The sequence below is a fragment of the Castanea sativa genome, chromosome 3 (assembly GCF_040712315.1).
Source record: "Castanea sativa cultivar Marrone di Chiusa Pesio chromosome 3, ASM4071231v1".
Lineage (NCBI taxonomy): Eukaryota > Viridiplantae > Streptophyta > Magnoliopsida > Fagales > Fagaceae > Castanea > Castanea sativa.
This window is the reverse complement of record NC_134015.1, coordinates 55,587,296-55,731,474: the sequence shown is the minus strand read 5'-3', so window position 1 is coordinate 55,731,474 and position 144,179 is coordinate 55,587,296. Positions and strand designations below refer to the sequence as shown.

The 144,179-nt window shown below is 34.0% G+C and overlaps 8 protein-coding genes and 1 long non-coding RNA gene across 35 annotated transcripts; 6 read left to right on the top strand and 3 right to left on the bottom strand.

The window, feature by feature from the left end:
- The first annotated feature begins 5,757 nt into the window (after positions 1–5,757).
- On the top strand, positions 5,758–11,383 carry LOC142627601 (26S proteasome non-ATPase regulatory subunit 11 homolog). The gene is made up of 3 exons (XM_075801476.1): positions 5,758–5,937; positions 6,044–6,101; positions 9,835–11,383. Exon 3 carries the CDS (start codon positions 9,862–9,864, stop codon positions 11,128–11,130), a length of 1,269 nt encoding a protein of 422 aa, XP_075657591.1. The 5' UTR covers positions 5,758–5,937; positions 6,044–6,101; positions 9,835–9,861; the 3' UTR covers positions 11,131–11,383.
- Positions 11,384–12,765: 1,382 nt separating this feature from the next.
- On the top strand, positions 12,766–17,444 carry LOC142626989 (vesicle transport v-SNARE 12-like). 2 transcript variants are annotated; one of them, XM_075800757.1, is made up of 6 exons: positions 12,766–13,043; positions 13,193–13,294; positions 15,347–15,405; positions 15,515–15,703; positions 16,554–16,724; positions 16,984–17,444. In XM_075800757.1, the coding sequence occupies exons 2-6, from the start codon at positions 13,198–13,200 to the stop codon at positions 17,137–17,139; spliced, it is 672 nt and encodes a 223-aa protein (XP_075656872.1). In that variant the 5' UTR covers positions 12,766–13,043; positions 13,193–13,197; the 3' UTR covers positions 17,140–17,444. The 2 variants fall into 2 exon arrangements, with proteins under 2 accessions (XP_075656872.1, XP_075656873.1); XM_075800758.1 differs by having other exon boundaries at positions 12,913–13,043; positions 13,198–13,294.
- A 1,362-nt stretch (positions 17,445–18,806) lies between these two features.
- On the top strand, positions 18,807–24,053 carry LOC142627228 (uncharacterized). Of its 2 annotated transcripts, XR_012842790.1 has the most exons (6): positions 18,807–19,408; positions 21,765–21,864; positions 21,944–22,079; positions 22,413–22,508; positions 22,583–22,817; positions 23,927–24,053. XR_012842790.1 is itself a non-coding variant. In XM_075801047.1 (5 exons), exons 1-5 carry the CDS (start codon positions 19,000–19,002, stop codon positions 22,718–22,720), a joined length of 879 nt encoding a protein of 292 aa, XP_075657162.1. In that variant the 5' UTR covers positions 18,807–18,999; the 3' UTR covers positions 22,721–22,978. The 2 variants fall into 2 exon arrangements, 1 of the variants encoding a protein (XP_075657162.1); XM_075801047.1 differs by lacking the exon at positions 23,927–24,053 and having other exon boundaries at positions 22,583–22,978.
- Positions 24,054–33,126: 9,073 nt separating this feature from the next.
- On the top strand, positions 33,127–42,482 carry LOC142626733 (serine/threonine-protein kinase VIK-like). Its single transcript, XM_075800442.1, has 11 exons — positions 33,127–33,633; positions 34,324–34,398; positions 37,330–37,446; positions 38,174–38,268; positions 38,949–39,069; positions 39,236–39,315; positions 39,983–40,042; positions 40,308–40,429; positions 40,530–40,615; positions 40,705–40,820; positions 41,861–42,482. Exons 1-11 carry the CDS (start codon positions 33,301–33,303, stop codon positions 41,985–41,987), a joined length of 1,332 nt encoding a protein of 443 aa, XP_075656557.1. The 5' UTR covers positions 33,127–33,300; the 3' UTR covers positions 41,988–42,482.
- An 18,941-nt stretch (positions 42,483–61,423) lies between these two features.
- Positions 61,424–129,844, bottom strand: LOC142626729 (TMV resistance protein N-like). Of its 25 annotated transcripts, none has more exons than XM_075800436.1 (10): positions 129,119–129,844; positions 127,449–128,562; positions 127,016–127,276; positions 90,764–91,423; positions 89,415–90,672; positions 88,843–89,237; positions 88,159–88,345; positions 87,980–88,094; positions 86,669–86,761; positions 63,473–63,573 (listed from the first exon to the last, which is right to left on the bottom strand). In XM_075800436.1, exons 1-5 carry the CDS (start codon positions 129,610–129,612, stop codon positions 89,452–89,454), a joined length of 3,750 nt encoding a protein of 1,249 aa, XP_075656551.1. In that variant the 5' UTR covers positions 129,613–129,844; the 3' UTR covers positions 63,473–63,573; positions 86,669–86,761; positions 87,980–88,094; positions 88,159–88,345; positions 88,843–89,237; positions 89,415–89,451. The 25 variants fall into 25 exon arrangements, 4 of the variants coding, with proteins under 4 accessions (XP_075656551.1, XP_075656552.1, XP_075656550.1 ...); XM_075800437.1 differs by having other exon boundaries at positions 88,217–88,345; XM_075800439.1 differs by lacking the exons at positions 63,473–63,573; positions 86,669–86,761 and adding exons at positions 86,999–87,145; positions 87,671–87,837.
- LOC142629200 (TMV resistance protein N-like) lies at positions 67,470–72,544 on the bottom strand. Its single transcript, XM_075803167.1, has 6 exons — positions 71,710–72,544; positions 70,034–71,144; positions 69,603–69,863; positions 67,839–68,498; positions 67,558–67,738; positions 67,470–67,474 (listed from the first exon to the last, which is right to left on the bottom strand). The coding sequence occupies exons 1-6, from the start codon at positions 72,201–72,203 to the stop codon at positions 67,470–67,472; spliced, it is 2,712 nt and encodes a 903-aa protein (XP_075659282.1). The 5' UTR covers positions 72,204–72,544.
- Positions 73,144–75,776, top strand: LOC142626731 (serine/threonine-protein kinase VIK-like). Its single transcript, XM_075800440.1, has 5 exons — positions 73,144–73,555; positions 73,792–73,872; positions 73,973–74,058; positions 74,145–74,224; positions 75,265–75,776. Exons 2-5 carry the CDS (start codon positions 73,851–73,853, stop codon positions 75,389–75,391), a joined length of 315 nt encoding a protein of 104 aa, XP_075656555.1. The 5' UTR covers positions 73,144–73,555; positions 73,792–73,850; the 3' UTR covers positions 75,392–75,776.
- Positions 97,756–110,852, top strand: LOC142627808 (serine/threonine-protein kinase VIK-like). The gene is made up of 13 exons (XM_075801707.1): positions 97,756–97,836; positions 98,907–98,958; positions 99,239–99,297; positions 103,661–103,777; positions 104,556–104,650; positions 105,431–105,551; positions 105,706–105,794; positions 106,410–106,765; positions 106,862–107,175; positions 108,973–109,072; positions 109,173–109,258; positions 109,345–109,460; positions 110,343–110,852. Exons 1-13 carry the CDS (start codon positions 97,756–97,758, stop codon positions 110,467–110,469), a joined length of 1,713 nt encoding a protein of 570 aa, XP_075657822.1. The 3' UTR covers positions 110,470–110,852.
- Positions 101,074–102,226, bottom strand: LOC142626732 (uncharacterized). Its single transcript, XR_012842626.1, has 2 exons — positions 101,645–102,226; positions 101,074–101,553 (listed from the first exon to the last, which is right to left on the bottom strand). It is a non-coding gene; the product is annotated as an uncharacterized LOC142626732 (long non-coding RNA).
- Positions 129,845–144,179: the final 14,335 nt, after the last annotated feature.

The following is a 144,179-nucleotide window of genomic DNA, read 5'->3' as shown; positions in this document are numbered from 1 at the left end:
GGCAAGTTTAAGGGTCTGCTTTATGCCCAAATTGAACATGTAATCTAGTCTTAAACTGCATTTCTCTCGTTTTAAGTTCAGATATATTTTCACATATTTAACTGTTTGTTATTGCACTTTGATGGCTAATTCAATAAAGTGAAATTATTTTCACATTGAATTATTGGTGCTAGCTAAGACATAATAGAGATTTCACTACGCATTTTAATACTAAAATCATTTGGGCTATATATGTAAATTGCATTAAGGTAAAGAGATAAATATGTAAGTAAAGAAGACTTGTAATGAATTAGAGATCAAAATCTTCAATTTAGCATTGATTCTGTATATGGTTACACTGGAAATAACACTGTAAAGTAAAAGGATCAAAGTAACGTTAAAATGAGAAGAAGCTGCATAGAATAAAAGTCCTAGGTGGCCTATGCTTTGATTTTTAGTGGAGGGTCTTTTTTGGGCTTCGCTGCAGACTCTTTTGTCTTGTCCTCTTCTCCTGTCTTCTTGAGCTTGGTCTCGGATGAGGTTTGGACTTGTTTCCCTTTGTCCTTCGTTTCTGTTGGAGGGGCATCAGGATCAGCTTGTTCACTCAGGCGCTTCTCAGCCTTGTTACCTCGTTCTCCCTCCTTATTAGAACCAGTAGGCACTTTAGGAGATGGAATAGGTTCCTGAACTTGGGAAGGTTGTATTGTGGGCACTGTCTCGGAAGCAGTTGAAGTGAGCGGAAGGTCTTCAATCACTCGTACATCAGGGGGAATCTAGATGTTCTCTGCTTTTCTCCAGTCAGAAGTAGCAAGGACTCCTGCCACATTTAGGGCTTCTGCCCAAACTTGTTGGCAGTATTCCCTACATACTTCTACTAGCTCCTCAGCCAGTCGGGTCTCCGTTGCTTTAACCCCTTCGTTGGAATTAGCCTTTGTTGCAGCCTCCACGGTTTCCTTGATGGTACGAACCTCTTCCTTGGCCTGAGCAAGCTCCTTTTTTAAGTCAAGGACTTCCTGCTGAGCTTTGGATAAATCTTCTTCTTTTTGGCGTAGCAACTTGCTTTGTCCCTCCACTTGAGCCTCAACAGTTTTGAGTCCGGCCACGACACTTTTCTTCTCATTAGTCTCATCTGCCAATTTGGTGGCCAGTTCATTTTTCTCCTCCACGGCATAGCCCAAGGCCTTCTCAGTCTCGACTCTAACTTGGAATTCAACCTTAGCCTAGTTCTGAGAGTCCTCCACCCACTTCTTAGCAATGAAAACCTCTTGAATTGCCTGCATGGAGAGGTTAAACAAGTGCATTATGGAAAGAACAATATGAAAGTGCACATGAAAAGGGTTTGTAAAAAGATGATAAAAATAGTGAGGAAGAAGTAATTGAATGAAACGTACCAGAGCCAAGTCCCGTTTTAGGGCGAGGAAAAGGTGTGGCTGGCTCATTTTTTCCAAAGCCTCCATGTCCTTCGGTAAAAGGATAGGTTGTTCCAAAGCGTTAGCCAGGTGATGGGCATGACCTTGTTGGAATTCCCTTATGCTGGAGTGGTGGGGGATTGGAGCCCCATCCAATTCCAGTGCCAGAGACCAATTGGATTGTGTGTGATGCACCTCGACCAAACCTTGGCTTTCACCAGTCACTACGGAAGAAGCGCGTGTTCCACCTTTGACAACTTTTGTTGTTGTTGTTGTTGCTTCTGTTTCTTCTGTTGTGCCATTTCCGCTTCCTCGTCTTCTTTTTTCCTCTTCTTTTTGAGGTCGGCTATAGGAATGATAGGGTCGGAAGGAGGAGGAGGTGGAGGTGGAGGTAGCTTCGGAGGAGGTTGAGTACCAATAACCCCCTTTTTGGTAACTTGTGTACCCCTTTTTGCAAGGATCTGTTTTAGGCTTGACATATCTTCTTCCTCTTCCTCGGAACTATTATCTACTTGAGCAACTATCAAATTTCTAATACCGGAGTTCCTGTCAGAGTCGCTTTCTTCGTTCGAAAGGTTGACAACTTGGCCCTCTAGAGGTCTCTCTGCCTCCTCAAGACAGAACTGGTCTATTTCCTCTTCAAGGGATAGGCGTGAAGACGTTGACTCTTCTCGGATGGCTGTTGTCTGAGGTTGGGCCGAAAGAGGGACTGCTTTTATTGGGCGTGTGTACAAGATGATGGAAGGGTCGTCCGGTAATTCGTGTGTAGCAAGAAAGCCCGGTCTTTGGTCACCTGCGGTGATCGCGTTGCCGATATCTTGGAAGTCATCTGATAGTGGGTCATATCCCAATATGAGATGGGCTACCCTTACCTGCAGGTCTTCGCTCACAAATACCTTGGATTGTAAAATGCGATTGAGGTCCGCAACGCTGCAAAGGCTTAGACTGGACCGTACGTGTTGTTTGTCTGTAAAAGTATCCAAGGAGACAAGCATGGTTAGATCAACAATATAAGCCAAACAAAGAGGGAATAAAATACAATGTAATTAGAAATGTAAAGTTAAAAGAACCAAGTCCCATGTCAGGGAATCTAACTCCTATGGATCCACACCTGGGTTTCCCTCTTTGACTGGGTAATGAGGACCGTCGTACCACATTCCAAAAGCAATTAGATAGTCATCCTTCATGCCTTTGTTGGATTTAGGAAGACAGGATATAAGCCTAACAATGCTAGATCTAGATTTGAGATAATATCCTACATTTTTAAGTTTATGGCACTCGTACATGTAAACGACGTCGTGCCATGTGAGGTTCAAACCCATTTGCTCATTTAGAGCATCGACACAACCTAAGACTCTAAACACGTTGGGTGTGCATTGATCTGGGCATAGCCTATGGTTACAGAGATATTCACTGGTTACGTTTTTCATAGGAAGTGTCATCTCACCCTCCAAAAATGCGATGATGGGAATGACAACTTCTCCTTCTTCTCTATCGTCAGCTATGGCTTCTGGGGGGAAATATCTTAAGCCTACGTCTTGAGGAATACGATATTTGGCCTGGAAACTCTCCATACCGGCATCAGTATCTACTAGACACTTGAATCTACTCATTTGGTAGGGGTAAGAATGGAGATTTGGGGAGAGGAAGGATATAATTAATGGCCGATGAGAATGGCCTAGGAGAATTGCGTTTAAAAGATTAAGAACTTACGGGAAAGTAGGTAGACGATTCTTCGTGAGCTTCTTGAGAGGAGAGAGGATGGGAAATTTTGAGATTTGATTGAATTCTGAAGTGATGGGGTGAATTTCGGTTCCCTAGGTATTTTGATGTGTGGGAGGTGGCATTGAATGGGAGTTATCTTGCCCAAATTTGAGAAAGAGCCTGAGCCGTTGGATGTACATCTCACCGTTGGATGTGGAGGACAGGGCGTTACTTACAGCAATTAATGTGCGCGTGACGGATTTCGAAGCATCAGAAGTAGTTTAAAAGAAGCGAAATGATACTCTCACGTGGGAAGATTTGAAAGGCATGTGACGGTTGTGGTATTGGGTCAAAACTTCCCTTTCCTTCCCAGATGGGAAGAAAAATAAAGTTTTGAGGGACTATTGTTGGGGCAAATGGTCAAGATACACTTTTGAGCCTTGGGCCTGATTCAGAAATATTAATCTATCTAAGTAGAGCCTTGAAATTCACGAACAAGCTCTTGTTAAAAAGGTTGATGGGATTGTCCAAGGAGGGGCATCTCCTCGGCTAAGTTAAGTGAAGATCGTATGACGCGTCACGGTGTTTGGAAAGAGAATTCTGGAAGGTCTGTTGGGTAAAAATATGTTCCACACAGTTATAGAGAAGAAGAACGCATGAGAAATATCATGAAAAAAGCTGCTACCACCGCATTAAAGACTCTGCATCTACACTTCCAGCCGCATTAATGTGGAAATGACATCTGAACAATATAGATCAGCCTTACAGCTGTTGTTTGAAGACTTCCAGAGAGCGGTGGATGGGACAAGTATCTGGGTCATTTGTTTGATCCATACGTGGAAGATGGGGGGAAGAATGAGGATGATATAAAGGGAAAGGAGAGGCATTCTAGAGAGGGGGGGACAGAAAAAGAAAGGAAGAAGGAAAAAGAAAGAAAGAAAGCACTGTACACATCATCTTCAATTTTAGTCTATTGTTTGGAGAAGTAAAGGCAATACAAGTCATCCTCGGCTTACGTCCAAGAAGAATTATTGTTATTTTTATTCATTGATTGTGTAGATAGTGGCAATCTAGCCCACATATTTGTTGTCCAATATCCATATAACCTAAGTTTCAAGCCCACGCTCTACAAATTTTATTGTATAAGACTTTTTGGGCCTGAACTCACCACGCGGTTGGATCCAGGTACAAATTGTGCACTTACAATTATTATTAAAGTGGTTCAACAAACTAAAATTATTGAGAATTCAAGAATAATAATTTAACTGATTTTTTTTCATTTGTTTTTAAATAAAATTATATTTATTTTATAGGTAGCTATTTCATATTTTCAAATATACAGACATTATATATCATATATATAAAAACTTGGTAAAATTTAATTGTGCATATTTTTAAATGTATCCCATGTATATGCATGAATTATAAGCTAATTATTTTTTCAAGGTAAAACCATATTTTAATTCTTATAAATTAAAAGTATAAAAAATTAAACCTTATAGTTTCAAAAGTAACAAAGTAAATTCCAAACACAATGTCATTCTACTTAAATAGGTTGAGCTTTAAATTACTTTACTTTCTAAAAATCTCATAAGTTAATTTATTACTTTTAAAATTATATGGTTGAATTCAATATTTTTAAAATCTATGGTTTAATTTGTTACCAAGGTCTAAAATATAATTTGTCCTATTGTTTAATAAATAATAATCTTAAATTTTAGGATTTAGGGTGCATTTGGCTCCAAATTAAAAAGCCAGCTCATTTTACAATTCAGTTTTTATATTTGCTACTATTCATGTGCCTATTATACTTTTTAGTATTATTCATAGGTCCCACTGTACTATTTTAACTACTTTCAGTAAAAACTTTTCAATTTTAGGCTACGTTTGGTTGGGTGTAAAATATTTTTTGGATGTAAAATAATTTCAGGTGAAAATATTTTCAAGAAAGGAAAATATTTTTAGGTGTTTGGTGGCATTTTAAAAAATACTTTGGAAAATATTTTTAGGTGTTTGGTTGTGATCTTAAAAATATTATAGAAAATACATTTTCTACTTGTTGCTCACATTCTCTCAGCTTCCAAACAAATATATAATATCATTTTTCAGCAGAGAAACACAAAAGAAACAAAACCCAAAAAAAAAAAAATCATAAAATCTGGGAGAGAAGAAGGAAGAGAGAGAGGTGAGATCGAGATCTAAATCGCGAAGGCGACGCGATCGAGATCGTGCGATCGCGAAGGCGACGCTGGTGCTGGGGTGTGATCTAGCCGGCGCGTTTGGGGTTGGGGCGTGATCTAGCTCTCTCTCTCTCTCTCTCTCTCTCTCTCTCTCTCTCTCTCTCTCTCTCTCTCTCTCTCTCTCTTTGCGCATCTGTGAGCCTAGAAATAGTTTGAAGTGAAAATAAAAACGGAAATAGTTTTACGCCTTGGGTCCCTTATTTTACAGTCAACCCTGAAAACATTTTCAGTTTGACCTAATTTTAGGTAACGACCAAACACACTTTTACAGGAAAACATTTCTGAGAGTGGTTTGAAGCCAAAGCAAACGGACCCTTAGCAAAATAAGTATATTCTAAATAGACTCTCTAATTTGAAAATTATTAAAATTTTAAAGTTGGAAAACAAATATAATATATATAAATAAATTTTTTTGGGGGATAATGGAAACGGTGAGTTTTACATGAGCTTTCCCATCAGCGCTCGGTCTGTTAACTTCGTTTCCACGAAAACCTTTTTCTTTTAGAACTACTTTTCCCCAGTTTTCCAGTTTTGCCCTAATAAAATACTATTTGGCTTATCTTCAAGCTTTCTCAGTTTCTCTCATTCTCGTTCATCTCTCACTGGTAAGAGCTCTCTCTCTCTCGCTCTCTTCCCTCTGTAACCCTAATCTCTCTCCTCCAAGCTCTCTCTTATCTAATGGGTTTTCGTTTTTTTGGTGGTTTCTTGCAGATCATCCTCAGGTACAGCAGCTCCGCCGCGAGACCCAATAGATCTGCCGCAAAGTGAGGTAATTTCATCGTCCCTCTCTCGAAATCTCCAATTTTTGTTGGTTTTCTCTGATGGGTTTTGTGATTTTTGATGTGATTTTACTGTGAATAGTATAATATGTTTGATTTTGTTGACTGTGATTTGTTATATTCAACTGGGCACTTCAATAGAGAGTGTAATTTTGAGTTAGAGTTGAATGACAGAAAAGAATACATGTGGTCGACCCTGATTAAGGCATGGTTGAATGGGGGTGGAGGGATTTGAATGCTAGACACCAGGAGGTGCTAGTTGAGCTACAAGCTCTTTGCTGTTATTGGGTTAGACACTTTATATGTGATGAAAATTGAATTACTGAAAATTACTGATCTCTGAGTGTTGAACACATCAAATTAAGGGTTTTAAGAATGTACTATGTAGTATTCGGAAGCACAAAATTTGAATATTAAGTGGGCTAGTGCGAATTTCAAGAGGAATGGAAACAATCTAGTATTATTGGTGACTTGGAATCACTTAGGTTTGTGGAATGGGGTTTCTCTAAGGTTAATTTTGAATCAAATCTGGATGGGGGTGGTCTATGTTTTACATCTGCGTACTTACTCTGAAACTACTTGGTCTGCTCGTTGCTGATTAGTTACTAATTATGTACTAGCTTCTCCTTTGAGCCTCATGGGAACCAAATGCGCTTTTGTGATCAAACTTGTTTTGGTTTAAACCCTAATAGCCTAGGCCTTACGACTCACAACCAAGGTTTTAAATACCATTCTGTACTGGCTATTAATTCTTTTGGTATAAGGAAACTCCATGTAACCATGTTTTGTGCCGGTTAAAATATTGGGTGACACTAGCCAGTACGAAGTGTACCTATCAATTTTGAGCAATATCAGTATAAAATGTTTAAATTCAAGACCACTTGCTTTGTTACCATGATTAAAAACTTAAGCTATTCAGTAAGTGTATATTTAATCATTTGACGATTCTTCTTATTGTGTGCGTGTGCGTGTGTGTGTGCTTGTGCGTGTGTGTGTGCGTGTGTTTTGGATTAATGATGTTAAAATTCTCTAATATTGGGTTTTCAAGGGAAATTGTATTAATATTATGTGTATATAGATACATATACCCCAGTGTTGGAAACATGAATGTTGTGGTTTTGAAATTTTGAATTTTGAAATCATTGTTCTTTGCTCATGCATTGTTAATTTGGTACTTAGTTGTAATTCACTTTTGAGAAATTTTGGTTCCATATATCTTTAGTTAGTTGAGATGTATGGAAGTTGTATTACATCAAATTAATCCTTTTTGCTTCAATAATTTTAAAGATTTTTTAGCATACATCATCATTATTGGTGATTTTTATTTTTTAATTATTATTATTTTTTACAGAAAGTAGAATCTTATAATCCTCAATTTGATCCATGAGGCTCTCCTAATGATCCTATGTAGGATATGATTTTAACAACCATGTATAGGAATGCTAGTTTAGTATTGCTGTTAAATCCTTATTTGATCACTTGTTTTGAGGCAGTTAGGCTTTGATCAAAATCCCCTCATGGGGATTTTTGACAAGAATCACTAAACCCAATTTGAGGTCCTGCCTCCTGGTTACCAGCTTCACACTGGGAAGGGTTGGGGGGGGGGGGGGGGGAAGAGTGGAAAATTGAATTTAAGGAAGAACAATTAGAGAGTGAGAAAGTTTTGCTGAATTTAACGATTGCGCTCTCTAAACATATGTAGTGAATGACATGATGTGCAGATGCATGTCATGTTTTGCTGAACCACCACTAGTCATAGAGGAAAGTTGAGCAATGAAGAACAAAAAGATAGAAATCAACTCTCTGACTTATTAGAGAAAAAAAAGATAGAAATTGACTCTCTTAGTAGCGCCTAAGGCCGAGCGCTTCCCTCTTGAGGTAGGGGTGGCGTGGTATTTACACGGGAGAGGTTTATCGTGGCGCACTATCATGATGACCATGATAGTGCGTAGGCGCACATTACCAAAACTATTTGGAGGGACGCCATGGCCGCTCTGCTGCTCTAGGTTTTGCAGTCTGAGCGAAGGATTGTCCCTACATTTCTCTTTCCATTTTTATTTACTTATCAAAAAAAGAAATTGACTCTCTAATTTTACACTGCTATTGGAATACCTATAGTGACTTTTTGGTTTGCAGATGCATTGCATGAAATTGACTCTCTTTGTAGCGCCTAAGGCCGAGCGCTTCCCTCTTGAGGTAGGGGTGGCGTGGTATTTCCACGGGAGAGGTTTATCGTGGCGCACTATCATCATGATGATGATGATAGTGCGTAGGCGCACATTACCAAAACTATTTGGGGGAACGCCATGGCCGCTTTGCTGCTCTAGTTTTTGCAGTCTGAGTGAAGGATTGTCCCTACATTTCTCTTAGCATTTTTATTTACTTATCAAAAAAAGAAAAGAAAAAAAGAAAAAGAAATTGACTCTAATTTTACACTGCTATTGGAATACCTATAGTGACTTTTTGGTTTGCAGATACATTGCATGAAATTGACTCTCTTTGCAGCGCCTAAGGCCGAGCGCTTCCCTCTTGAGGTAGGGGTGGCGTGGTATTTCCACGGGAGAGGTTTATTGTGGCGCACTATCATCATGATGATGATGATGATAGTACGTAGGCGCACATTACCAAAACTATTTGGGGGAACGCCATGGCCGCTCTGCTGCTCTAGTTTTTGCAGTCTGAGCGAAGGATTGTCCCTACATTTCTCTTACCATTTTTCTTTACCTATCAAAAAAAGAAAAGAAAAAAAGAAAGAAATTGACTCTCTAATTTTACACTGGTATTGGAATACCTATAGTGACTTTTTGGTTTGCAGATGCATTGCATGTATTGCCTGAATCAATGCTTGTTACTATAGTATAATTTTCATACTTATTGGCACTGGATGACACAAGGATGAATGCTGTCTAACCCTTTAATGCCTCTAGAATAAGGTTTTAAACACTTATTTTGTCACAAAAGTGGTTCTTGTTTGGCCATATGCATTTTGCTAGGTAATACTTTCAGCTTGTATGGCTGCTATTACAACTTCTATTCATTTTTCCATTTTTGGTTTATGGTCCACTGAGGAAAAATATTATGAATAAAACAGCCTGTGCTTCTTAGTGTCCCATTAGATTTAGAACTCTTGGATATTGTGCTCATTGGTGGGAGACATAAGAAGCTTTTGCCTTTTCTTTTTGATAATTCAATATATTTATATAAAAAAAAAAAAAACTAAAAGGAGCTAGCTCAGTATATTGGTAGCATGTAAGAGAAAAATACCTGAACAATAAAGGGAACAAAAGACTAATCCCTAAATGTTGACAAGTCTAAAAAGTCCTAGAAAGAAAAGTAACTACAGGCCACAATCCACTCATATTGCATTCTTGGAAACAGAGTCTTCAACTTAGGAACTGAAAGTTGATGCTGTTAAAAGTCCAATTCTTTCTTATTATGTGACAATAGTGAATTGGCTAATAATGTTTATTATCTTTCTTGAGGGATGAAATAGGTTATTTGCTGACTGCTGCTAAGTTCCCATGTTGAGGCTTACTGTCTATGTAGAGAAAAGGGGCTCAATGATTTAGAAGTTGTTTCTGTTTGCCGTAATTACTTGAAAGTAACTAGGGCGCCTAACTTTTGCATGTTTTAGTTCTTTGGCTGCAAATATGTCCTTTCATAAAGGGCTTGATGTGATTTATGTGTATCTAATTAAATTGTTGGATTATTTTCATTTTGCAGGACTTTGTTCCTTTATAATTATCAGATATGTCGTCATCATATCTCCCAGCTACAACCGATTCAATTGCTCAGGCTTTAGAAGCCAAAGCCCCAGCTGAAGCCATCTCTATTCTCTACCGCGTACTTGAAAACCCGTCATCTTCTTCTGAAGCCCTACGGATAAAGGAACAGGCCATCACAAATCTCTCAGATCTTCTTAGACAAGAGAATCGGGCAGAGGATCTCCGAAACCTTCTTACTCAATTGAGGCCCTTTTTCAGCTTGATCCCCAAGGCAAAGACTGCAAAAATTGTTCGTGGGATAATTGATACAGTTGCTAAAATCCCAGGCACATCTGATCTCCAGATTTCCCTCTGCAAAGAAATGGTGCAGTGGACCCGTGCCGAAAAGCGTACATTCCTACGGCAAAGAGTGGAGGCAAGGCTTGCGTCTCTCTTGATGGAAAACAAAGAGTACTCAGAAGCTTTAAATCTCCTTTCAGGTTTAATCAAGGAAGTGAGAAGGCTAGATGACAAGCTTCTACTTGTGGACATAGACTTGTTGGAGAGTAAGCTTCATTTTTCTTTGAGGAATCTCCCTAAAGCCAAGGCTTCACTGACGGCTGCAAGAACTGCTGCCAATGCTATATATGTTCCCCCAGCTCAACAGGGTACTATAGATTTGCAGAGTGGGATCCTTCATGCAGAAGAAAAAGACTACAAAACTGCTTATAGCTATTTCTTTGAAGCTTTTGAAGCCTTCAATGCTCTTGAGGATCCACGGGCAGTCTTTAGTCTCAAGTATATGCTGTTGTGCAAAATTATGGTGAACCAGGCTGATGATGTGGCGGGAATAATATCATCTAAAGCTGGACTGCAGTATGTGGGGCCTGAGCTGGATGCCATGAAAGCTGTGGCTGATGCCTATTCAAAGCGCTCTTTGAAGCTTTTTGAGAGTGCCCTCAGGGATTTTAAGGCTCAGCTAGAGGAAGACCCTATTGTCCACAGGCATCTCTCTTCACTTTATGACACTTTGTTGGAGCAGAATCTCTGCAGGTTGATCGAACCATTCTCAAGGGTTGAGATTGCTCATATCGCAGAGCTGATTGAACTGCCTGTTGATCACGTGGAGAAGAAATTGTCTCAGATGATTCTAGATAAGAAGTTTGCAGGAACTCTTGATCAGGGTGCTGGATGCCTCGTCATCTTTGATGATCCGAAGACTGATGCAATATACCCGGCAACGCTGGAAACCATTTCAAATATTGGCAAGGTCGTGGATAGCCTCTATGTGAGGTCTGCCAAGATAATGGCATGAAGAGCTAGGAGGCAGTTTTCTAATTGCCACCATGTTTTCCTTGGTTTTATTCTGAAGCAATTACTGTGGCTTTTCATTTGATATGCATGCTAGATAGATTTCTTTTGTTGTTTTTAGCTAATTTATTTTTATGGCTAATTGTTGGATCCATTATATGCTGGAGAACATTTAGTGAGCAAAATTTGCATTGACTGATCAGTTTGTTGGATTTCATGAATAGGGATCAATTTTTAATTTTACAGAAGTTTTTCCTTGTCTGGAGTCAGTGAATTTCTTCTCTTTTTATAACCTTGAATCAGAATTCATCATTCCAGCAAGAGCTGTAATGTAGAACCTGGTTGGTTCTTTTATAACCTTGGTTCTCATTCAGCCTTGGATCTCTTAAGGGACCTATCCTAGTCCTGGAGTGAACATTTTTTTTTTTCGTCAGCTTTCATGATAAAACCAGATGCCGTAGACTTAGTTTAGTGTTTGGTGACTTGGGTGGACATCTCTTTCCAACAAAACTTGGAAGAATAATGATAGTAGGATACAAAAAATTCTTCACAATCTTAAAAAAAAAAAAAAGTGTGATAAATTGTGGTAGGAATCACATAATTTTTATATGGTCTCATTACTGACACTATTTTAATTAGTATGAATGTTAATATATTATTACTTCAAAAGTTGTGATAATTTTAGGAAAAATTTGTCCTAAAATATATTGAAATTAAAATTCGTGTGTGTGGCTGGAGCCAAAGTGCCATAGAATTATTCTTATGTAGTTTGGTTTGAAGTCTGGACAGCGATGAGTTTTGTTTGCGTTCAATTATTATTGCTTCTTCAAGTTTAAGTTCTTAAGGCCATACAATAGCTATGAAATTTTGGGTTCGAAATCTCGTGTCAGCATCTTAAAGCCACCTTCAAGAGATTCGTTCTCGTAATAATATGGTGTGTATGAGATAGAAAGATTGCATATACTTGAGAGAATAATCAGATACTAAAAAAAGTCTAGATACCCTTATTTGTAAAGAAAAAAAAGCATTAGTTCCTAAATAATACACAACCATATTTTATAAGATTGTTCCTCCTCTTTCCAAGATACAAGACAATCTCTCGCAAGTAAGAATAAGTTTTTATTTCTTTTTTTGCTTTTTTATTTTTTAATGCTACAATTTTGATCATTTGATAATGGGTGAAGTTAATCTCAATTTCATTCATATACATTTTATTGTGTCAATTTCTCTCCTTGATGAAGTCCACAACCTTTCAAAATCAAATCTCTTTAGTTAATACAACATCTAAAATGAAAAAAAAAAAAAAATTTTGATACAACTAGTAGTTAACAAATTTTATTTTGACTTTAGGAATAAAATTAAAATCATCATAATATATACATATAAAAAACCAAAATTATTATAGTACTTTTTTATTTATTTATTTTATAAACAAGAGTATTTGGATCTCTTCTAGTATTTGCCTACTTAAGATAATATTTTTTTTTATAAATTTTTTATAAATAAAAATATTCAAATCTCTTTAAGTATCTAACTACCCTCTTAAACATATGCAATGCTCCATCTCTCATGCACCACATTATTTTCTTATTTTCTAACAATAGAAAAACCTTCTCTTTTTCAACAAAAAAAAAGAATAAAAGAAAAGCCTTCTACAGTGAACAGAGAATCTAGAGGGAGCTGTCCGAATTGGACGTGAACTTAAAAAATTCTCGTCCTTTTCGTGAATTTACCATTACTTTTTACTTACCCCCAAAAGTCAAAAAATCCCTTAAAAAACCAAATCACAGAGACTCAGACACAACTCAACAAAAAAAAAAAACAAAACACAACCCAACCCAACCAAACAGGACCTATCGTCAAATCAAAGCGACCGATCACCAATCTCCGATCTCCGATCGCTCTTCAAATCCAAAGGTTAATTCATTTCTGAATCCGATATTATTAACTTCAATTTTTTACTCTCTTTTGGCTAAATCGAATCGATTTGAGTTACTACTATTACAAACTAGGGTTTCAATCTCAATAAATTTTTTTTTTTGTGTGAATTTTTTTGATTTTTGAAGTCCAGATGAGTGTGGTATTCGAAGGGTACGAGCGCCAGTACTGTGAGCTCTCTGCAAATCTCTCAAGAAAATGTAGCACCACTGCTCTTCTTCCTCATGGAGGTACCAATCTATAATTCCCTCTTTCTTGCTACTATGTGATTTACTAAGTGTTATTGTTATAGCCCTGATTATCTTGATTGGGTATTGAATTGAATATGAATGTGTTGAAAAATGTTTTGCTTTTTTTAGCTTTTAAACTTTTTTTTTTTTTGGTAACAAATTTAGCATAAAAGTTACCAAAAACAATATATATATATATATATATATATATATATATATATATATATATATATATATTTAAAAAAAAATTATATACGCTATGCTATTAAGCTACCAGAAATAAGAAATTCTCAAACTGACACTGTCAATCTGAACTACATGATATAAAGCGCGATTATGAGAGCAATAATTGTAACTTGAGTACTACTTTTGGGAATAACGTAAATGTGGCTAGCGCTTGCTCTCCTCGGGACAACTATATTACCTTTTACGTATGGTTTTTTTTTGGGGGGGGGGGGGGGTTTAGAGGGAATTAGTGTGTTTGCTAAAAATGATTGTAGGAATAGACAACAACCTCGTTTAGTAAATGACTTAATGGATGATCATATGAACTGCTGCGTAATTGGTTGGAGGATTTGGAGCTTTGTCCTTAACCTTTAACTTGATTATATATATATATATGTGTGTGTGTGTGTGTGTGTGTATTTGAATTGTTATTTTCCTACGATCTTAGCAATTGAGGGAGTGTTCAAAAACCTTTTTTTTTTTTTTTAGTGTGTGCTAAGTCCTACATCGGATCGTGTACTAGGTTGATCTGAACTACATAATATAAGCGATTTATGAGAGCGCTAACTGTAACTTGGCTACTACTCTTGGGAATAGTGTAAACGTGACTACTGCTTTCCTCTAGTTGTGACAATTATATTACTAATTAGTGGGTTTGCTAAAAAGATTGGAGGAATAGAAAACAACCTCGTATAGTTTTGCACAAAATTTTACTCCAAACTAGTTTCGAGGGAAGTTCCTTCAACCTACTATATGGCAACCCAATAAGCATCCACATGTACTTTTAATGGTCGTAAATGAATTAATTAGTCATGTGATTAAGATACACATGAATGATCATATGAACCGCCATGGAATTTGTTGGAGGATTTTGGAGCTTTGTCATTTAGATTTAGCTTTACCGTTTATATGATTTTTTTGAAGTTTTATTTTCAAATGATCTTAACAAGTGAGGGAGTGTAAAGAATCATTTTATCTATGTAGTAATTGATAATGCAGTATATGTTTATTTTTGCATAAGTGGAATGATATTGACAAGGCTGTATGGTATAGCAAGAAGTGGAAATTCTTGTCACATCTGAACAACCCCATGCTTTGTCTTGGAAAATGAACTCATGTTGCATCTCCAATATGAGATGTTTGAGCCATTTTTTATTTGATTTCTGGAATAAAGTGCTTTTGAAGCATATCAAGGAAACGGGATTTGATAAGCCCATATGTGAATAAGTATAAATCTCACTGGGATATAGCAATTCAATGGGGGCTAAACTAAGCAAATGATTTTTCATTGACTAAGGTAACATTTGGATTGGGCTGAAATGCAGTGCGTTTGCGTTTCAGCCCTTTTTTTTTTTTTCCTGGACGCTCGTCTGTCACCGTTCATTGGCCATGAACTGTGATTTTAGGCGTGAACAGTAACTTTTCATCCATTTAAAAATTATTTTGCTATAGTTTTTTTTCAGTTTTCAGTTTTCAGCTTTCAATTGTATCCAAACGGACCCTAAGAAAGAGTTATAGAGATAGCAAAATCTTTATTGAAGCTTGGTTAGTTGCAATGACTCCAGAAAATCTTTAGCAATTGCTATCATCATTTTGATTTGGTACCACAGTGTCAGATAGTCTATCTAGTGGAAAGATTAATGATGAAAAAATTTGCTTCTCAGGCCTTGCTAGTTGCTAGTGTGCTTACTGCTCCTTAAAACTGTTTAGGCTGAGGTGGTGCTGTGGGGATTGAATGCAGTTTTATAATCAGAAAATGTAAAATACCCTTTTTTGTTAAGTATGATTTTATGAACTGGGAACCATTTTTGTGTTACTTTTGTGCAGAGCAGAAGCAACAGAAGGTTTCTGAGATTAAAGCTGCATTGGATGATGCTGATGTTTTGGTACTGTGTGGAAGATTTCCATTTGATTTCCTTTGCTGAAAATTTGGTTTTTTTTCCTCTTCTTTTTTTCTAAAATTTATGCATGAAACTTATTTTTTCCTGGGGCCAGATTCGGAAAATGGACCTTGAGGCAAGAAGTCTGCAACCAAGTGCAAAGGCTATGATGCTTGCTAAGTTAAGGGAATATAAATCTGATCTAAACAAGTTGAAAAGGGAATTTAAAAAAATCTCATCACCTAATGCTGATCAGGCTTCCCGTGAAGAGTTGTTGGAGTCTGGAATGGCAGATGTGCATTCGGTATGTCTGGATCATGCTGCTCCCTCACTTTTCCATTGTTTTAAATTTTCACAAACTATCCCTTATTTTAAGCAAATTGTGATTTTCTTGGTTGAAGAGTTTTGAATTGTATTGGAGTTCTTCAATATGAAGATGATGATCTTTGTAACTTGTAACTTGTGACACTGTATATACTGTTGTATCTTTGCTAATTATCTTCTGTATAATTGTTAATTAATTTCAAAGCCAAAATTATTAATTTCTTTGCTAATATTTTAGATTAAATTGAATATAGGTTTATAAGCGTCTCTGGGGCTGCATCTTTTCCTTTTCTTTCTTTTCTGCAATGGATTAGAAATATTTTTTGATAAAACAGAATAATGAGTCCAGTTGCCTGCTATTAGCTAAAATTCTTCATTTCACTGTATGGTTTCATTGGATTTATGATTATCAGCTTGTATATGCGTTTCATGTCATTGGGCTTAGAAGCTCTGCCATTTTGAATCCTTGTCTACAATGCTTATTCACAATAGGCTGTAAAATTCACACCCTTACCTTTTCAAGCCACAGAAGGTAGTATGGCTTTACTAGTGTGAAAGTGTCAATTTGAATGCATATATTTTTAGATTTCTCATATTACATTTTGAATGCATTTATGTTCAGATTATCATCTTACAATTTGAATGCATATATGTTTATGCTGTCTCTCTCTCTCTCTCTCTAGAATGGATTGGATTTTAAAATTTAATGTTCTTTTTGTCCTCCCAATTATTAAATAATTTACCTGTCAGATGTGATGCGGATGGTTCATCTACTGTATCTTTGTTTACTAAACTTTGAAGTCATTTATGGATTATAATTTCATATACAGGCTTCTACTGATCAGAGAGAGAGAATGGTAATGTCAGTAGAAAGATTGAATCAGTCGAGTGATAGAATTAAGGAGAGTAGAAGAACCATACTGGAGACAGAAGAGCTTGGTGTCTCAATCCTCCAGGATCTGCATCAACAGCGTGAGACTCTCCTACACTCTCATCAAAAGGTATGTTTTTACTTAACATTTTGTTTCTACTTGTGGTTCATTGTCACTCAAGCTTGAATTCTCCCTGGTTCCCCTTTATGTCAATGGGGACCCAATTAGCAAGCCTCTGTATATACAATTCACATTTTTTAAAGGACCAAAGCATAAGTTTATACCTAATCATTGTTGTTAGGGAACCCAGTATGCAAAAATATGTACCTGATGCAGCAGCAGCAGCGAGTGAATTTGTTGAATAATAATTATTATTTTCATCTTGCAGCTTCATGGGGTAGATGATGCCATCGACAAGAGTAAAAAAGTTTTAACTGCCATGTCACGTAGGATGACGAAGAACAAATGGATGATTGGATCAGTAATTGGAGCTCTTGTTATTGCTGTCATCTTCATTCTATTTTATAAGTTTTCTCATCGTTAACTTATACTTGACTTTGTTTGGGGTACAAATGTTCTCCATTTCTATATTTGCTTGTTGTATATAGCGTCATTAAATGTGTTATATACATATGCTTGGTATAATTAGCAATTATATCATACTTAGTGTGCTTACCTGCTCTTAGCATCCTGTTTATGGTACATAAACATTGAATAAGTGCTCCATGCTCAACAACTGGACATTTCTTGTATGTAAAAGTGTACTATAAAGCACTGATGGTAGGGGCCTCAGTCTTGTGTAGGCATCCCATAACTGAACAAGTGAACAAAACATCTGTATTTTTACCATTCTGCTGTTTCATGTGTTTTTGAATTCTTGATCCTATAAGCTAATTGGTGGTCTTTTCTATCAAATTTTCATTATGTTTTTTTTTTTTTGGGTTCTCTAGTTCTTGGAAATATATGATTCAATTTTCTATCAAAATGGAAAAAAAGAAGAAAAGATCCTAGGATGAATATCTTGTAGAGCTCAATGTTAAAGTATCTACTTTATGTAACTATGTTTTATCTTCGTGTTCCTCATCAACTCATTTGAAAGACCTATCTTGCAAGGCTGTTGTACCTCCATGTAGAATTTTTTTTTTTTTTTTTCTCATCCTATGAAGAATGCTTCAGCCCACGAATTTCATACCTATGGTGGGTCGGCCCTAGACTTCCATCTTTACAAGAACAAGTATTACACGGTGAATAGAGGAATTTGTGGGTGTTTATGTAGTTAATATAACACTGGAGGTGATCAAGACATGATGGACCTTCAGCGTAACAGTGGTAAAGAGGTCTGAGGAATCTTGCAATTTGCAGCTCAAAGAGCTCCTCTCTTTTTCCTTTGGTGGCCCATTTGCCTAACTTGTGTTGGCGCCCGTGCTAAAATTAAGACCCTCATTTAACACGTGATGCGCACACGTTCTGACCTTCATTTAGCAATAATTTTGCTACCATTTCAACTTCTTTTTAGAGTCCAATTAATATATGGGTATACATTTATATTAATCATTAATTTTAAGAAATTTTTTATGAAAAATTGAAAAAAAAAAAACTGTTAAAATGGTATTTTTAATTTCTTAAAAAAAATTTTCTAAAATAGTTAATATACGATAATAAAACCCTTTTTTTTTTTTTCACAACTTATTAAAATGATACATCACATTTATTTTCACTTTCAATTTACTTCAAACTTTTACTTGTTACTCATTTGTAACAACAGCTGTCTTAACCGGCCTTAATTGACCACCAACAAGGCACCAACTAGTAGACTTTTAACGGATGAGTGCTCATTTTGTTTGGTTGGTTGGTATTTGGCAACTAAAGGCCTATTTGGTACATTTGTTTAAATACATGTTTTCAATTTTTAAACAACGTGTTTTCACTTATACGTATTTTTAAAAAATACAAACAACGTTATTAAAACAACATTACCAAACAAGCCTTAGGTTTTTATTTTTATTTTTCCATCCAATATTATCAAATAGAGATGTATATTCAGGAACAAGAATTGAGGGACGGTTTGACCCTCAACCCAAAACTAATGGACCCGTGATAACCGCTAAAGGGTCCGAATTTGACCCGTCCGTTTCAGAGACCAAACCGGCCCGGACCCACCTACAGAGGTGTTCCAAAATATCAGCAGACCAGACCATACGAGAGAGAAACGCCAAAACATTTCGTTTCGTCTCCCTCCTTCCTTTCCTAACCTAACACCCTTTCACGCTGAGAATTCCTCCCAATTCTTCCAACTTATATATTTTTTTTATTATAAAAAAAAAAAACACAAACCCCAAAATTTTTAAATTTAAAAGAAAAAAAAAGAAAAAAAGAGTGAAATTTATCTGCGGTATCAATTAGCATGGATTCTGTGTCGTCAGTGTCGCCCACGATAGTCCTCCCTCCTCCAAATGACCCACGCCGCCCTCGACGACTCGTCGTCGTTTCTTCTCTAACCACCGCCAGTACTCACAAACACCACCGCATCCCTCGTCTGTTTTTGTCTTCGAGGAGGAGGAGAAGAGTTCTGGAAGTTTCTTGTAATTGGAGAAGTAGCGGACGATTCTCACATCAGCAAGAAGAAAATAGTGGTGGCGATGGCGATGGCGACGACGACGAGGAGGAGAAGGAAAGGGAGGAAGTGGAGAGAGCGCTCCACATGGACGGGACCATTCCTGGAACTTCGAACGAGTTCGTGAAACAGGTGTCGTCCCGTGCCTACGACATGCGTCGACACCTCCACCAGACCTTCGATTCCAGCAGCTATGATGGTATTTTTTTATTATTATACTCTAATTCTTCTCTCATTTCTCTATCAGTTTCGTTTGTTTGGTATTTTTGCATAGCTTTATTTAGTTACGAAGCCAGAAACATACATACTTTGTGTGTGATCTGAATGATCTTCACTTTTAATGAAAATGAGTGTATGAATTGAATTTATGTGGAACTGGTTGTCGGGTCCGTTTGGAAGTAGTGGCACCTATAATTAATAAGAAAAAATAAGCTAAATAGTAAAAAAATAAACTATATAGTAAAATAAGTTGACTTTAAACTTTAATTCTAAATGCAACCTAAGTGTTCCGTAGGTTGTAACAATCTAGTTTTATAAATTCTAAGCATTTATTAATGTAAGTTTAACTGTAGAAAAAATATATATATATATATATATGACCCACATGGCAATTTTCGTAGGTGAAATGTTTAACTAGTTTTAGGCATGATTTGTTACCATTCTAATCTAAGAAGCGTGTTCAATACTGACGTTATACACACACAACAATTCTTGAAAAAGTTAATGCTATAACTTTGATAGCCATATCATATGTTATGTTCATTTTAAGTTTTCAAAATAAACAAGCAACTATCAAGGATTTTAAAAAAAACATATCCAAAACCAAACATATTTGTTTTGGAAACCCCAAGGAGTTGGGTTTAGTGGTTTCCCAAGGCCTAATGAAATCCATGAGATCATGGGTTCAAAACTTTTAGCTACCAAGCATCTTGGGGCTATTCCAAGGGATTCCTCCGTTTAATTACCCTGTATGTCTAGGACGGGGGACTGCACACACTTGAAACAGTCAAGGGCTATTCCAAGAGATTCCTCCCTGTAACTTGTGTGTGTGTGTGTGTGTGTGTGTGTGGGTGGGACGGGGGACAACATACACAAGGAACAGTAGGAGTGTCCTAGCTGGTTTGATATAGACGCACAAAAGGTTTTTTAGCGTCCATGCTTTTTTGAGATTCTAATTAAATTATTTTAGAATCCCATGAATTGGGGGAATTGGGATATTTAAGGTGTTTTTTTGGAACAAAAGGAAATTATATTAATCAAATGAGGATGTATTTACAAAGTATGGGAGTCCCATATGGAGGACAATGAACCATTCCTATCAAATAGAGGATATTCCTTCAGTCCAAACAGACCCCTCCTCCTGAGTGATAGCATGATGTACAAGGGCCCTAGCCAGTTTGTTTGCTCAGGCTTTTAAGCTCCGATCCATAAAGCTGCATGTTAGGACTATGATGTCCCCAACCATATGACTTAATGCTAGTGAAGAAGATCCCAAACAATCAAGCTCTTGCTTAATCCACAGTATTCCACATTTGAAGACAGCCCTACTGATACCTAAATCACTTGCATGAACCACCACATCTCGTGAAGCTGCTATCTGCAGCTCCATCTAGTTCTCAGACAATACAAGAGGTTTGCACCTCATGGCAATGACAAACCCTGTGTGGTTCCTAACCTAGACTCCCAACTCCATCGTCCAGCCACTTTGGAAGAACCCACCTCACATACTACAAAGTTGAACTTATACCACCATTACAGGGAGGCAACCATCTAGAACAACTTGTAGGCACCCAAGATTTTTAAAACTCATACAATATTAGTTAACCAAATACCTATAATTTGGTAACTCCTAGGAATTTTAAATTCTCACCTTATATCCCTACCAACTGAGCATGACTTGGTACTTTGATGTTGGATAGGACTCGGAAGCTATTACTATGATGTGTTATATATAATGTATTTGACTATTTGCAAGTATTGAAGCCAAATGTGATTGTTTGGTGGAGAAAACTAAATGTGCAATCTGCTTATATGCTTGATATGTCTTATAAGTTACAAGTGCATGGTTGTACGTTGGGATTTAGATATTTACATATACTTGCAATTGGATGGACTAATTGTTGTTTTCCAAGCCATACCAAAATTCTTTGGCTTCAGTTGAATATACCTGCTTTTTCCTAGAGTGCTAGTTCATTTGGCATTAGCAGCTGTCTGATATTTGTGGCTTAATGGTAAATTATTTGTAGGAGTACTTTTATACATCCACATCTTTTGTTGTCTAATTAACATTCAATCATTGTAGTTGAGAACTACTATTATCAGTCGTATTGTGCTCTTATCCATCTCTATTTCATATTTGAGTATTTCAAGTGTTACTCATCATTCATAGTTCAAAAGTATTACATTTATTTTTTCTAGCTGAGTAGATCAAAAGTATTACGTTGGTATGTTCTGTGATATGCTTTATTTTGTGAAGCTTGCCATTCTGTTCATATATAATATCATATTTGTTTTACAATGTAAATTGATTTTCGGTCTTTTATATTCTTGTACAGTACTGGATGCCAATCCATGGAGGGAAACTTCGAAGCCTGTCTATGTACTCACCCAACGGGAAAACCAATTATGCACAATGAAAACCCGAAGAAATCGCAGGTATCTTTTGGATTGATGTTCAGCTTTCTTTTGGATGATTGCTACTGTTGACTGAATAAATTTCTGTTTTCTGTAACAGTGAAGTTGAAAGGGAGCTTGGCTTATTGTTTTCCAAGGGAGGAAAGTGGAGGTCTGGAATTGGAAATCAAGCTAAACAGTCAAGATCCGGTACAAAGTTTCAGATGCTTGTGGAGGATATTAGGGAGGGAGTGCTTGTAAGCTTTCGTTTTTGAATATTTGTTGTGTTGGAAAAATATTTGTGAACATGAATACGCTAGTAAGTATACAATTAGTTGTGTGTAATTGCAAATGCATAGTTTGAGTTACCCTAAGTAGTAACTTGTGTAAAGTTTAATTATACGTCGCCCACCATTTTTGGTACTAATTATCCACTTACTCAGCCATCAGTCCCCTATTTATAAATGTAGCACTCCAGTCACCGTATACCATGCCACTTTCTAGTGTGAATAGTTCAATGCAGGCTAGTATCTTTAGATTCTCTTTGATCTACTCTGTTTGCTTGCTCAATAACTTGATTGTTGTTGCAGGTATTTGAAGACGAGAATGAAGCTGCAAGGTATTGTGACTTACTGCAAGGCGGAGGTAAAGGCTGTGAAGGCGTTGCAGAGATAGAAGCCTCATCTGTAAGAAACGGACAAATCTTTAAATTTTGCAAAACAATTGATCCTTTGTAACACGCTTTCTAAATTATCTGCAGGTATTTGATCTTTGCCAGAAAATGAGGGCTCTTGCAGTTCTATTCCGTCGAGGAAGGACCCCTCCTCTACCTCAAAGCCTTGAGCTTAACCTGAAGGCCAAGAAGCGGTCTCTTGAAGACACCGAGGATGTGGTATGAAGTTCCTCTACTTGGAAGAATGTGGACAAGAAATTGTGATTGAACACCGTAACATAAGTTCTTTAGCCGGATCTATAGTATATAATACTCATTTTACCTATCTCAAAGAAAGAAAAAAAAAATGTAGTATATAGTATTTACTAATTCGTAATTAACTCAAACAAAATTGTATATGTTAGTTTCTTTTCAAAGCTCATGATAAGTCCACATTTAAAACCAAGTTGAAGCAATGTCCATGGGGTTTCTACTTTGATCAAATCTGATTTGTATCTTTCGGGCTGTAACTTGATCTTGACTCTTAAACTTGAGCAATTGCATATACATGAGGAGTATTATATACATGTGTTACCTACTTTCTTTTTAATGTGAACTACATAAAGTAACTGAAGTACGGCATTAATGATGAAATATTCATATAAAAACATATTTTGTTCCAATTGTTTTCAAGATATTTTAAAAATAATAAAATAAAAACCCATGACCAAAGTTTCCCTTCTATTTTTTGGTAATAAGGAATTTTTTTCACCTGAGGGGGTTTCTTTTAACAAAATTTTTTTAACAAGTGGAGAATAAGGAATTTAAATCCAAATTCAAGATATAGGACTTTGTCATGGAAAGTTGAATTCCTGTGTTACCTTTTTTATTGGTGTGTGTGAATCAAGTAAATAGTTAAGGAGATTTGATCTTCTAATTGAACAAAAGAGGGAGAATATTTTCAATATGTTGACAAACCCATTGGGTGTAAATAAATACAAGTATATTTGAAGAAAAAGGGATCCATGTTTCATGGGATTACGCACACAAATTAAGGATCACATGAATCATATGGGAATTATACAGATCATGTAGTGGCATAATGGGATGGTGGCTGCGTTGTAGTTTCCTTATAGGAGTTGTCAACTTGTGGGCCGGAGCTTGTACAAGGAAAGTAATCTGCTGCAATTGTCTGCCCTGTCCATGTTATACAATCAGCTTATGTTATGGATTCTTTGTCTCTAACACTAATCTCACCTCATAAATAGGGGCAAAAGGGGTATTAGTATTGGACTTGGTATATATGTTAGTCGAGGCCACTTATATTTCTTGTACTTCACACATGCTATGCTTAATTGCTTATATAAGGCTCTCTGTTGTACAATGTTACACATCTTATAGTTGTTATTAGGCTTGGCCTAGTGTTCTGTACTTGTAGTATACTCATTTTACTTGTACTTCACATATATTATGCTTTGTACAATAGAGAGTTATATAGGCACAGTACGTGTGAAATACTACAAATACAGTACACTAGGCTTGTTCTAGACTGATGTATATACAAAACTAAATTTTTGCCAACAAATCTTGAAAACATTCAGCAGTTGGGTGGTTTGTAGCTAGCCAAACTAACTGTGAACTGCAATGCCTAGCCAATAAAATGAGTATTATTGATGATGCAAAGAAGATCAGTAGGCTGGATGCTTCGGACTTGAAATGACTACTGGTTCTTTCTGCGGCCTGAAAAAAGAAAGAAAAACGAATCAAAGGCGACCGGGGCTGCCGGCCGAAAATCCTTCGATGGCAAAGTTAGTTTTTCTCTCCATGTTATGAGTTCCAACTTTTTTGGTATAAAAAAATGAATGTACCTTGGATTTGTCTGAAACAGCCCTTTTATAGTGTTCTTACAGGCGGTTATCAAGATTGGAACCTCTCCTAGATTCGAGGAGAGGTAGGAATCAAGTGTAACTTGCATAACCGTTTGGGAGTTATGCTTCTGTTCCACAACGGATACCTGGTGGTTATGCGTGGGATAAGGGATTGCCACATCATGTTCAGAGATTTTCCTAAGTATGGTACCCTCGTCCTGGGACTCCTTGAATGTGTTCTGGTATGCGCAGGGACTGCTTCGTCTATCGGCCAAATTCCTTCGAGACGAGGGTATCGGCATTCTGGACGAGTGTATCACTGGTGGTGTTTACCTCGTCCAGAGTTCTTCCTACTTGGACGAGGTAGATGAAGGTAGTTTAAGAAGGGTGTTCACAATTCCAAACTGGCCATGGACGACCTTTATGGACGACTTGGAGATAGGCAAAATCAGCACCCCATCAATTATTATTATTAATTTTTCCAACATCTAAGTCTCACGCACTCTCTCATCAATTTCTCTTTTTCCATCATTGACGTGAACGGGTTATAAGGGTCATATTGAGGTGCAGAAGGCGACATGGTGAGGTAAGGGCATGGCCATGGGGTTTAGGATGTTTCACAGCGACAATCTCCACGAGTTTGGTAGGGGTGGAGGTTGTTGGTTTCTCTCATGATCAAAGATGCCAATGGTGGAGGTATTAAACTATTAATATCAACGATTAAGAATGAGATTTATGACTTTGCACTTTGCAGTGGTTTTGGCTTGAGATTTATATTCTAGTTCCATACTTCCAATTCTTTTCCATTCATTAATTTCCAATATTGATTGTGAAACACCATGAGCAGGAAGATGTTGATATCCAAAATTTGAAGTGAAATTTTTATTTACTTATTCCTAGTGGTCTTGGGAAAAAAGACAAAAATAAAAAGACTTTTGTTAATGGATGTTCTTGTACACTTGTTAAATGGGTTTTAGAATGGTCCAACTTGAATTGAAAAATAACAAAAGTTGATAAAAATATGGACTTTAAATAGAAAGCAACTTGAGGGTTTATAAAAAGTAAACAAGTGATATTATATGGATTCCAATCAGGGACGAAGCTAGGGGGGTGAGGAGGGTAGTTGCCCCCGCACCCCCCCCCCCGCGGCTCGACAAAAAAAATAGTAGGGTGGCTTTTAAATTATAGTAAGAAGAAGGTTTGTATTTGGTTTGACAATATATCCATCTCAAAGTTGCATCTCTCTCTTTTTTGGTAGAAAAAGGTGCACCTCTTAAGACTTATAGAGCAAATAATTGCCTCATAGCTTTGGCTTGGGGCTGGCCTGGCATGCATATAATAGCCAACTAGCTTTGGCTGGGACTTGGTGTCAATTCTCCACTTCACCATGTGGATCCTTACTAAAAAAAATATCTTTATGTAATAATTATCCTACTTCATAAAATTTTGTATAATAAACCAAAACTTTGAGATAATTATATAATAGCACAAAATTACGTTAGTTGTATTTGGTGTTCATACTTAATTACTAAAAATATTTTCATTTATAAATAGAATGTTTACTATATTAAAAAATAAAAATAAAAAAACAGAAGATGGCTTATTTATGCAAAAAAAAAAAATCATTTACAACTACCCAACATATATGTAATATGTGTGTGTTTCAATATACATGCATAGTGTATATAAATTTTGCCCCCCGAGTCAAATCCTGACTCTGGCACTGACCCCAATAAAAAAGAGCGATTTAGGTTTGATCTCTTTCATTCCCTTTTACAATTGTAGGTTTTTGGTTATGAAGGAGGCAGAAATGAAAATAAAAGAATAATTAATATATTTAGCGTGTGTTTGGATAACCTGCGTTTGCGTTTTGCTGAGAAATTTCAGCGTTTTTTTTTTTTTTTCCTTCTGCTGCACGCTTTTCACAGGGGACAAGGCTACTGTTCATGCTACTGTGCATGAACAGTAGCCGATTTTGTTGACTTTCAGCACATTTGTGGGTCCCGTGTACTGTTCACGGGACCCACAAACTTCACTTTTCAGATTTTTTTAAATTAAAAATGGGACCCACGACACTATTCACACATTTAAAAATTATTTTGGTACAGTGTTTTCAGTTTTCAATTTTCAGCAATAAGCTGTATCCAAACGGACCCATAGAGATTCACACTAAAACTTTGCCCAAACCCCAAAACCAAGTTAAGAATATTTTCCAAAAAAAGAAAAAGAAAAAGAAAAAGAAGCCAAGTTAAGAATATTTCATACTTCCAATACTTTTCAATTCATTTCCAATATTGATCGTGAAACACCATGAGTTGGAGGATGTTGATGTCCAAAATTTGAAGTGAAATTTTTATTTACTTATTCCTAGTGGTCTTGGGAAAAAAAGACAAAAATAAAAAAGACTTTTTTTAATGAATGTTCTTATACACTTGTTAAATGGGTTTTAGAAGGGTCAGACTTGAATTGAAAAATAACAAAAGTTGATAAAAATATGGATTATAAATAGAAAGCAACTCGAGGATCAATAAAAAGTGAACAAGTGACATTATATGAACCCAATAAAAAAAGAGTGATTTAGGTTTGATCTCTTTCATTCCCTTTTGCAGTTGTAGGTTTTTGATTATGAAGGAGGCATAAATGGAAATAAAAGAATGATTAATATATATATATATATATATAGAGAGAGAGAGAGAGAGAGAGAGAGAGAGAGAGAGAGAGAGAGAGAGATTCACACTAAAACTTTGCCCAACCCCCAAAACCAAGTTAAGAATATTCTCCATAAAAAAGAAAGAAAAAGAAGCCAAGTTAAGAATATTTCATACTTCCAATACTTTTCCATTCATTTCCAATATTGATCACGAAACACCATGAGTTGGAGGATGTTGATGTCCAAAATTTGAAGTGAAATTTTTAATTACTTATTCCTAGTGGTCTTGGGAAAAAAAGACAAAAATAAAAAGACTTTTGTTAATGATTGTTCTTATACACTTGTTAAATGGGTTTTAGAAGGGTCCGCCTTGAATTGAATTAACAAAAGTTAATAAAAATATGGACTTGAAATAGAAAGCAACTTGAGAATCAATAAAAAGTGAACAAGTGACATTATATGGATCCCGATAAAAAAAAAACGATTTAGGTTTGATCTCTTCCTTTCCCTTTTACATTTGTAGGTTTTTGATTATGAAGGAGGCAGAAATGAAAATAAAAGAATGATTAATATATATAGAGATTAGCACTAAAACTTTGCCCAAACCCCAAAACCAAGTTAAGAATATTTTCCAAAAAAAGAAAAAGAAAAAGAAGCCAAGTTAAGAATATTTCATACTTCCAATTCTTTTCCATTCATTTCCAATATTGATCGTGAAACACCATGAGTTGGAGGATGTTGATGTCCAAAATTTGAAGTGAAATTTTTATTTACTTATTCCTAGTGGTCTTAGGAAAAAAAGACAAAAATAAAAAGACTTTTGTTAATAAATATCCTTATAAACTTGTTAAATGGGTTTTAGAAGGGTCCAACTTGAATTAAAAAATAACACAAGTTAATAAATATATGGATTTTAAATAGAAAGCAACTCAAGGATCAATAAAAAGTAAACAAATGACATTATATGAACCCCAATAAAAAAGTGTGATTTACGTTTGATCTCTTTCATTTCTTTTTACAGTTGTAGATTTTTTATTATGAAAAAGGCATAAATGAAAATAAAAGAATGATTAATATATATAGAGATACGCACTAAAACTTTGCCCAAACCCCAAAACCAAGTTAAAAATATTTTCCAAGAAAAAAAAAAAAGCCAAGTTAAGAATATTTGTTCATAACTTTCGGTGTTGACAAGTTGATTCTGAATCTTGATTCCTATGTTGGTGATGAATTTTTTACATTTTTGTTTTTGGGCGTAATACAGAATTCAATTCCAAAGTCTTGAATGTTAAGTCGGTGATAAAGAGATCTTTTAGAGGTCAACTCCAAGATCTTGGGAATCCAATCGTGTTTAGAATACATAGGCGGATGATAGGCAAAGGATAATAAATAGTTGACAATTATTCTTAGATGACAATTATTGTTAGATCCAAACAAACCGACGCGGTTAGTAGCCACAACACAAGCCCCACCACATGGAGGGAAAAAATGTGGAATTTTCTCTACCAATACAAAAGTAATACTGCTAATGAAATACTAGTAAATAAGGAAAATATATGTGTAAATTGCTTCTTCTTTTTTCCCTAACTATAGATGAAATTGTAAATATGTTTTCTTTTTTCTATCTTTTTTTAATTATTCATAACAAATATTTTGTTCCCCTGGTTAGGATTTCCATAAATTTAAAGGGAGTCTAAAATAATCATTAGGGGAGATTACATGATAAAGCTCAAAGTTTATACCATGTTTTATTTTATATTAAGTTGCATGATTTTTTTAGTTCTATCAAATAATACCCAAACTTGATGAAATAGTTTCAAAATTTGAAGTTTCTATCTATCCCTGTTATTTATTTATTTAATTTATTCTATCTTTATAATTCGTAATTGATCATGTAGCTTTTATAATTCCAAGAATAACAAAAATGGACAAAGACTTCAAATTGAAAAAATTTCATGAGTTTAGAACTTTAATTGATTAACTTATAAATTTGGAGCTATAAAGTTGGGACCTTTTGTGTAATTTTTTTAAAATTTTTATTAATATTTAAGGAATAATATTACTCAAATTTTCATATAGCTGTATATAAGTCAAGTTAAGTTGAGTATTAAAAGTTCAAAATTGTTTATTTTAAAATTTTTAAACACAAGCTAAACTCAAACTCATTACCAAACTAAAATACATATTCAAGCTTGGTTTGATTTCTTATCAAACAAGGTTGAACTTGTTCACGAATCACTTGATTAAGTTATTATTTTCTCAAAATTATTACTAAATTTTTTTCCCATTCACAAATATATCCTAATAATTAATAATAACTAAATTATAATTAAAATTATATTTTTTTGACTTAATTAGATTCATCAATCTTATATTTTAAAAAATTGTATATAAGTTTACTACAAAAACTATTTATATCATCAATAAATTATAAATAGTAATTTAATATCTTATAAAATAAGTTAGAGGTGCGGATGAAAGGTGTTTCTTCAAATCTTAATGCTATAATTGTTACAAATTTTTGTTTCTCAACAAAAAAAAAAAAAAGTCCATATAACTATATTCGAAACATTTAAACGTATAAATTAATAATAATACTATGTATATAACTTAATCAAATCTCATACTCATTAGTTCGTTTACAAACATATTATTACAATTGAGTTCGAGTTGTTCAATAATCAATCATAAATTTTTGCTTTAACTTGACCCGTTTGTCAAATAAACAAATAAAATCTAGTTTTTTTATTTTCAAGTCGAGTCGAGTCTGAATTGTTGAGTATCCTAATTAGAAAATTTTAAGATGGTGAAAATGCAATTAAGCAAATAGAGTATATCTATACTACTATTTAAGGGGTTTCCCCTGTTTGGATTCCACATTTTGGATGCCTAAAGTACCCTCATCATGTCTGCTTACAAGTTTTCAACTAAGGAGGATAAATATGTAAATTCCACATTTTGGATACCTAAAGTACCCTCATCATATTCACTTACAAGTTTTCAACTAATGACTATACTATTATTTAAGGGGCTTTCCCTGTTTGGATTCCACATTTTTTATGCCTAAAATACCCTCATCATATATGCTTACAAGTTTTCAACTAAAGAGGATAAATATGTAAATTCCACATTTTGAATACCTAAAGTACTCTCATCATATCCACTTATAAGTTTTCAACTAACGAGGATAAATATGTAAATTAAAACTCTTACACTTTAAAACCCACACAAACTCACGTACGCTTTGTAGTTTCTATCTAACTTTTTATCTCTCATTCTTCTTCAGATTGAAGACATTTAGTTTAGCTCTACATCCTCCTTTCTTTTTCTTCAGATTAAAGAAATTTATTGTCAGAGGCTCCAACAAATTTACAGGTTCTATTTTTTGCAAGTTTTTTTTTTTTTGGTTTATGATTTACTTTCTTTGAGCTCTACTCTTTTTTTTTTCTTTTTTATTTTATCTTCCCTCTCCCGTTCTCTCAAATCCCAGGGACGAATTCTCAAAATAATCCGTCAAATCTCATCTTATTGAACATTGTCAATTTTTCCACCTGGAAAAGCTTGAATTGTAATTTGTCTAGATGTCCGTTTCTTTAAAAAAAAAATTGCTACCTTCGTTAGTGGCTTCTATTTGACCAACTTGCAGTTAACTTATAAGTATGATACAACTATATACCTCCTCCTTCTTCTTTCAATTACTTAGAATAAAATATTTGAGAACAAAAAATAGAGGCCTAATTGATTTTATTATGGATATGAACCACAAAAGAGCAAAGAATTAAAGATCATATGATTTGTGCTAGATTTTCATGTGATTTTGTGATGATGTGGTGATTAGATTTTAAAGAGTCCATGATAGAGTTAAATTCTAAAAAATCTTTATCTTCTATTTCCTCACTTCTTCTTCTTTTCTTTTCTTTTTTTCCTTCTACATATTTTTTTTTTCTTTTTAAGAATTTTTTTTACCTTCATTGTATATGTTTTTGGCGTTAAAGTTTTTTAGTTTTTTTTTTTTTACCATCATTGTATATGTTTTTGGCATTAAATTTTATTATTTTTTATTTAGTTATTTATTTAAATAGTTGATGATGTGATGATTAGATTTTAAAGAGTCCATGATAGAGTTAAATTCTAACTTTGGTTTGTTGGTTAAATTTTTTTTAAAAATACTTGGTTTAACCTTAATTCTTTTATCTCTCTCAGGTTCATGTACGTACAAATTTTTTGGATTGCATTGAGGAGTCATTGGAATGGAATATTAGATAAGTTCGGGTGAGAGACTTTACAAGAATTATTATATGTATTAAACCTCACATAAAGTGGTTGTTATCTAAGAAATTGTTATAAAAAAATTTCTTTTGTAATAGAAACTATATTTATCATTTGTATAATTCTATGTCAAATTCGATTTAAATTTTTTTCCATAAGTATTAATTTACTACTTCATAAAAAATGTTACGTACCTTTTTCTCAATTTCAAAAGTTGTTGATGTTGTTGATATATTTGAAATTTAAACTATTTTTAACTTTTGTTATGGATGTGTAGTGTTTCTTTTGGTATTGTTGTTCTTTTTTAAAAAATTTAATAACATTTATAAATTTTTGTTTAATTCAAAATTTTAGTTTTTTAGTCCTAAAAGTTAGCCACTTACTACACATCTATAACAAAAGTTAAAAATCTAACCCACAATCCCACGTTTTATTTTTAATTTTTTAATTTTTAAACAACCTTAGGTTTCCTTTCGGTTTGTTCAAAATCCAAATAATGCTAATGTTCTATTTGAACTCAACTAACTTCATTTTCCTTAATCACGTTTTCTTTTGTAAAAAAAAACATCTCACATTTTCCTCTTTTCTTTTTCCTTTTAAATCTCTTCGATATTTTGGTGGGGAAAAAAAAGACTCCTACTATAAAACCACTAGTATAACTTCTCCATCCATATCCTTATATTTAGGCACTAACATATCTAATTTTGAAAGAAAATAAAATGCTAAATTTTAGGGAAATTTAAAAGATTAAGGTGGGGAATTGGTGTGACCCTATCCTTATTTAAAAGTTTATCAAAAAAAAAAAAAAATACACATTTAAAAAAACTCCCATGTTCTATCCATGTATTATTTAAAAGAAATCTAACTTTCTATCCCACATTTAAAAACTACCCGACCAACTTTTTTTTTAAACCCAAATTCACGTTTTACTTAAAAAAAAAAAAAAAAATCTCTTCCATATTTTGGAAAAAAAACTACACATTTAAAAAAACTCCCATGTTCTATCCATGTATTATTTAAAAAAAATCTAACTTTCTATCCCACATTTAAAAACTACCCGACCAACTTTTTTTTTAAACCCAAATTCACGTTTTACTTAAAAAAAAAAAAATATCTTCCATATTTTGGAAAAAAAACTACACATTTTAAAAAAAATCTCATGTTCTATCCATGTACTATTTAAAAAAAATCCCACTTTCTATCCCATGTTTAAAAACTACCCATCCACCTGGTACATGGCTTGCATTTTTGGATTGGAATTTGGATGCTTCTACTAATTTTTACAATAGCTGAGTATCCAATAAATTTAAAATTGACAAACTATGATTATCAATACTTATATTGCATTTTTATAAGGCTCATAAGTAAATTAATAAGTTTTTTCTAGATACTTCTAAACATTAATTCCCAATTGTATTAGCCTTTTGTTAAGGTTAAAGCACCATTTAATACTTTATTAAAAAAAATCTCAAAATATAATTGTGGTTTTATACAATTAACATGTATCTCTTGCCATAAAATTTTCAATTTATGCTTTTATTTACTTATGTTATGGATGTGTCGTAAATGACTAAATTTTAGGATTAAAAAAACTATATAAAGGTCATCACATGTATTTTGTAAGTAGTTTTATTGTTACAATTTTATTATGCATTTTCAATATATGCACTATCTATAAGATTTATTCAAAAGATTTTTTTTTTCTCCCCTAAAGCTTAATACTAAATTATTGCATCATCTTATAATCAATAACATACTGATTATTGTATAAATAATATTAGCAAAAATACATAATAGTTACGGAATAACGCTTGCTAGGCTGGTATATACATACACATGAGCAGTGTTGAAAAAGTAAAACTAGAATAACGGATAGAATACCGAACTTTCCTTTCTCTCTCTCTCTCTCTCTCTCTCTCTCAAAAAAAAAAAAAAAAAATCAAAATCCATTTCCCACTTTCAAAATTCAATATCTAATATCCTACCCGACTTGGATCCGAATTCTTTAGATAGTTTCCAACCCGATCCGAGCCGATCTAATGAGCTCCGACACATCCTCCGGCGGAGACAGCACCGGCAGCAAAGGCGGCGGCGGAGGCGGAGGCTCCACGTCAGCGCCGTTGCCGTTGAAGCAGAAGGAGAAGGAGAAGGCGAGAGTGAGCCGGACCTCTTCGATTCTCTGGCACGCGCACCAAAACGACGCCGGAGCCGTCCGGAAACTTCTGGAGGAAGATCCGACGCTGGTGCACGCTAGGGACTACGACAACCGCACGCCGCTCCACGTGGCGTCGCTCCACGGCTGGATCGAAGTCGCGAAGTGCTTGATCGAGTATGGCGCCGATGTCAACGCTCAGGATCGATGGAAGAACACCGTAAAAAACAAAAAACAAAACAAACACTCTCTCTTTTACTGTTTCTTCGTCAATTTTTTTTTTTTTTGCAGTGTTAATTTCTTTTTCTTTTTTCACTTTATTTGTTTAATTTGAAAATATAATTGTGAAATTCAACAGTAATAATAATAAAAAAAAAAAAATTGTGCAAATTGTTGTGTACAAGTAAGTTTTGATTTGAACAATGGAATTGATAGTATAACTGTGTTTAAATTTAAATGAATAGATTCCATCTCGGTGTTCGGTATTGGTAATTTGTTTACTGATAAATTGGCAATTGCAAATGGTGGATTTAATCGTTTAACTATTATTTTAACGGTTAGAATAATGGCTTAAGCTTTTGGTAGAATCGACAATTTAGTGAGAATTTCAAATTTCTGTTAGACATGTATTTTATTAAATTTTTTGAATTTTTTTTGTTAAATTTAATGAAAACCCTAACAGCAAGGGACGGATAAATTAACAATGGTTAAGGGGTACATTTCTTGGTTTTGAAGCTTAGGAGGGATATTGCGAGTGCACTATCATTAAAGAAAAAGGGTAGTAAATCTTGCGGTTCAAATGTAATGTTTCGATATGCATTAGAAGTAAAAGTGATTTTTATTTTTGGGGCTTAAATTTAATGTGGAACGGTAATTGGGTACTAATTGTATGGAGGTTCTCTTGTGACAGCCTTTGGCCGATGCTGAAGGAGCTAAAAAGCATACCATGATCGAGTTGTTAAAATCATACGGTGGCTCGTCTTATGTAAGTCTCTGGCTTTAATTTTCCTCTTCTTGTCTTTCCTTTTGCTATTTAATGTCATTTGCTTGCAAATGGTTAGTTAGCTTCTTCTTCTTGTCTTGTTTCATTGAGTTGTTGAGTCTACGATTACATGTTTTTTTCTCCTTATTGTTGATTAGTTACTAGGTCTGGTTAATGAGTGCCCTTAGGGCATCTATTAATCAACCATTCTAGAAAACTTTTTATGAGAAATTGAAAAAGTTGTAAAAAAAATATCAGCTGCTTTTTCATTTTCCCATAACAAGTTTCCTAAAATGGTTTATTAATGGATGCCCTAATCTGTTAGTAAAATCCTAGTTACTATACTGGGTTGCTTCTTCCAAACTGCTTTTAGTAGAGTTAATGAATCAATGGGTACTTCTCCAATTAGAATAGGTGGATGGTAAGGTAGAGGGTTTGAAATCCACCTAGTGCTTGTATAACTTACCAATAAATAAATGAATAAAACAGCACTTACTAGAATGTATCTTCCAAATGTTAATAATCTGTTGGCCATTATGTATTGGTACTAGGGTTTAGTTCAGAATTTATTAATACTAGAGATGAATCTGTTTTTATCAATATTGGAATAGAAGATGCTTTTCATTCTGTTATATAACTGACCATTATATTAGATAATAAATACATGGCCTTCTTCACTTACCATTAGAACTAGAAAATGATAACGTGATAATAAAGTCTTCTTAAAGAAAATAGTTGGTATTTGCTTTCGGTAATAGAAATGGGGACTTGTTATTTTATGGAATAATCTGAAAAGAAAAAACATGGGAATTCACTCTCTATCTTTCTTTTACCTGGACCTTGAATCAGAGTTGTAATGTCTATCACTGTTATTAAAATGGTGTAACTGTTTAGGTAAGGTTCTAAGAGATGCTTACTAAGGGTCTTTTTTATATTGTCTGGTTGTTGAGTGATAAAATCTAGGCTCTTAAGGAACTAGTTGACAGTCTACGTTTTCAGATACTACTGCTCTTCAGTTAGAGTCTTTAGAGAAACTCAGACTACATTTTATTGGGTAATTTTAGCAGTGGTTTCTTTTGAGGTGCATCACTGGAAACTATTTTGGTCTGTTGTTGCATTTTGATTGCCATCAAGGATAAACCGAAGTCATGAGTTTTAGGGATTTTATCTTCCATTGACCCCATGAAATGTGATATAACATCATTGTACACACACACACACATATATATTTATTTCCTTTTTTATTTATTTATTTATAATTCAATAGTTATAATGGGGGAGGGGGGATATGAACCCAGGACAACTCCCCTGGAAACACCAAGAGGTGCTAGTTGAACTACAAGGCTCTTGGCCATCATCGTACATATATCAGCACATTGAAGTATGATTACTAGGATATTAGACATTTTCTGGGGGTTGATAGGTGGGAATCAAATTTATCCATGAATATCGAAAGAAAAGATCTTTGGATTACCTAGCAATTGCCTTTACTTTGCAGCCATGGCAGCTGCTACGGCAAATCTCCCTCTTCTACTCTCTGCTATCTAAGCAGAGGGAAGTTAACATGTGATTTCCCTTTAACAAAAAAAAAAAAAAAAAAAAAAGAGGAAAAAGAACTTAGTTTGGTGTATCACTTATTATACCTGCTAATCAAGCTGACTTTGGGGTAAATTGGCATTTAGCCTTTGCGATCTTGAAAGGGACTCTATCTTGGTACTGGGTTCTCGATAGTTAACTTTGGACGGAATGAGTCTTTGTCTATTTTCAGAATGAGCACGTAATAATATCTAATGGTGGCTTTGAACCTCTAAACATCATGGTTGATTTGAAGTCTTGCTCGCACTTTGAGTTCCCAGCTGTTTTTGAAACTTGTATCATTGAAAACACCTAAGGGGTGCTACCTATGAAATATATGGTGTTCTAAGCTCTCAAGAGGCTACTTTTTTTATATGTTTAACTAATTCTTGATCACAAGTTGGATAACTTGTCTAAGGTATTCTATTGTATTCTAAAATGTCTTAAGGCATAGCAATCACTCTCAAAGTTTAAAATAAGCTGCTGAAATTTTATTGAATTTAGGATCTGTTTGGATATTGCTTATTTTACTGAAAACTGAAAACAATAAAAAAATAATAGTAAAGTTACTATTCACAAAGAAGTTACTGTTCATAAGCCTAAATGCATTGTTCATGGACCATGAACAGTGCAAGAGGCGCTGTCTAGGGAAAAAAAAAAACGCAAAGCGCAGGATGCTTTTCAGCTATCCAAGCACTCATTTAATCTCTTTATTTGAAAGTTATTGACTACATAGTGGCCTACATATAGGTTATTGCAGAACCTGTTCCCGGAAAGACTAGGAAATCCTGAATAAAATTTTCCTATAAACAGAACTCCCAATAACAAGGTGAAGTAATTAAGAATTTCTACAACTATTAGAAAAAGGACTCAAAACGTACATTAGGACTCATGGGCCTTGGATACAGCCTATTACAACCCATTCCACAAAATATTGAAATTACCAGATTACACTTATTATAATTAAACTGAAGCAACAACTTTCTAACCTAAATAAACTTAATATTAAGACTCAATAATAACTTAATTAGGCTATGAAAGGTGCCACATTGAAAATAGACCACAATTCTTGAATGTTTTAGAATTTAATTTTCTTTTTCCTCGAACTCTTGTTGGCTGCAACAATATGTGTTTTCTTATAGATATGGAAACAGTTTACAAGTCATATATAACCAGTTTGCTTCAAAGTGGAAATGCTATCTGCCTATCTCTTGTTTGTGCTAAGTGCTTTAGCATCAAATTCCTTCCATTGGCATAATAATGCTAGGAATACCTGAATACTGCATGAAGACTCTCTTATATCTTGTGGATTTTGTGTTTCATTTTCTTGTGCGGGCTCTAAGTTCAAGTGTTCTGCAGGGCCAAAATGGAAGTCATTTTGAACCAAAGCCTGTTCCGCCCCCTCTGCCAAACAAGTGTGACTGGGAAATTGACCCTTCTGAGCTGGACTTCTCAACCTCAGCTATGATCGGGAAGGTGTGATTTTATTTTTCTTGATATTGGTGATAAACAGATTGTATGTGATTGTTTGAATGTTCTAAACTGGGCACCAGTGATTGGTGTATTCAAACATCATTACTAGGGTTTTCTGTCTACTATTCTGCAGCCAGAATGCATTTTAATTTTAGCGGTTCTAGAATCTGCATCTGGTTTTGGTAATATTTGGACTGTTTAAACTCCTATATTTTGTAATTGCTATTTTTCTTAGCTGGAAAATGTGATTTAGTATGCTAGATTGTGTATGACCATTACAAAAAGAACCATTCTAGGTTATCTTCAGGAGTTAGTATGAAAGATTAATGGAGAATTTATTACCTTTTGTTTTTAGGGATCATGTTATGTCTTATTACATGCTTTCATTCTCCATTACAAGATGCCACCTATACAATATTCTTGTACTTTATTTCCCCTGGCTAGGTAAAGTGCTGAGATGATTATCTTCACCTAAACAAAATATAAGGTAGCTTTGATTGTAAGAATGGGTAGTTTCTTTATGCTAATATATTTCCATCTTTATTCTGTAATTTCTCTTATTTGTTTCATGCTGCGGGTCTGTGGTGCCTTGTTAGTTCTTTAATTTAGTTTGCAACTTAAATAATTCATATGCTGCTGGAAATCTGGATATCAGGACACAGCTCTTGGTTTGTATTACTATTAATATATCTGTCAGATGTACTTCACTGATGATGGCTGATGCTGGCAGGGGTCTTTTGGGGAGATTTTAAAAGCCTGTTGGCGTGGAACACCTGTAGCTGTCAAACGCATTCTTCCATCACTTTCAGATGACAGATTGGTGATGTAAGATACATTTTCTTATAAAATTCCATATAGGGGTGCCGCTTTTTGTTTGCTTTTTTTATTTGCAACAGCATAAGTTGATTGTTTTCAATGAATAGTGTATTATTTCCCTTTTTTTTTTTTATGGTTTATATATTATGTCCTAACTCCACCAACGTCATACTTTATTATCATATCCTTTCGCATAGCCAATCTCAAGCCTGGGTAAAAAAGGAGGGTTTGGTAGGTTGATAGGCATTGTTATGAACATGAATCTTATTTATATATGAGCTGGGTAGTTCCCAACTAGTGACAAAGTTTTAAGGAAAGACATGATTCTTCAAGAGGTAGCTAGGGATATGGCCCTAGAAAGGACCAAGTGGCGTAAAAGGATCCATTTATCAGTCGATTAGGGCTTGGTTGAGTTGAGTTGTACTTATGGCTTATTTTATGAAATTGAGTGGGAAATACTTATAAAAAAAAAAAAAAATTTTGAAATTGAGTGGGAAATGTGATCAAAACCAAAGTAAAGGATGAAGTTTATATTTAAAAAAAAAAAAAAAGATTTCTGGAGGGCCACTGTCATTAAAAAAACAATTAATCCTTGTCTCCTATAAATATAATCAAATTTTCTTTCTGATCCAGTTTCTTGTTTATCAAAAATGTAAATTGCTTACCTATTCTTTGCTTTCCTGATTCAGTCAGGACTTCAGGCATGAGGTTAATTTGCTAGTGAAGCTTCGTCACCCTAATATAGTCCAATTTCTTGGAGCTGTCACGGAGAAGAAGCCCCTGATGTTAATTACTGAGTACTTACGAGGGGTATATAAATGCTTTTTTCTTTTTCTTTTTTAAAAAATAAAAAAATAAAAAAAAAGGGTTAGGATAATAGAATCATAATTGTGTGGTTTGAAGTTCTTGCTAGTGATTTAAAGAATGTACTTATAGAGACACCTTCCTTAATTGTTGCATTCATCTGCTGTTTTAGGGTGATCTCCATCAGTACCTCAAGGAAAAAGGTTCACTTGGTCCTTCAACAGCTATCAACTTTGCATTGGACATTGCCAGGTACTTCAAGTTCTAACTACTTCTAGAAGAATGCCATACCTGAACCCCATTGTTATAGATTGTTGGTTATTGTTGGGGAGATAAATTTCTTGGAGAGACTCATTGAGTAGTTAATATAACATATAGAGACATGCTTAATTCAAAAGGCTTGAGCCCAATGGATATGAGCTCTACTATGTTATATTAGTCACTCATTGTTCTCATCATTATTCAATGTGGGACTTCACACACACGTGTATACCCAACAATTATTGCATCTGTGTTTGTAAATAATTGTTGTACTTAAGTAGAAAAGTTCATTTTAGTTTCACTCTTTTTTTGAGGTTGTATGAACTAATTTTGTATAGAGTGATACGTATCCAGAACTACATTCGTTAATCACAATTAATTGGGCTGCTATGGATCCTCATCAATTGAAGGGAAGTGGAGAAATGTGGAAAACAATTATACATGCATGCACACGTGCGAACACGTGTGTGTGTGTGTTTGTCAGTTGCATTGATTGGAGTTCTGCTACTGCTTAGATCATCCTCTTTTTTGGACATCTGTTTTTGTATTAAACTCAATCTATTGTTTGTTATCAAAAAAAAAAGAAAGAAAAGAATTTAAAAACTCAAGTGAGTTCAATTGTTATGCTAATCTGATTTCTATTATCTTATGTGGGCAGAGGCATGGCTTATCTTCACAATGAGCCAAACGTCATAATTCACCGGGACCTAAAACCAAGGTGAAGTTATTCTGTTTCAGATTTTGGTGGGCATATTAACTTCTTTATATTTTACTGGTGACTACTGATGTCATGCTCTAATCAGTATTTTAACATGTCCTTGTAATTAGGAGATTATTAGTCTTCACAGGATGAAATGCTGTTTTCCCCAATTGAAATGGTTACATTTTATTTCTTTTGTTCTGGTTTTCATCATCAAGAACATGTAGCTGGCCTCTGTACCTTCATTTTATTTTACCTGATGAAATATGTTTATAAATTTCAGGAATGTTCTTCTGATCAATTCCAGTGCAGACCATTTAAAAGCTGGAGATTTTGGACTAAGCAAGCTCATCAAGGTTCAGAATACTCATGACGTTTACAAAATGACTGGAGAGACTGGAATTTGTGAGTGTCTCTGATAACTTCTGTATATTGAAATACGATTTATAATACTGAAAACTTAATTATTTTTTCCCTTCTTATGGGTGTGGAAATGAAACAAAAGACCGGTATATGGCTCCTGAAGTTTTCAAGCACCGGAGATATGATAAGAAGATTGATGTCTTCTCTTTCGCAATGATACTTTATGAGGTAATGCTTGCTTCTGTAAGGATTTGAGATAAGATCATCTCAAAGTACTTGAAATTGGTTCTAATTCATAATGTTCCCAACTAATCCAGATGCTTGAAGGGGACCCACCACTTGCAAACCTTGAGCCTTATGAAGCGGCAAAATATGTGAGTGAGGGAAACAGGCCTACATTTCGCTCAAAAGGATATACTCCTGAATTGAGAGAGTAAGTTTGTTGTGAAAATTTTATCAACCACAAAGTTGCTTCTTTTGTCATGCATGCATGGCCCAACTATGAATCATATTTTTTTTCCTAATAAAATGAATCTAAGATTTTTCTGCTGTATAATTATTAATAATTTGACTCAACAAAGCTTTACCCAAACTAATTTTTAGCTGCACAAATTGTTGTTGTCATCATTCTATTCTGTCTAGGTATACATATTTCCTCTTTTCCTTTCTCTTCTTTTCTTGTGGTCTAAGTACATGAACAGTTGAAATTATCAGCCACCATTTTGCCAAAAAAAAAATTGTCAGCTGTCTTGTCTTCCTTACAGCCTTGTCTCGTGTTCTTTTTCATCTCCCTGTTGTTCCTGCAACACCTTCAACAGAACTAATCTCTTCTAACTGGTCCATTGACTAATTTTGTTCCTTGAGAAAACCATTGTTGCTGATCTTGTATTGTATTGGTACTATCACTAATTCCTGATTGCTTTCATATCTTATTGTCCTTGTTTTCCCAATCCCGACTTGGCATATGCTTTTTAGCTCTCTGCAATTTCTCATTCTTTTCTTTTGACATCTACTTGTATGAACTGTGCCTATTTGATCTCTCATTTGGCATAGATAATGATTTAGAGCAAATAACTTTTTGGTAGATTGAAGAAATTCATAAAACCCATTATTGCAAATAATTGTGGATTCTTATCAGCCAAAATGGTTATCTCATGGTCATTAATTATACTATCTTCATAATATTTTCATTAATTTGCACTTGCAATTTCTGATCTTCTTCTTAGACTCTGACACCATTCTCAGTAGATTTATTTGCCTGTATTCAGCATTTATGTAATCTATTCAACCAAAATCATGTCATGTTGTTCAACATGCATTAGGATGCTGATTTACAATTGGATACTCTGTTATTTTTTAGAAGAAAAGCACTGTTGCTATATGAATAAAAAACTTTTGTAAATATTATCCGAGATATACGCTAGAACTTGAACAATCAGATTGCTAATCTCTTTTCATATTCAATGGTTTTAGATTAACAGAGCAATGTTGGGCCCATGACATGAACCAAAGACCTCCTTTCTTAGACATCCTCAAGAGGCTTGAGAAGATAAAGGAAAATCTACCGAATGACCATCACTGGAACATATTTAATACATAAAAATTCAAGTCCAATGGCATGGTCTGTATGTGGATGATATATTTTTACCATTTCTGCTCCTGTACTCTTCCATTTGAGCTGATGGGGATTGTGAAGGGCCTCAAGTGGGCAATTTGTGAGAGTAATAGCTCTGACTGGTTTTCCAATATTCTGGTCGGATTCTTTTCATGAATGGAGCAGGTAATGTTGATTACTTTTCTCAGACTCTAAGACTCGTCATGTTTTGTATTGATCTGAACCAACCTATCCAAGAGTCTTATCCAAATTAGCATATATGTAGAATGTTTCATCCTATGACTGGATTTTCTTCATTTTGTCTTTCATTTGTAATCTGCTTCTGGTCCCGAAGTGTATTTGAGAAAAGAGCAACATATAATTTTTTTCTGGTCTTTAATTGTTCTCTCTCAACAGTTATAGATTAAACCTTTTCAAAGTTACTAGGATCTTTGTGTAAAGGATGGATTTGCAGATTGTGAAGATGTTTATTTTTCTGGACATATGGGCCATTATAAAGATGGTACTGCTGCATGTATTGGTGTACTCGTTTTTGTTTCTTTCATGGGACGTAGAGGATGGGGATGCGCTAGTCAGGCTTGTAGTACTTGAGCTAGCTATTATTGTGATGGCCTGATGGCCAGAGACTTAAATGCGGAATGGGGCCTGGTTATCGTGGGCTAGGACACAGTGTGGACCTATCTGTTGTCTGTGGATTACATGATGATGTGATGCACAACTTTGTGTTCGGGGCTAGCTTATAAGCTAGCTTTTTGTTTTTTAACATTTATATACAACTTTTTAAAATCTTTTTTTTTCTTCACATTTTCAAAATATAAGTATACTTTAGCTTACTTTAAATAAAAAACTAAATAAGTTGTTCTCAAACAAATATTAAAATTTCTAACCAAGTTCTATTAATTGGCTTTAATAATGCTAAAAGCCTTGTGGCTAAACTAGGTCTCACCCAGAGGGAAAATATGTTTTTGAATGGAATCCCTCCACCCTATTTGTTATGAAAAAGAAAAAAAAAACACTATTAGTAAATAATTTTAAATTTAATATTTTTTATTAAAAAAAAAAGAAATTATACTCAACATACATGTGATTAGACCCGTTTTGACTTTGACATATGTGATTTGAAAATTGTTACTTTGCCCTCTTGACATGGTACCTGTTAGACAACTGTTCCCAACTTTTTCTTTTGCCGTTAGAAAAATACATTTTGACACAAAAACATAAAAGAAAACAGATCAAATACCCCTCCAAAAATGCTTTTTCACGCCATTTTCATGCACTCGCAAAAGTATGCTCTCATACAATTGCCTGCATTGTGTGCTCACTTTCTTTTGTGAGTCTCTTCCGTATCCCTTTTTGTCTTTGATGAATAGTCTGTATGTGTCTTTGTGGATTAATTTATACACAAACAAAACAAAGAATAAGTAGTAGTAGTAGTAATCTAATCCATCTTCATAACAAACACAGTTAATTAATACGCATCACTCTCTCCTATCCGTCAGATCTAGCCTAAGAACAACCCCAGGCCTAATGCCTTTTGTCTGAGTTTCTAACCACAAAAAAAAAAAAGGGTCTCCTTTATAATTTTTTTCAAACTCCATTAGTTTTTCCAATCTCAAAAGAAGAAATCGCTTCAGCAAGAGAGTTGATGTGAGATGTGGGCCTATGTTTTTGTCTTCAGATTTTTTTCTTTCAGTGGTTTTATGCTTCACTGTGAGATGTGGACTGTGGAGAGATCTGAAGCAGTGAAACCATTTTTTTTTTTTTTCTACAAGCCAAGGAAAAAATAAAGAAACAAAAGTTGGTGTTTTTATAGTTAGGTATTTAACTAGACACATGGCTGAAATTTAAGAAATGTACATAAGAAATAGTACAAATTTGCAAAAGTCGATCCAATAACATAGATTTCTCCTATTGATTTGCTCTATATCTTGTGTTAATGAATCCTAGGAAAGTGGCATGAGAAAGTTTTCTTGAGAGGGGTTTGATTTGTTTTCTTTTTATGTTTGTGTTAAAATGTGTTTTTTTAACAGCTACTGGAGAGGTGGGTAACGACTCCCTAAGAGCACTAGCATTGGGGATTGTAAACACCATCCAGTTGCTATTTTACATTCAAAACCTCAAAAATGCTGCTCCATCCAGGTATGGGTTCTTAAAAGATTTTAGAACCTGTTAACAGTTGGTTCTTATATATAGAACCAACTGTTCACTTGGATGAAAAAAAAAATACTATTATTTTAATCGAGAAATGTGAAGAGAAGAAAAAGAAATGAAAGAGAAGAGAGAGAAACATGATTTTTTATATTATTTGATGTTGTAGTTTATATTAATTTATTGAGTTGTATATAAAAATAGAAACTGGAATGTTGGGTGAGTTGTAAATGAAATGGTAAAATAGATAAAGTAGGTTTTGAGGTTATAAAATAGAACTTTTTTGGAATCCCGAATGAGAATGCTTTAACAAAAACTACCTTAAGTGGGTAAAGTGATAATTTTCAAACTTTAGTTGACAAAGTTAAAATGGGCCTAACCACAAGTGGTTTAAGTTTAATTTCCCCTATAGATTATAGATTATGAGTAATGCTAAATGCACAATATTTTCGCAACAAATTATTTGTGATAAGTTGTTATTAGTGGGTAAAAAAGTGATGTTCGTTGTTGGCCCAAATTAGAACCAATAATAGCTTATTACCTAAAATTTGTTGTAAACTTATTATGTACAAACATTTCTACATAGATGATAGAGATAGTAACCCTTTATTACAAAAACAAAGCATTTTTATCCCTAAAACAAAACGTCACATAGTGCATAAAAAAAAAAATTTAGGAAAAAAAACACTCATATCCATAGATTCCATAACACTATTTTGTCTTTCTGCAAACAAAACAAAGTAGCATGATCCACTTAAAACACTTTTTTTTTTTTTTTTTGCTGGCCACATGTTCTCAAGCCAAAGTCTTTTGTAGTTTTGTTTTGGCATTTGTTTTGGCATGGCAATAAACCGTTAATCCTGTAACTTGAACAATTTTTTTCTAGACCTTCGAGCATTTTGTACGTATGCCAATTGAACTATAAAGCTCTTAACTTTTATTATAGAATCTTAATTAATATAATTTAGATTAATTTTATTTTCAATCTTGTCTTTTTATCTATCCCGAAACACACACCAAGAATCTATAAGTACCAAAGGTCCTAAGCACATAAGCTGTCTCACTAAGTCCGCTCACCTCCGAAAATGTTTCCTCAAGTTTCCGTAGCCCCTGCTCAAATCTATATTTATATATTACTAAAAGCTAAAGTGTAGCATTTATAGTTGCTGAACTCCTGTTGCACCACCTCATTGCTACATCATTTGCCACATAATTATTATTCTTTTTCTTTACAAAAAAATATATAAATAAATTATTAACTTTACATATTCATCTTTGTCGGTTTTAACATTTATATATATATATATATATATATATATATATATATATTTCCTTTTTATTTCCAATTTTCCTATAATTTTTTTTGCATTCACTTTTTTTTTATAATATTTACACTTTCTTCAATCTTTCTTCACACTTTCTTCTTATATATATATATATATATATATATATATATATATATATATATATATATATATATATATATTTCCTTTTTATTTCCAATTTTCCTATAATTTTTTTTGCATTCACTTTTTTTTTTTTAATATTTACACTTTCTTCAATCTTTCTTCTTCCCTTACCTTTTCATCTTCCCACTACCCTCTACTTTAATATCACTATTCATCTTTCCCTTCATCTTCCTTTATTTGTCTCTACTTATTCACTCCCCCTTACTATAAATTTGTCATTCTCTCTTCCATTCTTTACATAGTTATCTCTCACAAAAAAGGTTATCTCTCTCTCTCTCTCTCTCAATGTTTTGGTGGATTTTTATTTTTGTTGCATCTCCACTTTAGGTTGATAAATTTTTGTGTTTTTTAGAACTCTAATTTAGGTTGATACGATTTAGTTTTGTGTTTTAAGTTATTATTATTATTTTTTTTTCTCTTTGATCGTTAAATTTTATCCAATTATGTTATAAAAAATTAAAGATAGTAGATAAAAATATAATAGTATTCCATTACATAGAATAATTTGGATAATTTAGTTTTTATTGTTATATCTTTTAATTTTTTTTTCTCCTCATCTTATTTTATTCAATATTCAAATTCAATCACATCCTCCTTATCATTAAATTATTCATTTTTCTCTCTCTCTCTCTCTCTCTCTCTCTCTCTCTCTCTCTCTCTCTCTCTTTTTGTTTTAAAAAATAAAAAATGTAATATTTTACTTAAATTCAAATAAAAGAAAATTGTGCTCATCAAATTGTACTCATTTTTTTAACATTTACACTTTCTCCAACCTTTCTCATTCCTTTTACCTTTTCATCTCCCTAAACATTCTACCTTGATATTGTAAGGACCAAAAGCGCATAAAATCAGCTTAGAGACTTGGCTGTTTCTTTATTCACTAAAAGTCCGCATACAATACATTTGGTAGAGAAGGTTCAACAACAAAAGTCCCTTCTCCGTAGTGTCCTGACTCTTATTTATATCATTTGTTCCTTTCATCGTGGCCTCACACCTCGCAATCTACTATGTTTTTCCCCTTGACACCTGTCTGTCGGTAATGGAACAGAGTTCTAACTTTGTGTTCAGCACTGTTCAGGTCATATCTACATTAATGCAACGGATTGAGTTGGTATCTTCTAATTAATGCGGCCAGAATGGTTGTTGCCGGGCATTTAATGCAACCCTCTAAATTAGCCTGCCACCTTCGGATATTTGTAACCCTTATGCCAGCAGCGCCCATGCCACATCATCTTCGGGTATCTCCAGGTAACTTCCCTTACTCCTTTACTTCATCTTGCTTAATGCATGTCGGCCTTCCTTTCCTCGGGTCTTCGGGTTCTTGGGTCCTTGGAACCCCACAACAGCCCCTTTAACACTTGAGTTATTAACAATCAATTAATAACCAAGTTTTAACTTCTCACACATGCTTCTTACCTTCCGTTTGTTTTCACACGTACAGCCGTCTTTTCACTGCCCCATGACCCGCGTCTGACGCCTCGTATCCCACGATGGAGCATTTATGGAACCTGGCGTTTCTTTTCCCGCGCACGTTCTACGACTGGATGGGTAATGTACGGTTCAGATCCCGCTCTCAATTATGAGCGGGAAAGTTACCGCTTTTATTTCTTTTACCCCACCCCTATAAAAGCAAGCCTTTTGGCTGGACGAAGCTCATTTTGGCATTCTGAAGGATTGAAAGAAGAGTGAGCTCCCGAGGACCATCTTTAAGCGATCTTCAGAGGTGTGTTCATTTTCCTTTCGTTTCTCTCTATTTGCTTGCTTTTCTCCTCTTTCCGCGGGGATTAATGGGTAGGTACGCTAAGCTAGTAAACACAGATGAGGCGAAAGCCGCCTTTAAAAACCGATATAGGATTCCCGATGACGTAGATATTACATACTGTGAGGAAGAAGAGATTCCACTCGTGTCTCGGCTTCCTGAATCCGTTTTGATTCCGATGATTGCCTTTATCGAGGGGGGTATGGAAATTCCTATGGGTAGAGTAACTAGGGACTTTCTAATAAACTATAGGCTTACCCCCTCGCAATGTTCCCCAAATATCCTTAGAATTTTAGGATGTACAGACGCCCTTAACCGAAAAATGGGGACCAATTTAACCTGGCAGGATGTAAATTGGGTATATAACTGCCAAAAAGGGGACAGAACTAAATACTATATGAAGTGTAGGATCCCCTCCGTTAGGTTGATTTCTTGTCTACCTGATTCGAGCAAAGGGATGGATGAAGATTACCTTGTCATCTCGGGCAATTGGCATGACGGTTTACACTGCCCTACCCGAGAAGGGGTGCCAGGTAGGGTTCCCGAGGACTAACTTAGTACTTAGGATTTGACCAAATTCTTTTTATGTGCTTTGTACTACTTTAATGTATTTATTCTTAACGATTTCGTTCCTCATTACAGACGATTACCATACCGCTTTGAACTTGTCTGCTGTGAACCGTGCTGACCTGAACAGGATTCTTCGATCAGAGATATTTATACACCGGGACGGACAACTCCGAGCAGCCCACATCATCCTAGGATACACCCCATCCACCAAACGTTTCCAAAGCCCGAAGAACGTAATCAGAGCAAGGGATCTTCGCCTCGCTCAAATTGACGTTGCGGCCCCGGGATTCCTACTGCCCGCACCTCCACCTGCAGGAACTCAGGACGCACAACTTCCTGCTCCTCTTGCCGCCCAACTACTTTATCCTCTGTTGGACCAAGCCGCTAATCTTGTCGCCGAGGAGAGAGTTGCCACGCCCGAGCCGAATCCTCCCGAGGTGACCGAGAAGGATTTCGAAGTGTTCTACCGTCCAGACGCTCCTTCCAGCTCCAACCCATCAACCAGCAAAATGGGTTTTCAAGAGAAAGAGCCCGACCTGTTGGCTTTACTGCAGGCGCATGCAGGCGGCTCTTCACCGGCGATTCCGGTCCCACCTCGTCCAGTTACTCCGGCCGTTACCCGTGCACCTTCCTCGGAGGCGGCGGACAAAAAACGAAAAAGAGGCCAAAGTAGCAAAAACGTGATAGAAATCGAAGAAGGGGAGAGTCTTGACCCTTCCACTAAAGATACCAGGGCTGGAAAAGCCCTTTCCAAAAAAGCTGCTCCTACTGGTTCGTCGAAGGACCCCAGTAGTGAGTCTACAAAGAAGGCGTCAGCCTGGCGACCCAACTTCACCCTCAGCTCGGGTAGCCCGGTCTTGGATGATGCTAACTTGAGGGACCCGAAGAAGGGAAGCTCGAGCTTGGTGGCTGAGTGTTTAGAGAAGGCTCTATGCCTTCCCGAAGATATGGCCGAGTTGCGGTCCTTCCGCAAGAGAGAAGTTTTCCTGTCTTTAAAACAGGATTTAGCCAAGGTACTTCCTAAATCTTTGCACATTTTGTTTTTGAGCTTAACTGTTTTTTTTGTTTTTATGACTAACTCTGTTAATTCTAATGTATCATAGGCGGTCCAGGCTTCTTTTATGGCTGAAGAGTGGGTAGATCATTCGTTGGATCTAGCCCGAAAAGCCGAGCAGAATGCCGAGGCGGCAGTGAGGGCACAAAAAGAAGCTGAGTTAAATTTAAAGGAAACCCTCACTCGCTTGTCTGAGGTAGAAAAAGCTCATAAGAACGCTGAGGCTGCCCTGCAAAGCTACGAATCACAAGCAAACCTTGCTCTTGAGGCTCAAAAGCAGGCTTAAAGTAGGCTTGCTCTTACTGTTGTTGAGCTTAAGCAAGTGCAAGGGAAACTGGCCGCTAAGGAACAGGAGCAGGCCGCAGCGGAACAAGCAGCATACGATGCTGGAATGAAAAAGGCTTCGGATAGCTCGACCGCCCAACTCAAAGGGGTTGCTAGGGCGTTTTGCTTGGAGGTATGGGGTCATGCCTTGGACGCTGCTGGGGTAGCTGCCGATGCTGAACTTCGGGCTCCAGATAGTGTTTACTATCCCACAGCATTACGACTTGCTCCTGCTCCCCCCATGCCACCAAGTGAACCAGCTGAGCCTATTCCTGCTCCTGATCCTTCTGATGCAGCAGCCTCAAAAGGCCCCTCTCCCACAGCTCAGCCCGTGGAAGAAGTAATTGAGGGTGATGTGGCTGAAGAGCCAAAAAAGAAGAAAAAAGATAAAGAACCAGAGAAAAGAAAGGACAAGCAGCCTGTTGCTTAGTCATTCTATCGTGATTGTCTCCTTCTTCTTTTTGTTTTTCTTTTTTTCTTTTTTTTACGGATGTAAGGGGCTATATGATTGCCCCAGTTTTGTAACGAATACTTTTTAAGAAATTAATATTTAGCCTTTCTCTTTTGTTTCATATACAATTCTTATTACAATGTGCTGCCATCCAACTGTCGCTTTATACGCATTCAGATAGAAGCTTACTCGAATTAAAAAATCATCATATCACTTCAAAATTGTTCATTATACTAATGATTTTAAGAAACACGAAAAGCTTAACCTGGGCACCATAATTTCACTACTTAACCTTTTTTGACGTTTGAAAGAGAAGGCATGAGATTCAATATGCTAATGAGGGACGAGGCTTAATGATTTGTTTATGCTAATGCTTTAGATGCTTGAGATTCCTTAGCCGTGATCTTGTTGGATTTATAATTCTTGAGTTATGGTCCGAGGAACCAAAAAAGAACAAAAGTCAGTTTAGCACTTATGTTTTTGCAAGTGATTAATTTCTCTTAGACTTGTGGCCTGAGGAGCCGAACAAGAACTAAGGTCAGTTTAACACTTGTGTTTTTGCAAGTGATTAATTTCTCTTAGACTTGTGGCCCGAGGAGCCGAACAAGAACTAAGGTCAGTTTAACACTTATGTTTTTGCAAGTGATTAATTTCTCTTAGACTTGTGGCCCGAGGAGCCGAACAAGAACTAAGGTTAGTTTAACACTTGTGTTTTTGCAAGTGACTAATTTCTCTTAGACTTGTGGCCCGAGGAGCCGAACAAGAACTAAGGTCAGTTTAACACTTGTGTTTTTGCAAGTGATGCAGAATTGATACGAATGGAAACCATGCACAAAAGGAGATTCTTTTCTTAATAATAATAACGTCGTAAGTTATTTACATTCCAAGGGCGAGGAATCACCCTTCCATCCAGATCTTCTAGACGATAAACCCCTATACCTGCTAATGAGGTAATTTTATATGGTCCCTCCCAATTAGGACCCAACTTTCCCCAAGCAGGATTTCTTGCTACCCCCACTACTTTTCTTAGTACCAAATCACCTGATACCAAGGGCCTAGATCTAACTCCCTTGTCGTATGCCTGCTTGAGCTTCTGCTGATAGCTGCCCATCTTCACACTGGCTAGTTCTCTCCTTTCCTCAATAGTATTCAAACAATCATACATCCTATCATGATTGCTCGCTTCGTCATACTGGTCGGACTTCAGGGTGGGGAAGCCTGATTCTAATGGTATTATAGCTTCCATTCCATACGTCATTGAAAAGGGAGTCTCGCCTGTCGATCTTCGGGGTGTAGTGCGATAAGCCCATAATACATGAGGCAATTCTTCTACCGAGCCTCCTTTAGCATCATCCAATCGTTTCTTCAAACCAGCCAAGATGACTTTATTTGTTGCTTCGGCCTGACCATTTCCTTGAGGATAGGACGGTGTTGAATAACCATTTCTTATTCCCATTTCTGCGCAGTACCGTCGGAAAGCCTTGCTATCAAATTGAAGTCCATTATCAGAAATCAAGGTATGAGGGACTCCGAAGCGAGTTATGATATTTTTCCAGATGAATTTCTTCGCATCCACATCCCTAATGTTGGCTAATGGCTCGGCCTCCACCCATTTCGTGAAATAATCCGTGCTGACAATAAGCCATCTCCTATTACCTGTTGCCTGAGGAAAAGGTCCGACGATATCTAAACCCCACTTAGCGAAGGGCCATGGGCTGGACAACGGATTTAAGTTACCCCCTGGTTGATGTATGTTTGGCGCAAATCTTTGACATTGATCACATTTCTTGGCATAATCTTGAGAGGTTTTCTGCATGCTCGGCCACCAATACCCTTGGGTCATGGCCCTATGAGCTAATGATCTTCCTCCAGTATGGCTCCCGCACACACCTTCATGCAATTCTTCCAGCAAAGGTTCCACGGCTTCAGGATGTACGCAAAGCAGGTACGGCCCTGTATAGGAACGCCTATAGAGTTTTTGCTCCTCTGATAGCCAGTAACGGGGAGCGCTTCTTCGTACTTTCTCGGCCATTGTTCCATCTTCAGGTAGTATTCCGTGCTGCAAGAAAGCTATAATTGGATCCATCCAGCTTGGGCCTACATGAACGCTGTGAACCCGTACTGCCGAGATGCTGGTCAAGCTAGGGATCAGTAAATCCTCCACCATGACCATACGTGGTAATCTCGAACCCAGTGAAGTGGCTAACATTGCTAATGAATCAACATGAGCGTTATGTCCCCTTGGGACTTGTTGTACCTTGAAACTTTCAAACAAACCCAACACCCCTTGGACTCGTTTGAGATAGCTTTTCATTCGTTCATTTTTTGCCTCAAATTCTCCGTTAACTTGCCCTACCACCAATCGGGAATCACAATACAACCTCACTACCTTTCCTCCCAAGTGTTTAACCATTTGGGCGCCCACCAAGAGAGCCTCGTACTCGGCCTCATTGTTAGTGGCTGAGAATCCCAATCTCAATGACTTTTCAATGACTAGCTTTTCGGGAGATATTAACACGATTCCAACCCCGGCTCCTTTTCGATTTGATGCCCCATCCGTGTAGACTTCCCAAGGAATGACGTTTTCCATCCCAATGGACATTACTGTCATCATGGTATCTTCGTGGTTAATCTGACCTTCCGTGAACTCGGCCACGAAGTCGGCAAGGATTTGCCCTTTGATAGCTGTTCGAGGCATATACTTGATATCATAAGCTCCCAATTTGGTTCCTCATTTTGCTACACGACCCGTGTAATCCGACTTCCTCATGATAGCTTGCAGAGGCAATTGAGTGAGTATCACTACGGTGTGAGCTTGGAAGTAATGGGGCAATTTCCTTGTTGCATGCACCACGGCTAGAAGCGCTTTTTCCAAAGGTAGATATCGCTGTTCTACTTCCTGTAAAGACTTGCTGATATAATATATTGGTTTTTGGACCCCATCATCATTCCGTATTAAGACAAGACTTACGGAGTGATTTGTGACGGCTAGGTAAGCATATAACACTTCTTCCTTCTCGGGTCTTGATAATATCGGCGGTCTAGATAGGTATTGCTTTAAGTCCTCAAAAGCCAAGTTGCATTCATTAGTCCACCGAAAATCTTTCCATTTGTGCAAAAGGCGATAAAATGGGCGGCACCTGTCTGCGGACCGAGATATGAACCTGTTCAAGGCTGCAATCATACCGGCTAGCTTCTGCACCTCTTTCGGATTCCGAGGGGAATGCAAGCCTAAGACAGCTTTAATTTGATCGGGATTAACTTCAATTCCCCGATGAGTAATCATGTACCCTAAAAACTTTCCCGAGCCCACTCCGAAGGAACACTTTGATGCATTCAAGCGTAACTTATACTTTCTTAACACCGAGAAGGTCTCCTGCAAATCTGTCAAATGGTCTTCTGTCCTCTTACTTTTAATTACCATGTCATCGATATAAGCTTCCATATTACGCCCCAACTGCGCATCAAACATTCTGGTCACCATTCGTTGATAAGTGGATCCTGCATTCTTTAGACCAAAGGGCATCACTCGGTAATGGTAGTTACCATTAGAGGCTCGAAAAGCCGTCTTCTCCTGATCATTCAATGACAAAGGGATCTGATGATACCTTTGGAATGCATCCAAGAAGCTCATTCGGGGATGCCCCACAGTTGCATCCACCAATTGATCAATTCTGGGTATAGGGAAGGGATCCTTAGGACATGCCTTATTCAGATCTATAAAGTCAATACAGACTCTCCATTTCCCATTCTTTTGTTTTACCACGACAGTATTGGCCAGCCACTCAGGATAGAAGATCTCCTTGATCGCACCAGCTTGCTTTAGCTTACCAACCTCCTCTTTAACTGCCTCTGCGTGCTCTTGAGATGCTCGCCGAGGAGGCTGCTGTCTAGGCGTCGCATGGGGGTTAATATTCAAATGGTGGCAGATAACTTCTGGATTAATTCCTGGTACGTCATAAGTCGTCCATGCAAAAACATCAATATTATCCCGCAAGAATTGGACTAACTCTTCTCTTTCCTGTACCGGCAGTTTGGATCCGACTTGAAAATATTTTTCTTTATCCACCCCAATAATTACCTTGGTTAGCTGCTCGGCAGAGCCTTCATCCTCATCTATGCCGACTTCCCGAGCAGCCTCCTTTAATTGCTATGATGTCTCAAGAACTTCTCCTTCCAACGATCCTCGGCCTGTTCGAATAGTGGCAGACGTTAGACATTGCCTGTCTACCATTTGACTGCCATGTAATACTCCCACGCTTCCTCGTATAGGGTACTTCACCATTACATGTAAAGTAGATGAGATTGCCTCCATTGCATGCAGCCATGGTCTAGCCAAAATGGTCGTGTATGGAGAGTATGCCATAACAACTATGAAGTTTACCTGCACTTCGGAACCCTCCACCTGCACAGGCAACCTAATCATTCCCCGTGGGATCACCTGGTTTCCATCAAAACCGACCAACGGATGGTCGTATTTTTCCAAGTCTTCTTCCTTCAACTTTAATCCATTGAATAGGTCTGGATACATAATCTCGGCACCACTTCCATCATCCACCAAGACTCGTTTCACATCATATCCCCCGATACGAACTGTGACGACCAAGGCATCATCGTGGGGTTGAAACGTTCCTTCTTTATCCCTATCAGAAAAGCCCAATATGGGCGTCGCCGAGGACCTCATTCTTTTGTTTGCTTGATGATTCTCTTCTACGCCCTCATTCCCACACTTGTTTTGAACGGTCATGACCCGAGAAGGTTTCCCAAATTCTCCCCTCGGCTGGGTCAAGATGACATTAATAGTGCCTAGGGATGGTTGAGGGGCCTGACCCCAATATTTCCGAGTGTCTAGTTGTTCCTTTTTCCCATCCGGCTTTACCAATAAGTGATTGATCTTCCCGGCCCTAATCAATTGATTCAAATGATCGCGTAGTGTCCGACACTCCTCCGTGGTGTGTCCCTTATCCTGGTGGTAATGGCAGTGGAGGTTTTGATTTCTCGTGGATGCATCTCCACTCATTTTGTTGGGTGGCCTAAAATATGGCTCCTGCCGAATTTTCTCCAGTATGTGATGCACGGGTTCCTTAAATAATGAATTAATTAGAGGAGACTCGGTGATCCTCGGATGGCTTGGAAAGTCTCGTTTGGGCCGAATACCTTGAAACCCCCCTACCCGAAGATCCTTCCTCTCCAGATACCCTTTCATTTTTCCTTTGCTTTGCATCTGATCTTCTTCTACCCGTTTATACTTATCTATCCGGTCCATGAGCTGACGCATATCTATCGCGGCCTTCATTGTCAAAGACTTCCTTAAACCATGCTCCGTAGGAAGACCCACCTTGAAAGTTCTCACGGCTACACTCTCCACATCCCCATCAATTTCATTATACGTTTCCCAGTATCGGTCGGAATAGGTTTTGAGTGTTTCGCCTTCCCTCATAGACATAGACAATAGAGCATCCAAAGGTTTTGGAATCCTAGTACAAGTTATGAACCTTGCCCCAAATGCCCTAGTCAATTCCTCAAAAGACCTCAGAGAACCTTCTGCCAAGGCATCAAACCACCTCATAGCCACGGGCCCCAAACTGGAGGGAAAAACTCTGCACATCAATGCCTCATTATTCGAATAAACGGCCATCTTCTGACTAAAATGACTAACGTGCTCTACAGGGTCAGTCCTCCCATTATACATAGTAAAGATGGGCTGAGAAAACCTACGAGGTAGCTTTGCCCTATTTATCCTGGCCACAAAAGGGGATTTGGCAATTTGCCTCAGGGCTTTACCCATTGCATCACTCCCGTCATCGCGATATATCCCATCAGTATCAGGCATCCTTGTATCCTTCTGCTGCTTTGCCTTAACGCCCGAGGACACACTGACACGGGTCACACTTCGAGTAGGCTCAAATACTGGGGGATGAATTCCTCCAAGGTTTGCTTCCGAACTGTCACTGGAAGAGCTAGCATTACCCTTACGCCTCCGCTTCCTACTATCCACGCACTTGCGTAAGTAAGCTATCTCAGATTGCATCTGTTGCAATACATTGTCGCGAGACACATGCCCCTCAGTTAGTGATCGTTGCTCAGCCCCCTGACCGCTATCATGTGCTTTCACCACCCCTGAGGTATGTCCCTTCCCGTTGTCACGCTGGAGACTTACAGCTACGTCCCTGCTTCGTGAACTTACTGATTCTTCCCCTTCTAGATACACCTCCGCCATATGCTTCTAGACGGAATGTGTTACGTTGTTGTTGTTCCCACAGACGGCGCCAATTGTAAGGACCAAAAGCGCATAAAATCAGCTTAGAGACTTGGCTGTTTCTTTATTCACTAAAAGTCCGCATACAATACATTTGGTAGAGAAGGTTCAACAACAAAAGTCCCTTCTCCGTAGTGTCCTGACTCTTATTTATATCATTTGTTCCTTTCATCGTGGCCTTACACCTCGCAATCTACTATGTTTTTCCCCTTGACACCTGTCTGTCGGTAATGGAACAGAGTTCTAACTTTGCGTTCAGCACTGTTCAGGTCATATCTACATTAATGCAACGGATTGAGTTGGTATCTTCTAATTAATGCGGCCAGAATGGTTGTTGCCGGGCATTTAATGCAACCCTCTAAATTAGCCTGCCACCTTCGGATATTTGTAACCCTTATGCCAGCAGCGCCCATGCCACATCATCTTCGGGTATCTCCAGGTAACTTCCCTTACTCCTTTACTTCATCTTGCTTAATGCATGTCGGCCTTCCTTTCCTCGGGTCTTCGGGTTCTTGGGTCCTTGGAACCTCACAGATATCATTCTTCCTCTTTCCTTTTATTTTTCTTTATATTGTTTCTTTTTATAATCATTCTCTTAGTATAAATTTGTCATTCACTCTTCTATTCTTTACATAATTTTCTCTCACAAAAAATTGGTTATTTCCCATTCTTTCTCCCTCAATTTTTTGGTGGATTTTATTTTTATTTTTCTTGCATCTCTATTTTAGCTTGATAAAGTGTTGTATTCTTTAGAATTCTATTTTGGTTGATGAAATTTAGTTTTGTGCTTTAAATTTTTTTTATCACTTTGATTGTTAAATGTTATCATATTGCATTATAAAGAATTAAAGATAGTATATAAGAATACATTATTATTACATTACATCGAATGATTTGGATAAGTTAGTGTTTACTGTTATATATTTTATTTTTACTTTTTTCTCATATAATTTTATTCAGCATTTAAATTCAGTTACATCCCCCATATATATCGTTAAATTATTTATATTTCCTCTCCTTTTAAATTTTTAAAAATTTAAAAAATAATATTTTGCCTAAATTAAATAAATAAAATTGTCCTTATTAAGTGAAGTAATGCTAGGGAAACACTAATAATGCATATTAATGTCATAGGAGCAATGCATCAAAGGAAAAATAAAATACAAAACAAATCAAGTTAGAAACACTAAATAAAAAAAAATAAAAAACTAATAATGCATATTTAATGTCATAGAATCATCATCAATTTTTGGATAACGATACGTTGCCAATGGAGAGAGAGAAAGAGAGAGAGAGAGAGATTTTTTTTTTTATTTGAGAAACACACACACACACACATATATATATATAAGGGAAGGGGATGAAATAAGGGAATACACTCACATGCCAACACCAAAATTGAATGCGGTAGTTAGTGTCGCGGAGTAAGTGATAAACTCCTTCTCAATATCACACCTTACCGATGTAGAATGACTCGACAACACTGAGTATCTTTTTTTATTTGAGAAACACACACACACACACACATACACATATAGAGAGAGAGAGATGGTAAAGAAAAAAAAAACAATACAAAGTAATAAACAGTAGATAAAGAAAAAAAAAAATCAAGCGTCAATTAGTAACTGTTGATTGGAAAACAAGAGGTTGTAAGGATAAGTAAAAAATAAAATAAAGAGTTCGTGTAGAGAATATTAAAAACTTTACAGTGTAGTAAAATAAACTGTTAAATTCACTTAAAAAATTAAATCAATAATTAAATACAATCATAATACTAAATTTAAATTTAAAACTAATCAAACTCTAACTATGGAAACCATATTAATAATAATAAATAAATAAAAAAGATGTTCTCTGGTAGTAGTAGAAATTACATAAGAAATAAAGTTAGAAAATTTTAAAATTTCTTTTTTGACCTTTCATTTTAGCTTATTTATAATATATATATATATATATATATATATATATATATATATATATAATTTTCATACACTATTACTTTTGAGAATCTAATGAACAATGCTATCTCTCATTTAATGTTTTTGTTATGCAAATCATCAATTAGTAAATATATATTAATGGTAAGAAGTGTTGCAAATGAGATCACTAAAAAAAACATATAAAATTAATTAGCTACTATTATTATGGAGTAGTGGTCTATAATTTTACGCATCCAAAGAAATGAAATATATAGAGTTTTCTTAAAGGTATGTGTAAAGATTCATGTTATATATATGCGTGTGTGCGTGTGTAAAGGTTAAAAAGAAGAATATCTAAGGTTTATATTTACTTAAAAACTAATGAAAAACCAATAGTCGATAACTAAAATTATAATATTAATAAAATATTTAATGAGATCATCCTAAAAAAATTATCACGCACAACGTGTGGATATGCGACTAGTATCTTTAAAATATGGAACAAGCTCACCAATGCTGAACCAGGAGTGCAAGTTTTCAGTTTTGAAGGAGTGCAGTAACACTTTTCTTTGCATTTAGAATTGGCTGATTTAGAAAATGTAGTGATAGAATGCAATACCAGGACAGATTGTAACACACCCAATGCATGCCATACAGAGAGTACAGTTGAGCCACAAAACTTTCTTTAGACCCACCAATGCAGTATAGGAAAGTTAATCATATCATCAATAGCTAGAATATTCTAGTAACTAAGCACCCAGCCAAGCAAAACAAAGTAACATTAAGTGCAACATGGGATGCTATCTCTCTTGCACGGAAAATACTAGGAATATATTTGAAATATTATGTCCAAAGAAAGATAACTAAGAGGTATATGGATCAAAAGAAAATAATGCAATTTTTGCAATCATAGTGATACAGCTGATATGAGCTTGGAGTACAACACCTCTGTCCAACAAAACAGGAGGAGAATGAGAAGGTTCATGCTGTTCTTGAAGAAAACCCTCTGATCTTATTCAGGCTATCAAGGCTAGCGGTGTTGAATGATCTCAACCAGTGCTAGAACAGCAGAAACAATGTGGACTGTGACAAAATAAATGGTTTGTGTGAACAGTAGGGCATAATTGCCAAAGTTAAATGTTAAAATGATCACTAGAGAAAATAACTCCAAAGCTATAGATAATTTAGTGCAAAGTCTAAAATCTCAAGCCAAATAGGGATTTAGTAGGTAAAGCAGAAGTGGACATTGTAATGTTCTAAATTGTTAGCCTGAAGAGCAGATGGAAAACATTGATATTTTAATGATGACAAGATCCTACATTTTAGAGAAGGCTATGATGGGTACATGCTTGAAGCAGAAAAAGCCATATTCAAAGGCCATTCCAATTATGTGCCCCCCTAAAACCATTAGGTACTGGGTTATAGGAATTCAAGGCTCTAGAGTGGCCAAGGAGAGATAATTGTATCTTATGTAAGATTTTCAAACTTACATCTGTATTTAAATGTTGAAGGTGGGCATACTATGACTCTTCCTAAATAGTGTCACTCCAAAGCTAAACGTCATAAGAGAGAGCCATCAAAACACAAAGCTTCCTATCTTAGTTTCTCCATCCCTTTCTTCACAAATAGAATTCGACAATCACATTGCAGTTTTGATTGGTAAATACTAATCATTTACACATTTCAGATTAAACCCACAACTTCAACATCTTCCCCTTGCTTGTGAGAGGGAAAGGAGAAGCCATTGGTACAAAGACCAATGGCCATACTAATAGACAATCTTAACAGAAATACAAACTAGGAATAGCCCAAGGAAGTAAAACAATCAAACACTTATTTTTTTATAAGTAATTAATGAGTTTTATTAAAGAAGAGTAGTGTTCAAAATGTAGAGCCTCCTAAAGAATTACAATCATAAATTTAAATGGTCCCCAAAAAATTCATTGTACAACATTCCATTTACGAATTCAGGAAACTAGATTTGGTCTCTTAACTAGTTTCTCCATGACTTCAATTGTTCAGTTATTCAAGACCCTCCAAATTGCCCACAGAAGATAATGAGGAACTGCCAGATGCTACTTATGTTTGAATTATATGTACCTTTCCAGCAGCAGTAACATTTATCACCTTCTTGGCATCAACTAATGTAACCCAAAAGCAACAAAAGAAAAGACCAAAAATCATGACCTACTAAGCAATGAACCAAAGATGGTGTACTAATTTACTACTTATCTTTCACATATACAGCACCAATTGACCAAGACCATTGATGTTCAGCCTGTTGATGAGGGTTGCTTGCATAACAAATCCATTTCCTATCTCAGTGTTGATCTGAAGTGGCTCAATGACATGATGAGGAATAAGAATTTTGAGGCTTCATGTCAGTCTAGAGTAAAAGCACTGGCTGTGGTTCTTGGAACCTACATAAAGCAAGTTATTAGTGGTAATGTGGCTGATCTTATTCATTGAAAGAACGTTTTTGGTGCCAAAAAGTACCAGAAAGAACCAGCAAAAGGCTTTCTCAGTTATGTCTTTAAAGCGTTTGAGGCAACCACTGTCATTGTACTTTTGGCCTCTGCTATAATCTCTGCCTTTGGAATCAAACAGCATACGATTATCATGGTGGGAGTATTATCGTTACTGTTGTTCTGGTTGTAACTGTTTCTGCTGTCTATAACTTCAAGCAATCTAAGCAATTTGAAAAGTTCTTCCCAAAGAGTGGAGACGTCAGGGTGGACGTATTGAGAGATGGGCAGCACCAACATATTTCAATGCACTTGTTCGTATTGTCACTGCTAGTCATAATCATGGTGTTGGCAATTGCAAAAGGTATGCCTCTGGCTAGAAGACAACTTTGGCTTATTCTATGAAAGACATGATAGTTGATCATGCCTTGGCAAGGGATCTCTAATTGTCAAACCCTGGGGTAAGATATAAGTATCTGCACTGACAAAATAGGTACTTGTACATTAAATGAGATAAAGGTAACAGAACTTTGCCCTTAAAAGAAGCAATGAGGGAAGGTACTCCCACAGAATAGTATCAAATGTTCTTGATATATAAAACAAGAAGCAATTGGTTTACACACAACCAACACTATTTACAAAGTAGATTCTAAATCGCTTGTAAAGATTTCTAGAGCTCTAACAAGAAAGCGACCCTTTCTTGGGCTTGTCTTTGGTATGAGTATGAATATCAATAAATTCTATAATCCATGTTAGACTTTGATTTAGAGAAAAACAGAAGTGGGGTTTCAGTGAAGATGAAGAGTGAGAAGGTTGTTCACGCCCACAAGAAGGGAGCCCCCAAGACTAAGGGATATATATTCAAGAGACCACATTCTAGCCAGCCTTTAATAGGACATCAGGGTAAAAAGAAAAGCTCCCCCCCCCCCCCCAAAGGCCAATTCAGTAAATAAGACCAATCCTATGACAAATCAATAGCTATTCCAAAGTAATTATTAGTTTTATTAAGTATAATTCCTATGAAATTTATAATAAAAAAAATAGTCATTCATCCTTAAATTTTCATAGGAATACAGTTAAGAAATAAATGACCAACGACATTGAGGGTGAATTTCATACATTCAAATGGACAAAGAAGTAACAAACACCATTACTTTGAGAATCATATTAAAAAACACAAACTTTAGTGGATCAAACAACTTGCTCCAAACTTGACTAACCAGAATATCAGACCACTTTTAATTTTAGTTATATTTTTGTCATATTCAACAAATCAGTAATGTAGAAGGCCCTAAATCATTCTAACTAAAATTACAATGAAGCATATGCAAACTGAACTCAGAGCAAAGTGGCCTCATGACTACTCTAGTGTTGAAACCAAATTATATTACCAAGAATTATTATAAGTTAGAGAAAAGAAAAAAGAAAAAAACACATTTACACATTGACAAGTTACAAAAAAATACTAGTACTTTTTTATAAATATTTTTCAGAAGGAAATTGTCTGCCATCTTTTCATTAGTTGGATAATTGGTATAGAAAGATGATCGATTGTCAGCAAATCAGACTTTAAATTTTTTGCTTCAATAAGGAGAAAAACACCAAAGAAATTATACGAATACTCAGTTCCCAAGGTTTTGCAACAATGCTGAAGTCATAGTACATCTAAGAATAATGGTAACTCTGGCAAGAGAACAACAATACCACAAAAGGAATTAAGCAGTATGGGTATGAATCACGCAGGCCATGATCAAATGCAAAGCAAAGGGAGGCCATGGTGGCTGTTGCTTCCCATGGGATTAATTTTTTTAATATTTCTTTTATGTATATGTGTGTGTATATATATATACACATTGGTTTTTTTTAATATTTTATTATATATACATATATATATATAGAGAGAGAGAGAGAGAGAGAGAGAGAGAGAGATAAACCTTTGTACTGTATGCCCCAATTCCTCCACTGTTTCAGGTATCAAAACCACATAATCCCATTTGAAAGCAAGAGGTTTTGATGGGATTAAGTTAACATTAAATGTATACCAGGAAAATTATTGGTCCTTACTAAGAGAATTTTTTGCTTGCATTAAAATTTTATTATTAGCCATACCTTATTTGAAATATACATATATTTTCCTTCAACTGAATATGTTACTGTCCCCTTAAAAAAAGACCCTAGGTTGTATATAAAGAAAAAAAAAAGTGTGTTCATTAGAGAGAAGCAATATACATGAAATTGGCCTAAACAAGGTGGCTAACTAAGGAGAGAGTATTTAAGAATATATGATCATATTCCAATGTAGAGAAAAAGAAGTTGATTGATTTCATGACAAGGTGACTATGAAAAGCTGTGGGCCAAGTGTACTAATTTATAAGTTAATTGCCTTTAATTTTTGGTGACCTGGCCTCCACAAAGCTATACATGCCCTGGCCCAGGCAGTAACAATCTCATGACCAGGCCACATATAGTTACAAGCTAACTAGTGCACAAATCACCTCTGACAGGGCTTCTTTTAGGTGACTGTTTTATCAACCTAAAGCTCAAAGTAAGTTTTAGATCGATCTGTAAGAAGGTTAATCAAACTTTGATAGAGTTTTCAATAGTTTAATTCAAGATATCCCACGCAGAGTAACACACAAAGTAATGCTTATGAACATACCTCAATGACCTAAGCAAATTCTGGGAGGCTGGAGCGAGGGCAATCAGGTATTTTTATTGAAATTGCAACTTGGTCTTTGCCTTTTCACTCACTTGTTAAGAGCATTCATCTTTTCTGCAAACAAGATCACAAGTTCTTAAGCATAAAGATTCTTCATGTCAGGCGCATGCATAAAGGGTCCATTCCTATGATTGCAATATAAAAATTCCCTACAAATTAAATAACTTCTACATTGATGGATTTCATCACAAGAAAATAAAGCATTTAAAATAAAGTGTATTTCCCTTGTACTCTTTGTAACTCATAAAGATGATAACACAGTCTGACAAAGGGAAAGAGTTGTAAATGGCAAACACAGATGAACAGAAAGCAAATGACAAAAAATTGACTCACAACTATATGTGCTGCATGTAGGACTTAGGAAACTTCCTAGAGACATTAAAAGCCAATCTTCTTGAGTGGTCTCCATAAAAGGCAAAGCCAAAGAATACTCGCTGGTGATGTAGTTACAGAAGGGGAAAAAAGAGTAAACGAAATCAACATCTTACATGATAATTTATGAATGCTAAATTTCACATATGTATGCATTTACAATGAAAAGAATGGAAGCTTGAAACATAATCATGAAAAAAAAATGAATTTAACCAATCACCTTTCCTCAACTACCAATAGGAAGCATCATTCTCTGGTGCAGCCTCTTTCTTGAGAGTAATAGCACAAGACAAGCAGCCTGGTCATACTGAAGCTTGATTTAAAGCAAAAATATTATGTTAAAGATAACCACTACATTGATGTTGGTTGAAAACGCAGACATTATGTTAAAAAAAAGTGAACAGAAAATTAAAATAACAAAACCATAGTATGCAACTTTAAGAGCTGACATGAGAGAACATTTGTTGCTCTGGTACTCTAAATCTTAATACTCATACAAATATTTAAAACTCAAAGTATTAGAGATATAGTGCACGATGATTGATCATGCCTTTTTGCCACGACAGTCACAGTTATGGCGGTGGCAACTCTGGAAGGTCTACCTCTATCAGCTGCTCTTACATGTGGCATATTCTATGAAATGCTTGATGCTTGATTACACTAGGGTTTGAGAACCTTCTGCTTGTTCCACAATGGACTGAGCCACAAAAAAAATCTTCACTGACAAAACAGGTACTTGACAGTTAATGAGATGAAGCTAACAGAATCTTGGCTTGGCAAAGAAACAACGAGGGAATGTATTTCCTAAGAAAAAGTAGAAATTTTTTTTTTATAAGGCAACAAGTTTTTGGTTTCAACACAGCTAGCACAATTTACAAACAGGATTTCTGCATGATCGGTTGAAGGATTTGGAAGCCATACAGTAAAAGTACTACATTATTGGGCAATCTACGATTTTAGGTATCAATATCGATAAAACCAAGCAAAATTCTGAGATAATCTAAGTCAAGGCCCTCAATTCAAAGAAAAATAGAAGTGGGGATTTTGAAAAGAGGAAGAGTAAGAAGACTATATGCACTTTTTAGAGTAAACATCAAAATGATCACCGGTGACAATGAACATGCAGCAAGAGTGATAGCTTTGGAATGTGGGATTCCCAATCTTGATGAGGATTTCAACAATGAAGCTATAGTAGAACAGGGAATTTTCAAAAAATACTCACCGGAAGAGAGAACTGCCGGTGTGAATCATGTATTTATTCTAAGAGAAGAAAATTATTGGGCTTTCCATGGGAATCCAAGGCACTGAAGTGGCAAAGGAGAGCACAAATACTGTCATCCTGGTTATTTACTTCTGCGGTGACAGTTTTGAGTTGGAGAAGGTGTGTATCTAAGAATAGTCAAAAGTTCATTCAGTTCCAGCTCACAATGAATGTTGCTGCCCTTGCATCAACTTTAGCCATGGCCACGCAATGACTTCATAGTAAATCCATCAATCAAAGCAATTTATAACCAAAGCCATAGAAGTCTTACTGATGCTGCAATGTAGGGCATGATCTATTTTTGGGGTGTGTGAGATAGTGAAAGAAACCCTCATTTTCAACACTTTTTCCTTTGTCAAGTCTTCAATAAGTTTGACCCTAGGCAACTGGAGAAGAACAAATTTAGGGGTTATTAAAGAACAAGATGTTTTTAATAATTCTAAGGTTTACCATAGTTTTTCAGCTAGTGATGGTGGGCTTAGAGAAGTGGTTTGTCAATTGTCAGTACCGAGAGGCTGATTGGGGGCAGTGGGGTGCTTGCATTGGACTTGCAGCTTTGTCTTGGTCGACTGCTTTGGCTCTTCAAGTGTAGTGCAGTTTCTGGCAAGTAGTTGTCTAAGCAAAGATGCTCTGCTTCCTGAAATAGTAAATGATAATCATTGCAATAGTCCCTCAACTCCACCCCCACAAAAGAAAAGTATCTAAGATTCAGCCAATAGTTCCAAATCATTTCTAATACATGAATTTTTGTTTTAGGTGAAGTGAATATTAAATTTAGTGCTAAGGGATATCAATTCAGGAGAAAGGTTCCAGTTAGCCTCCAACATGAGGTATGTTCAAGATCACAAGGAGAAATAACCATTATTTTTATGAGAAGAACAACATAAAAATCATATTTCATTCAATAAGACAATTTATTCTAAACTTGGCCAACTGGAATATCAATTCATTTAATCTTATTTATATTTTGTCATATTTAACAGAACTATAATACAAAAGGCCTTAAGTCATACTAACCAAAATTAAAACAGTCCAAGCTAGGCCTATAGTAACCTCATGACTACTCGCATATTAAAATCAAATTATATTTCCAACAATTATTTAGCTGGTATACATATAACGTGAACTTAGTACCTTCAAAAGGGTCGAAGATTCCAAGAGAGACCTCATTAGCATCTGAGTGACCTTTCAGAACTGGTGCTAAGTATTAATAAATTGATAAATTATAGTCCAAATACACATGTTGCAGAAGAACAGAAAACGAATGCAAGTCCACTAGGATGTGTGACTGTGTGAGCAACATATTAAAAAGAGGAGAGAGAGGTAACAAACTTCTATCTGCTTACTGTTGGGGGAACATTTACAGGCAACAATAAACTAGAGTCATTAGACCCCAGTGCCCATTTTATGAGGCTGTTCAGTACATTATTATCTGAAAAAAGAAGCCAAAGCCAAAATATCCTTCATTATGCTCCTCCATTCCCAGCCGAGCTTGCAAGCTGAATTTACAATGAAGTTGATGATAGTAGCTGCAATTTAAAAGATAAATCCTCAACAACCAGCTAACAATATAAAGATTATCTCTAGCACAAATTCATTGGACTACAAAAAAAAGGAAGAGAAATAGCAATCCAATTGTGCAATCTGTACTGTATTTTACCATTATATATCCATAGTAACATTTTATCAAATACTTGGAGTGCTTACCTTTATACCCTCTACCACAACTTGTTCAAGTCTCTCCTCATTTGCCAATGGCATTGCCCATCTTACTGCAGAGGCTTATCCCACGTCTGATTGCTCTGCCATTCCCCTCTTGATTTCTGACAACCACAGCCAAGCCTACATTATTTTGATCACATGACGCATTGAAGTTAAGCTTCACCAGTTGATCAGGTGGTTTGGTCCACGCGCTTTCTCTTTTTCTGCTCTTTAGTTCGCCTCGAAGTCCCAAGTGATCTCAAGTTAGAGTCATACTGTGTGTTAAGACGATGGGCTAGCTGATTTATGCTTTCTTTAGTCTCTGAAACCAGAGCTTTCACTCGTGCATCCCAAAGGATTTCCATCGCCACTATTGCATACAGTGTGAATTCATCTTTGGTGACTCTTTCTGCTAATAATTCCTTTGGGGGGTCAACTATTTGTTCAATGAACTCCTTTACAGATTTAGCTTGGATCATTTCAATGCGAAACCCCCATCTAGCACCATACCACATTCCTTTGGCATAGGAACAACATTGAAATAGATGTAAGGCTGAATCTTCTGCTATTTCACAAAGAGGGCAATAATTGGCATTTTGGGTTTCAGAGCATCCGACCATCTCTCGCTCGAAGGGAAGAACCTCTGTAGCCACTCTGGATAAAAACAATTTTAATCGTTCATCAAAAGATGCTTCTTTTAATACCTTATCTGCAGTAGAATTCCGTGGGTGACATATGCATGCCACATGGACCCCACACCTTCTTATTGTAACTTCTGCTAATCCTCTGTAGTCGTTTGAAATTTCACACCGAAGAGTAACATCATTCCGATCGCCTAAAATTTTGCGTTTCAATAAGTCATGTCTAACACTTACATAACGAAACCACATAAAATCTAATGGATCAAGTCGAAAATAACAGCTCGTGAGCCTTTCTTCAAAACCATTAATGAGCAAGTAGATAGAACAAAGAAACGCTTGAGATAGGAATGGCACATTATCCTTGCGTTTTATGTTTAAAGCAACACATACAGCAAATGATGGAAATTTCTGACCAACTGAGAATGATATGGAACTTCCATTACTCTGATGGTTGAACCACTTTGGAATTGTAGTTCCTGGAAGTGCAAGGCTATAAGAAGACCACTTAGAAGCGAAGTCCAATTTAGATGAAGAGCCCAATTCAGATCCAAACTCCTGATGCGATGATCTCATATTAGGATAACCACATACTAAATTCCGTGGAAGCCCTATCACATCTCCAAGCTGCTTGCAATTAACAAAATTTCAGTTCAACAAATTTAGTAAGGAAAGTTAACCAAAATTGTTTTTTTTTTTCTTATATATATATAAATTAGAGAGATACCTGACTGAATAATCTTCTTCTACATTGTGAATTCAACGAATTGCACCCTGTTGCAAATACAGTTCTCATACAAGGTGGAAGCCTTGGAATTTCCCGAAGGTTCCGGCAATGGAGAATGCAAAGGGTCTCTAATTTCGGACATCTGTGAGCAATTTCAGGGAGGGTAGTGATGTTGCTGTAACGGAAACCTAAATATTGTAATTTGGGGAAGCAACCAGAAGTACCCCTGGCTTTTGGAAAATTTTCACACTCATACAAAATGACCTCCCTAAGATTTTGTAAATTATAGATGTTACTTGAATCTTTCACGTTTTTTAAATTTATAACCAAGATATGAAGGCTAATGAGATATCCTATCGATGAAAGCACCGCTAATCTTTCCGTTCTTTGCACAAGACTTCCACACCAATTAAAATAAAACATTTTAAGAGATTTCAACCGGAGGTTTCTTGGAAAAATTCTAATATTTTGGCATCCAACGAGATCCCAATATTTAAGCTCTTCAAGAAGTCCATTAGATTGATGAACCTCAACTAAATTTTTGCATTCATAAAGTTCCAGCTTCATTATGTGTGGAGAAATCACTGATAAGTCAGGTACCTTTGTAATATTTTTACAAGAGCTGAAATCCATATATTTCAATGTATCGAACCGACATCTCTGTATTAGAAGGAAAGTTTTTTAAATTTATTAGTAAGAAGAAAACAAACTTTAAAATGATAGACTAAAAGCATAGCTTAATAAATGATCAATAATGAATTATAATAGACATTTTTTTTCCTTTAAAAAAAAGTATAATACACATTTTTTAAAATAAAAATGTTAAAAGTATAATAAGTTTTACCACATAAATTTTACAAACTCATATAGTAATGAATATATATATATATATATATATATATTTTAGTTTCAACCTATGACGTCATGAAAAAATGTGCATATTGCAATGAATGTGATTGGTGTCAAATAGTTTATTGATTTTGCACCCATAGACTCATCATGGTTGTGTGAACATTATTTAATATTTGTGCACAATTTTAACTTTATTTGTGGAGACAATTACATGAAGTCCAACCAACCAACTGATGAATCCTGACTAAATTTATGCATCTATAAAGCTCCAACTTCTTTATGTTTGGGGCAGTCACTGATAAGTCAAGTACTTTTGTAATATTTTTACAATGTGCGAAATCCATATATTTTAATGTTTCAAACTGACACCTCTGCAAAAGAAGAATACTTTTAAAAAAAATTTATTATTAAAAAGAAACAAAATAAGGCTAAGAGCTCATTTCAAAAAAAAAAAAAAAAAAGGCTAAGAGCATAGATTAGAAAATAATAACTCTTTTTTTTTTTTTGAGCAACAGAAATAATAACGGTTCAATTATGAATTATAATATACACTTTTAAAATAAAAAGGTTAAAGGTACTACAATTTTATAAACATAAAGCCTTCAAATTAATGTGGCAATGAATGTGATTGGTAGGTTTTAACCACCTCATAAATGAATATTTGAATTGTCTCTTTATAATTTGTGACACATCAGTTTGTATGTTCAATGTAGTAAAACTTGTAATATCTATAGCACTATTCTTTAAAAAAAAAAAAAAAAACATTTGTCAATAGTTCATTGATTTGCACCATAAATTTTTTAAAGGTACTCGTTAACAAAAAAAAAATGCACCTTAACTTATTCTCTAAAGGTACTCGTGAACCAAAAAAAAAAAAAACCTAATAAGAATTTATAAATGCTATGATTATACCTCGAAATGCTCGTCCAATTCAATGTGGCTCCTTTTCATGTTAAGTACAACGAGTTTTGTAGGTTCATAGGTGGACGGCAAGGATGATAAAGAAAATTCATTCCAATCAAGTAACCTTAACCCATTGGGAAGATATTTAAGGTCTTCATAAATTACATTGCGAATTGTCAAATATTTGAGGCTTTTCATCTTTCCAAGATTCAATTGCATCTTTCTTGGATGTGGCAAGGACAATGTTATGCCTCGAATTTCATCTAATCCCTAATTGAACAAAGAATCACATGAATGACATTAGAAAATAAAACATATGATTATTAAATTTAAAACAAAATCATCTTCAACATTAAAATGATAAATCAAACACAATGAGAAAAAGTTATTTATATTTGCATTGCGAGAAAAGGAAAAAGGTAAATAAAAAAGACTTATACCGTATCTTCATTTAGTAATTCAGGAGCATCCTCATGACACAATAGCCTTCTTTTTTTTGACACTTCTGATTCTTGTCGAGCAATTTCCAAACCCATTTGTTGTATTAAGTCATGCATTAATAATTTGTCATCTTCTGTAATGACTATGAGAGATTTATTGATAAGTTTTTCAATATCATAGTATGGGTCATGATAATTGCTACTTTGTAATATATCTACAACCAAATTCTTGTAGAATCCTTTAAAAAAACATGCAATATCAAGGAAAATATCCCGTTGAATTTGGTCCAATCCATCGTAACTTATTTTAAGTACTTCTTGAATATCCGAATTAGGAATTCTTTTGTACTTATCTAATGCACTTTTCCAACATTGTAAATTTTTGTCATATAAATCAGCACCTATTATTTTTAAAACTAATGGAAGTCCTTTGGCATAACCTATAAATTGGTGTACGAGCTCCGAATAATCTTCTGTAGGCTTGTTTCTTTTGAGTGCATGTTGACAAAAGAGTTCACGAGATTCACATTCATCTAATTCCTTAACCTCATAGTAAAATAGATGACAATCTTCTCGCATAGTAGATAACAACTTTTTCTCTCTTGTTGTGATAATAATTCTACTTCCAGAAGCAAACCAATTGCATTTTCCAAGCAAATTTTCTACTTGTTCTAATTTGTCCACATCATCTAGAATTAAAAGAATTTTTTTGTACCGAAGCTTTTCCATTATCTCATTGATTCTTTTAGATATACCATGCACTTTCAATTTTCCAACCCTTAAGATCTCATAATAAAGTGCCTTTTGTAGTTGGAGTACACCATCAATTGTTTTTGAGTTTTCTCTAACATCCTCTAGAAAGCTACTTCCTTCAAAACGGTATGCAATTAAGTTAAAAATAGTTTTTGCAATTGTTGTCTTACCTATTCCAGGAAGACCATGGATCACTAACATGCGAACATCATCTGACTCAATATCTAACAGACAACTTATTTCCTCTATGCAAGAGTCTATTCCAACTGGGTATTTAACAACAAATACTTGTGTACGATTTAATTTAGCACTTAAGATCTCTTCTAAAATTTCTTCGATAAATCTAAATTCAGTGTGGCTGCCAATCACAAAGCATTTAAAACATGTTAGAAAATAGAAATATGATCTTGAAATGAATTCAACATGTTTAGTTTGTAAACTACAACAGAAATTTTGTTAGTTAAAATTAAATGGCACGTAATTCATAAATTTGAGAACTATCATTACGAACTTTTTTTTTTTTTTGGGGGGTCAAAAATCGACTTTAGGCTTTTAGCACAAAGATGCATGAAATATCTGCTTTGGAAAGGAAGCAAACTCATTGAAAATCCACTTCTAACACTTGAATGAATTTATTATAAAATTTAGGGGAAATTTTCTAAACATGACATTAGAGAAGTTTCAAATTAATTGATAAGAGTATCTATTATATATTCTTCCCTTTCTATCACTGAACCTTATATCCTATTTAGCTCACTACTAAAAGATATGATCAAAGTATAAATTTTTTATAATCTCTTTTTTTTTTTTCTTTTTTTTAATAAAAAAGCAAACAAGAAGGGTTTTTTTTTTTTTTTTTTGGGTTGTTGTTTGTTTAGCAATAAAATTAATTGGTGATAACAAAGTAGAGATTAAACACATACTCATTTTTGTAATGCCAACCAGATATATGGCTGGCTTCATTTAGGGCTGCCCTCCATCTCCACACCTTCTCTTTATTATCCTTGAATTTTTTTTCATGCTTTGCGAGTGCTTCTCCAAACTTTTCCTGTTGGTTACGTACATCTGATGGATCCACCTTATAAAAAACCGGTAACACCACTTGGCCATTATTCTTACACTCAAGAATCTTGACAAGTTCATCCAAACACCAAGTGGATGATGCATAATTTTTAGAGAATATAATGATCGAAATCTTTGAACTTTCAATAGCTTCAAGAAGTTCAGCGGAAATTTTTTCTCCTCTTTGAAGCTCATCATCCATGAAAGTGTTAATACCATTATAACGCAAAATACCATTCAAATGGCTGGTAAAACCATTGCGGGTATCTTCTCCTCTGAAACTCAAGAACACATCATATCTGCATCGTTGGGTGAAAGAGGAAGAGGAGGTTCCTCCGGTGGTCGAAAGGGCCATTGTGATTTTGATGCAGAGACAATTGAGAAAATCTAAAAGGAAGAGGAGAGGAGAAAGAAAATAAAGATGCAACGGAATTAAAATTGTAAGAGTTTAAAAAGCGAAGTGAATGAGAAATAAAAAATGAGAGATATTTCTCAATGGTTTTTTTGAGAAAGAACGAGAATTGGCTGAGAATGAGAGAGCCAATGAATTGAGTTTTAGTTGTTGTGATGCCAGGCTAAAATAAGTAGTATTTTTTTGACTGGTAAGTGATTTTTTGGTACACGCGCTTTCTTTGATCCAGGAAAGTTGGAAGAAATCTCTTTGCAGTATCAAAATTTAACCAAGAAAAATAATAATAATAAAAATAATAATGTGGGCCAAAAATTTAAAACGTGTTGAATGGGTCTCAATGATACTAACATATCAGCGACAGGCAGAGTCGTTAGAGATAATATTTTATATTCTAACCAATAATTTTTTTTTTTTTGATGGTTAACCAATAATATTTTATCTTTGGCGTTTGAACTTTGGACGGTAGCTGGAAGCTGATGTGCATTTTCTGATTAACTTTCAAAATTTTGGACTCAGGAAAGTATGAAGAAATATCCGCTGGGCCGGGTGTAAAATAGTCTGCATTTCACTTTCAGACCAGCTTGAATTTATCTGTATTCTGTATGACTCAATAAACAATCAATTATACTTTGTCTTTATGAAATGCATATGTTGAAATCTTTTGAGTCTTTCTACCCAGGAAAAAAAAAAAAAACGTTTAGTCTATATTGGTTGGTGATGTCATTATGTTATACATACAGTTATGATGACTGATTTGGCCCAATTGAATTCAATTAAAGGTTTTTGCTGCTGTGTGTTTGTATATTATAATACGTTAAAAAGTCAAAAAAAAAAAAAAATATATATATATATATATATATATATATATAGGATCATTAAATAAAAAGGGCTGAATCATTTCTCAAAAAAAAAAAAAAAAAAAAGAAGGGGGTGAATCATTAAAACAAAAACCAAAACTTGAGGGCCCAAACCGGACCCCAAAACCAAATATTTATAATTAATAACTTATACCTGAACCTGGAGATCAGAACAGAAGATGAAGTGAACGGCTGAAGATCAGAAGACGAAGTGAACGGGCGGAACGGCTGTACTGATGAGGGAGGCGGAGAGCAGATTCAGAGGAAGAAATAAAGAATGAGAGAGGCGGCGAGTCGGCTGTACTGTCACTGATGAGGGAGGCGCCGAATCTGCTCTGTTGCTTGAAGATGAAGTTGCTTGCGTGATTCAAGTGATTCACAGTGGAGTGGAGAGAATGAGAGACAGAGAGAGGCGGAGAGCAGAGAGAAACTGAGAAGGTAAGATTTTTAGGGTTTGAATTGTTTTATTTGTTTTGATTTGTGATTGTTTGATGGTTAATCTCTTAGACTGGATTTGTAGTTTATCTGAATGATTTTTGATTTGTCCAGAGGATAACAATGTTTAACCGGATTTATCAAAATTTTTGTTTTTTGGTTAAAAAGATGTACCAGATTTTGTAATTAATCTGATGCTAATTTTTTTTTTTGGTTTAAATCTGATACTAATTTAAAAGTTGGAGATTTTGGACTAAGCAAGCTCATCAAGGTTCAGAATACTCATGATGTTTACAAAATGACTGGAGAGACTGGAAGTTGTGAGTGTCTCTGATAACTTCTGTATATTGAAATACGATTTATAATACTGAAAACTTAATTATTTTTTCCCTTCTTATGGGTGTGGAAATGAAACAAAAGACCGGTATATGGCTCCTGAAGTTTTCAAGCACCGGAGATATGATAAGAAGGTTGATGTCTTCTCTTTCGCAATGATACTTTATGAGGTAATGCTTGCTTCTGTAAGGATTTGAGATAAGATCTCAAAGTACTTGAAATTGGTTCTAATTCATAATGTTCCCAACTAATCCAGATGCTTGAAGCAGCAAAATATGTGAGTGAGGGAAACAGGCCTACATTTCGCTCAAAAGGATATACTCCTGAATTGAGAGAGTAAGTTTGTTGTGAAAATTTTATCAACCACAAAGTTGCTTCTTTTGTCATGCATGCATGGTCCAACTATGAATCATATTTTTTTTTTCCTAATAAAATGAATCTAAGATTTTCTGCTGTATAATCATTAATAATTTGACTCAACAAAGCTTTACCCAAACTAATTTTTAGCTGCACAAATTGTTGTTGTCATCATTCTATTCTGTCTAGGTACACATATTTCCTCTTTTCCTTTCTCTTCTTTTCTTGTGGTCTAAGTACATGAACAGTTGAAATTATCATCCACCTTTTTTCCAAAAAAAAAAAATTGTCAGCTGTCTTGTCTTCCTTACAGCCTTGTCTCGTGTTCTTTTTCATCTCCCTGTTGTTCCTGCAACACCTTCAACAGAACTAATCTCTTCTAATTGGTCCATTGACTAATTTTGTTCCATGAGAAAACCATTGTTGCTGATCTTGCATTGTATTGGTACTATCACTAATTCCTGATTGCTTTCATATCTTATTGTCCTTTTTTTCCCAATCCCGACTTGGTATATGCTTTTTAGCTATGTGCAATTGCTCATTCTTTTCTCTTGACATCTACTTGTATGAACTGTGCCTATTTGATCTCTCATTTAGCATAGATAATGATTTAGAGCAAATAACTTTTTGGTAGATTGAAGAAATTCATAAAACTCATTATAGCAAATAATTGTGGATTCTTATCAGCCAAATTGGTTATATCATGGTCATTAATTATACTATCTTCATAATATTTTCATTAATTTGCATTTGCAATTTCTGATCTTCTTAGACTCTGACACCGTTCTCAGTAGATTTATTTGCCTGTATTCAGCATTTATGTAATCTATTCAACCAAAATCATGTCATGTTGTTCAACATGCATTAGGATGCTGATTTACAATTGGATACTCTGTTATTTTTTAGAAGAAAAGCACTGTTGCTATATGAATAAAAAACTTTTGTAAATATTATCCGAGATATATGCTAGAACTTGAACAATCAGATTGCTAATCTCTTTTCATATTCAATGGTTTTAGATTAACAGAGCAATGTTGGGCCCATGACATGAACCAAAGACCTCCTTTCTTAGACATCCTCAAGAGGCTTGAGAAGATAAAGGAAAATCTACCGAATGACCATCACTGGAACATATTTAATACATAAAAATTCAAGTCCAATGGCATGGTCTGTATGTGGATGATATATTTTTACCATTTCTGCTCCTGTACTCTTCCATTTGAGCAGATGGGGATTGTGAAGGGCCTCAAGTGGGCAATTTGTGAGAGTAATAGCTCTGACTGGTTTTCCAATATTCTGGTCGGATTCTTATCATGAATGGAGCAGGTAATGTTGATTACTTTTCTCAGACTCTAAGACTCGTCATGTTTTGTATTGATCTGAACCAACCTATCCAAGAGTCTTATCCAAATTAGCATATATGTAGAATGTTTCATCCTATGACTGGATTTTCTTCATTTTGTCTTTCATTTGTAATCTGCTTCTGGTCCCGAAGTGTATTTGAGAAAAGAGCAACGTATAATTTTTTTCTGGTCCTTAATTGTTCTCTCTCAACAGTTATAGATTAAACCAATTCAAAGTTACTAGGATCTTTGTGTAAAGGATGGATTTGCAGATTGTGAAGATGTTTATTTTTCTGGACATATGGGCCATTATAAAGATGGTACTGCTGCATGTATTGGTGTACTCGTTTTTGTTTCTTTCATGGGACGAAGAGGATGGGGATGCGCTAGTCAGGCTTGTAGTACTTGAGCTAGCTATTATTGTGATGGGCTGATGGCCAGAGACTTAAATGTGGAATGGGGCTTGGTTATCCTGGGCTAGGACACAGTGTGGACCTATCTGTTTTCTGTGGATTACAAGGCATGTGATGCACAACTTTGCGTACAGGGCTAGCTTATAAGCTAGCTTTTTGTTTTTTAACATTTATATACAACTTTTAAAAAAAATATTTCTTCACATTTTCAAAATATAAGCATACTTTAGCATACTTTAAATAATAAACTAAATAAGTTGTTCGCAAACAAATACTAAAATTTCTAACCAAGTTCTATTAATTGGCTTTAATGATGCTAAAAGCTTTGTGGCTAAACTTGGTCTCACCCAGAGGGAAAAATATGTTTTTGAATGGAATACCTCCACCCTATTTGTTATGAAAAAGAAAAAAAAAACACTTAATAAATAATTTTAAATTTAATATTTTTTATTAAAAAAAGGGAAATTAGACTTAATATACATGTGGTTAGACCCGTTTTGACTTTGACATATGTGATTTGAAAATTATTACTTTGCCCTCTTGACATGGTCCCTGTTGGACAACTGTTACCAACCTTCTTCCTTGCCGTTAGAGAAATACATTTTGACACAAAAACATAAAAGAAAACAGATCAAACACCTCTCCAAAAAAAGCTTTTTCACACCATTTTCATGCACTCGCAGAAGTATGCTCTCATACAATTGCCTGCATTGTGTGCTCACTTTCTTTTCAGTCTCTTCCGTACCCCTTTTTGTCTTCGATGAAAAGTCTCTGTGTTTTTGTGGATTAATTTATACACAAAAACAAAACAAAGAATAAGTAGTAGTAGTAATCTAATCCATCTTCATAACAAACACAGTTAATTAATACGCATCACTCTCTCCTATCCATCAGATCTAGCCTAAGAACAACCCCAGGCCTAATGCCTTTTGTCTGAGTTTCTAACCACAAAAAAAAAAAAAAAAGGGTCTCCTTTATAATTTTTTTCAAACTCCATTAGTTTTTCCAATCTCAAAAGAAGAAATCGCTTCAGCAAGAGAGTTGATGTGAGATGTGGGCCTATGTTTTTGCCTTCAGATTTTTTTCTTTCAGTGGTTTTATGCTTCAGTGTGAGATGTGGACTGTGGAGAGATCTGAAGCAGTGAAACCATTGTTTTTTTTTTCTACGAGCCAAGGAAAAAATAAAGAAACACAAGTTGGTGTTTTTATAGTTCGGTATTTAACTAGACACATGGCTGAAATTTAAGAAATGTACATAAGAAATAGTACAAATCTGCGAAAGTCAATCCAATAACATAGATTTTGCCTATTGATTTGCTCTAAATCTTGTATATAGAACCAACTGTTCACTTGGGTGAAAAAAAAAATACTATTATTTTAATTGAGAAATGTGAAGAGAAGAAAAAGAAATGAAAGAGAAGAGAGAGAAACATGATTTTTTATATTATTTGATGTTGTAGTTTATATTAATTTATTGAGTTGTATATAAAAATAGAAACTGGAATGTTGGGTGAGTTGTAAATGAGATGGTAAAATAGATAAAGTAGGTTTTGAGGTTATAAAATAGAACTTTTTTGGAATCCCGAATGAGAATGCTTTAACAAAAACTACCTTAAGTGGGTAAAGTGATAATTTTCAAACTTTAGATGACAAAGTTAAAACAGGCCTAACCACAAGTGGTTTAAGTTTAATTTCCCCTATAGATTATAGATTATGAGCAATGCTAAATGCACAATATTTTCGCAACAAATTATTTGTGGTAAGTTGTTATTTGTGGTAAGTTGTTATTAGTGGGTAAAAAAGTGATGTTCGTTGTTGGCCCAAATTAGAACCAATAACAGCTTATTACCTAAAATTTGTTGTAAACTTATTATGTACAAACATTTCTGCATAGATGATAGAGATAGTAACCCTTTATTACAAAAACAAAACATTTTTATCCCTAAAACAAAACGTCACATAGTGTATAAAAAAAAAAATTTGGAAAAAAAAACACTCATATCCATAGATTCCATAACACTATTTTGTCTTTCTGCAAACAAAACAAAGTAGCATGATCCACTTAAAACACTTTTTTTTCTTTTGCTGGCCACATGTTCTCAAGCCAAAGTCTTTTGTAGTTTTGTTTTGGCATTTGTTTTGGCATGGCAATAAACCGTTAATCCCATAACTTGAATAATTTTTTTCTAGACCTCCAAGCATTTTGTACATATGCCAATTGAAATATAAAACTCTTAACTTTTATTATAGAATCTTAATTAATATAATTTAGATTAATTTTATTTTCAATCTTGCCTTTTTATCTATCCCGAAACATACACCAAGAATCTATAAGTACCAAAGGTCCTAAGCACATAAGCTGTCTCACTAAGTCCGCTCACCTTCGAAAATGTTTTCTCAAGTTTCCGTAGCCCTTGCTCAAATCTATATTTATATATTACTAAAAGCTGAAGTGTAGCATTTATAGCTGCTGAACTCCTGTTGCACCACCTCATTGCCACATCATTTGCCAGATAATTATCATTCTTTTTCTTTACAAAAAAAAAATATAAATAAATTATTAACTTTACTATTCATCTTTATCGGTTTTAACATTTATATATATATATATATATATATATATATATATATATATATATATTTCCTTTTTATTTCCAATTTTCCTATAATTTTTTTGCATTTTTTTTTTTTAATATTTACACTTTCTTCAATCTTTCTTCTTCCCTTACCTTTTCATCTTCCCACTACCCTCTACTTTAATATCACTATTCATCTTTCCCTTCATCTTCCTTTATTTGTCTCTACTTATTCATTCCCCCTTACTATAAATTTGTCGTTCTCTCTTCCATTCTTTACATAGTTATCTCTCACAAAAAAGGTTATCTCTCTCTCTCTCTCTCTCTCTCTCTCTCGCTCTCAATGTTTTGGTGGATTTTTATTTTTGTTGCATCTCCGCTTTAGGTTGATAAATTTTTGTGTTTTTTAGAACTCTAATTTAGGTTGATACGATTTAGTTTTGTGTTTTAAGTTATTATTATTATTATTATTTTTTCTCTTTGATCGTTAAATTTTATCCAATTATGTTATAAAAAATTAAAGATAGTAGATAAAAATATAATAGTATTCCATTACATAGAATAATTTGGATAATTTAGTTTTTATTGTTATATCTTTTAATTTTTTTTTCTCCTCATCTTATTTTATTCAATATACAAATTCAACCACATCCTCCTTATCATTAAATTATTGATATTTTTTTTTCTCTCTCTCTATCTCTCTCTTTTTGTTTTAAAAAATAAAAAATGTAATATTTTACTTAAATTCAAATAAAAGAAAATTGTGCTCATCAAATTGTACTCATTTTTTTAACAGTTACACTTTCTCCAACCTTTCTCATTCCCTTTACCTTTTCATCTCCCTAAACATTCTACCTTGATATCATTCTTCCTCTTTCCTTTTATTTTTCTTTATATTGTTTCTTTTTATAATCATTCTCTTAGTATAAATTTTCCATTCACTCTTCTATTTTTTACATAATTTTCTCTCACAAAAAATTGGTTATTTCCCACTCTTTCTCCCTCAATTTTTTGGTCGATTTTATTTTTATTTTTATTTTTCTTGCATCTCTATTTTAGCTTGATAAAGTGTTGTATTCTTTAGAATTCTATTTTGGTTGATGAAATTTAGTTTTGTGCTTTAAATTTTTTTTATCACTTTGATTGTTAAATGTTATCATATTGCATTATAAAGAATTAAAGATAGTATATAAGAATACATTATTATTACATTACATCGAATGATTTGGATAAGTTAGTGTTTATTGTTATATATTTTATTTTTACTTTTTTCTCATATAATTTTATTCAGCATTTAAATTCAGTTACATCCCTCATTTATATCGTTAAATTATTTATATTTCCTCTCCTTTTAAATTTTTAAAAATTTAAAATATAATATTTTGCCTAAATTAAATAAATAAAATTGTCCTTATTAAGTGAAGTGATGCTAGGGAAACACTAATAATGCATATTAATGTCATAGGAGCAATGCATCAAAGGAAAATAAAATACAAAACAAATCAAGTTAGAAACACTAAATAAAAAAAAAAAAAAAACTAATAATGCATATTTAATGTCATAGAATCATCATCAATTTTTGGATAATGATACGTTGCCAATGGAGAGAGAAAGAGAGAGAGAGAGAGAGAGAGAGAGAGAAGACAAAGAGAGAGACAGAGAGAGAGATTTTTTTTTGTTGAGAAACACACACACACACACATATATAGGGGAAGGGGAATGAAATAAGGGAATATACTCACATGCCAACACCAAAACTGCATGCGGTAGTTAGTGTCGCGAAGTAAGTGATAAACTTCTTCTCAATATCACACCTTACCGATGTAGGATGACTCGACAACACCGAGTATCTTTTTTTATTTGAGAAACACACACACACACACACACACACACATAGAGAAAGAGAGATAGTAAAGAAAAAAAAAACAATACAAAGTAATAAACAATAGATAAAGAAAAAAAAATCAAGCGTCAATTAGTAACTGTTGATTGGAAAACAAGAGGTTGTAAGGATAAGTAAAAAATAAAATAAAGATTATCGTGTGGAGAATATTAAAAACTTTACAGTGTAGTAAAATAAACCGTTAAATTCACTTAAAAAATTAAATCAATAATTAAATACAATCATAATACTAAATTTAAATTTAAAACTAATCAAACTCTAACTATGAAAACCATATTAATCATAAATAAATAAAAAGATGTTCTCTGGTAGTAGTAGAAATTACATAAGAAATAAAGTTAGAAAAAATTTAAAATTTCTTTTTTGACCTTTCATTTTAGCTTATTTATATAATATATATATATATATATATATATATATATATATATATATAATTTTCATACACTGTTACTTTTGAGAATCTAATGAACAATGCTATCTCTCATTTAATGTCTTTGTTATGCAAATCATCAGTTAGTAAATATACGATAATGGTAAGAAGCGTTGCAAATAAGATCACTAAAAAAAACATATAAAATTAATTAGCCATTATCATTATGGAGTAGTGGTCTATAATTTTACGCATCCAAAGAAATGGAATTTTAGAGTTTTTTTAAAGGTATGTGTAAAGATTCACATTATATATATGTGTGTGTGCGTGTGTAAAGGTTAAAAAGAAGAATATCTAAGGTTTATATTTACTTAAAAACTAATGAAAAACCAATGGTTGATAACTAAAATTATAGTATTAATAAAATATTTAATGAGATCATCCTAAAAAAATTATCACGCACAACGTTTGGATTTGCGACTAGTATCTTTAAAATATGCAACAAGCTCACCAATGCAGAACCAGGAGTGCAAGTTCTCAGTTTTGAAGGAGTGCAGTAACACTTTTCTTTGCATTTAGAATTGGCTAATTTAGAAAATGTAGTTATAGAATGCAATACCAGGACAGATTGTAACACACCCAATGCATGCCATAAAGAGAGTACAGTTGAGCCACAAAACTTTCTTTAGACCCACCAATGCAGTATAGGAAAGTTTATCATATCATCAATAGCTAGAATATTCTAGTAACTAAGCACCCAGCCAAGCAAAACAAAGTAACATTAAGTGCAACATGGGATGCTATCTCTCTTTCACGGAAAATACTAGGAATATATTTGAAATATTATGTCCAAAGAAACATAACTAAGAGGTACATGGATCAAAAGAAAATAATGCAATTTTTGCAATCACAGTGATACAGCTGATATGAGCTTGGAATACAACACCTCTGTCCAACAAAACAGGAGGAGAATGAGAAGGTTCATGCTGTTCTTGAAGAAAACCCTCTGATCTTATTCGGGGCTATCAAGGCTAGCGGTGTTGAATGATCTCAACCAGTGCTAGAACAACAGAAACAATGTGGACTGCGACAAAATAAATGGTTTGTGTGAACAGTAGGGCATAATTGCAAAAGTTAAATGTTAAAATGATCACTAGAGAAAATAACTCCAAAGCTATAGATAATTTAGTGCAAAGTCTAAAATCTCAAGCCAAATAGTGATTTAGTAGGTAAAGCAGAAGTGGACATTGTAATGTTCTAAATTGTTAGCCTGAAGAGCAGATGGAAAACGTTGATATTTTTATGATGACAAGATCCTACAATTTTGATAAGGCTATGATGGGTACATGCTTGAAGCAGAAAAAGCCATATTGTTTCAAAGGCCACGCCAATTATGTGCCTTCCCTAAAACCATTAGGTATTGGGTTATAGGAATTCAAGGCTCTAGAGTGGCCAAGGAGTGATAATTGTATCTTATGTAAGATTTTAAACTTACATCTGTATTAAAGTGTTGAAGGTGTGCATACTATGACTCTTCCTGAACAGTGTCACTCTAGAGCTAAACATCATACGAGAGCCATCAAAACACAAAGCTCCCTATATTAGTTTCTCCATTCCTTGCTTCACAAACAGAATTCAATGATCACATTGCAGTTTTGATTGGTAAATACTAATCATTTACTCATTTCAGATCAAACCCACAACTTCAAGATCTTCCCCTTGTTTATGATAGGGAAAGAAGAAGCCACTGGTACAAAGACCAATGACCATACTAATAGGCAATCTTAACAGAAATACAAATTAGGAATAGCCCAAGGAAGTAAAACAATCAAACACTTATTTTTTTATGAGTAATTAATGAGTTTTATTAAAGAAGAGTAGTGTTCAAAATGTAGAGCCTCTTAAAGAATTACAATCATAAATTTAAAAGGTCCCCAAAAAATTCATTGTACAACATTCAATTTGCAAATTCTAGAAACTAGATTTGATATCTTAACTGGTTTTTCCATGCCTTCAAATGTTCAGTTATTCAAGTCCCTCCAAATTGTCCACATAAGACAGTGAGGAACTGCCAGATGCTACTTATGTTCTGATTATATGTACCTTTCCAGCAGCAATAACATCTATCACCTTCTTGGCATCAACTAATGTAACCCAAAAGCAACAGAAGAAAGGACCAAAAATCATGACCTACTAAGCAATGAACCAAAGATGGTGTACTAACTTACTACTTATCTTTCATAAATACCACACTAATTGACTAAGACCATTGATGTTCAGCTTGTTGATGAGGGTTGCTTCCATAACAAATTCATTTGCTTTCTCAGTGTTGATCTGAAGTGGCTCAGTGACATGGTGAGGAATAAGAACTTTAAGGCTTTAAGTCAGTATGGAGTAAAATCACTGGATGTGGTTCTTGGAACCTACATAAAGCAAGTTATTAGTGGTAATGTGGCTGATCTTATTCACTGAAAGAATGTTTTTGGTGCCAAAAAGTACCAAAAAGAACCAACGAAAGGCTTTCTCAATTATGTCTTTAAAGCATTTAAGGCAACCATTGTTCTTGTACTTTTGGCCTGTGCTATAATCTCTGCTTTTGGAATCATACAGCATACAATTATCACGGTGGGAGTATTATTGTTGCTGTCATTCTGGTTGTTGCTGTTTCCGTTGTCTTAAACTTCAAGCAATCCAAGCAATTTGAAAAGTTCTCCCTAAAGAGTGGAGACATCAGGGTGGATGTATTGAGAGATGGGCAGCACCAACATATTTCAATGCACTTGTTGGTATTCTCACTACTAGTCATAATCATGGTGTCGAAAATTGCAAAAGGTCTGCCTCTGGCTGGAAAACAACTTTTTGGCTTATTCTATGAAATACATGATAGTTGGTCATGCCTTGGCTAGGGATCTCGGATTGTGAGACACTGGAGTAAGACATAAGTATCTACACTGACAAAACAGGTACTTGTACATTAAATGAGATGAAGGTAACATAATTTTTCTTTTAAAAGAAGCAATGAGGGAAGGTACTCCCATAGAATGGTATCATATGTTCTTGATAAATAAAACAAGAAGCAACTGGTTTACACACAACCAATATTATTTACAAAGTAGATTATGAATCACTTGTAAAGATTTCTGGAGCCCTACTAAGAAAGTGACACTTTCTTGGGCTTGTCTTTGATTTGAGTATGAATATCAATAAATTCTATAATCCATGTTAGACTTAGATTCAAAGAAAAATATAAGTGGAGTTTCAATGAAGATGAAGAGTGAGAAGTTTGTTCGCACCTCACTAGAAGGGAACTGCCGAGACTAAGGGATATATATTTAAGAGACTACATGCTAGACAGCCTTTAACGTGACATCAGAGTAAAAAGAAATCTCTTCCCCCAAGGCCAATTCATTAAATAATACCAATCCTATGACAAATCAATAGTTATTCCAAAGTAATTATTAGTTTTACTAAGTATCAAAAATTTCTATGAAACTTAAAAAAAAAAAAAAAAGTCATTCCTCCTTGAATTTTCATAGGAATACAATTAAGAAATAGGTGACCAACAACGTCGAGGGTGAATTTCATACATTCAAATGCAAAAAGAAGTAATAAATACCATTAGTTTGGGAACAATATTAAAAAACTCAAACTTTAGTGGATCAGACAACTTGCTCCAAATTGGACTAACCAAAATGTCATACCACTTTTCATGTTAGTTATATTTTTTTCATATTCAACAAATCAGCAAGGTAGAAGGCCCTAAATCATACTAACCAAAATTACAATGAAGCATATGCAAACGGAACTCAGAGCAAAGTAACCTCATGACTACTCTAGTATTGAAACCAAATTATATGACCAACAATTATTATAAGTTAGAGAAAAGAAAAAAGAAAAAAACACATTTACACATTGACAAGTTACAAAAAAATACTAGGTACTTCTTTATAAATATTTTTCAGAAGGAAATTGTTTGCCATCTTTTCATTAGTTGGATAATTGGTATAGAAAGATGATCGATTGTCAGCAAATCAGACTTTAAATTTTTTGCTTCAATAAGGAGAAAAACACCAAAGAAATTATAAGAATATTCAGCTCCCAAGGTTTTGCAACAATGCTGAAGTCATAGTACATCTAAGTATAATGGTAACTCTGGCAAGAGAACAACAATACCTCAAAAGGAATTAAGCAGTATGGGTATGAATCACGCAGGCCATGATCAAATGCAAAGCAAAGGGAGGCCAGGGTGGCTGTTGCTTCCCATGGGATTAATTTTTTTAATATTTCTTTTATGTATATGTGTGTGTGTATATATATATATATACACATTGGTTTTTTTTAATATTTTATTTTATATATATATATATATATATATATATATATATAGAGAGAGAGAGAGAGAGAGAGAGAGAGAGAGATAAACCTTTGACTGTATGCCCCAATTCCTCCACTGTTTTAGATATCAAAACCACATAATCCCATTTGAAAGCAAGAGGTTTTGATGGGATTAAGTTAACATTAAATGTATACCAGGAAAATTATTGGTCCTTACTAAGAGAATTTTTTGCTTGCATTAAAATTTTATTATTAGCCATACCTTATTTGAAATAACATATATTTTCCTTCAACTGAATATGTTACTGTCCCCTTAAAAAAAGACCCTAGGTTGTATATATATATATATATATATATATATATATATATAAAAAGGGTGTTCATTAGAGAGAAGCAATATACATGAAATTGGCCTAAACAAGGTGGCTAACTAAGGAGAGAGTATTTAAGAATGTATGATCATATTCCAATGTAGAGAAAAAGAAGTTGATTGATTTCATGACAAGGTGACTATGAAAAGCTGTGGGCCAAGTGTACTAATTTATAAGTTAATGCCTTTAATTTTTGGTGACCTGGCCTCCGAAAAGCTATACATGCCCTGGCCCAGGCAGTAACAATCTCATGACCAGGCCACATATAGTTACAAGCTAACTAGTGCACAAATCACCTCTGACAGGGCTTGTTTTAGGTGACTATTTTATCAACCTAAAGCTCAAAGTAAGTTTTAGATTGAACTACAAAAAGGTTAATCAAACTTTGATAGAGTTTTCAATAGTTTAATTCAAGATATCCCAAGCAGAGTAACACACAAAGTAATGCTTATGAACATACCTCAATGACCTAAGCAAATTCTGGGAGGCTGGAGCGAGGGCAATCAGGTATTTTTATTGAAATTGCAACTTGGTCTTTGCCTTTTCACTCACTTGTTAAGAGCATTCATCTTTTCTGCAAACAAGATCACAAGTTCTTAAGCATAAAGATTCTTCATGTCAGGCACATGCATAAAGGGTCCATTCCTATGATTGCAATATAAAAATTCCCTACAAATTAAATAACTTCTACATTGATGGATTTCATCACAAGAAAATAAAGCATTTAAAATAAAGTGTATTTCCCTTGTACTCTTTGTAACTCATAAAGATGATAACACAGTCTGACATAGGGAAAGAGTTGTAAATAGCAAACACAGCTGAATAGAAAGTAAATGACAAAAAATTGACTCACAACTATATTTGCTGCATGAAGGACTTAGAAAACTTCCTAGAGACATTAAAAGCCAATCTTCATAAGTGGTCTCCATAAAAGGCAAAGCCAAAGAATACTCCTTGGTGATGTTGTAACAAAAGGGGAAAAAAGAATAAACGAAATCAACATCTAATATGATAATTTATGAATGCTAAATTTCACATATGTATGCATTTACAATGAAAAGAATGGAAGATTGAAGCATAATCATGAAAAAAAAATGAATTTAACCAATCACCTTTCCTCAACTACCAATAGGAAGCATCATTCTCTGGTGTGGCCTCTTTCTTGAGAGTAATAGCACAAGACAAGCAGCCTGGTCATACTGAAGCTTGATTTAAAGCAAAAATATTATGTTAAAGATAACCACTACATTGATGTTGGTTGAAAACGCAGACATTATGTTAAAAAAAAGTGAACAGAAAATTAAAATAACAAAACCATAGTATGCAACTTTAAGAGCTGACATGAGAGAACATTTGTTGCTCTGGTACTCTAAATCTTAATACTCATACAAATATTTAAAACTCAAAGTATTAGAGATATAGCGCACAATGATTGATCATGCCTTTTTGCCATGACAGTCACAGTTATGGTGGTGGTAACTCTGGAAGGTCTACCTCTATCAGCTGCTCTTACATGTGGCATATTCTATGAAATGCTTGATGCTTGATTACACCAGGGTTTGAGAACCTTCTGCTTGTTACACAATGGACTGAGCCACAAAAAAAAATCTTCACTGACAAAACAGGTACTTGACAGTTAATGAGATGAAGCTAACAGAATCTTGGCTTGGCAAAGAAACAACGAGGGAATGTATTTCCTAAGAAAAAGTAGAAATTTTTTTTTTATAAGGCAACAAGTTTTTGGTTTCAACACAGCTAGTACAATTTACAAACAGGATTTCTGCATGATCGGTTGAAGGATTTGGAAGCCATACAGTAAAAGTACTACATTATTGGGCAATCTACGATTTAGGTATCAATATCGATAAAATCAAGCAAAATTCTGAGATAATCTAAGTCAAGGCCCTCAATTCAAAGAAAAATAGAAGTGGGGATTTCGAAAAGAGGAAGAGTAAGAAGACTATATGCACTCTTTAGAGTAAACATCAAAATGATCACCGGTGACAATGAACATGCAGCAAGAGTGATAGCTTTGGAATGCGGGATTCCCAATCTTGATGAGGATTTCAACAATGAAGCTATAGTAGAACAGGGAATTTTCAAAAAATACTCACCAGAAGAGAGAACTGCCGGTGTGAATCATGTATTTATTCTAAGAGAAGAAAATTATTGGGCTTTCCATGGGAATCCAAGACACTGAAGTGGAAAAGGAGAGCACAAATACTGTCATCCTGGTTATTTACTTCTGCAGTGACAGTTTTGAGTTGGAGAAGGTGTGTATCTAAGAATAGTCAAAAGTTCATTCAGTTCCAGCTCACAATGAATGTTGCTGCCTTTGCATCAACTTTAGCCATGGCGCGCAATGACTTCATAGTAAATCCATCAATCAAAGCAATTTATAACCAAAGCCATAGAAGTCTTACTGATGCTGCAATGTAGGGCATGATCTATTTTTGGGGTGTGTGACATAGTGAAAGAAACCCTCATTTTCAACACTTTTTCCTCTGTCAAGTCTTCAATAAGTTTGACCCTAGGCAACTGGAGAAGAACAAATTTAGGGGTTATTCAAGAACAAGATGTTTTTAATAATTTTAAGGTTTACCATAGTTTTTCAGCTAGTGATGGTGGGCTTAGAGAAGTGGTTTGTCAATTGTCAGTACCGAGAGGCTGATTGGGGGCAGTGGGGTGCTTGCATTGGACTTGCAGCTTTGTTTTGGTCGACAGCTTTGGCTCTTCAAGTGTAGTGCAGTTTCTGGCAAGCAGTTGTCTAAGCAAAGATGCTCTGCTTCCTGAAATAGTAAATGATAATCATTGCAATAGTCCCCCAACTCCACCCCCACAAAAGAAAAGTATCTAAGATTCAGCCAATAGTTCCAAATCATTTCTAATACATGAATTTTTGTTTTAGGTGAAGTGAATATTAAATTTAGTGCTAAGGGATATCAATTCAGGAGAAAGGTTCCAGTTAGCCTTTAACATGAGGTATGTTCAAGATCACAAGGAGAAATAACCATTATTTGTATGAGAAGAACAACATAAAAATCATATTTCATTCAATAAGACAATTTATTCTAAACTTGGCCAACTGGAATATCAATTCATTTAATCTTATTCATATTTTGTTATATTTAACAGAACTATAATACAAAAGGCCTTAAGTCATACTAACCAAAATTAAAACAGTCCAAGCTAGGCCTAGAGTAACCTCATGACTACTCGCATATTAAAATCAAATTATATTTCCAACAATTATTTAGCTGGTATACATATAACGTGAACTTAGTACCTTCAAAAGGGTCGAAGATTCCAAGAGAGACCTCATTAGCATCTGAGTGACCTTTCAGAACTGGTGCTAAGTATTAATAAATTGATAAATTATAGTCCAAATACACATGTTGCAGAAGAACAGAAAACGAATGCAAGTCCACTAGGATGTGTGACTGTGTGAGCAACATATTAGAAAGAGGAGAGAGAGGTAACAAACTTCTATCTGCTTACTGTTGGGGGAACATTTACAGGCAACAATAAACTAGAGTCATTAGACCCCAGTGCCCATTTTATGAGGCTGTTCAGTACATTATTATCTGAAAAAAGAAGCCAAAGCCAAAATATCCTTCATTATGCTCCTCCATTCCCAGCCGAGCTTGCAAGCTGAATTTACACTGAAGTTGATAATAGTAGCTGCAATTTAAAAGATAAATCCTCAACAACCAGCTAACAATATAAATATTATCTCTAGCACAAATTCATTGGACTACAAAAAAAGGAAGAGAAATAGCAATCCAATTGTGCAATCTGTATTGTATTTTACTATTATATATCCATAGTAATATTTTATCAAATACTTGGAGTGCTTACCTTTATACCCTCTACCACAACTTGTTCAAGTCTCTCCTCATTTGCCAATGGCATTGCCCATCTTATTGCAGAGGCTTATCCCACGTCTGATTGCTCTGCCATTCCCCTCTTGATTTCTGACAACCACAGCCAAGCCTACATTATTTTGATCACATGACGCATCGAAGTTAAGCTTCACCAGTTGATCAGGTGGTTTGGTCCAAGCACGTTCCCTTTTTTGCTCTTCAGTTCGCCTCGTAGTCCCAAGTGATCTCAAGTTAGAGTCATACTGTGTGTTAAGACGATGGGCTAGCTGATTTATGCTTTCTTTAGTCTCTGAAACCAGAGCTTTCACCCGTGCATCCCAAAGGATTTTCATCGCCACTATTGCATACCGTGTGAATTCATCTTTGGTGACTCTTTCTGCTAATAATTCCTTTGGGGGGCCAACTATTTTTTCAATGAACTCCTTTACAGATTTAGCTTGGATCATTTCAATGCGAAAACCCCATCTACCACCATACCACATTCCTTTGGCATAGGAACAACATTGAAATAGATGTAAGGCTGAATCTTCTGCTATTTCACAAAGAGGGCAATAATTGGCATTTTGGGTTTCAGAGCGTTCGGCCACCTCTTGCTCGAAGGGAAGAACCCCTGCAGCCACTCTGGATAAAAATAACTTTGATCTTTCATCAAAAGTTGCTTCTTTTAATACCTTATCTACAGTAGAATTCTGAGGGTGGCATATGCATGCCACATGGACCCCACACCTTCTTATTGTAACTTCTGCTAATTCTCTGTAGCCGTTTGAAATTTCACACCGAAGAGTAACAACATTCCGATCGCCTAAACTGCGGCGTTGTAATAAGTCATGTCTAACACTTACATAACAAAACCACATAAAATTTAATGAATCAATTGCAAATGTACATCTCTTGAGCCTTTCTTCAAAACCATTAATGAACAAGTAGATAGAACAACCAAACGCTTGAGATATTAATGGCACATTATCCTTGTGTTTTATGTTTAAAGCAAAACATACAGCAAATGATGGAAATTTCTGACCAACTGAGAATGCTATGGAACTTCCATGACTCTGATGGTTGAACCACTTTGGAATTGTAGTTCCTGGAAGTGTAAGGACATAAGAAGACCACTTAGAAGCGAAGTCCAATTCAGATGAAGAGCCCAATTGAGATCCAAACTCCTGATGCGATGATCTCATATTAGGATAACCACATACTAAATTCCGTGGAAGCCTTATCAAATCTCCAAGCTGCTTGCAATTAACAAAATTTTAGTTCAACAAATTTAGTAAGGAAAGTTAACCAAATTTTTTTTATTTTAAATATAAATTAGAGAGATACCTGACTAAATAATCTTCTTATACATTGTGAATTCAACCAAATGCGCCCTATTGAATATACATCTCTTATACAAGGTGGAAGCCTTGGAATTTCCCGAAGGTTCCGGCAATGGCGAATGGAAAGGGTATCTAATTTCGGACATGTACGTGCAATTTCAGGGAGGGTAGTGATGTTGCTGTCACGTACACTTAAATATCGTAATTCGGGGAAGCAACCAGAAGTACCCCTGGCTTTTGGAAAATTTTCACACTCATACAACCAGAGCACCCTAAGATTTTGTAAATTATAGATGTTACTTGAATCTTTCACGTTTTTTAAACTTATACACAAGGTATGAAGGCTAATGAGATATCCTATTGATGAAAGCACCGCTAATCTTTCCGTTCTTTGCAGAAGACTTCCACACAAATTAAAATCAAACCATTTAAGAGATTTCAACTGGAGCTTTCTTGGAAAAATTCTAATATTTTGGCATTCACGGAGATCCCAATATTTAAGCTCTTCAAGAAGTCCATTAGATTGATGAACCTCAACTAAATTTTTGCATTCATAAAGTTCCAGCTTCTTTATGTGTGGAGAAATCGCTGATAAGTCAGGTACCTTTGTAATATTTTTACAATATTTGAAATTCATATATTTCAATGTTTCGAACCGACATCTCTGTATTAGAAGGAAAGTTTTTTAAATTTATTAGTAAGAAGAAAACAAACTTTAAAATGATAGACTAAGAGCATAGATTAATAAATGATCAATAATGAATTATAATAGACATTTTTTTTCCTTTAAAAAAAAGTATAATACACATTTTTTAAAATAAAAATGTTAAAAGTATAATAAGTTTTACCGCATAAATCCTACAAACTCATATAGTAATGAATATATATATATATATATATATATATATATATATATATATATATATATATTAGTTTCAACCTATGATGTCATGAAAAAATGTGCATATTGCAATGAATGTGATTGGTGTCAAATAGTTTATTGATTTGCACCCATAGACTCATCATGGTTGTGTGAACATTATCTAATATTTGTGCATAATTTTAACTTTATTTGTGGAGAAAATTACATGAAGTCCAACCAACCAACTAATGAATCCTGACTAAATTTATGCATCTATAAAGCTCCAACTTCTTTATGTATGGGGCAATCACTGATAAGTCAAGTATTTTTGTAATATTTTTACAATGTGTGAAATCCATATATTTTAATGTTTCAAACTGACACCTCTGCAAAAGAAGAATTTTTTTTTTTTTTTAAAATTGTTATTAAAAAGAAACAAAATAAGGCTAAGAGCTCATTCCAAAAAAAAAAAAAAAAAAAAAAGGCTAAGAGCATAGATTAGGAAATATTAACTCTTTTTTTTTTTTTTTGAGAAATAGAAGTAATGATTGTTCAATTATGAATTATAATACACACTTTAAAAATAAAAATGTTAAAGGTACTACAATTTTATAAACATAAAGCCTTCAAATTATTGTGGCAATGAATGTGATTGGTAGGTTTCACCCACCTCATAAATGAATATTTGAATTATCTGTTTATAATTTGTGACACATCAATTTGTATGTTCAATGTAGTAAAACTTGTAATATCTATAGCACTATTCTTTTTTTTTAATTAAAAAAAATTCAATAGTTCATTGATTTGCACCATAAATTTTATATGGTTACGTGCACATTTTTAAATATTTGTACACAATTTGATTTTATATATTAAAAGAATTTATAGAAAATTTATTTTATATAGTATTAAATTCATGGTTTTGTTTTAGCAACAACAAAAAAATGCACCTTAACTTATTCTCTAAAGGTACTCGTTAACAAAAAAAAATGTAATAAGAATTTATAAATGCTATGATTATACCTCGAAATGCTCATCCAATTCAATGTGGCTCCTTTGCATGTTAAGTACAACGAGTTTTGTAGGTTCATAGGTGGACGGCAATGACGATAAAGGACATTCATCCCAATCAAGTAAACTTAACCTATTGGGAAGATATTTAAGGTCTTCACAAATTACATTGCGAATTGTCAAATATTTGAGGTTTTTCATCTTTCCAAGATTCAATTGCATCTCTCTTGGACGTGGCAAGGACAATGTTATGCCTCGAATTTCATCTAATCCCTAATTGAACAAAGAATCACATGAATGACATTAGAAAATAAAACATATGATTATTAAATTTAAAACAAAATCATCTTCAACATTAAAATGATAAATCAAACACAATGAGAAAAAATTATTTATATTTGCATTGCGAGAAAAGGAAAAAGGTAAATCAAAAGGACTTATACCGTATCTTCATTTAGTACTTCAGGAGCATCCTCATAACACAATAGCCTTCTATATTTTTTTGACACTTCCGATTCTGGTCGAGCAATTTCCAAACCCATTTGTCGTATTAAGTCGTGCATCAATAATTCTTCATCTTTTGTAATGACTATGAGAGATTTATCGATAAGTTTTTCAATATCATAGTATGGATCATGAAAATTGCTACTTTGTAATGTATCTACAACCAAATTCTTGTAGAATCCTTTAAAAAAACATGCAATATCAAGGAAAATATCACGTTGATTTTGGTCCAATCCATCGTAGCTTATTTTAAGTACTTCTTGAATATTCGAATTAGGAATTCTTTTGTACTTATCTAATGCACTTTTCCAACATTGTAAATTTTTGCCATATAAATCAGCACCTATTATTTTTAAAACTAATGGAAGTCCTTTGGCATAACCTATAAATTGGTGTACGAGCTCCAAATAATCTTCTGTAGGCTTGTTTCTTTTGAGTGCATGATGACAAAAGAGTTCACAAGATTCACATTCATCTAATTCCTTAACCTCATAGTAAAATAAATGACAATCTTCTTGCAGAGAAGATGGCAACTTTTTGTCTCTTGTTGTGATAATAATTCTACTTCCAGAAGCAAACCAATTGCATTTTCCAAGCAAATCTTTAACTTGTTCTAATTTGTCTACATCATCTAGGATTAAAAGAATTTTTTTGTACCGTAGCTTTTCCATTATCACATTGATTCTTTTAGATTTACCATGCACTGTCAATTCTCTAGCCCTTAAGATCTCACAATAAAGTGCCTTTTGTAGTTGGAGTACACCATCATTTGTTTTTGAGTTTTCTCTAACATCCTCTAGAAAGCTACTTCCTTCAAAACGATATGCAATTAAGTCAAAAATAGCTTTTGCAATTGTTGTCTTACCTATTCCAGGAAGACCATGGATTACTAACATGCAAACATCGTTTGACTCAATATCTAACAGACAACTTATTTCCTCTATGCGAGAGTCTATTCCAACTAGGTATTCAGAAACAAATACTTGTGTACGATTTAATTTAGCACTTACGATCTCTTCTAAAATTTCTTCGATAAATCTAAATTCAGTGTGGCTGCAAATCACAAAGCATTTAAAACATGTTAGAAAATAGAAATATGATCTTGAAATGAATTCAAAATGTTTAGTTTGTGAACTACAACATAAATTTTGTTAGTTAAATTAAATGGCACGTAATTCATAGATTTGAGAACTATCATTACGAACTTTTTTTTTAGGTCAAAAAATTGACTTTAGGTTTTTGGCACAAAGATGCATGGAGTATCTGCTTTGGAATGGAAACAAACTCATTGAATATCCACTTCTAACACTTGAATGAATTTTTTAAAAAATTTAGGGAAAATTTTCTAAACATGACATGAGAGAAGTTTCAAATGAATTGATAAGAGTATCTATCATATATTCTTCCCCTTCTATCATTGAACCTTATATTCTATTTAGCTCACTACTAAAAGATATGATCAAAATATAAAAATTTTATAATCTCTTTTCTTTTCTTTTTTTAATAAAAAAGCAAACAAGAAGGGTTTTTTTGGGGTTGTTGTTTGTTTAGCAATAAAATTAATTGGTGATAACAAAGTAGAGATTAAACACATACTCATTATTGTAATGCCAACCAGATATATGGCTAGCTTCATTTAGGGCTGCCCTCCATCTCTGCACCTTCTCTTTATTATCCTTGAATTTTTTTTCATGCTTTACAAGTGCTTCTCCAAACTTTTTCTGTTGGTTACGTACATCTGATGGATCCACCTTGTAAAAAACCGGTAACACCACTTGGCCATCATTCTTACACTCAAGAATCTTGACAAGTTCATCCAAACACCAAGTAGAGGATGCATAATTTTTAGAGAATATAATTATCGAAATCTTTGAACTTTCAATAGCTTCAAGAAGTTCAGCGGAAATTTTTTCTCCTCTTGCAAGCTCATCGTCCATGAAAGTATTAATACCATTATTACGCAAAATACCATTCAAATGGCTGGTAAAACCATTGCGGGTATCTTCTCCTCTGAAACTCAAGAACACGTCATATCTGCATCGTTGGGTGAATGAGGAAGAGGAGGTTCCTCTGGTGGTCGAAAGGGCCATTGTGATTTTGATGCAGAGACAGTTGAGAAAATCTAAAAGGAAGAGGAGAGGAGAAAGAAAATAAAGATGCAATGGAATTAAAATTGTAAGAGTTTAAAAAGCGAAGTGAATGAGAAATAAAAAAAAATGAGAGATATTTCACAATGGTTTTTTTGAGAAAGAACGAGAATTGGCTGAGAATGAGAGAGTCAATGAATTGAGTTTTAGTTGTTGTGATGCCAGGCTAAAATAAGTAGTATTTTTTTGACTGGTAAGTGATTTTTTGGTACACGCGCTTTCTTTGATCCAAGAAAGTTCGAAGAAATTTCTTTGCAGTATCAAAATTTAACCCAAAAAAATAAAAAAAATAAAAATAATGTGGGCCAGAAATTTAAAACGTGTTGAATGGATCTCAATGATCCATTCCCTTTGTTTATGGAACCTATTTCATTAGTTTATTATATCTGGGAGACTAGGACTAACATAATGATATCAGCAGACAGGCAGACTAGGTAGAGATGATATTTTATATTCTAACCGTTAGGGACATAGATATAGTCATCATGGATAGCAGCTAGGTCATATGCAGCTAGTGTTACTGATGTATCACAGCTCTAGTATTCAAAATACAAATCTTGGATTGTGTTGAGATTGGATTAGGATAAGATAGAAGTGTATTTAATTTTGTATCTAAGTGATAAGGGTGAAGTGTATTTCGTATCCAAAAAAAGAAAAGAAAAGATAGAAGTGTATTAAATACATTTCTATCTTAACATGTGTCAAATTTATGTTAATTAGATATTATTTACGCTATAATCTATATGCTTATATTTTTTGCATAATTTTAAATTACAAAAACTTGCAATCTAAATAATTTATTGATGACATAACTATTGAAGGAAAAAAAAAAAACCAATTGCATTTTCCAAGCAAATTTTCCTTGTTTCAATGAGACGTGTGATGTGTAATACTTTGTTTCAATTTTTCTTTTTCTTTTATTTTTGATGTTCTTTTATGCCGCTCTTCTGTCAGATTTAGATTATCTTAATAGATTCTTGTTGATCAAGTGTTCAATAACCTCAACTCCATTCCTTACAAGCTTCCCATAGCATTGTATCTACACATTACTTTTGCATTGAAAACACAGTCTTAGGGCTGTATTTTCTCATTGCTTCAATTGTCAGATCTAGCTTTCCCTAGTAAACAACGAAAGCATGCCATGTAAACAAATCTGCAACATTTAAAGAGAAAACTTTATAAGATTGCTATAAGTTTAGCTGTTTAAATGCAAAAACCCATTCTAATTGCTCATAAAATCCACGCTGGTATTTTGACCTCTAAAACTCAAGAATATATTATATTTGTATAGGGACAAAATTTAGCTACAAAATTAGTTGTAGCCTAAAGTTACAAACTTATTTAATAAAATAAATATGATTATATATTTTGACAATCTAATAACTGTTGAATTGCATGTTCTTTACACTCTTAACACACATGTCAAATTTTATGTTAATCAGATATTATTTATTGTATAATCTATAAACTTATATTTTATGCATGATTTCAGATTACAAAACTTGCAATTTAAACAATTTATTGATGACATAGCTATAGATTTTTAATTTTCTATATATTTTGCAAGTATGGAGAATATAAGAAAAAGATGTAATCTAATGGTAGATTTATCAAAATTTACATTTAATAAAAAGATATTAAGTAAAATTATACTCTAAAGTTACAACTAATTTTGTAACTAAACTTTATCTTTGAAAGATGAAAATGAGTCTCTTTTTTCTGGTAAGAAAAGTCATTGTGATTTGGATAGAGGGTTAGATGATCTAAAAAGGAAAAGAAGAAAGAAATATGTGATAACTTAGGTAAAGGAAAGTATAACTTACAGAAAGTAGGATACAATTTCCTTTCTTTTTTTTTGACCACTCCACTCATTTTTGTTTCCTTCGTCCTTTCTCTTTATACTTTACAATATCAATTCACTTTCCACTTTCCCATAAAATATAACTTAAAGAAAGTAGGATACAATTTCCTTTCTCTTTTTTGACCATCCCACTCATTTTTGTTTCCTTCGTCCTTTCTCTTTATACTTTACAATATCAATTCACTTTCCACTTTCCCATAAAATATAACTTAAAGAAAGTAGGATACAATTTCCTTTCTCTTTTTTGACCATCCCACTCATTTTTGTTTCCTTCGTCCTTTCTCTTTATACTTTACAATATTAATTCACTTTCCACTTTCCCATAAAATAACTTAAAGAAAGTAGGATACAATTTCCTTTCTCTTTTTTGACCATCCCACTCATTTTTGTTTCCTTCGTCTTTTCTCTTTATACTTTATTTTCTACTTTTTCTTTGTTCTTTTTGACTGCCTTCCTCTTCTTTCCACGCAATGTATTTGTATTTGCATAGGGTGATACTGTTAAGCGGTGGCAGTGGGGGACAGCTGGGAAAGGAAGGATAGGCCATAAAGAATTGGGATGAGGTTATATATATAATTTTTATTTAGTAATTATTTAAAATTTTAGAGGCCATGGCCTATGGCCCAAACGTGGGTGAAATTCCCACTGATCATACAATCCTTATCCAAGATAGTACAAAATATATTCATAATGTACTTGTGCTTAAGATATTATATATATATATATATATATATATGAACAATGATTTAAAATAATGTTTGTGTCATAAAGTTGTACAACTTACTCACGTGACGAGTTGTGAGTAGTAAAGAAGTGACCCTATATGAACCCACCATTACCTTTCTATCACTCACAATTCACAAGCGAATTGTGGCACAAATTATGTCACTTTTATGTGTCACTAACATAGCTCCAATGATATGTGGCCTCACGTGTAACAAATTGGAGTGTTTTGCATTGTGACGTGTGAGTGAGTCAAGACAAGCTATCCTGCTCCTGGACAAGAAAGTATATCATGTTTCTATAATTCCAAGTCAGCAGCTGTTTTGGTGTTTCATCATAACTGACACATGTCCAGAAAAAACCACATCAGCATACTCCACTAGTACAAATAAAAAGACAATATTATCCCTGAAAATTTTTCAAAGCCCGCCACTTTACTGTCAATCTATCCTCCTCTTTCAAAATCTGATCCCAAAAATGAAGCTCCAGAAAATTTTCAAACCCCTCACTTTCTCTCTCTATCTTGCTCTTTCAAATCTAATTCCCAAAATCAACGTTTATGCTTCAATCCTCTCTCTCTCTCTCTCTCTCTCTCTCTCTCACACCCAAACTCCCTTCCACCCACAATTGCCGCTTCTATTTTCTCGTTGCCGCACTGCTTTCCCGCACCTCCGGTTCCGACCACCGCAAATCACCACCCCCACTACCGGTTCTGACCACCTCCAGGTATTCTCTTTTTGTGGGTAATTTTCTCATATTGTTTTCCAAATGAATGGATGGGTCTCATCACAAACTCCCATTTTTACCCATTATATAGATTTGAATGTCTAGATTCGTAATGTAGAGATCCTTTAATGTTATTGGAGCATTTGAAGACTGAAAGTTACAAGTAATTAAACCTAGAATTGTAAGCATAGATTTATATTTCTTCTTACTATCAATTTTTGGTTTATTTTGTTTCCATTATCAGTTATGTTGGACGAAAATCACTTGTTCTGAAAATCTCGTTTGCTCTTTTTCTAGTGTCACCGTTGGTTAGAAGCCGCACCACTTTCTCACTCACCAATTCCGACGCCCAAATACGCAAAGGAGTAATTTTTTTTTAGTCTGTTTCTTTCAGTACTTTTTTACATCATCTTTTTCATTTTGTGTATAAAATCTTGTTTCCATTGGAAAATGAGTGAATGGCAAGCGTTTATAATTGTGTGTGTGTATATATATATATATATAATGCACAATTATAAGCTGTCTTTGTCAAAAAATTTTATATGGGCTTGGCTGAGTTAAGAAATTTAAGAAATTTTTTATACGCTAATGTGGTTTTTTCCGGACATGTGTCAATTATTTATTGGTGATGAAACACCAAAACAGCTGCTGACTTGGAATTACAGAAACATGATATACTTTCTCGTCCTGGACATGGTGATAAGGTGATTTGTCCTTTCCGAAAATCCATAGCCCCATCATACATGTAGTTGTATTTGCATAGGGTGATACTGTTAAGCGGTGGCAGTGGGGGACAGCTGGGTAAGGAAGGATAGGCCATAAAGAATTAGTGTTGGTCCGTATGAACACGTACATTTCTTAAGGTAAATTATTGTTTATCTGCTGAATTACACTGTTATACATCTATATATATAAAATAAAAATTAAAGTATAGTATCTATTGTTGTTACGTTTTAGTTGAGTTATATTTACGACCATTTCACCTACTTATTTTTAATTATTTTTCTCTTCTTTTTTTATTCTTTTTATTTATTTATTAATTTTGTAGTTTACTGTTATATTTTCTATAACTTTTCCTTCTTCTTTTTTTTAACTTTTTTATCTTCTCACTACTATCAACGTTAATATCACTCTTTCTTTATCCCTTCATCTTCTTTTCATTTTGACTATTTTTATCCCCATCCTCTTACTATAAATTTGCTATTTTCTCTCACCCTATACATATTTTATCACATAAAAAGGTTATTACTCTCTCTCTTTCTCATATTTTTCTTTTTCTTTTTCTTTTTTGATATCTTTACTTTATGTTGATGAAATTCAATGTTATTTAGAACTGTACTATTATTCTCCTTCTCTCTCTCAATTTTTCCTTTTTTTGTGTGAATTTATTTATTTTTTAATATTTTATATCTTTACTTTAGGTTGATGAATTTGTGTGTTCTTTAGAACTCTACTTTAGGTTGATGCATACCCCTACAAAAAATAAATATGATTAAATTGTATTTCACACTCCAAACTTTTTGGTTTTGTGTTTTTAAGTTGTTATTTTTCTTTTCTTTTCTATTCTTTAATTGTCAAATGCTATCATATTGCACTATAAAGATAATATATAATAATATAATGTTATTCAATTACATAACATGACTTGGATAATTTGGTGTAACTATATTTTTATTTTGACTATTCTTTTTCAGATCTTATTTTCTATAAATTTATCTAATTCAGGTCTCTTCCAAAAAAAGGTGATTATTCACTTTCTTGATTATTTATTCTTTCTTGCAACTTAACTTCAGGTTGATGAATCATTCTATTTTTTTATGACACTATTTTGGGTTAATATAAGATTTTGTGTGTTTTTGAGTTTTCCATCACAAGCCTTTTTTTCTCCATCTTATAGCTTTTATTTGATTTTTTATTGACATAATACTTAGTTATTTTGAAAGTGAAAATTAAAATTTATATCAAAATACAATCTTGCTATGTATTTGAACATGTTTCTCAGCTATTTAAGTAATATCAAGTTTAATTTTGTGATGAGTTTTGATTATTACGAAATCTCATTTAAGAAATGAGAAATTTGAATAATATAAAGATTTTAGTTGTAAGAAAAAAAAAAAAGAAGGAAAACACAACATACCATAATATAATTTATAATATAATTTAGAAAAATATGGACTACCTCAAAAAGAAATAATTTCAATCAAACACACCTAAAATACTAAGATGATATATATATATATATATATATATATATATATATATATATATATATATATATATATATATATATATATATATATATATATATAGGTAGATAGATGAAAAATAATTTTAAATTTTTTTTTGATTTTTTTAGAGAGAACAAATTATACATCATACCACAATTACAAAGTAATCATATATTCTCACGCATCGCGTGGGTCTGCAACTAGTTTTAATTTAAAAACTAAAACCTTCTAGCATCTCCAATTCGACAGAAATTGAATAGTAGATAACTAAACTTTATTGCCCCTATATCGTCCTACATTGATATGAGATACCTATAACCATGAGGAGATTCTGCACATTGTTATAGAAAGCCCCGCTTGATCTAACAATGTGACCTGAGAATTATTCTATTTTGAAGTACATGGTTTCTGAAATAAGCTACAAAATCATAGATGAGAAACTGTAAATTTTTTTTGAAAGGCAGATAGTGGACAAGAGGAGATGGGGTTTGAAGTTTGAACCACATACATGAGGTATTACAAAAGATGCTATTGCCACTAAACTATCGCTTAAACCCGAGAAAACTATGAAACTTGTCTAGAAAAAATTATATGAGCTTCTTTTTCTCAAAAAAGGTCTTCAGGTGCCATACTTGCAAGCCTGCTACTGATAAACAAACAATAAGGGAAAGAAAACTCAACCATGCCATCCTGTTGTTAGTTGTTTTGTTGAGCACCTGCATTTCTTCTTCTCTGAAATATAAATGATAAACAGAATTGGTTAAAAAGAGATGGATATCCCACTTTTCATAAACTGTAAAAGAAATACGATAAGTTTTCTTACCTTTCACGAAGATAAAACATTTCCTCTTGAATGGAATAACAGTATCATACATCTTCTTCAGTTCAAGTTCCATGAGCTAGCATTTAAAATAATGACAAGAGGATAAGTTCCTATCCATATTGTGAACACAACTTGTTATATCTTATTTTAAAAATTGCAACACAATGATAATTAAATTAATAAAAAATGAACGTCAGAACTAACTATATTTCTAGCATGATTGCTAAGCACAAATGCATGGACTCAAGTCTTGATAGCAGCCAATTTGGGCAAATAATGCATAAGGGTAAAACCCTGCCCAAGTTTAGAGAGACCTCACTAAACTGAGATCAGCAGTGGATAAGACATAATCTCTCTCTCTCTCGTAAGATAGAGACATGAAAATTACCAATTTAGTTTCACTTCCAATCCCAGTAATCAACTATCCAGATAAACCTATTCTCAAAAAAACTATCCAGATAAACCATTTCACCAATAAACAAAAGTGTAGAAAAAAGAGAATCATTGCATGAACTTTTCATGGTAAGAGAAATTGCACAAATAAGAATTGTCTAAGAGTAAGTAGATAACGTTGAGGATATGCAAATGAATTGACTTTGACGCTAACAAGATGCCATCAGAAAAAGAAAAAACACACACACACACCAAGAGGAACAAATTAGTGCAAGAATCACTTATCAAAAAACAAATTAGTGCATAAATACCCAGAGAAAAAAAAAAATTCATATGTTTCACATTGCTAACTTTCGACAGAATGAGCCTTTGTCCTTTTTCATAATGAGCATGTAATAATATCTAATGGTGGCTTTGAACCTTAAACATCATGGTTGATTTGAAGTCTTGCTCGCACTTTGAGTTCCCAGCTGTTTTTGAAACTTGTATCATTGAAAACACCTAAGGGGTGCTACCTATGAAATATATGGTGTTCTAAGCTCTCAAGAGGCTACTTTTTTTTATATCTTTAACTAATTCTTGATCACAAGTTGGATAACTTGTCTAAGGTATTCTATTGTATTCTAACATGTCTAAGGTATAGCAATCACTCTCAAAGTTTAAAATAAGCCGCTGAAATTTTATTGAATTTAATCTCTTTATTTGAAAGTTATTGACTACATAGAGGCCTACATATAGGTTATTGTAGAACCTGTTCCCAGAAAGACTAAGAAATCCTTAATAAAATTTTCCTATAAACAGAACTCCCAATAACAAGGTAAAGTAATTAAGAATTTCTACAACTACTAGAAAAAGGACTCAAAACGTACAATAGGACTCATGGGCCTTGGATACAGCCTATTACAACCCATTCCAGAAAATATTGAAATTACCAGATTACACTTATTATATTAAACTGAAGCAACAACTTTCTAACCTAATTAAACTTAATATTAAGAATGTGTTTGGATTCAAGGCTGCGTTTTGCGTTTTGCGTTTCAAGCTTTTTTTTTTTTTTTTTTTTTTTTCAAGCCGCAGATGTTGACCAGTCCTCCGTGAACAGTGCATTCGTGCACTGTTCATGGACCCACAAATTTCACTTTTCAGCCATTTTTTCATTAAAAATGGGTCCCGCGGTACTATTTACACATTTTAAAATTATTTTGCTACAGTGTTTTCAGTTTTCAGTTTTCAGTTTTCAGCAATAAGTTCTATCCAAACGGACCCTAAGACTCAATAATAACTTAATTAGGCTATGAATGGTGCCAAGAAGGCCCCACATTGAAAATAGATCACAATTCTTGAATCTTGTAGAATTCAATTTTGTTTTTCCTCGAACTCTTGTTGGCTGCATCAATATGTTTTTTCTTATAGACATGGAAATAGTTTACAAGTCATATATAACCAATTTGCTTCAAAGTGGAAATGCTATCTGCCTATCTCTTGTTTGTGCTAAGTGCTTTAGCATCTTCCATTGGCATAATAATGCTAGGAATACCTGAATACTGCATGAAGACTCTCTTATATCTTGTGGATTTTGTGTTTTATTTTCTTGTGCGGGCTCTAAGTTCAAGTGTTCTGCAGGGCCAAAATGGAAGTCATTTTGAACCAAAGCCTGTTCCGCCCCCTCTGCCAAACAAGTGTGACTGGGAAATTGACCCTTCTGAGCTGGACTTCTCAACCTCAGCTATGATCGGGAAGGTGTGATTTTATTTTTCTTGATATTGGTGATAAACAGATTGTATGAGCGCAAGTCATGAAAACTGTTTTAAGGGGTTACACTATGATTTTTTAAGGTTGATTGTTTGAATGTTTTAAACTGGGCACCAGTGATCTGGTGTATTCAAACATCATTACTAGGGTTTTCTGTCTACTATTCTGCAGCCAGAATGCATTTTAATTTTAGTGGTTCTAGAATCTGCATCTGGTTATGGTAAAAATTGGACTGTTTAAACTCCTATATTTTGTAATTGCTATTTTTCTTAGCTGGAAAATGTGATTTAGTACACTAGATTGTGTATGACCATTACAAAAAGAACCATTCTAGGTTATCTTCAGGAGTTAGTATGAAAGATCAATGGAGAATTTATTACCTTTTGTTTTTAGGGATCATGTTATGTCTTATTACATGCTTTCATTCTCCAGTACAAGATGCCACCTATACAATATTCTTGTACTTTATTACCCCTGGCTAGGTAAACTGCTGAGATGATTATCTTCACCGAAACAAAATATAAGGTAGCTTTGATTGTTAGAATGGTTAGTTTCTTTATGCTAATATATTTCCATCTTTATTCTGTAATTTCTCTTATTTGTTTCATGCTGCGGGTCTGTGGTGCCTTGTTAGTTTTAATTTAGTTTGCAACTTAAATAATTCATATGCTGCTGGAAATCTGGATATCAGCACACAGCTCTTGGTGTGTATTACTATTAATATATCTGTCAGATGTATTTCACTGATGATGGCTGATGCTGGCAGGGGTCTTTTGGTGAGATTTTAAAAGCCTGTTGGCGTGGAACACCTGTAGCTGTCAAACGCATTCTTCCATCACTTTCAGATGACAGATTGGTGATGTAAGATACATTTTCTTATAAAATTCCATACAGGGGTGCTGCTTTTTGTTTGCTTTTTTTATTTGCAACGGCATAAGTTGATTGTTTTCAATGAGTAGTATATTATTTCCCTTTTTTTATTTTTTATTTTTTTTTATGGTTTATATATTATGTCCTAACTCCACCAACGTCATACTTTATTATCATATCCTTTCGCATAGCCAATCTCAAGCCTGGTAAAAAAAGAGGGTTTGGTAGGTTGATAGGCATTGTTATGAGCATGAATCTTATTTATATATGAGCTGGGTAGTTCCCAACTAGTGACAAATTTTTAAGGAAAGACATGATTCTTCAAGAGGTAGCTAGGGATATGGCCCTAGATAGGACCAAGTGGCGTAAAAGGATCCATTTATCAGTCGATTAGGGCTTGGTTGAGTTGAGTTGTACTTATGGCTTATTTTATGAAATTGAGTGGGAAATACTTATAAAAAAAAAAAAAAAAAGAACTTTGAAATTGAGTGGGAAATGTGATCAAAACCAAAGTAAAGGATGAAGTTTATATTTTACTTGGACCAAAAAGTTTTTTTTTTTTTTTAAATGATTCACTCAGCATTCTTTCCAGAGTGAGTGTATTGAAATTAAAACGGACCTTCACTTTTCATATATCAAGATTTCTGGAGGGCCACTGTCATTAAGAAAACAATTAATCCTTGTCTCCTATAATCAAATTTTCTTTTTGATCCAGTTTCTTGTTTATAAAAAATGTAAATTGCTTACCTGTTCTTTGCTTTCTAGATTCAGTCAGGACTTCAGGCATGAGGTTAATTTGCTAGTGAAGCTTCGTCACCCTAATATAGTCCAATTTCTTGGAGCTGTCACTGAGAAGAAGCCCTTGATGTTAATTACTGAGTACTTACGAGGGGTATATAAATGCTTTTTTTTTCTTTTTTTTAAAATTAAAAAAAGGGTTAGGATAATAGAATCATAATTGTGTGGTTTGAAGTTCTTGCTAGTGATTTAAAGAATGTACTTATAGAGACACCTTCCTTAATTGTTGCATTCAACTGCTGTTTTAGGGTGATCTCCATCAGTACCTCAAGGAAAAAGGTTCACTTGGTCCTTCAACAGCTATCAACTTTGCATTGGACATTGCTAGGTACTTCAAGTTCTAAATACTTCTGGAAGAATGCCATACCTGAACCCCATTGTTATAGATTGTTGGTAATTGTTGGAGAGATAAATTCCTTGGAGAGACTCCTTGAATAGTTAATATAACATATAGAGACATGCTTAATCCAAAAAGCTTGAGCCCAATGGGTATGAACTCTACTATGTTATATTAATCACTCATTTTTCTCATTATTATTCAATGTGGGACTTCACTTATACGTGTATACCCAACAATTATTGCATCTGTGTTTGTAAATAATTGTTGTACTTAAGTAGAAAAGTCCATTTTAGTTTCTCTTTTTTTTTGAGGTTGTATGAACTAATTTTGTACAGAGAGATACGTATCCAAAACTACACTCGTTAATCACAATTAATTGGGCTGCTATGGATCCTCATCAATTGAAGGGAAGTGGAGAAATGTGGAAAAAAATTATACATGCATGCACACGTGCGAACACGTGTGTGTGTGTTTGTCAGTTGCATTGATTGGAGTTCTGCTTCTGATTAGATCATCCTCTTTTTTGGACATCTGTTTGTGTATTAAACTCAATCTACCTACCATTTGTAATCTGTTGAGACGTATGGTGGTTTCTTGTCCTACCTACTCTAGATGTAATTGTGCAAGTGAGGACACAATTCATGCCCTGTGGTACTGTACTTCTCTGTTGGGTATTTGGAAGGAAGATACCATGTTGATGAAGTTGTTACGGTATAATTTTTGTGGTTTTGATGGTTTGATGAGTATGGTGTTCACTGTGAGGGACCGAATTAATATTGAGCTATTAGCACTGATGTTTTGGTTGATTTGGAGTGATAGAAACGCTGGTAGGCTTAAAGAGCAGAGAGTTGGGTTGCATCGAATCAGGAACAAAGCAAAGGACCTGCTGTCAGACTTTCTTGATGCTAATATCTGTCAAACCCGAGCTGCTTTACCCAGTAGTAGACCAATGCGTTGGTCTCCTCCTGGTACGCAGCAAACCAAAATCAACTTTGATGCCGCTCTCTTCAAAAATTTGGGTTCTGCTGGTTTTGGTATTGTGGTCTGAAACTCTTCGGGTGTAGTCAGTGGGGCTTTATCTCAACGAGTTCCTCTCCCTCTCTCTGCAGCCACGGTTGAAGCGTTGGCTTGTCAAAGGGCTATGGAGTTTGCAAAAGAAGTTGCTGTGTTTGACTGTATTTTCGAAGGTGATGCTAAGGTTCTTATTAAAGCCATTTGTAATGAAGATGTTAGTAATCCTGAGTATGGTCATATTGTTGAGGATATTTTTGTATTAGCTAGGGACTTTCCCTTTAGTTCCTTCACCCATGTCAAAAGATTAGGCAATCAAGTTGCCCACCATTTAGCTAGACGATCTAAGTCCGGCTGTGAGCTACAGGTATGGTTTGATACCGTTCCTGGAGATATAGCTCCCCTAGTTGTCCATGATGCTTTGTGACTCTGTTTCTTGTTGAATGAAGCTTCTGCCTTTCAGGCGGTTATCTCAACAAAAAAAAAAAAAACTCAATCTATCGTTTGTTATCAAAAAAAAGAAAGAAAAGAATTTACAAACTCAAGTGAGTTCAATTGTTATGCTAATCTGATTTCTATTATCTTATGTGGGCAAAGCCATGGCTTATCTTCACAATGAGCCAAACGTCATAATTCACCAGGACCTAAAACCAAGGTGAGTTTATTCTGTTTCAGATTTTGGTGGGCATATTAACTTCTTTATATTTTACTGGTGACTACTAATGTCATGCTCTAATCAGTATTCTAACATATCCTTCCTTGTAATTAGGAGATTATTAGTCTTCACAGGATGAAATGCTGTTTTCCCCAATTGAAGTGGTTACATTTTATTTCTTTTGTTCTGGTTTTCATCATCAAGAACATGTAGCTGGCCTTTGTACCTTCATTTTATTTTACCTGATGAAATATGTTTATAAATTTCAGGAATGTGCTTCTAGTCAGTTCCAGTGCAGACCAGGGCCGGCCCTAGACATTTTGGGGCCTAAGGCGGGTACTAAAAATGAGGCATTTTTTATATTTATACATTAATTAAATTAATGTTTATTTAATATTTTTATATTATAATATATTTCATTTGAAATATATTTTTCGTGCTTTTTGATCCTTTTTGAGACTCAATTAATTTTTTTTTTTTTAAGTTTTTCATATTCAGATGCATATTTTTTAGTAGACATTTCTAATCAAACAATATATTTATAAAGACTAAAATAAAAAATAACTTTCAAGTGTAGAGCAAATGAGAAATAGAACTTAATTTATATATAAAATATTGTTGTAGTTTCACCGAACAATAACAATTTTTTAGCAATCTCAACTTGCATAAATAAAGACTTATTTAATATATTATCACTAACTAAAATAAATAAATATATATATATATATAAACACAATATTAAAATTTTTTTTTAAAAAGCACAAGCATAACAAAAATTTAAGCACAACTGTAACACTAGGCTTATTAATTTATAATACCCACCCACAAAAAAACACAAAACACATCCTATCTATAACCAAAAAAAAAAAAAAAAGAAGCTGAATCATTACAAATACGGCAGAATCATTAAATAAAAAGGGCTGAATCATTTCTCAAAAAAAGAAAAAAAAAAGAGGGCTGAATCATTAAAACAAAAACCAAAACTTGAAGGCCCAAACCGGACCCCAAAACCAAATATTTATAATTAATAACTTATACCTGAACCTGGAGATCAGAACAGAAGATGAAGTGAACGGCTGAAGATCAGAAGATGAAGTGAACGGGCAGAACGGCTGTACTGATGAGGGAGGCGGAGAGCAGATTCAGAGAAAGAAATAAAGAATGAGAGAGGCGGCGAGTCGGCTGTACTGTCACTGATGAGGGAGGCGCCGAATCTGCTCTGTTGCTTGAAGATGAAGTTGCTTGCGTGATTCAAGTGATTCACAGTGGAGTGGAGAGAATGAGAGACAGAGAGAGGCGGAGAGCAGAGAGAAACTGAGAAGGTAAAATTTTTAGGGTTTGAATTGTTTTATTTGTTTTGATTTGTGATTGTTTGATGGTTAATCTCTTAGACTGGATTTGTAGTTTATCTGAATGATTTTTGATTTGTCCAGAGGATAACAATGTTTAACCGGATTTATCAAAATTTTTGTTTTTTGGTTAAAAAGATGTACCAGATTTTGTAATTAATCTGATACTAATTTAAAAGTTGGAGATTTTGGACTAAGCAAGCTCATCAAGGTTCAGAATACTCACGATGTTTACAAAATGACTGGAGAGACTGGAAGTTGTGAGTGTCTCTGATAACTTCTGTATATTGAAATACGATTTATAATACTGAAAACTTAATAATTTTTTCCCTTCTTATGGGTGTGGAAATGAAACAAAAGACCGGTATATGGCTCCTGAAGTTTTCAAGCACCGGAGATATGATAAGAAGGTTGATGTCTTCTCTTTCGCAATGATACTTTATGAGGTAATGCTTGCTTCTGTAAGGATTTGAGATAAGATCTCAAAGTACTTGAAATTGGTTCTAATTCATAATGTTCCCAACTAATCCAGATGCTTGAAGGGGACCCACCACTTGCAAACCTTGAGCCTTATGAAGCAGCAAAATATGTGAGTGAGGGAAACAGGCCTACATTTGGCTCAAAAGGATATACTCCTGAATTGAGAGAGTAAGTTTGTTGTGAAAATTTTAGCAACCACAAAGTTGCTTCTTTTGTCATGCATGCATGGCCGAACTGTGAATCATATTTTTTTCCCTAATAAAATGAATCTAAGATTTTTCTGCTGTATAATCATTAATAATTTGACTCAACAAAGCTTTACCCAAACTAATTTTTAGCTGCACAAATTGTTGTTGTCATCATTCTATTCTGTCTAGGTACACATATTTCCTCTTTTCCTTTCTCTTCTAATTGGTCCATTGACTAATTTTGTTCCATGAGAAAACCATTGTTGCTGATCTTGCATTGTATTGGTACTAACACTAATTCCTGATTGCTTTCATATCTTATTGTCCTTTTTTTCCCAATCCCGACTTGGTATATGCTTTTTAGCTATGTGCAATTGCTTATTCTTTTCTCTTGACATCTACTTGTATGAACTGTGCCTATTTGATCTCTCATTTGGCATAGATAATGATTTAGAGCAAATAACTTTTTGGTAGATTGAAGAAATTCATAAAACCCATTATAGCAAATAATTGTGGATTCTTATCAGCCAAATTGGTTATCTCATGGTCATTAATTATACTATCTTCATAATATTTTCATTAATTTGCATTTGCAATTTCTGATCTTCTTCTTAGACTCTGACACCGTTCTCAGTAGATTTATTTGCCTGTATTCAGCATTTATGTAATCTATTCAACCAAAACCATGTCATGTTGTTCAACATGCATTAGGATGCTGATTTACAATTGGATACTCTGTTATTTTTGAGAAGAAAAGCACTGTTGCTATATTAATAAAAAACTTTCGTAAATATTATCCTAGATATACGCTAGAACTTGAACAATCAGATTGCTAATCTCTTTTCATATTCAATGGTTTTAGATTAACAGAGCAATGTTGGGCCCATGACATGAACCAAAGACCTCCTTTCTTAGACATCCTCAAGAGGCTTGAGAAGATAAAGGAAAATCTACCGAATGACCATCACTGGAACATATTTAATACATAAAAATTCAAGTCCAATGGCATGGTCTGTATGTGGATGATATATTTTTACCATTTCTGCTCCTGTACTCTTCCATTTGAGCAGATGGGGATTGTGAAGGGCCTCAAGTGGGCAATTTGTGAGAGTAATAGCTCTGACTGGTTTTCCAATATTCTGGTCGGATTCTTATCATGAATGGAGCAGGTAATGTTGATTACTTTTCTCAGACTCTAAGACTCGTCATGTTTTGTATTGATCTGAACCAACCTATCCAAGAGTCTTATCCAAATTAGCATATATGTAGAATGTTTCATCCTATGACTGGATTTTCTTCATTTTGTCTTTTATTTGTAATCTGGTCCCGAAGTGTATTTGAGAAAAGAGCAACATATAATTTTTTTCTGGTCTTTAATTGTTCTCTCTCAACAGTTATAGATTAAACCTTTTCAAAGTTACTAGGATCTTTGTGTAAAGGATGGATTTGCAGATTGTGAAGATGTTTATTTTTCTGGACATATGGGCCATTATAAAGATGGTACTGCTGCATGTATTGGTGTACTCGTTTTTGTTTCTTTCATGGGACGAAGAGGATAGGGATGCGCTAGTCAGGCTTGTAGTATTTGAGCTAGCTATTACTGTGATGGCCTGATGGCCAGAGACTTAAATGCGGAATGGGGCCTGGTTATCGTGGGCTAGGACACAGTGTGGACCTATCTGTTGTCTGTGGATTACATGATGATGTGATGCACAACTTTGTGTTCGGGGCTAGCTTATAAGCTAGCTTTTTGTTTTTTAACATTTATATACAACTTTTTAAAATCTTTTTTTTTTCTTCACATTTTCAAAATATAAGTATACTTTAGCTTACTTTAAATAAAAAACTAAATAAGTTGTTCTCAAATAAATATTAAAATTTCTAACCAAGTTCTATTAATTGGCTTTAATAATGCTAAAAGCCTTGTGGCTAAACTTGGTCTCACCCAGAGGGAAAATATGTTTTTGAATGGAATCCCTCCCCCTTATTTGTTATGAAAAAGAAAAAAAAATCACTATTAGTAAATAATTTTAAATTTAATATTTTTTATTAAAAAAAAGGAAAATTAGACTTAACATACATGTGATTAGACCCGTTTTGACTTTGACATATGTGATTTGAAAATTGTTACTTTGCCCTCTTGACATGGTCCCTGTTAGACAACTGTTGCCAACCTTTTCCTTGCCGTTAGAAAAATACATTTTGACACAAAAACATAAAAGAAAACAAATCAAATACCCCTCCAAAAATGCTTCTTCACACCATTTTCATGCACTCGCAAAAGTATGCTCTCATACAATTGCTTGCATTGTGTGCTCACTTTCTTTTGTGAGTCTCTTCCGTATCCCTTTTTGTCTTTGATGAATAGTCTGTATGTGTCTTTGTGGATTAATTTATACACAAAAACAAAACAAAGAATAAGTAGTAGTAGTAATCTAATCCATCTTCATAACAAACACAGTTAATTAATACGCGTCATTCTCTCCTATCCATCAGATCTAGCCTAAGAACAACCCCAGACCTAATGCCTTTTGTCTGAGTTTCTAACCACAAAAAAAAAAAAAAAAGGTCTCCTTTATAATTTTTTTCAAACTCCATTAGTTTTTCCAATCTCAAAAGAAGAAATCGCTTCAGCAAGAGAGTTGATGTGAGATGTGGGCCTATGTTTTTGTCTTCAGATTTTTTTCTTTCAGTGGTTTTATGCTTCAGTGTGAGATGTGGACTATGCAGAGATCTGAAGCAGTGAAACCATTTTTTTTTTTCTATGAGCCAAGGAAAAAATAAAGAAACAAAAGTTGGTGTTTTTATAGTTAGGTATTTAACTAGACACATGGCTGAAATTTAAGAAATGTACATAAGAAATAGTACAAATTTGCAAAAGTCGATCCAATAACATAGATTTTTCCTGTTGATTTGCTCTAAATCTTGTGTCAATGAATCCTAAAAAAAGTGGCGTGATAGTTTTCTTGAGAGGGGTTTGATTTGTTTTCTTTTTATGTTTGTGTTAAAATGTGTTTTTCTAACAGCTACTGGAGAGGTGGGTAACAACTCCTTAAGAGCACTAGCATTGGGGATTGTAAACACCATCCAGTTGCTATTTTACATTCAAAACCTCAAAAATGCTGCTCCATCTAGGTATGGGTTCTTAAAAGATTTTAGAACCTATGAACAGTTAGTTCTTATATATAGAACCAACTGTTCACTTGGATGAAAAAAAATACTATTATTTTAATCGAGAAATGTGAAGAGAAGAAAAAGAAATGAAAGAGAAGAGAGAGAAACATGATTTTTTTATATTATTTGATGTTGTAGTTTATATTAATTTATTGAGTTGTATATAAAAATAGAAACTGAAATGTTGGGGGAGTTGTAAATGAAATGGTAGAATAGATAAAGTAGGTTTTGAGGTTATAAAATAGAACTTTTTTGGAATCCTGAATGAGAATGCTTTAATAAAAACTACCTTAAGTGGGTAAAGTGATAATTTTCAAACTTTAGATGACAAAGTTAAAACGGGCCTAACCACAAGTGATTTAAGTTTAATTTCCCCTATAGATTATAGATTATGAGTAATGCTAAATGCACAATATTTTTGCAACAAATTATTTGTGATAAGTTGTTATTAGTGGATAAAAAAGTGATGTTCGTTGTTGGCCCAAATTAAAACCAATAATAGTTTATTACCTAAAATTTGTTGTAAATTTATTATGTACAAACATTTCTACGTAGATGATAGAGATAGTAACCCTTTATTACAAAAACAAAGCATTTTTATCCCTAAAACAAAACGTCACATAGTGCATAAAAAAAAAATTTAGGAAAAAAACACTCATATCCATAGATTCCATAACAATATTTTGTCTTTCTGCAAACAAAACAAAGTAGCATGATCCACTTAAAACACTTTTTTTTTTTTTTTTTTTGCTGGCCACATGTTCTCAAGCCAAAGTCTTTTGTAGTTTTGTTTTGGCATTTGTTTTGGCATGGCAATAAACCGTTAATCCCGTAACTTGAACAATTTTTTTCTAGACCTTCAAGCATTTTGTACACATGCCAATTGAACTATAAAACTCTTAACTTTTATTATAGAATCTTAATTAATATAATTTATATTAATTTTATTTTCAATCTTGTCTTTTTATCTATCCTGAAACACACACCAAGAATCTATAAGTACCAAAGGTCCTAAGCACATAAGCTGTCTCACTAAGTCCGCTCACCTCCAAAAATGTTTCCTCAAGTTTCCGTAGCCCCTACTCAAATCTATATCTATATATTACTAAAAGCTGAAGTGTAGCATTTATAGCTGCTAAACTCCTGTTGCGCCACCTTAATGCCACATCATTTGCCACATAATTATTATTCTTTTTCTTTACAAAAAAAAAATATAAATAAATTATTAACTTTACATATTCATCTTTGTCGGTTTTAACATTTATATATATATATATATATATATATATATATATATATATATATATATATATTTCCTTTTTATTTCCAATTTCCTATAATTTTTTTTTGCATTCACTTTTTTTTTAATATTTACACTTTCTTCAATCTTTCTTCTTATATATATATATATATATATATATATATTTCCTTTTTATTTCCAATTTCCCTATAATTTTTTTTGCATTCACTTTTTTTTTTTTAATATTTACACTTTCTTCAATCTTTCTTCTTCTCTTACCTTTTCATCTTCCGACTACCCTCTACTTTAATATCACTATTCATCTTTCTCTTCATCTTCCTTTATTTGTCTCTATTTATTCACTCCCTCTTACTATAAATTTGTCATTCTCTCTTCCATTCTTTACATAGTTATCTCTCACAAAAAAGGTTCTCTCTCTCTCTCTCTCTCTCAATGTTTTGGTGGATTTTTATTTTTGTTGCATCTCCACTTTAGGTTGATAAATTTTTGTGTTTTTTAGAACTCTAATTTAGGTTGATACGATTTAGTTTTGTGTTTTAAGTTATTATTATTATTATTATTATTATTATTATTTCTCTTTGATCGTTAAATTTTATCCAATTATGTTATAAAAAATTAAAGATAGTAGATAAAAATATAATAGTATTCCATTCCATAGAATAATTTGGATAATTTAGTTTTTATCATTATATCTTTTAATTTTTTTTTCTTCTCATCTTATTTTATGCAATATTCAAATTCAACCACATCCTCCTTATTATTAAATTATTGATTTTTTCTCTCTCTCCCTCTCTCTTTTTGTATTAAAAAATAAAAAATGTAATATTTTACTTAAATTCAAATAAAAGAAAATTGTGCTCATCAAATTGTACTAATTTTTTTAACATTTACACTTTCTCCAACCTTTCTCATTCCCTTTACCTTTTCATCTCCCTAAACATTCTACTTTGATATCATTCTTCCTCTTTCCTTTTATTTTTCTTTATATTGTTTCTTTTTATAATCATTCTCTTAGTATAAATTTTCCATTCACTCTTCTATTTTTTACATAATTTTCTCTCACAAAAAATTGGTTATTTCCCACTCTTTCTCCCTCAATTTTTTGGTGGATTTTATTTTTATTTTTCTTGCATCTCTATTTTAGCTTGATAAAGTGTTGTATTCTTTAGAATTCTATTTTGGTTGATGAAATTTAGTTTTGTGCTTTAAATTTTTTTTTTATCACTTTGATTGTTAAATGTTATCATATTGCATTATAAAGAATTAAAGATAGTATATAAGAATACATTATTATTACATTACATCGAATGATTTGGATAAGTTAGTGTTTACTGTTATATATTTTATTTTTACTTTTTTCTCATATAATTTTATTCAGCATTTAAATTAAGTTACATCCCCCATATATATCGTTAAATTATTTATATTTCCTCTTCTTTTAAATTTTTAAAATTTTTTAAAATAATATTTTGCCTAAATTAAATAATGCATATTAATGTCATAGGAGCAATGCATCAAAGGAAAAAGAAAATACAAAACAAATCAAGTTAGAAACACTAAATAAAAAAAAAATAAAAAACTAATAATGCATATTTAATGTCATAGAATCATCATCAATTTTTGGATAACGATACGTTGCCAATGGAGAGAGAAAGAGAGAGAGAGACAGAGAAAGAGAGATTTTTTTTTTTTTTTTTATTTGAGAAACACACACACATGTATATAGGGGAAGTGGATGAAATAAGGGAATACACTCACATGCCAACACCAAAATTGCATGCGGTAGTTAGTGTCGTGGAGTAAGTGATAAACTCCTCAATATTACACCTTACCGATGTAGGATGACTCAACAACACTGAGTATCTTTTTTTATTTGAGAAACACACACACACACACACATATAGAGAGAGAGATGGTAAAGAAAAAAAAAATACAAAGTAATAAACAGTAGATAAAAAAAAAAATCAAGCATCAATTAGTAACTGTTGATTGGAAAACAAGAGGTTGTAAGGATAAGTAAAAAATAAAATAAAGAGTTCGTGTGGAGAATATTAAAAACTTTACAGTGTAGTAAAATTCACTTAAAAAATTGAATCAATAATTAAATACAATCATAATACTAAATTTAAATTTAAAACTAATCAAACTCTAACTATGGAAACCATATTAATCATAAAAAAAAAAAAAGATGTACTCTGGTAGAAGTAGAAATTACATAAGAAATAAAGTTAGAAAATTTTAAAATTTCTTTTTTGACCTTTCATTTTAGCTTATTTATAATATATATATATATATATATTAAATTCTCATACACTGTTACTTTTGAGAATCTAATAAACAATGCTATCTCTCATTTAATGTCTTTGTTATGCAAATCATCAGTTAGTAAAATATGAGATCATCCTAAAAAATTTATCACGCACAACGTGTGGATATGCGACTAACATCTTTAAAATATGCAACAAGCTCACCAATGCTGAACCAGGAGTACAAGTTTTAAGTTTAGAAGAAGTGCAATAACACTTTTCTTTGCATTTAGAATTGGCTGATTTAGAAAATGTAGTTATAGAATGCAATACCAGGATAGATTGTAACACACCCAATGCATGCCATACAGATAGTACAGTTGAGCCACAAAACTTCCCTTAGACCCACCAATGTTGTATAGGAAAGTTAATCATATCATCAATAGCTAGAATATTCTAGTAACTAAGAAGCCAACCACGCAAAACAAGGTAGCATTAAGTGCAACATGTGATGCTATCTCCCTTTCACAAAAAATACTAGGATTATATTTGAAATATTATGTCCAAAGAAAGATAGTTAAAAGGTATATGGATCAATACAAAATAGTGCAATTTTTGCAATCATAGTGATACAGCATATATGAGTTTGGAACACAACACCTCTGTCCAACAATATAGGAGGAGAAGGAGAAGGTTCATGCTGACCTTAAAGAAAAGCCTCAGATCTTATTCAAGCTATCAAGGCTAGCGATGTTGAATGATCTCAACCAGTGCTAGAACAGCAGAAACAAGTGGACTACGACTTAATAAATTGTTTGTGTGAACAATAGGGTATAATTGCCAAAGTTAAATGTTAAGATGATCACTAGAGACAATAACTCCAAAGCAATAGGTAATTTAGCGTAGAGTCTAAAACCTCAAGCCAAACAAGCATTTAGTAGGTGAAGCAAAAGTGGACATTGTAATTTTCAAAATTATTAGCCTGAAGAGCAAATGTAAAATGTCGATATTTTTACAATGACAAGATCCTACATTTTAGACAAGGCTATGATGGGTACATGCTTAAAGCAGAAAAAGCAATATTCAAAGGACATTCCAATTATGTGCCTCCCTAAAACCATTAGGTACTGGGTTATAGGAATTCAAGGCTCTAGAGTGGCCAAGGAGAGATAATTGTATCTTATGTAAAATTTTCAAACTTACATCTGTATTTAAACGTTGAAGGTGTGCATACTATGACTCTTCCTAAATAGTGTCACTCCAAAGCTAAACATCATAAGAGAGAGCCATCAAAACACAAAGCTTCCTATCTTAGTTTCTCCATCCCTTTCTTCACAAATAGAATTCAACGATCACATTGCAGTTTTGATTGGTAAATACTAATCATTTACGCATTTCAGATTAAACCCACAACTTTAACATCTTTCCCTTGCTTGTGAGAGGGAAAGGAGAAGCCATTGGTACAAAGACCAATGGCCATACTAATTGACAATCTTAACAGAAATATAAACTAGGAATAGGCCAAGGAAGTAAAACAATCAAACACTTATTTTTTTATAAGTAATCAATGAGTTTTATTAAAGAAGAGTAGTGTTCAAAATGTAGAGCCTCTTAAAGAATTACAATCATAAATTTAAAAGGTCCCCAAAAAATTCATTGTACAACTTTCAATCTGCAGATTCAGGAAACTAGATTTAATATCTCAACTGGTTTTTCGATGCCTTCAAATGTTCAGTTATTCAAGTCCCTCTAAATTGTCCACATAAGACAGTGAGGAACTGCCAGATGCTACTTATGTTCTGATTATATGTACCTTTCCAGAAGCAATAACATCTATCACCTTCTTGGCATCAACCAATGTAACCCAAAAGCAACAGAAGGAAGGACCACATATCAAGACCTACTAAGCAATGAACCAAAGATGGTGTACTGATTTACAACTAATCTTTCACATATACAGCACCAATTGACCAAGACCATTGATGTGCAGTTTGTTAATGAGGGTTGCTTGCATAACAAATCCATTTCCTTTCTCAGTGTTGATCTGAAGTGGCTCAATGACATGATGAGGAATAAGAACTTTGAGGCTTCATGTCAGTCTAGAGTAAAAGCACTGGCTGTGGTTCTTGGAACCTACATAAAGCAAGTTATTAGTGGTAATGTGGCTGATCTGATTCATTGAAAGAACATTTTTGGTGCCAAAAAGCACCAAAAAGCAAAAGGCTTACTCAAGTATGTCTTTAAAGCATTTGAGGCAACCATTATTATTGTACTTTTGGCCCGTGCTTTAATCTCTGCCTTTGGAATCAAACAGCATACGATTATCATGTTGGGAGTATTATTGTTGCTGTCGTTTGGGTTGTTGCTGTTTCTGCTGTCTGTAACTTCAAGCAATACAGGCAATTTGAAAAGTTCTCCCTAAAGAGTGGAGACATCAAGGTGGACGTATTAAGAGATGGGCAGCACCAACATATTTCAATGCACTTGTTCGTATTGTCACTGCTAGTCATAATCATGGTGTTGGCAATTGCAAAAGGTATGCCTCTGGCTAGAAGAAAACTTTGGCTTATTCTATGAAAGACATGATAGTTTATCATGCCTTGGCTAGGGATCTCTGATTGTGAGACACTGGAGTAAGACATAAGTATCTGCACTGACAAAACAGGTACTTGTACATTAAATGAGATATATTCAAGAGACCACATTCAAGACTAAGGGATATATATTCAAGAGACCACATTCTAGCCAGCCTTTAATAGGACATCAGGGTAAAAAGAAAAGCTCCCCCCCCCCCCCCCCAAAAGGCCAATTCAATAAATAAGACCAATCCTATGACAAATCAATAGCTATTCCAAGTAATTATTAGTTTTATTAAGTATAAAAAATTCCCATGAAATTTATAAATAAAAAAAATAGTCATTCATCCTTGAATTTTCATAGGAATACAGTTAAGAAATAAATGACCAACGACATTGAGGGTGAATTCCATACATTCAAATGGACAAAGAAGTAACAAACACCATTACTTTGAGAATCATATTTAAAAACACAAACTTTAGTGGATCAAACAACTTGCTCCAAACTTGACTAACCAGAATATCAGACCACTTTTAATTTTAGTTATATTTTTGTCATATTCAACAAATCAGCAATGTGGAAGGCCCTAAATCATACTAACTAAAATTACAATGAAGCATATGCAAACTGAACTCAGAGCAAAGTGACCTCATGACTGCTCTAGTGTTGAAACCAAATTATATTACCAACAATTATTATAAGTTAGAGAAAAGAAAAAAGAAAAAAACACATTTACACATTGACAAGTTACAAAAAAATACTAGTACTTTTTTAGAAATATTTTTCAAAAGGAAATTGTTTGCCATCTTTTCATTAGTTGGATAATTGGTATAGAAAGATGATCGATTGCCAGCAAATCAGACTTTAAATTTTTTGCTTCAATAAGGAGAAAAACACCAAAGAAATTATAAGAATACTCAGTTCCCAAGGTTTTGCAACAATGCTGAAGTCATAGTACATCTAAGTATAATGGTAACTCTAGCAAGAGAACAACAATACCACAAAAGGAATTAAGCAGTATGGGTATGAATCACGCAGGCCATGATCAAATGCAAAGCAAAGGGAGGCCATGGTGGCTGTTGCTTCCCATGGGATTAATTTTTTTAATATTTCTTTTATGTATATGTGTGTGTATATATATATATATACACAATGGTTTTTTTTAATATTTTATTATATATATATATATAGAGAGAGAGAGAGAGAGAGAGATAAACCTTTGTACTGTATGCCCCAATTCCTCCACTGTTTCAGGTATCAAAACCACATAATCCCATTTGAAAGCAAGAGGTTTTGATGGGATTAAGTTAACATTAAATGTATACCAGGAAAATTATTGGTCCTTACTAAGAGAATTTTTTGCTTGCATTAAAATTTTATTATTAGCCATACCTTATTTGAAATATACATATATTTTCCTTCAACTGAATATGTTACTGTCCCCTTAAAAAAAGACCCTAGGTTGTATATAAAGAAAAAAAAAAGTGTGTTCATTAGAGAGAAGCAATATACATGAAATTGGCCTAAACAAGGTGGCTAACTAAGGAGAGAGTATTTAAGAATGTATGATCATATTCCAATGTAGAGAAAAAGAAGTTGATTGATTTCATGACAAGGTGACTATGAAAAGCTGTGGGCCAAGTGTACCAATTTATAAGTTAATGCCTTTAATCTTTGGTGACCTGGCCTCCACAAAGCTATACATGCCCTGGCCCAGGTAGTAACAATCTCATGACCAGGCCACATATAGTTACAAGCTAACTAGTGCACAAATCACCTCTGACAGGGCTTGTTTTAGGTGACTGCTTTATCAACCTAAAGCTCAAAGTAAGTTTTAGATTGATCTGCAAGAAGGTTAATCAAACTTTGATAGAGTTTTCAATAGTTTAATTCAAGATATCCCAAGCAGAGTAACACACAAAGTAATGCTTATGAACATACCTCAATGACCTAAGCAAATTCTGGGAGGCTGGAGCGAGGGCAATCAGGTACTTTTATTGAAATTACAACTTGGCCTTTGCCTTTTCACTCACTTATTAAGAGCATTCATCTTTTCTGCAAACAAGATCACAAGTTCTTAAGCATAAAGATTCTTCATGTCAGGCACATGCATAAAGGGTCCATTCCTATGATTGCAATATAAAAATTCCCTACAAATTAAATAACTTCTACATTGATGGATTTCATCACAAGAAAATAAAGCATTTAAAATAAAGTGTATTTCCCTTGTACTCTTTGTAACTCATAAAGATGATAACACATTCTGACAAAGGGAAAGAGTTGTAAATGGCAAACACAGATGAACAGAAAGTAAATGAAAAAAAATTGACTCACAACTATATGTGCTGCATGTAGGACTTAGGAAACTTCCAAGAGACATTAAAAGCCAATCTTCTTGAGTGGTCTCCATAAAAGGCAAAGCCAAAGAATACTTGCTGGTGATGTAGTTACAGAAGGGGAAAAAAGAGTAAACGAAATCAACATCTTACATGATAATTTATGAATGCTAAATTTCACATATGTATGCATTTACAATGAAAAGAATGGAAGATTGAAACATAATCATGAAAAAAAAATGAATTTAACCAATCACCTATCCTTAACTACCAATAGGAAGCATCATTCTCTGGTGCAGCCTCTTTCTTGAGAGTAATAGCACAAGACAAGCAGCCTGGTCATACTGAAGCTTGATTTAAAGAAAAAATATTATGTTAAAGATAACCACTACATTGATGTTGGTTGAAAACGCAGACATTATGTTAAAAAAAAGTGAACAGAAAATTAAAATAACAAAACCATAGTATGCAACTTTAAGAGCTGACATGAGAGAACATTTGTTGCTCTGGTACTCTAAATCTTAATACTCATACAAATATTTAAAACTCAAAGTATTAGAGATATAGTGCACAATGATTGATCATGCCTTTTTGCCAGGACAGTCACATTTATGGTGGTGGCAACTCCGGAAGGTTTACCTCTATCAGCTGCTCTTACATGTGGCATATTCTATGAAATGCTTGATGCTTGATTACACTAGGGTTTGAGAACCTTCTGCTTGTTACACAATGGACTGAGCCACAAAAAAAAATCTTCACTGACAAAACAGGTACTTGACAGTTAATGAGATGAAGCTAACATAATCTTGGCTTGGTAAAGAAACAACGAGGGAATGTACTTCCTAAGAAAAAGTAGAATTTTTTTTTTAATAAGGCAACAAGTTTTTGGTTTCAACACAGCTAGCACAATTTACAAACAGGATTTCTACATGATCGATTGAAGGATTTGGAAGCCATACAGTAAAAGTACTACATTATTGGGCAATCTATGATTTAGGTATCAATATCGATAAAGTCAAGCAAAATTCTGAGATAATCTAAGTCAAGGCCCTCAATTCAAAGAAAAATAGAAGTGGGGATTTCGAAAAGAGGAAGAGTAAGAAGACTATATGCACTCTTTAGAGTAAACAACAAAATGATCACCGGTGACAATGAACATGCAGCAAGAGTGATAGCTTTGGAATGTGGAATTCCCAATCTTGATGAGGATTTCAATAATGAAGCTATAGTAGAACAGGGAATTTTCAAAAAATACTCACCGGAAGAGAGAACTGCCGGTGTGAATCATGTATTTCTTCTAAGAGAAGAAAATTATTGGGCTTTCCACGGGAATCCAAGGCACTGAAGTGGCAAAGGAGAGCACAAATACTGTCATCCTAGTTATTTACTTCTGCGGTGACAGTTTTGAGTTGGAGAAGGTGTGTATCTAAGAATAGTCAAAAGTTCATTCAGTTCCAGCTCACAATGAATGTTGCTGCCCTTGCATCAACTTTAACCATGGCCATGCAATGACTTCATAGTAAATCCATCAATCAAAGCAAATTATAACCAAAGCCATAGAAGTCTTACTGATGCTGCAATGTAGGGCATGATCTATTTTTGGGGTGTGTGAGATAGTGAAAGAAACCCTCATTTTCAACACTTTTTCCTCTGTCAAGTCTTCAATAAGTTTGACCCTAGGCAACCGGAGAAGAACAAATTTAGGGGTTATTCAAGAACAAGATGTTTTTAATAATTCTAAGGTTTACCATAGTTTTTCAGCTAGTGATGGTGGGCTTAGAGAAGTGGTTTGTCAATTGCCAGTACCGAGAGGCTGATTGGGGGCAGTGGGGTGCTTGCATTGGATTTGCAGCTTTGTCTTGGTCGACTGCTTTGGCTCTTCAAGTATAGTGCAGTTTCTGGCAAGCAGTTGTCTAAGCAAAGATGCTCTGCTTCCTGAAATAGTAAATGATAATCATTGCAATAGTCCCCCAACTCCACCCCCACAAAAGAAAAGTATCTAAGATTCAGCCAATAGTTCCAAATCATTTCTAATACATGAATTTTTGTTTTAGGTGAAGTGAATATTAAATTTAGTGCTAAGGGATATCAATTCAGGAGAAAGGTTCCAGTTAGCCTCCAACATGAGGTATGTTCAAGATCACAAGGAGAAATAACCATTATTTGTATGAGAAGAACAACATAAAAATCATATTTCATTCAATAAGACAATTTATTCTAAACTTGGCCAACTGGAATATCAATTCATTTAATCTTATTTATATTTTGTCATATTTAACAGAACTATAATACAAAAGGCCTTAAGTCATACTAACCAAAATTAAAACAGTCCAAGCTAGGCCTAGAGTAACCTCATGACTACTCGAATATTAAAATCAAATTATATTTCCAACATTTATTTAGCTGGTATACATATAACGTGAACTTAGTACCTTCAAAAGGGTCGAAGATTCCAAGAGAGACCTCATTAGCATCTGAGTGACCTTTCCAAACTGGTGCTAAGTATTAATAAATTGATAAATCATAGTCCAAATACACATGTTGAAGAAGAGCAGAAAACGAATGCAATGTGTGACTGTGTGAGCAACATATTAGAAAGAGGAGAGAGAGGTAACAAACTTCTATCTGCTTACTGTTGGGGGAACATTTACAGGCAACAATAAACTAGAGTCATTAGACCCCAGTGCCCATTTTATGAGGCTGTTCAGTACATTATTATCTGAAAAAAGAAGCCAAAGCCAAAATATCCTTCATTATGCTCCTCCATTCCCAGCCGAGCTTGCAAGATGAATTTACAATGAAGTTGATGATAGTAGCTGCAATTTAAAAGATAAATCCTCAACAACCAGCTAACAATATAAATATTATCTCTAGCACAAATTCATTGGACTACAAAAAAAGGAAGAGAAATAGCAATCCAATTGTGCAATCTGTATTGTATTTTACCATTATATATCCATAGTAACATTTTATCAAATACTTGGGGTGCTTACCTTTATACCCTCTACCACAACTTGTTCAAGTCTCTCCTCATTTGCCAATGGCATTGCCCATCTTATTGCAGAGGCTTATCCCACGTCTGATTGCTCTGCCATTCCCCTCTTGATTTCTGACAACCACAGCCAAGCCTACATTATTTTGATCACATGACGCATCGAAGTTAAGCTTCACCAGTTGATCAGGTGGTTTGGTCCAAGCACGTTCCCTTTTTTGCTCTTCAGTTCGCCTCGTAGTCCCAAGTGATCTCAAGTTAGAGTCATACTGTGTGTTAAGACGATGGGCTAGCTGATTTATGCTTTCTTTAGTCTCTGAAACCAGAGCTTTCACCCGTGCATCCCAAAGGATTTTCATCGCCACTACTGCATACAGTGTGAATTCATCTTTGGTGACTCTTTCTGCTAATAATTCCTTTGGGGGGTCAACTATTTGTTCAATGAACTCCTTTATAGATTTAGCTTGGATCATTTCAATGCGAAAACCCCATCTACCACCATTCCACATTCCTTTGGCATAGGAACAACATTGAAATAGATGTAAGGCTGAATCTTCTGCTATTTCACAAAGAGGGCAATAATTGGCATTTTGTGTTTCAGAGCGTTCGGCCACCTCTTGCTCGAAGGGAAGAACCTCTGCAGCCACTCTGGATAAAAATAACTTTAATCTTTCATCAAAAGATGCTTCTTTTAATACCTTATCTGCAGTAGAATTCCGAGGGGGACATATGCATGCCACATGGACCCCACACCTTCTTATTGTAATTTCTGCTATTCCTCTATAGTCATTTGAAATTTCACACCGAAGAGTAACATCATTCCGATCGCCTAAACTGCTGCATTGTAATAAGTTATGTCTAACACTTACATAACAAAACCACATAAAATCTAATGGATCAAGTGAAAATAGACAGCTCGTGAGCCTTTCTTCAAAACCATTAATGAACAAGTAGATAGAACAACCAAACTCTTGAGATACTAATGGCACATTATCCTTGCGTTTTATGTTTATAGCAAAACATACAGCAAATGATGGAAATTTCTGACCAACTGAGAATGATATGGAACTTCCATTACTCTGATGGTTGAACCACTTTGGAATTGTAGTTCCTGGAAGTGCAAGGCTATAAGAAGACCACTTAGAAGCGAAGTCCAATTCAGATGAAGAGCCCAATTCAGATCCAAACTCCTGATGCGATGATCTCATATTAGGATAACCACATACTAAATTCCGTGGAAGCCCTATCACATCTCCAAGCTGCTTGCAATTAACAAAATTTCAGTTCAACAAATTTAGTAAGGAAAGTTAACCAAAATTGTTTTTTTTTTTATTATATAAATTAGAGAGATACCTGACTAAATAATCTTCTTCTACATTGTGAATTCAACGAATTGCACCCTATTGCAAATACATATCTTATACAAGGTGGAAGCCTTGGAATTTCCCGAAGGTACCGGCAATTGCGAATGGAAAGGGTCTCTAATTTCGGACATCTGTCTGCAATTTCAGGGAGGGTAGTGATGTTGCTGTCACGGAAACCTAAATATTGTAATTTGGGGAAGCAACCAGAAGTACCTCTGGCTTTTGGAAAATTTTCACAATCATACAAATGGAGCACCCTAAGATTTCGTAAATTATAGATGTTACTTGAATCTTTCACGTTTTTTAAACTTATACCCAAGCTAAGAAGGCTAATGAGATATCCTACTGACGAAAGCACCGCTAATATTTCCGTTCTTTGCAGAAGACTTCCACAACAATTAAAATAAAACCTTTTAAGAGATTTCAACCGGAGGTTTCTTGGAAAAATTCTAATATTTTGGCATCCAACGAGATCCCAATATTTAAGCTCTTCAAGAAGTCCATTAGATTGATGAACCTCAACTAAATTTTTGCATTCATAAAGTTCCAGCTTCATTATGTGTGGAGAAATCACTGATAAGTCAGGTACCTTTGTAATATTTTTACAAGAGCTGAAATCCATATATTTCAATGTATCGAACCGACATCTCTGTATTAGAAGGAAAGTTTTTTAAATTTATTAGTAAGAAGAAAACAAACTTTAAAATGATAGACTAAGAGCATAGATTTATAAATGATCAATAATGAATTATAATAGACATTTTTTTTTCCTTTAAAAAAAAGTATAATACACAATTTTTAAAATAAAAATGTTAAATGTATAATAAGTTTTACTGCATAAATTTTACAAACTCATCTAGCAATAAATATATATGATTAGGAAATAATAACTCCTTTTTTTTTTTTTAGAAACAGAAATAATAACTGTTCAATTATGAATTATAATACACTTTTAAAATAAAAATGTTTTTTTTTTATTTAATACAAGATAGAATTCTACTCTAGCCTAATCTAAGTGTATATGTGTGTAAAGCTCCCTCCTGGAGACTTGAACTCCGGCCCTTACCCCCCACACTCTATAAGCACTTATACTTGTAGAGTGACCATCGCACCAAGGATATGCGGTGGTAAAATAAAAATGTTAAAGGTACTACAATTTTATAAACATAAATCTTCAAATTAATGTGGCAAAGAATGTGATTGTTAGGTTTTAACCACCTCATAAATGAATATTTGAATTGTCTCTTTATAATTTGTGACACATCAATTTGTATTTTCAATGTAGTAAAACTTGTACTATCTATAGCACTATTCTTCTTCTTCTTTTTTTTTAAATAAAAGAAAAACATTTGTCAATAGTTCATTGATTTGCACCATAAACTTTTTATGGTTAGGCGTACATTTTTAAATATTTGTACACAATTTGATTTTATATATTAAAAAAAAATTATAGAAAATTTATTTTATATAGTATTAAATGCATGGTTTTGTTTTAGCAACAAAAAAAAAATGCACCTTAGGTACTCATTAACAAAAAAAAAAAAAAAAAAAACCTAATAAGAATTTATAAATGCTATGATTATACCTCGAAATGCTGGTCCAATTCAATGTGGCTCTCTCGCATGTTAAGTACAACGAGTTTTGTAGGTTCATAGGTGGACGGCAAGGACGATAAAGGAAATTCATTCCAATCAAGTAACCTTAACCCATTGGGAAGATATTTAAGGTCCTCACAAATTACATTGCGAATTGTCAAATATTTGAGGTTTTTCATCTTTCCAAGATTCAATCGCATCTTTCTTGGATGTGGCAAGGACAATGCTATGCCTCGAATTTCATCTAATCCCTAATTGGACAAAGAATCACATGAATCACATTAGACAACAAAACATATGAATATTAAATTTAAAACAAAATCATCTTCAACATTAAAATGATAAATCAAACACAATGAGAAAAAAATTATTTATATTTGCATTGCGAGAAAAAGGAAAAAGGTAAATCAAAAGGACTTATACCGTATCTTCATTTAGTACTTCAAGAGCATCCTCATAACACAATAGCCTTCTATATGTTTTTGACACTTCTGATCCTTGTCGAGCAATTTCCAAACCCATTTGTTGTATTAAGTCATGCATCAATAATTTGTCATCTTTTGTATTGACTATGAGAGATTTATCGATAAGTTTTTCAATATCATAGTATGGATCATGAGAATTGCTACTTTGTAATGTATCTACAACCAAATTCTTGTAGAATCCTTTAAAAAAACATGCAATATCAAGGAAAATATCACGTTGATTTTGGTCCAATCCATCGTAGCTTATTTTAAGTACTTCTTGAATATTCGAATTAGGAATTCTTTTGTACTTATCTAATGCACTTTTCCAACATTGTAAATTTTTGCCATATAAATCAGCACCTATTATTTTTAAAACTAATGGAAGTCCTTTGGCATAACCTATAAATTGGTGTACGAGCTCCAAATAATCTTCTGTAGGCTTGTTTCTTTTGAGTGCATGATGACAAAAGAGTTCACAAGATTCACATTCATCTAATTCCTTAACCTCATAGTAAAATAAATGACAATCTTCTCGTAGAGTAGATAGCAACTTTTTCTCTCTTGTTGTGATAATAATTCTACTTCCAGAAGCAAACCAATTGCAATTTCCAAGCAAATTTTCTACTTGTTCTAATTTGTCCACATCATCTAGAATTAAAAGAATTTTTTTGTACCGAAGCTTTTCCATTATCTCATTGATTCTTTTAGATATACCATGCACTTTCAATTTTCCAACCCTTAAGATCTCATAATAAAGTGCCTTTTGTAGTTGGAGTACACCATCAATTGTTTTTGAGTTTTCTCTAACATCCTCTAGAAAGCTACTTCCTTCAAAACGATATGCAATTAAGTTAAGAATAGCTTTTGCAATTGTTGTCTTACCTATTCCAGGAAGACCATGGATCACTAACATGCGAACATCATCTGACTCAATATCTAACAGACAACTTATTTCCTTTATGCGAGAGTCCATTCCAACTGGGTATTTAACAACAAATACTTGTGTACGATTTAATTTAGCACTTAAGATCTCTTCTAAAATTTCTTCGATAAATCTAAATTCAGTGCGGCTGCCAATCACAAAGCATTTAAAACATGTTAGAAAATAGAAATATGATCTTGAAATGAATTCAACATGTTTAGTTTGTAAACTACAACAGAAATTTTGTTAGTTAAAATTAAATGGCACGTAATTCATAAATTTGAGAACTATCATTACGAACTTTTTTTTTTTTTTGGGGTCAAAAATCGACTTTAGGCTTTTAGCACAAAGATGCATGGAATATCTGCTTTGGAAAGGAAACAAACTCATTGAAAATCCACTTCTAACACTTGAATGAATTTATTATAAAATTTAGGGGAAATTTTCTAAACATGACATTAAAGAAGTTTCAAATTAATTGATAAGAGTATCTATCATATATTCTTCCCTTTCTATCACTAAACCTTATATCCTATTTAGCTCACTACTAAAAGATATGATCAAAGTATAAATTTTTTATAATCTCTTTTCTTTTCTTTTTTTTAATAAAAAAGCAAACAAGAAGGGTTTTTTTTTTTTTTGGGTTGTTGTTTGTTTAGCAATAAAATTAATTGGTGATAACAAAGTAGAGATTAAACACATACTCATTTTTGTAATGCCAACCAGATATATGGCTGGCTTCATTTAGGGCTGCCCTCCATCTCCGCACCTTCTCTTTATTATCCTTGAATTTTTTTTCATGCTTTGCGAGTGCTTCTCCAAACTTTTTCTGTTGGTTACGTACATCTGATGGATCCACCTTGTAAAAAACCGGTAACACCACTTGGCCATTATTCTTACACTCAAGAATCTTGACAAGTTCATCCAAACACCAAGTGGAGGATGCATAATTTTTAGAGAATATAATGATCGAAATCTTTGAACTTTCAATAGCTTCAAGAAGTTTAGCGGAAATTTTTTCTCCTCTTTGAAGCTCATCATCCATAAAAGTGTTAATACCATTATAACGCAAAATACCATTCAAATGGCTGGTAAAACCATTGCGGGTATCTTCTCCTCTGAAACTCAAGAACACATCATATCTGCATCGTTGGGTGAAAGAGGAAGAGGAGGTTCCTCTGGTGGTCGAAAGGGCCATTGTGATTTTGATGCAGAGACAGTTGAGAAAATCTAAAAGGAAGAGGAGAGGAGAGAAAATAAAGATGCAACGGAATTAAAATTGTAAGAGTTTAAAAGGCGAAGTGAATGAGAAATAAAAAATGAGAGAGATTTCACAATGGTTTTTTTGAGAAAGAACGAGAATTGGCTGAGAATGAGAGAGTCAATGAATTGAGTTTTAGTTGTTGTGATGCCAGGCTAAAATAAGTAGTATTTTTTTGACTGGTAAGTGATTTTTTTGGGTACACGCGCTTTCTTTGATCCAGGAAAGTTCGAAGAAATCTCTTCGCAGTATCAAAATTTAACCAAGAAAAATAATAATAATAAAAATAATAATGTGGGCCAAAAATTTAAAACATGTTGAATGGGTCTCAATGATACTAACATATCAGCAGACAGGCAGAGTAGTTAGAGATAATATTTTATATTCTAACCAATAATTTTTTTTTTTTTTTGATGGTTAACAAATAATATTTTTATCTTTGGCGTTTGAACTTTGGAGTGCAGCTGGAAGCTGATGTGCATTTTCTGATTAACTTTCAAAATTTTGGACTCAGGAAAGTGTGAAGAAATATCCGCTGGGCCGGGTGTAAAATACTCTGCATTTCACTTTCAGACCTGCTTGAATTTATCTGTATTCTGTATGACCCAATAAACAATCAATTATACTTTGTCTTCATGAAATGCATATGTTGAAATCTTTTGAGTCTTTCTACCCAGGAAAAAAAAAAAACGTTGAGTCTATATTGGTTGGTGATGTCATTATGTTATACATATAGTTATGATGACTGATTTGGCCCAATTGAATTCGATTAAAGGTATTTGCTGTCGTGTATTTGTATATTATAATACGTTAAAAAGTCAAAAAAATATATATATATATATATACACACACACACTAATATGGAAACATTAACAAATGCCCTAAAGGCATTAGTTTAAGAATTATTTTTAGAAATATTTGATTTTTTTAGATAGTTTAGAAATATTTTATGAGAAAATAATAAAACAATTAATTTTTCAGACAGTTGTTTTTATAATTTTCATGACAGTTTTTTTATAATTCTCATGAATGTGATGTTTAAAATTTTCCTAATATAGTTTATTAAAAATTGCTCTAAGATACCTGTTACATGACTAAGAGCATCCACATTCATATTTCCTAATTCTATCTTATTTTACCATCTAAAAAACTACTTTATCAATTATATCATACAATTTTACAATACCCCAACATCAAAATTTTTATTTTTCTATTCTACTCATTAAAATAATATATCTTTACAATAAAATATTTTTTCCCTTTTTTTTTCCCAATTTTATCCTCACTGAACTTTTCACCTCGTCTCTTTCAAACTCCTCTATACAACTCAAGATCGGCGAAACTTGAAAAATAAAAAAAAACATCACGCCGATCAACGGCATAGCCACCACAAACGCCGATCTTCCACTCCTCCTCCATCATCCATATCAACCAAACTCCTCCACACAACTCCTCCATCATCCATATCAACCCAGATCGGCGAAAAAAAAAAAAAAAAAAAAAAAACCATCACGCCGATCAACGGCACAGCCACCACAACACCGACCTTCCAGACTCCTCCTCCATCATCCAAATCAACCAAACTCCTCCATCATCCAATCGGCAAAACTGAAAAAAAAAAAAAAAAAAAAAAAAAAAAAAAAAAAACCCACCACCTCCAAAGAAACCCATGCCAATCGCACACCCAGACTCATCCTCTATCATCCATCTCAACCCACACGCCGATCGCAACCCACACCTCCAAAGAAACCCGTGCCGATCGCAATCCACAACAAAAAAAATCATACCAGAAACCCACAACAAAAAATTATACCACGCCGATCGGAGCCGTCACGCCGACCCATCGGAGCCATGCGATTCCACCGTGGAGCAAACCTACGGGGTCTTGAGTCTGAACAGTGAGAGAGCAGATGAGAAAGAGAGAAGGAAGAGAGAGAAAAAGAAGAGAAATAATGATAAAAGAGAGAGATATTCCCGAGGCTAAAGTGGACAGAGAGAGAATTAAAAAAAAAATTATCCCATTAGCTACAGTACCATCTTACATTTAAGATGGTACTGTAGCTCAATTGTATATTTTTTTACAATTGTTGCAAAATACAACATTCAATGGAGCTGGAACTTTGGGCTGAATTGTAAAAAAATTTGCAAAAGAGGGCTCCATTTGCCATTTGCCATTTGCCACATTCAATGTGGATGCTTTAATAATATTATGATATTTCTACATTGGGGTGCTATGGTAATTTCCAAGTTGTAAAGAGTAGTAAATCACTGCCTGTGTGAACATGCTAAAATTTTTTTTTTAATGGGAAAAATGGTTTCATGATGTTCGTAGATCCAGGAAGGTTGTGTCCAAATCTATCAATGCTTTAAAATTAAGGGTTTTCTCCTTTGAAGCTCAAGAACAAATCATATCTGCATCGTTGGGTGAAGAGGAAGAGGAGGTTCCTCTGGTGGTTGAAAGGGCCATTGTGATTTTGATGCAGAGACAGTTGAGAAAATCTAAAAGGAAGAGGAGAGGAGAGAGAAAATAAAGATGCGAGGAAATTAAAATTGTAAGAGTTTAAAAAGCGAAGTGAATGAGAAAAAAAAATGAGAGATATTTCACAATGGTTTTTTTGAGAAAGAACGAGAATTGGCTGAGAATGAGAGAGTCAATGAATTGAGTTTTAGTTGTTGTTATGCCAGGCTTAAATTAGTATTTTTTTGACTGGCAAGTGATTTTTTGGTACACGCGCTTTCTTTGATCCAGGAAAGTTATAAGAAATTTCTTTGCAGTATCAAAATTTAACCAAAAAATAAATAAAATAATGTGGGCCAAAAATTTAAAACTTATTGGATGGGTCTCAATGATCCATTTCCTTTGTTTATGGAACCTATTTCATTAGTTTATTATATCTGGGAGACTAGGACTAACATAATGATATCAGCAGACAGGCAGAGTAGTTAGAGATGATATTTTATATTCTAACCGTTAGGTATATAGATATAGTCATCATGGATAGCAGCTAAGTCACATGCAGCTAGTGTTACTGATGTATCACAGCTGTAGTATTCAAAATACAAATCTTGGATTGTGTTGAGATAGGATTAGGATAAGATAGAAGTGTATTTAATTTTGTATCTAAGCGATAAGGGTGAAGTGATAAGATAGAAGTGTATTTCGTATCAAAAAAAAAAAAAAAAAAAAAAAGATAGAAGTGTATTAAATACAATTCTATCTTTAACACGTGTCAAATTTATGTTAATTGAATATTATTTACGCTATAATCTATAAGCTTATATTTTTTGTATAATTTTAAATTACAAAAACTTGCAATCTAAACAATTTATTGATGACATAACTATTGATCTTTAATTTTCTATATATTTTGTAAGCATGAAGGGAAAAAAAATGTAATCTAATGATAAATTTATCAAAATTCACATTCAATAAAAAGATATTAAGTAAAGTTGTACTCTAAAGTTACAATCAATTTTGTAGCTAAATTTTATCATTTGCATAGCAGTGTGAAAGAGGAAGAAAAGTCTCTTTTTTCTGGTAAGAAAAGTCATTGTGATTTGGATAGACGGTTAGATGATCTAAAAGGAAGAAAAGAAAGAAATATGTGACAACTTAGGTAAAGGAAAGTGAATGAAAAATTAAAAATAAGAGAGATTTGACTCAAAAGGATTTTTGAGAGAGAATGGGAATGGTAGTGTGAAGAAATTGAATGTTAGTTGTTGTAAGGCCAAGAAGACAACGATGGTCTATTGTGAAAATACTAGCATACTGCTTGTAGTCTGATTCACCTTTTAGAGAATGTAATTTCACAGTTGTGTAGCCCAGATGCGTAATTTGAGAAAACTGGTTGTTATTTTAGATACCGCTTATTTTGCTGAAAATTGAAAACATTATAGCAAAATAATTTTTAAATATGTGAATAGTGCTATGGGACCTATTTTTAATGAAAATTTTGTTAAAAAAAGAGGTTTGTGGGATCCGTGTATAGTGCACGGGACCCACTAGAAAACAAACCAAAGCCACAAAATGCTTCTCAAAAAAAAAAAAAAAAAAAAAAGGAAACGCAAAACATTGGACGCTAGGAAATTCATCAGTACCCAAACGGGTACTTAAACTCTGTTTGGTTTGCGATTGCGTTTGGAGTGTCTGCATCTGGGGCTTTTTTTTTTTTTAAGTCTAGTGCTTATTGCACTGTTCATGGAACATGAACAGTGAAATCAGACATATGAACAGTAATCAAAGCTCAAACAATAACTTTTTTATTATTATTTTAATTGTTTTTAGTTTTCAGCAAAATAAGCGGTATCTAAACACACACTTAGGTAGCGTTTGGGTTTTACGTTTTAGGCGTTTGGGTTTTTTGCCTCTTTTTTTTTTTTTTTTTTCTAAACAGCGCCTCTGGCATTGTTCATTGTCTATGAACAATGATTTTAGGCTTATGAATAGTGTCAAGCGCGTGAACAATTTTTTTTTTTAATTGTTTTCAATTTTTAGCAAAACAAACCACAGCCACAAAATGCTTCTCAAAAAAAAAAAAAAAAAGGGAAACGCAAAATGCTGGACGCTAGGAAATTCATCAGTACCCAAACGGGTAATTAAACTCCGTTTGGTTTGCGATTGCATTTGGAGCGTCTGCATCTGGGGCTTTTTTTTTTTTTTAAAGTCTAGTGCTTATTGCATTGTTCATAGGACATGAACAGTGAAATCAGGCATATGAACAGTAACCAAAGCTCAAACAATAACTTTTTTATTTTTATTTTATTGTTTTCAATTTTCAGCAAAATAAGCGGTATTCAAACGCACACTTAGGTAACGTTTGGGTTTTACGTTTTAGGCGTTTGGGTTTTTTGCCTTTTTTTTTTTTCCTGAACAGCGCTTTTGGCATTGTTCATTGTCCATGAACAGTGATTTTAGACTTATGAATAGTGTCAAGAGCGTGAACATTAATTTTTTTATTGTTTTTAATTTTTAGCAAAATAAACCATATCTAAATGAACCTTTAATGTGAAACACTTTTATAATTATAGAGACTTGGAGAGTAGCTTACATACAATATTGATTCACTTTCACACTTTTCCATAAAATATAACTGAAAGAAAGTAGGATACAATTTCCTTTCTCTTTTTTGACCACCCCACTCATTTTTGTTTCCTTCGTCCTTATTCTTTATACTTTATTTTCTTCTTTTTCTTTTTCCATTTTGACTGCCTTCCTCTTCTTTTCACGCAATGGATTTGTATTTGCATACGATGATACTGTTAAGTGGTGGCAGTGGGTGACAGGTGGTTAAGGAAGGATAGGCCATAAAGAATCAGTGTTGGTCCGTATGAATTCGTACATTTCTTAAGGTAAATTATTGTTGCGCTGAATTACACATTATTATACATTTATATTTATATATAGGTCCGGTAAATATGTGATCTTAGGATACACATTAAGCCATTTATTTATAGTAAAAAAATTTTAGGAATTGAAAAAATTGTTAATACTTATTCAATTCTCGAAATTTTTTTTTTAAAAATGAATAATTATTGTGTGCTCTAAGGGCACACATTAGCAAAATTCTTTATATATATATATATATATATATATATATATATATATATATCTAAAAGTTAAAGTGTAGTATTTATTTTTGTTACGTTCTAGTTGAGTTACATTTGTGACCATATCACCTACTTATTTTCAATTCTTTCTCTCTTATTTTTTGACTCTTTTTATTTATTTATTAATTTTGTAGTTTACTGTTACATTTTCTCTAACTTTTTTCCTTATTTTTTACTTTTTTATTTCCCACTACTATCAACATTAATATCATTTTTCCTTTATCTCTTCATCTTCCTTTCATTTTGACTATTCTTATCCCATCCTCTTACTATAAATTTGCTATTCTCTCCACTCTATACATATTTTATCACATAAAAAGGTTATTACTTTCTCTCTTTCTCATTTTTTTTTTTGGTATCTTGACTTATGTTGATGAATTTCAATGTTATTTAGAACTCTACTATTATTCTCCCTCTCTCTCAATTTTTTCCCCTTTTTTGTGTGGATTTTTTTTTATTTTTTATTTTTATATATGTTTTATATCTTTACTTTAGCACTAACATATCAGCAGACAGGCAAAGTAGTTAGAGATAATATTTTATATTCTAACGAATATTTTTTTTTTATGGTTAACCAACACTATTTTATCTTTGGCGTTTGGACTTTGGAGTGTAGCTGGACTGATGTGCATTTTCTGATTAAAACTTTCAAAATTTTGGACTAAGGAAAGTACGAAGAAATTTCCGCTGGGCCGGGTGTAAAATACTCTGCATTTCACTTTCAGACCTGGTTGAATTTATCTGTATTCTGTATGACCCAATAAACAATCAATTATACTTTGTCTTTATGAAATGCATATGTTGAAATCTTTGAGTCTTTCTACCCAGGAAAAAAAAAAACCGTTGAGTATTGGTTGGTGATGTCATTATGTTATAAATACAGTTATGATGACTGATTTGGCCCAATTGAATTCGATTAAAAGTATTTGCTGTTGTGTGTTTGTATATTATAATACGTTAAAAAGTCAAAAAAAAAAATTATATGGAACGTTAATGAATATCCTAAAGGTATTGGTTTAAGAATTATTTTTAAAGATATTTTATTTTTTTGGATAGCTTAGAAATATTTTATGAGAAAATAATAAAACAATTAATTTTTCAGAAAGTTGTTTTTATAATTCTCATGACAGTTTTTTTATAATTCTCATGAAAGTGATGTTTAAAATTTTCCTAATATGGTTTATTAAAAATTGCTCTAAGATACCCGTTACATGACTCTTATGTGGCGTTTGGTATGGGGAATTCACATTACTCCTGACATCTAGATTCCCAGGAATGTGATTCTTAGGAATCACATTCCTAGAAATGTAGCTATTCCTATGTTTGGTTTCATTGGGAGATTCCTAGGAATGTGAGATGATAATGTTTGGTGTATTCCCAGGAATCTTAAATGAATTATTTGTATTTCCCATTTTGTCCTTAGATTTGAATGTGAAGTACCAAGCCCATTAAAAAAAAATCTTCCTTTAAATAAATAATGAAAAAATATATATAAACTATTAATTAGTCCTTTAAAAAAATATCTTACTCTAAATAGATAGATAAAAAACATTATATAAACTATTAATTAGCAACACATTCATTAAAACTGTGATCTAACATTTCAAAATGACAAGAATAATACAAAAATAACTATTAGCAGAGTTATTTATCATGTTTATGTTGTTTTGGCGGGAAAAGATAAAGACAAGAGAGAAGATATTGATAATTTGTTTTATAGTTTATCTTAATTGCTTAAATGATAAGGAAAAAGGGTTAAAATTGTTAATTTATAAAAAATACAATTTCTTTTAAGTTTGGGAATCTGGATTCCCACCTGTTTTAAAGGGAATCCACATTCCTACTGAGAGGGGTTTAAGGATTCCCCTGGCATCTGATTCCCTAGCGTAATTTGCAACCAAACATGGGAATCTTTAAACATTCCTGGGAATCCTAAAACATTACCCCATACCAAACGCCACCTTATAATATTATGATATTTCTACATTGGGGTGCTATGGTAATTTCCAAGTTGTAAAGAGTAGTAAATCACTGCCTGTGTGAACATGCTAAATTTTTTTTTTTTAATAGGAAAAATGGTTTCATGATGTTCGTAGATCCAGGAAGGTTGTGTCCAAATCTATCAATACCATAAAATTAAAGGTCTTATTGACAATTTGATTCTGGTATCATGTTAGGAAACACTAGTTTCGGCAATCCCAATATCTAATTCACTGAGTGTAGCATTTTTCTTGTTATTTACCATATGTTTGGTAAAATTTCAACGAGAAGTGTGATGTGTAATACTTTGTTTCAATTTTTCTTTTTCTTTTATTTTTGATGTTCAGTTATGCCGCTCTTCTGTCAGATTTAGATTATCTTAATAGATTCTTGTTGATCAAGTGTTCAATAACCTCAACTCCATTCCTTACAAGCTTCCCATAGCATTGTATCTACACATTACTTTTGCATTGAAAAGACAGTCTTAGGGTTGTATTTTCTCATTGCTTCAATTGTTAGATCTAGCTTTCCCTAGAAAACAACAAAAGCATGCCATGTAAACAAATCTGCAACATTTAAAGATAAAACTTTTAAAGATTGCTATAAGTTTATACATAATTTCAAACTACAAAAACTTGCAATTTAAACAATTTATTGATGACATAGCTATTGATCTTTAATTATCTATATATTTTGTAAGCATGGAGGATATAAGAAGAAGATGTAATCTAATGGTAGATTTATCAAAATTTATATTCAATAAAAAAAATATTGAATAAAGTTGTACTCTAAAGTTATAACTAATTTTGTAGCTAAATTTTGTCATTTGCATAGTAGTTACATAATCTCAAACTACAAAAATTTGCAATTTAAACAATTTATTGATGACATAGCTATTGATCTTTAATTTTCTATATATTTTGTAAGCATGGAGGATATAAAAAGAACATGTAATCTAATGGTAGATTTATCAAAATTTATATTTAATAAAAAAATATTAAATAAAATTGTACTCTAAAATTATAATTAATTTTGTAATTAAACTTTATCGTTCGCATAATGGTGTGAAAGAGGAAGAGGAGTCTCTTTTTTCTGGTTCACTGGCCGTTACTGCTTGTAGTCTGATGCACTTTTTAGAGCATCCACATCAGTCCAGTTAAAATCATCTAAAACACAAAAAACTACAAATTTTACACATTTTGAGCCAAAAAATGCACACATCAGTGGGTGTAAAAACATGCAAAATTGTGCAAATTCATCCCCGAGCTACAGTAGCTCGTTTATCCCTTTTTTTTATTAATTTCCATTGACTCCTTTTTTTTCTCTCTCCTCTCCGTGCTCAACAACCCAGTTAACTGCTCATCTTCGGTTTCCTCAGATGCACACAAACACACCCACACACAAACACACAGACATCATCACAGCGATACACTTGCTCAAAAAAAAAAACAGTGATACACACACAGATAGTGGATCGGAGCTCGTGGCTAGTGGATCGTGGATCAGACCTTGTGGATCGGAGCTCGGAGCTGGTGGATCGTGGATTGGAACTCAAAGCTTGGATCGGAACTGGTGGATCGGAGCAGATTGGAGCTCGGAGCTCAGATTGGAGTTGGTGGATCGGACGAATCGGAGCGGATCCGAGCTCGAAGCTGGTGAATCATGGATCGGAGCTCGGATCCGAGTGGATTGGAGAGTTATTCGAGAGAGAGAGAGAGAGAGAGAGAGAGAGAGAGTTGATCTGAAACGAGATTATCTGAAATGGGTAGAGAGAGAGAGAAAAAAAAATTTGAAATGAAAAAGGAGAGAAAGAGAGAGCGTGAGAGAAAAGAATCAGAAATGAGAAAGAAGAGAGAGAAAAAAATCATAAATGAGAAAGGAGAGAGAGAGAGTGCGCGTTTTGTAAAAGTTGTTAGGAGAAATAATAAAAAATTGTGAGAGTATTGATTATTTAATTAAAAGATGGCCAGAATAGAGGAATTGATGTGAGTGTTTTGTAAAAGTGAATGTGTAAAATATAAAAAGTAAGTTTTTAGTGTAAAAATGGATATATAAAATAGAGGGACTAATGTCAATGCTCTTAGAGAATGTAATTTTATAGTTGTGTAGCCCAATCGCGTAATTTGAGAAAACTGGTTGTCGCGTAATTTGAGAAAGTTGGTCGTTACTTTAGTGTGGAATACTATTATAGTTATGGAGACTTGGAGGGGAAATTCTTGGGTAGTCCGGGACTACAAGGTCAGCAAGCTGACCTTGTAGTCCCAGCAAATAAAATTAAGCCACCTCACTAAAATGAGGTTACATCACCATACCTGCCATGTCAGCCCAAGAAGGCTGTCTCCTTGTAACGTCTGTTAGCTCTGTTAGAACAAATTCAAATTTTTTTCAAAAATTTAGGCGTGAAAGGGCGGGTCATTGAAAAATCTGGGAATATAAAAACTTTTCAAATCTCATTTTTATTTTTATTTTTCTGTCTTTTGAATAAGGTTGGGTTATATGCTTTCCCTTATGGCCTGTTTGGATGTTTAAAAAAGGAGGGGGAGTAGAGTAGAGGGAAGGGGAGTAATTCAATTACCTTGTTTGAGAGTTTTTTAAGGAAGGAGGGGGAGGGGTTTGAAGGGGTTTGAAGAGGTTTCAACTACCTCCAACCCTCTCATTTTTAATTCCCCCAAATTGGAGAGATTTGGAGGGAGAGTAGAGCACATAAAATTATTGATAAAGTAAATTACCTAATTTACCCTTATTATATTTATAAAATTACAATATTAAAAACAAGGGGAATGGTTAATTACTCCCTTCCCCTTTACTAATTATAAAAACATCCAAACAAGGTGGAGGGTAATCATTCTCCTCTACTCTCCTCCCCACTACTCCCTCCCCTCTACTCTCCTCTACTCTCCTCCCTCTCTAAACTCCCAAACAGGCCATTAATCTACTGCCTCCGATGGAGACCTATTTTAATAATCAGTGGAGATGGTGTCTTTCTTGTAGAATGTTGTTTGTATTTGTTATTGACCTGTGCTTTGTTAAAATTGGTTCTCCTTTTAATGTTGTAGTTCTGTTTTAGTTCTTCAGCTTTGTTGGCGGTCTCGCATCAAGTGGTTGGACCTAAATTTTGGGTTGTTGTTGGCTTTATTCTATTCTTGTTTTGCTTTTGGTTCTCTAGCTTGTTTCAATAAAAAATGAGTGTTTGATTATAAGAATAATACTACATTTTGGGAGGTGAGGGAATCCCCCCTCCCCCTTTTTTTCTTTTGTCGTTTTTTTAGTAGGGTAATTATTGAATTTTGATTTTGTAGGCGTTTTGTGCTTGTGGTTTATGTCTGTAAGTGTTATATATGATTTCTTGAGATGGGCTTTGATTCTCATGTTAGAATAGTAATTGTTGTCTTGCTCTGGTTGCTAAACAGTTGTGGGAATGGAAATTGGAAGTGAAATTTGAATCTTTGAACTGTAATCAACAACAGTTAAAAAATGTTTTCGATTTTGATCTGCAATCTCTCTAACAGTTCTGGTATTATCCAGGAAGTGGGATTGGTTGCTTTTGTTCAGCTTTTTTATTTTATCTAAGTTTATTGTTTGTCGATTATATTTTATTTTTTAAATAGTCCTGGTTTCCAAAACGGTTGTTGTCCTTTATCTTTATTTACTTGTCTTAATTCTTCTCTCTTTGTAGCATTCCATCATGTACAGATGACATAAATAACTTGGAGGGCATGTTGTTGCTTTGTTTCTATTGTAGCTACTTAGGAGAGTGCTCTGTTTCTTTTTGTTTTGGGGTTAAGGCACTTGTCTGGTCTAGTGTTTTGATATTATTGTATCTGATGTGAGATTGTTAATCTGATGTGAAGCTTCAATGGATTGTAGAGTGAGCTTTGATACCAAAATAACTTGCATAACAAAGAGTGAGGCATGTCAAAGTGATCTAGCTAAGAGCCATTGGAGTTCACAGATATGCTTAGTCAAGAAGCAAGAGACGCATCAAATGTGGAACTATAATGTTATTATGGCCTTGTAATCAAACTTTATATTTTAGTATGACTCTTGTTATTATGGCGGTTTGGCCTTGTGATCAAAGTGTATATTTTAATAAAATTATGTTCATCTTTTGTCTACTTTTCTCTTGGATCAAATTTTGATATAATGCAAGACATCAAAATTGTTCAACTTGAAGTAATTGCTCAATTGTTAATAATACTTTATGAACTAATAGTCATGTAAAGAATGCATATTCCTTTGGTTTCTAGTTTCTCTAAGACAATGCATAAATGGGAAAATCTATCATACATGAGTACATATTGATTGCAATGATTTAAGGGTTTTTTTTTTTTTTTTGATATGATGAATTAAGGGCTTTGACTTTTTTAGTGTTTATAGTGCAAAAAAATTATCCAAGTTGTTCTACAAACTAGAATATATCAAATTAGAATTGTTGCTAAAAGCCTAAAATTGAAAATTAGCCTTGCCAACTTCAAAATACATCGACTTCAATCAATCATTGAATACTTCAAAGCCTTTTTTTGATAACAAAGGAGCAACATTTGGTACATGAAGCTTGCTTGGTGAAACATGAATTCTGATGGCTGCTGAAAAATTCTCCAATGCCTGGCTTTTCATTGGAGGCCACAATACATCCCACACAGTAAGAATATTTGTCTTAACCATAAATAGCTTGCCCAAAGTTCTATATAGACATTTTCCTCTTTCGCCCGTCCTATAGCTCCATGAACACCACATAGCTAAAACAATACCACCACAAATGACACCACTGTATTACCATCCACCAAATGTGAGAGCATAAGACAATAGACAATGCCAATCAAATAAGCATTTTCACAAACGCCTTGCAGACAATATTTCAAGAGAGTAATCGTATGGACCAAGCCTATTAATTTGACCTTCCATATAAAATTTTACAAAGATTTAGTGAAGCAACATCAAATTCATAAAATATTTAATTACACAAATCAAGGGGAAAAAAAAAAATCTGAGAATAGAGAAGACCAATAAAGATAGTAAAAAATTTGTACTACTACAGCATAAATCAAATACCCATATCTCCATTCCACGGCCAAAGAACAAAAAAAGAAAAAGAAAACTCCAATTGACATTTCTAGTCATAAAATTTTCCCAACTTATACCTTTTTTTTTTCATCATCTTCTATACATTCCATGTCTTGAATCGTTCATAGATGACTATCATACTTAGAAACAAGGTGAAAGACTGGAAAAAATAAATAAATAAAGACACAAACTAAGTCCCTTAAATTCCTGGGAATGGAGGCCGAGATGAGAAGGAGTGGGTTTAGGGCGATTTGTAGCTGAGACTTCAGGCAAGGAGAAGGAGACACCATCTCTCTAATTATTAAAACAGGTCCCCATCGGAGGCGGTGGATTTAGGGAAAGCATATTACCCAAAGACAGAAAAATAAAAATAAAAACGAGATTTAAAGAGTTTTTATATTCTCAGATTTTTCAATGACCCGCCCATTCACGCCTAAATTTTTGAAAAAAATTTGAATTTGTTCTAACAGAGCTAACAGACGTTACAAGGAGACAGCCTTCTTAGGCTGACATGGCAAGTATGGTGATGTAACCTCATTTTAGTGTTGTGGCTTATTTTTATTGGCTGGGACTACCCAAGAATTTCCCAAATTCCATAGAGGGGTGCTGCTTTTTGTTTGCTTTTTTTATTTGTAACGGCATAAGTTGATTGTTTTCAATGAGTAGTATATTATTCCCCCCCCCCCCCCCCCCTCCTCCTTTTTTTTATGGTTTATATATTATGTCCTAACTCCACTAACGTCATACTTTATTATCATATCCTTTCGCATAGCCAATCTCAAGCCTGGTAAAAAAGGAGGGTTTGGTAGGTTGATAGGCATTGTTATGAACATGAATCTTATTTATATATGAGCGGGGTAGATCAAACTAGTGACAAATTTTTAAGGAAAGACATGATTCTTCAAGAGGTAGCTAGGGATATGGCCCTAGATAGGACCAAGTGGCGTACAAGGATCCATTTATCAGTCGATTAGGGCTTGGTTGAGTTGAGTTGTACTTATGGCTTATTTTATGAAATTGAGTGGGAAATACTTATAAAAAAAAAAAAAAAATTTGAAATTGAGTGGGAAATGTGATCAAAACCAAAGTAAAGGATGAAGTTTATATTTTACTTGGACCAAAAAGTTTTTTTTTTTTTTTTAAATGATTCACTCAGCATTCTTTCCAAAGTGAGTGTATTGAAATTAAAATGGACCTTCACTTTTCATGTATCAAGATTTCTGGAGGGCCACTGTCATTAAGAAAACAATTAATCCTTGTCTCCTATAATCAAATTTTCTTTCTGATCCAGTTTCTTGTTTAAAAAAAATGTAAATTGCTTACCTGTTCTTTGCTTTCCTGATTCGGCCAGGACTTCAGGCATGAGGTTAATTTGCTAGTGAAGCTTCGTCACCCTAATATAGTCCAATTTCTTGGAGCTGTCACGGAGAAGAAGCCTCTGATGTTAATTACTAAGTACTTACAAGGGGTATATAAATGCTTTTTTCTTTTTCTTTTTTTTTTTAATTAAAAAAAAAGGGTTAGGATAATAGAATCATAATTGTGTGGTTTGAAGTTCTTGCTAGTGATTTAAAGAATGTACTTATAGAGACACCTTCCTTAATTGTTGCATTCATCTGCTGTTTTAGGGTGATCTCCATCAGTACCTCAAGGAAAAAGGTTCACTTGGTCCTTCAACAGCTATCAACTTTGCATTGGACATTGCCAGGTACTTCAAGTTCTAAATACTTCTGGAAGAATGCCATACCTGAACCTCATTGTTATAGATTGTTGGTTATTGTTGGAGAGATAAATTCCTTTGAGAGACTCCTTGAGTAGTTAATATAACATATAGAGACATGCTTAATCCAAAA

Excerpts from the sequence above, each read along its gene's own strand:
- LOC142629200 (XM_075803167.1), bottom strand. The coding sequence starts at position 72,203 with ATGGCCCTTTCGACCACCGGAGGAACCTCCTCTTCCTCTTTCACCCAA. Across the intron at positions 71,145-71,709 it reads GGTTGGCATTACAAAAATGA|CCACACTGAATTTAGATTTA; the intron begins GTATGTGTTTAA and ends TGTGATTGGCAG. Across the intron at positions 67,739-67,838 it reads GAAGAAGATTATTCAGTCAG|CTTGGAGATGTGATAGGGCT; the intron begins GTATCTCTCTAA and ends AATTGCAAGCAG.
- LOC142627601 (XM_075801476.1), top strand. The coding sequence starts at position 9,862 with ATGTCGTCATCATATCTCCCAGCTACAACCGATTCAATTGCTCAGGCT.
- LOC142626731 (XM_075800440.1), top strand. The coding sequence starts at position 73,851 with ATGACTGGAGAGACTGGAAGTT. Across the intron at positions 73,873-73,972 it reads GACTGGAGAGACTGGAAGTT|ACCGGTATATGGCTCCTGAA; the intron begins GTGAGTGTCTCT and ends ATGAAACAAAAG. Across the intron at positions 74,225-75,264 it reads TATACTCCTGAATTGAGAGA|ATTAACAGAGCAATGTTGGG; the intron begins GTAAGTTTGTTG and ends CAATGGTTTTAG.
- LOC142627228 (XM_075801047.1), top strand. The coding sequence starts at position 19,000 with ATGGATTCTGTGTCGTCAGTGTCGCCCACGATAGTCCTCCCTCCTCCA. Across the intron at positions 19,409-21,764 it reads CGATTCCAGCAGCTATGATG|TACTGGATGCCAATCCATGG; the intron begins GTATTTTTTTAT and ends ATTCTTGTACAG. Across the intron at positions 21,865-21,943 it reads AAAACCCGAAGAAATCGCAG|TGAAGTTGAAAGGGAGCTTG; the intron begins GTATCTTTTGGA and ends TTTCTGTAACAG.
- LOC142626989 (XM_075800757.1), top strand. The coding sequence starts at position 13,198 with ATGAGTGTGGTATTCGAAGGGTACGAGCGCCAGTACTGTGAGCTCTCT. Across the intron at positions 13,295-15,346 it reads TGCTCTTCTTCCTCATGGAG|AGCAGAAGCAACAGAAGGTT; the intron begins GTACCAATCTAT and ends ACTTTTGTGCAG. Across the intron at positions 16,725-16,983 it reads TCCTACACTCTCATCAAAAG|CTTCATGGGGTAGATGATGC; the intron begins GTATGTTTTTAC and ends TTCATCTTGCAG.
- LOC142627808 (XM_075801707.1), top strand. The coding sequence starts at position 97,756 with ATGGCCTATGGCCCAAACGTGGGTGAAATTCCCACTGATCATACAATC. Across the intron at positions 98,959-99,238 it reads ACGCCCAAATACGCAAAGGA|CTGCTGACTTGGAATTACAG; the intron begins GTAATTTTTTTT and ends ACACCAAAACAG. Across the intron at positions 107,176-108,972 it reads AGTCCGGCTGTGAGCTACAG|TCTGATACTAATTTAAAAGT; the intron begins GTATGGTTTGAT and ends TTTTGTAATTAA.
- LOC142626729 (XM_075800435.1), bottom strand. The coding sequence starts at position 129,612 with ATGGCCCTTTCGACCACCAGAGGAACCTCCTCTTCCTCTTTCACCCAA. Across the intron at positions 128,563-129,118 it reads GGTTGGCATTACAAAAATGA|CCGCACTGAATTTAGATTTA; the intron begins GTATGTGTTTAA and ends TGTGATTGGCAG. Across the intron at positions 90,673-90,763 it reads TAAGAAGATTATTTAGTCAG|CTTGGAGATTTGATAAGGCT; the intron begins GTATCTCTCTAA and ends AATTGCAAGCAG.
- LOC142626733 (XM_075800442.1), top strand. The coding sequence starts at position 33,301 with ATGAGCTCCGACACATCCTCCGGCGGAGACAGCACCGGCAGCAAAGGC. Across the intron at positions 34,399-37,329 it reads CATACGGTGGCTCGTCTTAT|GGCCAAAATGGAAGTCATTT; the intron begins GTAAGTCTCTGG and ends AGTGTTCTGCAG. Across the intron at positions 39,070-39,235 it reads TTACTGAGTACTTACGAGGG|GGTGATCTCCATCAGTACCT; the intron begins GTATATAAATGC and ends CTGCTGTTTTAG.